This window comes from Melanostigma gelatinosum (genome assembly GCF_949748355.1).
Source record: "Melanostigma gelatinosum genome assembly, chromosome: 6".
Taxonomy (NCBI): Eukaryota; Metazoa; Chordata; class Actinopteri; order Perciformes; family Zoarcidae; genus Melanostigma; species Melanostigma gelatinosum.
The window spans coordinates 13,422,116-13,566,294 of NC_136639.1; the positions used below are offsets into that span (position 1 = coordinate 13,422,116).

Below are 144,179 nucleotides of genomic sequence, written 5' to 3' on the forward strand. Positions count from 1 at the left end.
AGATGAGGCTAATGCTTGCCGTCTGACAAGCGTGCTGCACAGTGTGTGACATACAAATCCACAGTACCGCCTGCATAGGCATTCTACAAGGTTCGTTGGAGACTAACACCCCCTTCCTCGTCTCACCGTGCGTCTCCTTCTTGGCGCTATAAACTAATCATCAGTGAAAGTGCTCCCGAGCTGAAGCAGCCTAACTGTGACATCCTTCCACGATTCAGTGTGTGCTCAGGCTGGCTGGCTGCTGCACAGGCACCATGGAGCAGACATCCCCGAAGGATGAGGGCACCGCCAAAGGACAAGAGTCTCTGTCCTACCAACGGAGGATGTGGAAGAATTTCCAGGGGAAAACCAAGCCTTGGCTGAGTCCCAAACTGGGATCGGAGCGTCGTAGTGCCGGGGGCGCGGAGGCCAGCAAAAAGGAATCGGGGTTATGGATGTTTAAGAGGAAAAAGAAACAATTGGACCGGGTGTTTTCGTCGTCTCAGCCGAATCTGTGCTCTCCGCCGACGCCTTTTGAAGGCGATAATAAGTCCCATGGGAGCGACGCGGTCCCCGGCACCAGCGGCGACGGACAGCCCCTACATCCCCTGGGCGCCGCTTCTGGAGCCACGGGGAGCAAACCCGAGTTGACGGCACACGGAAGCCCAAAACTCCCCGTGTCCCAGCTGATCACGTACCAGCAGAAGAGCTCCTCTCTTGGCTCGGCGTGCTTCGAGAAATTGGTGGTGGACACGGGCGCTCTGGTGGGAGAGGATGAGCAGCTGCGTAAAAACGCAAGTGATTCTGTGAGTAAAGACCCAGTAAAAACACGCATCTGGGAGATTATCTGGTTCTGTCAAGTATCTTTCTCAAAAATTCACATTGTCCTGCAAATTACAAGTTTCATGATGGTGGTGCTGCGACGTGCTCACGGCCCTCATGTGATGCACTCATCAATTTGCTGGTCCAATGCTTTCCTTACTCTGTCCTGTAGCTTGTAGGACTGTATGGGCCATATGACTACAACCAATACCAAACAGTCTATGCCTATGATCATCACCATACCAAGCTGCACACTCTGCTTGGTTTGTTATCATGTCGCCATCACAGACACCTCGTGTAATTATCCTGGCTGTGCAAATTATAGACTCATTGATAGGATTTCTTATATGTGCTCTGATGCCAGCATCCTTTGATCATTTTGCCTGCTCTTATGCTTTTCTTCCGGTAAGCTATAGGATCTGTCTCCTAGCTGCACAGTCCATATATCAGTGTCTTTGTGTACATAGAGGTTGCAACCGGCCCATGCTTGCTCAACGGTTCATCTTATGTTTCCCTTTCATGAAAAGTGGCCAGTTTGCAGATACACCACCAGCAGAGTTGGAGATTGATGGCAGATATATTTCCACACAACTCAACATGCTGAGTCATGGTACCCTAGGAACAGTATCAAAGTAAAATGTTGGGTATGCTTCATTCACAACAATGACATACAGCCCGAAAGGTCTGAGAGACAACCTTTAAAATCATTTGTAAAATGCCATCTAATGAGAGTAATAAAAGTAAAGGTCATGTCTGGTCCCATGCCTTGTCCCCTTGATAGTCGTCCAATTCAATGGTACCATGTCATTTCAGACAGGCTGTTCTGATATTTAACAGCGCTGTCGACAGAAATGATACAGATACAGTATGTGTGTCCATAAGTGCATTCTGTTTCAGTGGCAGCTGTTAAGGATAAGGATGTTTATTGTCATCGTACGGACATACAACGAAATGTAGTTGTTGTAGTTATTGCAAAGCTTTTCATCTCACCACTCTTGAAGTGTTCCAGACTTTTTTTTTCTGAGCATCATCCAGATCGCTGTCTCCAATTGATTTAGCTTATGAGTAGCATACACTTCTCCCCACTGAAGTTAGGGCCAAATATGTCTTCTCCATTAAACTCTAGTGCAGTGCAGTGCACTCAGCTGAAGAGGTAAAGAAAGCATCTATTAATGACTTCATTGAAACTGATCCTGCAGCTTCACTTACCAGGGCAGTTACATAATACGCAGGGATCTCACTTTGCCAAATAAAGTCCGACATTCAGTGTGAGCCATTAGTTACGTACTGTTGTTGCCATGTTTATCCGAAGTTCTGTTCGTCATTTGTTAGGTTTTCCACTTAAGAGGAGAGTAGGGCTAAACACTGACAGCGACAGCATCATCTTCTCGGGTTTTAACACAGTCAGTGATAGTTATTTGTTGTTGGCTCAATGTATGCATCACAGATGTAAGATGTACAGTATGATTAGTCTCGTAGTCTAGTATGGAATGAAGTTAGCGGTATAAGAATTTAGGAAAGATGGCATAATATGATGGTTCACAAGAGGAAATAAATGTGATGAAGGCAGATCAGACAGGGTTGAATGTAATGAGGGGAGATGAGGGGATGAGGTGAGGTCAACTGAGATACGATGAGAGATGATGTGATGTGTGATACAATAAGATTAAGATGAGAGAGGGGTTACAACGGATGAGATTAGCCATGCTTTTCTCATACCTGGGGGGGGGGAAATCAAGCATTACAAAGAAGTCAGTGAAATAAACACTCAACATCACAACACAAAGACAGGCAATCCAGCTAAAAAGGTCTACAGTTGATGTGTGTGCATTGCACATGCAGTATTGACGATGCATTTATGTGCTGCCTAAACACTTTCCTAACCCAACAAGGATTGTGAATCAAAGTCACAAACTTTTAAAGTCATTCACAAATCCAGCATTAGGTGAGTTTATACAACTTCTCATTACTAAAATGAGAGCATAAAGCTCCAATCCACAATTTCATGAATTAAATAAGAATATAAAGAGCAAATACCATTTTGCAGTTTGCTTTGTCAAGTAAGTGGTGGAAGGGAATGATGCCAAGTTCTGGAAGTCATTTCATTATTGACGCACATTTAACTTTTCCTTGCAATGCAGGGATGTTAGAATTTAATGTGTGAGCATTTCTTGATACATTTTGAAGAAATATACAAGTAGGCCTACATATTGTGTCCAGATATCTGTTTTCCACTTGGAGAATAGTAAGTATGCGTAATGTATTCATCATGTTCTTCCTTATTCACTATAATTGTACATTTCATATGAATTATCCCTTTTTAGTCTCTTCTTCCATTTAATCTTTAGAACAAGATCACCCCTAAAAGAATATAAATAAAACAAACTCGTTAACAAATAAAATATAACAGTTTATAACGACAGACAATCAATAAAAACATAAACATTCTAAAATGAAATGTGTCTGAAACTGCAGACGTTTTGTCCACTCCACTATTTTTGTGACAGGAACCTTAGCGTCAGGCAAATGTATGCACCTGGACTAATTAGACTAATTAGCCAACAGCTACGTCTCGTGACCCCTCGTCTAAACCACCTGTGTGGAGGCCAGGGAGCAAAGTCGAACCGAAGGAAACGCAGCCATATGTTAGCGGCTGTCTGTTAGCAGCACTTTACCATTGCGTAGCGTGAGCTGCCTCTACCGTTACACCTTCTACAAATGGCCATGCTTTGGGTGTATCGTCTTCTTCCCACACTTTATGGAAATGTTCATTACCAAACACAGGAGCCATGCTGTTTCTCTCAGGAAAGGCCCAGTTAGCTCAGCTGCCCTTAAAAGAAGCTCTACAGAAGGTCCAACACAGACATTATTCAATGGTGAGTGAAGCTTCAGCATCTAGCACTTGCTTTTTTGTGTGCTTGTACAATAATGTATACACTGTCCTGCTTTCCTTTGTTTACTCACTTGAAGTCTCTGTCCATGGTATTTCAGTTGTGGAATGTGAATTGTCACCTTTCCTTATTATCAGGAACTATCGGATTAGTAGTTTGTCTCCATGTTTAATTATAAGGGAGAACCGTATCATGACATTTCTGAGTGAGTGTACTTTCCCTGCATTTGCAATTAGTTTGGACATGTAGTGTGATTTCACATCTCTTTTAAAGAAAGATAAATATTTCGGCTAAAGAGTTGAGAAAAATGATCAGTATTTCGTGCTGTTATTCTGAGATTCAGTACGCTGCTTCCAGTTCTCAATCAATGCCTCCCTCCCTCCCTCCTTTCTGTAGCTCAGCATGGAGTACTTTAAAATATTTAACGCTTGTGAAACAGGGAAGTAGGTTTTTGTGTCACAGAGACTATACACTCACAGCCTTATGCTAAATATATCTGATGTAAAATATGCCGAGTGGGTTTTTCATTCATGTTTGTCGGACAGGGTGAATGGGTAATGTAGATAATACACCTGTTTTTGGAAGAACGTGGCCTGCACAAGTGCTTCATTCATCCCTTTTTCAAACCACTGAGTTAGTATATTGCTTAAGTGTTTAAATACTGCAGTGTCTGAATAAATACTTGGTTAGTAATCTGGTCTATTTAGACACTGTAGAATCATGATTTGCCTGTCAATGCCTTTATTTAAATACAATTGTTCACAAGGTTTTGGATCTCAGTACATGTTGCATATACCATGCTGGAACTTTTCGGCTGATTTTAGTGATTGTCCTCTATTGATAATGCGGTGAAATGAGCCATGTTTGGCTGTCCTGTAGGAACGAGTGTCTCGCTTGTGGCTGTTATTGGTCGGTGAGAACGGCGTCGCGGCCACTTGGAAACAGCCTGTGGCCTCGTTCTGGAAGTCTCCCGATGGCAGCTTAAATTAGGATTCATTACAGCCCAGGGGATGTTTGTAACACTGACAAGCTCACACGCACTGACAAGCACTTGATTGAAGCTGACCTCGAAGCTGCTATGAAGAGAAAAAAACAAAAAAACATCTTCACATTGGTGAAAGTATGACGTGACACTATTTGGGGTTGTTAATGGGTTTTTGCTCACACTTTGTGATTGAGTGCCTCGGGTCTGCCTCCCACACAGCCGAGTGTGCCTGTGATACATTACTCGAGTGGTTTCACCTTTGGACAAGTGCAAAATGTTATCAGATGATTTAGATTGAATTTTAACCTTCAGGAGATGTCATAGTGGCTCAGTTGTTTGCTAAGAGCCTGGAAGCTGAGGTGTATGCCCAAATCCCTTTGCTTCAGATTTGTATACACTTTGTATTATTTATCTGTTAGCCGTGCTTTAAACTAGCGACCTGACAGCACATTGTTTTCTGGATTTCTGCTTATTACCCTGGAAAAAGATTGAACATTGAGTAACGTAGCCTATTTTTCAGTTGTGAGTCATTAAACTGGAGGAACTGCCTGATTTAAATGCCCTACCTCAACGCTTTGTTTTAGCCATGGAATCATGGAGCCATGCAGTAAACGCATCTATGGATGTTAACCAAGAAGCGATAGTGTGACTGCATGAGTTGAAAGTGGAGGAAAGAGAAAATCAAAGCACGAGGCGGAGACAGGTGGTTAAAAAACAAAAAAACTGACTTTAAAACTTTGGGAACATTTCAATTCAAAAGCTAGTTTGCTGCTTCAGTAGCCACCACTTGAGGCTTATGATGTTGTTATGTTAACATACAAAATGTATAAATCTCAAGATGAACTTTCCTGCAGAGCATGTGTATTTATCTTTTGTATGATATGCTTGTTTGTCTTCTAAAGGCTTGTTTTGTCTGAAGAAAATGTTAATCTCCACAGTTTATAATAAGATACAGAAAAGCTGCAAATCCTCACACTGATTATTAGTTAATTCATCTTCTAATGTCAGCTAAGCCTTTCAGCACAGCCAGATCCACTTTAACTTGATCAAAATGAATTGATTAATTGATTGAGCCTGTCTTTGCCTGTCAATCATGCTGCATACCTTGTCTGAATTATTTCTGCAGCAAGGTCACAACCAAGTGTTTTTGTGAGTCATTACCCTCAATGATCCAAAAAAACGGGTCCTTAAGGGGCAACCTTCCCTACATTGTCTCTTCCATCACATCTTCCATCCCCTGAACCATCACATCTTCCATCCCCTGAACCCAGTCTTAGCCCCTCTGATAATTCCCTTAAAAGAGCTTTTGGAGGACTCATCCAAAATATGTCGCTGCCTGTCAGAGGAACAGCCTGTGTACTGCAGGATGGAGACTGTGCACTGACATTGTGTTACCCTCCAGCGATGTTCTCTACAGTCTCATTAGACTCATACACACATTCTCAAGCACATGCACATAAGGTGTGCACAGGCAAGCACAACCATACAATTCCTAGTCTGAGCCCCTGCGTGTTATTGTAAACAAGACTAAGCACGACAGTGTAGACTGATAAATGACTCGTATAGTAATTAATTTATTTATATATATGAAAAACAAAGGCCAAAAGTTGTGGCAGAGAAGATTGTCAGTAACGAGAGAGCAGGTAGTGCTCGATCAACCTTCTAATCAATAGATGGAGCCAGGGAATTGGCTTTCAAACTCGTAAGTCTGCCCTCCTACATAGATTAATCTTCACTGAGCCGAGTCAGGCCAAAGCGTAGGAGAGGATATGTGTGTTTAGGTTTAGAGCGGATGGTCAAATTACAGATGTCCAACGAAGGCTCGCCAAGAGATGTATCGTTTGTATTATTTGTGTAAAAGGCTAAGTTGCCTGAATATGTAATTTTCTTGTATCAGAGCCCAAGCAAAGCCTCTGCGTCAGCTACTTATGGCATCTTTCTCAAACCTTCACCCCCGTCACTCTTGAAATGTAATAAACTAGCAACTGAGTTCTGACAGTTTTTGTAATTGGGTCCATTGCACACGATGAAAGCAAGGGCGGACGGAGACAGACAGACAGACAGACATAGCAGTGATACAGCACAGGTGGGCTGTGGCCATTCTTTCCATCCAAAACACGTGGTGACAAAGGCTGTGGGATGCGTTTCCTACTCCTCATGCTAATGAAATAGATCATTTGCAACTCGATGTAGAGCCCACTTCCTCAGTGGTGAGTGGATGTTGTATATTTGCAAATGAGTTTCAGCGTAGCATGGACGACGCTGTCCCAAAAGCGGGAGTCACAAGTGTTGCTGCAGCCCATTAGGATCTATATGGGAGCATGGCTGTGTGCATTGGATGCACTGCATACTAAGAATAATTCATGTGTGCTTCCTATTATCCCACTGAATGATTGTTGTGTATCATGTGCGACGTATGCTGCACAATAAAAATCCATTTAGTTGGATTATGAATGTGACCCATTGTATCTAAAACCCACTCAAGACTTTTAAATGATGCCTCATTTAGTCAAAAATTAAACGGGAATTAAAATTCCTGTATAAAATATATATATATATATATATATATATATATATATATATATATATATATATATATATATATATATATATATATATATATATATATATATATATATATATATAGTAGATTTGGATTGAAGCACCATTGTCACCGATACCCGATCCAGCCATTTGAGTCGGTATCTGATATTCAATTCAATTTATTTTTGTATAGCCCAAAATCACAAATTACAAATTAGCCTCAGAGGGCTTTACAATATGTACACATTTGACATCCTCTTGTCCCGGGACCCTCACATCAGAACAGGAAAAACTCCCCAAAAACTCCTTTAACGGGGAGGAAAGAGGAAGAAACCTGTGGGAGAGCAATAGAGGAGGGATCCCTCTCCCAGGATGGACAGAAGTGCAATGATGTCATGTGTAGAACAGGATAGTGAATTACAACACATTCAATGTAGTTACAGCACATTCAATGTATGACACAACCACGACAGGAGGCAACACCTGGTCCAGGTAAACCCGGATACACAGGAACCTGTGAGGCGAGAAAGCACAGAGACTCTGGTGAAGAAGCAGGTCAATAATGTGCATTAATGTTATCGGTAGTATGAAATAGTAATGTGAGTAATAATAAAAGTGATATTAGCAGTTGGAGTCAGCAGGGCCATGGTAGGAGGAAGGACCAGGGTCCAGATGAAACCATGCTCCATGGAAACCTGTGAGGAGAGGAAGCACAAAGACTCCAGGGAAGAGACAAAATCAGTACTGTGCATTAATGGTATCGGTAATAGGATTAATAATGAATATCGTAGTAGGTGTCAGCAGGGCCATGGCTGGTTGAAGAACCAGTGTCCAGATAAAACTGCGGTCATCCTGTGAGGCGAGAAAGCACAAATACTCCGGGGAAGAAGTAAAGTTAGTAATGAGCATTAATGGGACATCAATGCATACAGACGGAGGTGAAGAAGAGGAGGAGAGAGGTGCTCAGTGTAGGAAGTCCCCCTGTAGTTTTTGCCTCTACCAGTTTGTCCATGGGCCGGTCCAAGGCAAGCCAGAGCCAGCCCTAACTATAAGCACTATCAAAGAGGAAAGTCTTGAGCCTACTCTTAAATGTGGTGAGTGTGTCTGCCCCCCGGACTGAAACGGGAAGCTGGTTCCACAGAAGAGGAGCTTGATAACTGAAGGCTCTGGCTCCCGTCCTACTTTTTAAGACTCTAGGAACCACAAGTAACCCTGAATCACTGGATCGCAGCTCTCTAGTAGGGCAGTATGGTACTATAAGCTCTTTAAGATATGATGGAGCCTGACCAATTCGGGCTTTGTAGGTAAGTAAAAGGATTTTAAATTATATTCTAGATTTTACAGGGAGCCAGTGCAGAGAAGCTAATACAGGAGTAATATGATCTCTCCTCTTAGTTCTTGTTAGTACACGAGCTGCAGCATTCTGGATCAGCTGGAGAGATTTAAGAGACTTATTAGAGCAGCCTGAAAATAAGGAATTGCAGTAATCTAGTCTAGAGGTAACAAATGCATGAACTCATTTCTCTGCATCGCTTTGAGATAAGATGTGCCTGATTTTTGAAATATTACGTAGGTGAAAAAAGGCAGTCCTAGAAATAAGTTTTATCTGAGAGTTGAAAGACTAATCCTGATCAAAGGTAACTCCAAGATTCTTGACGATATTGGTGTTGGTGCATCCCCAACTGAAACTGAAGTTGCAACATGTTTACCGTGATTAATGCTTAATGAGGCCACACAAAAATAACATGGGGCAGTGTATTGTACTCGTATGACTGTTACTGATGGATTAATTAAGCCTTGAGTGCTTTAATATTTCATGACAGAATTCTTGGGCTGCTGTTGGCAGATCACAATCTTCCATTTTGACAAAAATTAAGTAGATGTTAGCCTTTCTGAACTCGAGGGAAACTCTGTGTGTCAGTGGGGTTTCTTGGGCAGTAATTGTAATCAGTTGAACATTGAAGGTATTGATCTGGAGAGAGAGAGCAACAGAGGCAGGGACTAAACGAGGGTTGTTGAAATATTTGCAACCGGGAATCATTTATCTACTTCCACCGCACATGTTTCCAATGGATTTCTTTTCAATAAAGCCTGATATTCAGTGGATTTGGTAGTTGCATAAGAAAGCTGACCTGAGCAGCCATAAGACTGATTTAGAGTAGAACTTTCATGCCTGCCAATTTTTACTGCAGTACTTGCTTTGAAAAACTGCCAACTAAAAGTGTTCCAATACAAATGGGCACCTTAAGATGTGGCTGCACTGATTTTAGTTTTTAGTTGTCCTCCAATGTGAATGTGAGAAGTACCAAACTCAACATTAGTATGTTTGCCTTCTGAATAGCTTTGCCCTTTTGTGCATTTTGTGTAAGTGTGTTTGGTTTAGCGTTCTTGAGTCGATTGACTGTGAGACATGCATCATTTCACCACTTCACAGGGTTTGTGTTGGAGTTTCATTTCACAGTGAGGTTCAGTTTGCTCAAGCCAAACATGAATGTCTCTCTAACTCCCGTACTTTCCGGACTATAGAGCGCACCGGCATATAGGCCGCACCAGCTGATTTCTAAAAGAAAAAAATAATAATTTGTACATAGATAAGCCGCACTGGTCTATAAGCCGCAGGTGTCCCCATTGAACTGCAAGATGCTTTTAACAGTACTAAAGTTGTCTTCTTCTATGAACATCATAACATGTCGCTAGCTTCTAAGCTAATTTTAACATTACGGCCAATGGGGAAATGCTAACCGCGATTAGCATTGGCGAATATAATATATATTCGTACATCTTTTCATGCAGACATACTTGCAGACTAAGGTCTCTCAAGGCTACCAAACGGAAGAAGTAAAACGAAGCAGCGTGTCTCATTAGCATCTAAAAGCAACGAGGCAATAACTGTTGTAGCTCGTAGCTTCTGAATACCGTAGCTGTTGTGCCCCTCCAACACAGCGGCGCTCAGCCGGGGGCTCGTGAGTATCCCCACTCCCGCCTGGCGCCTCTCACCCTGGGCAACTCCGGAAAAGGACAAAGTCCAACCCCTCTCCAGGAGCTTGGTTCCAGGGCCAACGCTGTGTGGAGGTGAATCCAACTATATCTAGCTGGTATCGCTCCACCTCCTGCACCAGCTCCGGCTCTTTCCCCGCTAGCGAGGTGACGTTCCACGTCCCTAGAGCTAGTCTATGCCGCTGGCGATCGGCATGCCCAGGCCTCCCGCCCGACCCACCGCCCGGTCTGCATAGCACCCGACCCCGATGCATGTCCCTGCGGGTGGTGGGTCCACAGGGTGGCTGCTCCATGGTGTTTATTCGGGCTGAGCCTGACCGGGCCCCATGGGCAAAGGCCCGGCCACCAGACGCTCGCCTACGAGCTCCCCTCCTGGGTCTGGCTCCAGGAGGGTGCCCCGGTTTCCCTGGTCCGTGCGAGGTGGCTAAAGTCCGTGGGCTAACTATCATAGGGGTCGTTTTGAACCGCTCTTAGTCTGGGCTCTCCCCTGAAACCTGTTTGCTACCAGGGGCTAATGCCCCGGACAACATAGCTCCCAGGATCACTGAGCCACTCAAACTCCTCCACCACGATAAGGTGGCGATTCGCGGAGGAGATTTTTTTTATTTTTTGTTCTTTTATTTATTTATTTATTTATTTTAAATTTGCCTCAGAGGGTTTTACAATCTGTACACATACGACATCCTCTGTCCCAGAACCCTCGCATCGAAACAGGAAAAACTTCCCCAAAAGCCCCTTTAACGGGGAGAAAAGGGGAAGAAACCTGTGGGAAAGCAACAGAGGAGGGATCCCTCTCCCAGGATGGACAGAAGTGCAATGATGTCGTGTGTACAGAATGAACCCTAGGGGCGTGGGGTTATTTACTGCACGGGTACTTCTACTTTTGGTACTTTAAGTACGTCCTTACTTGGCAAACAGTTAATATTTAGAACAGTTAATGTTTAGAATGAGCTGAAGAACAGACATCTACAAGGAAGTTGGACCTCTGTGAGGGGGAGTGATGCCCATATGAATTACAGGCTCGTCACTTGGTCCAGTTCAGATTTGTTTGTTTTTTTTAGTAGATTATTAGAACATCTGATAACTTCTACTATCACAGCAGAAGTTAACAGATGTCCGAATAACAGATGTCCTAATAATAATACTAATACAGATGTCCTAATAATAACGCTACTATCACAGTAGACATTTTTAGATTTTTAGAACATCTGTTAACTTCTACTGTGATAGTAGAAGTTATCAGATGTCCTAATAATAATAATAACATTAACTGTTTGCCAAGTAAGTCCTTACTTACAAAAGTAGAAGTACCCGTCCAGTAAAATGTACCCAGTCTGTGTTTTACTGTTATATCTGATGTTTTAGGATATATATTGCTGCATTAACGTGTATGCTGCATGTTTTTCAACCCCGGCATGAGAAGAGTTTGAACCATTTTTTCTTCTTCTTCTGCATGTTGGTGATCTGGCTCTGAAGATCTTCTTCGGTGGCCTGAAGGAGGTACTTCTCCTGCTGCCAAAGAAGATGCTCATTTTCGAACATATCTTCTGACTTTTTCCGGGCTGCTTTGATCCGGTTTGTCTCTGCTCTCTGCTCCTCCAGCTGGGCTTGGGACGCCCGGTTTCTTTTGGACATCTGCGTAGTTTCCTCCTCCAATGTTTGAAGAGTAGCTAGGTTCTTCAGCTGGGCATGACTTTATGTTGATGTCTGTTATTTTCTCAGATATGAATGACTCGACACACCAGATGAAATCAGTGTGTATCATACTAAGAGAGCGAGGCGATGGTCTATCAATGTGAACTGCTCTGTAGGGCCGCTGATCTGGCTGCAGAATTGGGCTGGTGTTTGGAAGGTACCTAGTGCCACCTACTGGTGCTGATGTTGATCTCTGAGAAGAGAGAGGAAGCAGGTCATGATTAGAGTAGACTTTGGCTGGCTGGATGTGATGCATTAATATCAAACCAAGGCCACTTTCTGCACACCCTCCACTCTGTCTCTGAGATTAAAAGTCACTTGTCCAATAACTTTACATTTATTTTTTAATTGTGATTGGAGGACATCATTCATGTATAAATCATATTCTCTCTTCACAGGTGACATTTAGTTATTCTGATAAAGATGAAATCATGATTGTTTTTTTCCCTCCTTGAAATGTGGTTGAAACCTAATCTTGGTATTCTGAACCAGCTCACAGTCAAAGCGGCTTTAAGGTCACGAGTTACAAAAGTTATGCCTTCTGTGGATGCGTGGAATGGTAAACATGGTCTTTGTGAGCCCTTTATGTTTCAGTGTTATTTTGCTCTGTTTATGTTGAAAAAGATAACCTAGGCGAGTTTCTCATACATCATTTCTTCAGTGCGTGATTTCATTAATCGACAGGTGGGACGTTCCTTATATTTCATGGTCATTCAAATATAACAATCTGTAATTGTACTAGTTTTCTTGCTGAGATGGATGTTGCAGGTTTGTTTTGAATTGAAGTCCCCGATGCATATGTTGTCAGGCGCTTTGCAAACAAGCAGGTTACGCGCACACACACACACACACACACACACACACGCAGTAGGATGTGTGTATGGTTGCTAAAGTAAGCATGTTCTTATTCACAACATTCCTTCTCAGTGTGGTGCTAATCCCGTTTCTTGGACTGTATCCTGAATACTACAGCAGCCAGGCAGCTTCACTGCTGCATTTCTTCTCCACTATAAAGAGCCTGTGTAATTAGCTTGCCAATCGCTCTTTGTCTTCAGAGCACCCACTATAAAATCATTCCTCTTAAGAAGTCAAGTAACTGAGCACTTGTTTTTATCATTTGATAAAAGGCACTTCGGATTAAATGATGACCGTTGTTTCCACTGGTTATTCATGTTTCACACAATATTCTCGATTGAAGTGAGATTTCCTTTTTTAAAGGAGTCTGGTCTGTTTTTCGATCAAGTCTGAAACCTCTGTCAGGCGTCTTTGCTTGCTTTAGGACTAAGATGATGCAGCTGTAACTCTTCACCTCACTGATTTAAGATTGATGTTTTAATGAAGCCGGGATGCTTTCAGATGGATGTGTGAAGATTGTACTGCCCTGATGGATAAAACCAAATGTAGGTGTCTGGAAACATTTTTAACAACAGCACTGTTCTCCCTCTTTCAATTTAAGGTTTCCTTTTGAAGAAGTTAAGACCTCAGCTTACCAAGTGTGTTTTGAAGTGGGAGAAGGATGAGCATAGTCATAATTTGGGCAAAGTGTTAGCAAAATGCTCCACTATCATTACCCACCACTGACCAACTCATAAATCACTCTGATACACACTGCAGCACCAACACACTCGAGGAGATTGTACTTGTTATCGCAATGTTTTATTTACTGGGTATTACACTTAATACACCAATTATTGTGTGACTTATAAAGCATGGCAAACGCACATCTCAACAAAACATTTTCATTCATCGTAGTCCTCTTCTAATCGCTCCCATTTTGAAGATGTATGAGGATTAAAAAGGTGACGGATGCAGGTCTTAATTTTTGTCAGGGTGTTCACTTCTTTCATGTTTTGCTTCAACGGTTTCTGTGGTGCAGGAGGTGCTGGCCCTTTCTGTTGGTTGACGTGCTCTACTTTACATTTTCCTCTCATTTCCTGTTCGTCCATCCATTCAGCCCATTGTGTCTCTGTCAGCAAAGCCTCCTCTTTGGTTCTGTCCATTTGGACCCTTTTCTCCTCACGTTTTACCTCCGCGGCATCGACGCTGGAGCCTACGTAAAAGAGATTCATTGAGCTTTCCTTCTTCGATTCCTTCACCAACCGGTTGGTGTCAGCTGATGGACTCTGTTGTTTTTGCTCTTCCTCACATGTAGCTGGCTGTGAGCTGGTGTCGCCATCATTAAAGTCATCCATGGTGTAGAGTTGGGATCTCTCTTCTACTGCTTCAAACCACAGCTCTGTCAGCTGCTGCTGATTCTGAAACAGAGCCACTATCGCCTCTGTCAGGATGTGACGCGCGGCAAGAAGTTCTGAACTCAGCGCTGCAATCTGCGTGTCCACCCTTTCAGTCACCGTCCTGTTGATCCATGTGATCCAGAACTTTCTGTCTTTTGCTGCCCGCAGTCTCCTCCTGACCAGTCATTAGGACAACAGTCATTACACAAGAAAAAAAAAAAGGAACTGACACATTACATATTTGCGTTATTCATGGGTGTGTGGGTGTATATGTGTGTGTATATGTGTGTGTGTATACGTGTGTGTGTATACGTGTGTGTGTGGCTGTGTATGTATGTATAGTATGTATGTATGTATGTATAGTGTGTGTGTGTGTGTGTGTGTGTATAGTGTGTGTGTAGATATGTATATACACACATACATATACACATATCCGTGTATGTGAAGCAATTGCTTGTGTTGTATTAAAATAGGATTATTTAAAAGTAGACGGGGAAATAACTTGACACAAAAACATGTGTATCCTATAAACAATTTAGATTTTTACCTGAAGGGAGGGAAACTGAGACATTTCTTTGGACCAGGCGTCGTCATCAGGATATCTTCTTGCCCCAATTTCTGTGTGGAACAACAAAAGGTGTGGATTAACTTTTGTTAACCAGAGTATAACTTCACACAAACAGGTGTTTTTACTCTCCTAAATTAAGGCAAACTTCAAACTCTAAACAGGCTCTTAAATTAAACGGTTAATAATATTGTGGAGCAGGAGGCAGCGTTATTCTCTTATTAAAATTTCAAGCAGTTAAAAAACCTGTACTGAAGAGGACTTGTTGTAGTAGCTAGTCATCTATGATGGTTAGTTTTCCTTATGGGCTCACGCCTTGTTGAACGTTATTGGATTCACTGAACTGTTGAAGTGTAACATCACAGACACGTTTACACTAAATAATATCATCTAAAATGGACTTACCTCAGTCAGCAAGTCAGTGAAATGCATTCACTCTTCCTCATGTAGCTGCACCAACTAGATTTGTTTTTTCTTTTGTATGAATTTGAAATTCATAGCACTTTGCAATGTTTTCTCCAGAGCTGTGTTGCTATGTAACAACACACATGCTTAGACCAACAAGAGGATAAGAACGGGTATTTCTATAAACACTTATTTAACATATTCAGAGGATGCTTTTTTCGGATTTTACCTTTCTTTCCTTGTGTAATGTAAATACACACGATAATGTATAACACATGTGTTATGTCATGCTACACGAGGTTGTATTGGGCAATAATGTGGTGTTGGTGTCGTGTTATGTGATTTTAAATCATAACAGAACCGAGTGCTTTTTTCCGAATTTTGATATGTTTGACGGATGCCCCCTTTATAATGTGCATGTGTTCAATGTCTGCCCACTTACTCCTTTTATTGTCACAAAACAGTCAAAGGAAAACAACAATACCGTGAAACCGCCAGAATCTTAAAACGTACCGCGATACATATTTGTGCTCATCCCTCCCAGCACTAGTCCCCACTACTGTTTGTTTTCCTGTCGAGCATTTGTTGTGCAACCCTGTTAAATTATTCTTGACTCATTATTTTTTTTAATTAAAAATGTTGAGCCTACTCAGATTTTCCAGGCACCATATCAAACTAAATGCATATATGACTTGTATTTTTATTAGGTTGTTTCTAATCCTAATATAATGAGGAGAATCCTTAACGGTTGCTCTTCTATCACCATGTGATCGTCTGATGGTGTGTAAATCAGGCTGGTTTCAGAGTCCCACCAGAGGCCTGCCAGACCCTTTGAGTAGCACAGGAGTCTCCAACTCAAACAGGTGGCAGCTATTATTAGGTTATGATTATAGTGGTCTCTATAAACGGGCTTGAACATCACAGCGTCATTTTCCATTTCACATCATACTTTGCCGCCAGTCGCATTCATTGTAACTCTTTGTATGCTTGCTTCTGATTTGTTGCTCTTTCTGTCTCAATCTCTTTATTCTCCATATCGAGGACAAATGGCAGAGATGTTGCTGACTTGTGATTCTATCCTGAGAGGTGTGAGAAGGACCCTATTCCTGTTCAACCTGGCAGGCTCTCTGAAGGAGGCATCCACAAATGTGTTAAGTCTTTGTTCTGACATCTGAAGCTGTGAGCTTAGGAAAGGATTGGTGTGCTGTTGACACACCAGCTGACGTATTACTTATGGCCACACATCATGCCCATTAACTTTCTGTCCCTCTCAGTCCTCTGATGTCTCGCACAGCAACGTAATACAGTCGGACTGTTCACACTCTGTACTATCCGCTATCCATGAACTCCACAGAATCAGGGGTGAGTTTTATAGCACCTCGCTCAGATTGTTTTGTTGTTTAGTTAATTATAAGCCAGTGAACAGCAATATCATTATTTATACAACACTACATTTCTATTGTTTGTTTTGCACTGTAACTTCCTAACTTCTGTGAGAAATAATTCAGTTTGTATACATTTTTCTCTTCGATCAAAGTTTTGACATTTAGCTGAGTTAAAATCATCATTTCTTTCGCCCTTTACACAGTCGAGAGCCTTAATTAGTATGATATTTCTGAGGATGTGATATGTTTATTACTACTTGGCTTAATGACATGACAGCAGTGACTCACCACAGACGCGGCACACTCTCACCCAGCTCAGTGCTCATTTTATGTTCTCGTGTGTAAAGCCATGCACCCTCACATGTCAGAAATACACACATCAACATGGAGGGATGTCAGCCTTCAAGTGGAGATATTTGTTTGTGTATTTATGTAACACATTGTCTATGTAGCAGTATACTATGGTACGCGCTGGAGCCGCTGCAAAAGGAAAACGGAATAGGTCGAGTGTGTGCGTGCTCATTCATATCATTTAATTCTTATCAAGACAAAAATCCTCTATGGAGGTTCAGATAATCGAGATGAATAGTCATATGAAATTATGCAACCACGTAGACTGATAACCAGTGTATGTCGATACCTGAATCAGAGCATGCAGCGGCAAGACCGTCGTACCCATTAGACATTTCTGTGACTGCAGTATGTGATCATTCACTGTCGTGAGGGAAACTTCACTTACCTTTTGGTAAGGACGGTGGGACCGAAGTGTCAGTCATCGTCTGCAAACTGGCAATGTTGCTCTTAATTAGCCATCTTTTCATTCCTGTCTTTCATCTGCTTTAATCATGAAATATCTCCTGCTGCTCGCACTCATTTATTCTCTTTGCTCACCGGTGCATTGCCTGAGCACAGTTCCAAGCAGGAAAGAGGTGTTGTGCATCTATAGCAATCCAGTGACCTACATCAATGGACCATTCATATCACCTCATACTCTGGTCATAAAACCCATAGCCTGTACAGTGGACAAAGGGGTTGAACATGAATAACCATATCCGCACTATCCAGTTTTTCTTCAGGCAGAGATTATCTTATTTATACACCAGTATCTGGTCGTAGAACTACTCGGATACATTACGGTGACGGGAGGTTAACCTCTGGACAGTTGAGCCTAATAGGCCGTACAGCTGTAACAATAACCTGATATACAAACGGGTCAAATGGATCACTTGCCACCTTCCATGGTAGCCTGCCATTAGTGTGTGAATGGTTGTGAATGACATGTAGTGTTAAAGCGTTTTGATTGGTCTAGAAAGGCACAAGTCCATTGGCATCATGATGCTGTTTCAGTCAAAGTGTGGAGCATCTGATGAAAATAAAACATGTTTTCAAAGTTATTGTTTAAACTGTACTGTTGGCTAGTACTCAAATGTAAGTATTTGTACTTTGTTTGAGAAGTGTTATTGGTGCATCTCTAAGACGTCCTCAAACTTTAGGAACTTGGGCCATGGACAGTTTTCAAAATGAAGGCTTTTGTAGAAGCAGACTCTTTTTATTCAGAATCTACTGGGGTGAGTTCAAGGGTTCAATGAGCTGCCATTGGTTAGAATATAACCATGTGGCAGTATGCGTATGCTCGTGGGTGTTGCAATGAAAGAGGATGAATCACTGTGAAAGGTCTGCAACTACGTTTGCTCAGCTTTATTGTGGGTCTGGAGTGTAGGTTGTGATGACGCATTGTGTGTGTGGGGAGAATCCCGGGTTGTAAAAGGAAAAGCCTGTCCTAAAATACAGTGTCTAATGTGATTCATCTTGCATTTCTGGAGCTATATTTGTTTATTTGTTTAACATGCACATTTATTTTTGTGTCTGTTACAATACATGTGATGTCCCGCTGAGCTATTTCCAGTGGAGCATCATGGCGGTAAACGATTTCTCACCATTGTTCAACATTCACACAGGGAGAAATCAAAACTACGAGATCCTTCTGAAACTCTTTCCACGTGAAATATCTTCTGAGTCATGCGCTTATGAAAAACTGTGCAATAATGTCGCAGTATCGAGATATTTGGGAGATTGGAGTTGGAGATGCATGAAAGGCAGTTGTGTCTCTATCCTCAGATTTTCTGCTGAACATTGCAGCGTTGGTGCATGAGGAAAGTACGGAGTGTATAATTTAGTGCATGGATGAGCTCATGTACCAAGCTCACAATGTAAACATGATTGAAATTTCCAAACGGAACCGAGTTTGATTCGGAGTTCAGCAAGAACAAAGAATTCAGTGAGACATTAAATGGGTAATTTGCCTTAAACTTCTATGAACTACCTCATTTACATTTAAGATTACTCTCAGAAATTGTGCGACAATACAATGTGACTCGACCATTATGCTAAATTATGTTGTGACGTGAACAATGTTATTTTCCAAGACTCTTTCAAGCCACATTCAGGCATATCTGTAGTAACAGCAGGTCAAAGACGACCGAACGCTGTAAAGGATTTTAGGCAGCAGGGAAAACTGTTTGTTTATGCGTGTGGAAGAAACCAAGACATACTTTATGTACCCACCCGGCAGAGGTTGTAGGTTTTCCAATGGATTCAATCAGGTGTATTTTGCGAAAGGGGCAGCAACTCTGACACCACGTTTCGTTCTATAATACAGTTTGTATTCAGTCACACGGTTTTGAACTACTTGAGGCAAACGAGTACAGGTCAATTCAGCCAATTATCTAAAGGTCAGAGTTTTTCTCCTCATGTGCTCTTCTTTGGGTGACCAATTACTTCAGTTTGTCATCACATTGGTGCTATCAACACAGTCTAGAGGGTGGCAGTAGTACAAGAAGCAAGTGATGCAGCAAGCAAATTCAAAGAGACAGGGAGCATGAAAGAGGGTGACAGACGCAGACATGGATTCATTTCACTGCTGTTGGCGCTTGTCTTTCTCCATCTTTAGATCCAGGGGTAGCGGGGATTCTCCCAGAACTGTCTGGCCTGGTTCCAAATGTGTGTGCGCCTCCTCTGTTGGCTACTCTGCATTTCACTAGACTATGACTAGGGATGGGTATCCTTAGGATATCTTAGGACCTGTACCTTTGACAATAAGGGGGTGGGGGAGGGTGACGGGCTGGGTCATGGCTGCAGCCTCAGCCCGACCATCTCGAAAAAGTCCCAAGGTCCTTGAAATACAGTCACAGCTAAATAATTAGCTTTAATTTATTTGCCTGATCTTATGATCAAACTCCGTATGGCATCGTTAACGTTGCCTGCAGTGGACGAGGATGGACGGCTGCTCGACAAATTGCGCATTCACGTTCTGCGTGTTCACCAAATGTTTTGATAAATTGCTGGTATTGTGAGGGTTTTATTGCATTTGAGTAAAATGTAGCCACACTTTGGATCTCTTTGTCGTGATGTGTCTCACGCTGCACTGAGCTGGAGTCGATGAGTGTGAAAAAGTACAGCAGAACTCGGACAGGCACAGAGACAGACGGAGGACGTTTGAGATGCTGCTTTTCTTCACGTAGATCTCACTCAACTTCTAAAGTACCGATAGAACCATTAACTCCGGACCTTATTGATACTCTGGGTTTTTACTACCGTATAACCGGTTCTCTAACGATGCTCTTCGAACATCTCTTGGTCCTTTCTCTGCCCTGACTCAAAGCTCTCCTCGTCTCTCTCTGTCCCCTTTTCATTTCATCACCACTGTGCTTATTTCTCCTTTAAATTCCATTTAGTTTGAATCATTGTCTCCTGTCCTTGTTCTACTAGTCATTTATATTTGAATTTTTTTGTTTGCCTCCTGTGTTTTTAGAACATGATTCTCTGTCTTAGTACTGATGGTGCTCGTTTCTAATTAATGACTGTAGCAATTCTTCACATCAGCATGCAGGCCTTTCTGCTGTGCTTAATTTATCACGGCTGTCACAAGCTTAATTATTGTCACGAAGAAAAGGAAGCATCTTGGATCTCACAAATAGACTTTAAACCCCAGTAAAATGTGTTAAAATACCAATGATCCTGTCGCATGCACACGCCATGGCTTCATGTTACTTAACATACTTTGGGGAGAACAGATCTTAAACTTGGGATAAAGAGATTATTGGCATGATGGATCCTCAGTATTGGCAGAGCATGAGTTGAGATTATGGAATCAGTATCCAGAGATAGAAGTTGGACTGGGCATCCCTATTGAAAAAATACGAACATAATCTCTAAAATGCTGGCAATCGTATCATTTTGAAAAATACACTCCTATTTCAGTAAAAGGCATTTACAGTCATCTAGCCTGATATATAATATGGTGCTCAGATAAAAGATGCGTCATACCCGATGAGTGTGGTTAAACAAGATCTCTGTCTGACACACACACACACACACACACACTCTCTCAGCCAAATAAGGTGACGCTTTGCTTTTTGATGCTCCTGTGGTTCTGAGTCAGCAACTTGAGACCTCATATGCGCCAAGAAAGAGATGAGATAAAAAGAGAGGGAATAAGATTTAGGTTACAATAAAGAAGAGGACAAATACAGAAAAAAGGGAAGAGAGAAAAAAATGTGACAAGTCACGGGAACAATAATCAGAAAAGGGGCAGAAGTTGAGTGTGTGCCACTTGTACTAAGCAACTTCTGGTGAGCTCATCGGTTTCCTGCCGGGATAGCGATTGGTCGGCCCCTGTATTAGTATGCAGAGTCTACTCCCTGTGGTTGCATTCAATTTGTTTCATTGAATATTTATTTGTATTCTAGAGTAAATGTCACAAGCTTGATACGACGTGCGGGGTTGTGGCCATCAGTACTTCAGCACTGATGAACCCTGTAGCTCTTCCCGTTTCCTCCACTGATAACGCCACAGCAGTAGCACAATGATGGTAGGGTGATAGATGATGGATAGATGATAGATAGATAGATAGATGATAGGAAATGATAAATGATAGGATGATGGGAAAGGCAGAGGCTTTGAAGAGCTCGTCTCAGTCATGTTATGCAGGGTCTATGGCTAAAACATCAAGTGTGCATTTATTTATTGTGATGTTATGCTGTGTGTTTACGTGTGCGTATGTTTCTGCACTGAGTAATGAGCAGACAGATGGTGCGCGCTCCGGGGTTCAGGAGATTCGGGCACGGGTGGAAGCGTCTCATGTTTTATCGTGTGTGTGCATGAAACTCATTGTATTAGGGCGTAGAGACTGCACAATTGTATGTGTGAAAACAGTTACCTCAAGGGCAGTGCTGGGAGGTTTTAGCATGAGGCTGAACAGACTACGGCCTCAACTACAAATGCATCCACACATGCAGACTGTACTGTACATGCAGTCATTCTTCACTGAGCCCCAGTGTTCTTGCTTTGTCATGAACAAACCTGTCAGGTTTGCTTCGGCTTAAGGAAATGCGCTTCTGTACTGACTGCACTGAGGCATCCCAAATGATTTAGGGTTGTCTTTTCTTTTTGAGAGAGATGTTCGATCAGTTATTCTGTCCCGCCCTAGGCTGTGAGGAGGAGGTGTGTTGTGTTGGAATGAGCTTGGCAACTGTAGACCTGCTGACAACATTAGTGCTGAACAAGCCTCATACAACAGCACACATGAAAGGGACAGCGGTCGTGTCCTGGGGTCTGACTCTGTTGTAATATAAGAACGTGTACACACGCACACATCACTCCCTCTCTTTACTGAGCCGCCACAAGAGTTTTGTTGCGACTCTGCAGAGCGGTCTGTGCCAGGAGGCAGAGTGGCACCTCCCTGCTGTCGTGCCCAGTCTGTCTTGGCAATCACCCCGTTTGGCTCAGAAAGATGTTACAGAAAAGAGCAAGAAATGTATACGCTCCCTGTTGTGTCATTTCCGTTCTTATCTTTGTGCTGTCAGGTCGTCTTTTATATTTCCACCCCGCTTTTTCAGTATAATTTTGGTTTCTGCTGCTATTCAGTATTGTGACACCCTATGCTGCTGTCAAACAGTTTTCCTGTCTGATGTTTCCTATCCCCGTCATCCTCTTCTTTCTCCAACTGGTTTCAGTCATCTACACTGCTCTGTGTTTTCTGACTATTTTATAGCAGCTCTTTTATGATTCACCTTACCAAAAACATATCAACTTTTCTGACTTGTGTCGTGAACCTTGCCATAGTTTCTCCCAGCATAAGACTTATTCTTGCTCTGGACTGATGGCTCACGGCGAGGAGCACCCTCCACGTGTGTGATCTGAATAGCTAGCAGGCAGAAAAGCGTGGTGGAGAGGAAGAGACTGGCCTTTACATTATTAACAGTTTACTCATGTTCTCATGAGAATAAATGACACTTAACAGCAAAGCCAGCAGGGATGTTTTCAACATGAAGCATACATACACAGATTTAGCATATTTATCCTGTAGGATATCCCCCATTGTGTCTGTAAGGTCTTGTTTTATTGCTGTGTGCTACAGTGACTGCATAAATATCCTCATTGCTGAACATTTATTTAAGACTATTTTCCTTTCTCACAAACACTGTAAAATTCATTGTTTCGTAAACATTGATTTGCCACTTAAGTGAAAAAAACTGACCTACTTTGGCGTGATCTCCTAAAGCAGTAGTACCCACTCGGCATCAACGCTGTGGGCTGTCTTGCTAATTGGTTTCAGAGGTTCAAAAGTGAGGTTCGTCTTGGTGTTGAAAGGCACACCACCAGAGCAAGAACTCTTTACATACGGCTGCAGGAAGGGAGAGCAAATAATGTTTTTGAAGAATGACGAGAAGGATAAGTGTAGCTGAAGTGTCGAGGCTCATTGCTGTCAGAATTTCCCGATATCTATAACTATATGTCAAATACAGGAAGTATAAATAACTGCATTACCAGCCATTATGGTATATTTCATAAATATGTAATGCCAATTGATCGATTTTAATTGCCTTATACTTATACGTATATCTATATTTGTGTGTATATCAGGTAAAGCTATGCCGACTGTCTTTTTTTTTATTTTAATTTTTTTAATTTTATTTTATTTTTTTTAACATTCAAAGCTTCAAATTAGGTTTTTTGAATGTCTGTGCTGCTATTTTACGAGATCATCAGACTGAAAAATACAATAAATTGACTTTGTTATTCTGGTTATATAAATGTAATTGATGGTGCTGCTGTACCCGCCCCGTTAATGCAGGTGAAAATGTTACGTCGTTGGATAAAAACGTTATTTTATCGCCGCTTCTCTTTCCGTCACTGTCGCTTTGGTTTATTGTTCAGTTAAACCGATATGTAATCAGATATCCACCTGAGAGGATTCGTGCAGATAAAACCAGCTCTATCAGCGGACATGTGAGACAGGAGTTTGTAACGAGTGGTTGTGCCCCTGGTAACTTTTTGTGATATTGCTCCATCCCGGAGGATTAGTCATAGACGGTGAGAATCTCCGCACTGTTGTGTTTGTGTGAATGACGGCAGAAGAGAGGGAGGAATAGAGAGTTGTGATGCTGAGTGACTGCCTATGGGGTATGCAAGAACCTCACAGCTGGTTGCCCTTTGCTGTGTGTGTGTGTGTGTGTGTGAGAGCAAGGTAAGGAGCTGTGTGTGTCTCGCGCTCTCGCTCTCTCTCTCTCTCTCTCTCTCTCTCATATATGGGAGAGTAAGGCAGTAGTACAGTGGAGCGTGTTCAGTGTCTGGATGTTAGCGCTGCCTCTCTCAGCTGCGGGACGAAGCCTTACTGTAGGTAAACACACACACACACACACTTTGACTGTCTACCTGCCGTATTTCCTTTTAAGCTACTAATTTCTGTGGGCTGACGTTTATCGCTTCTTATATTTCGGTGTATTGAGTGTCAAGACAAAGTGCGGCGGTACAAGAGCGTTCTTTTCTTTAAAGTGTTTCAGTCCAGAGCAGATTTGACAGTTGAGGTGAATGATGAAGAGATGAAAATGTGCCGCTCATCAGCAAAATGTTTCCATCCCTTCAGCACGTTCACACATTTGCATGCAGAACGTATTTTCATACAGTATTTCCATAAACCTTAGCACCTGCTTTTTGTACATGGCGATTGGCCGTTTTTAACACTCTGTGCGGGTGTCATGTTTTGGTTTGTGAGTGTGGTGGCCGGAGGATGGCAGGGTGGCGGTGCAGTGGGTGTGTCGTATCCAGTTTCCAATAGTGTGGAACTTGAGCTGGCTACTTGTATGACATGGGACTGTCACCCTCCAGGAAGAGAGGGGATACAAAGGAGAGGAATGAAGAAACGGGAACGTAAAACATTAGTGTCAGGAGCAGAGATCAGGATGAGTGGACGCAGTTGAAGACCGATATCTTCCTGCTTGTGCGTCCATCTTGACCGGATAATGATTAAAAAGAGGCTAAATGTGTAAGAGTGCATTCCCATGAGTGAGGATATAAGACTGAAGTCTCTGGTCCACACCCCTCTGTCCGTCTCTCCAGCCGCAGTCTTGTTCCCCTATTTCCTGTTTTAAGGGCTCGGTGCTGAACGTGCTCAGAATGAGAGCACAAAAGCTGTGACTTGGGGAGAGGGGGGGGGGGCAGAAAAGAGAGATGGATGAGGACAATGGTAAGAAGTGAGAGGAAGAATGCAAGGTAGAAGAGAAGACTTAGGAATAGAGGATGAGCGAAAAGAGTGGAAATGGAAGGGGTAGCCTGAGGAGGGGGAAGAGGAATGATGTGAGCGACTCTCTTCACTGATATTGCTAGATCGGTTGCTGGCAAAACATTTGAAAAAAAAACAGTCATGTTCACGTCACTCTAAAATTTCTCATCTAAACGGAATAACATGTTTTCACTTAATTCCAAGACGGACTGCAGGAAAAGCAGAAATGTTTGTCTGAATTCCTGAAAAGTATTTATTGTTACTGCTTGTCTACCCACTACAGCACATGCATAATGCACACTGAGGTTCTCCTGGGAGGGACTAATGTGTTTTTAGAAGTAAGTGCACCGTCCCCAACACAGTGAGTGTTGTGGTTCTGACATGGGACTGACTCATTCATTTTATCACGTGGCTTGAACATACTACAGTAGTATTACAAATACTGTGCATACTTTATCTTCGGTACATAAATGAGTCCGCATAAAAGCCAATCGAGAGCTGCAAGAATGAGTCCTAAAACCCGTGAAGGAGTTTGAATTATTGCACTTCCAGTTCTCTCGACTCAAAGTCGATGGGTTATTCTGGTTTGATGCCTGAAATATGGTCTGCAACACAAGCCTTTAACATTTTGTTCTACGATGTAAAATGTCAGTATAGATATCGCTCTTGTGAACTTTGACGCTCCTACGTGTCTTAAAAAAGGCGCTTGCTGACATGTGGCTGAATTAGTCATCATGCTGACTGTAGTCTGCCTTTACATCCTGGTTGTGTATACTCCCAGTCAAGCCGTCTTATTTTCTGCAATAATCCAATAGACAAATTCCAAGGTTTTTTTTTTGGAGAATAAACCAGTGCAATGTTATCTTCCAGGGTAGGCCTAAAAAAAATACGTCTTCAACAGAAGGATGAAGATAAGTTTGGGGAGTAGCTCATTACAGACGTTGCTGGGATGGGCTATAACCCACCTGTAGAGATGCGCCGACTCATCGGCCATTTGTCTAATCTTTAGGTTGGTCTCATATAGCAGTTTTTTACGAGTCAAATTTACACACGTATCGCATAATGGTTTTACGGCACAGGCAGTGATGTCACAGCTATACACGCCTGTCGTCAATGTGGAAGTTCTTCAGCGTGACAGACATTTTCATTTAATCTCAGTTGGATTTAATATGTCCAGTAACCTGGAGCACTTTTGTTTTGTAACATGGCGCAGTTCTGAATTAAAAAAAATAAATAAAATAAAATAAAATCTGAATTGGCCAAGCACATTGCAATCTGTACATCAACAGTCGACTTTATCAGAATAGATTCCAGTTTGTGTATCGCCATCATCCCCACAGTGTGCAGGATTTATGGGAGTCTTTCGTTCATTGAATAACGAAGAAAAACTTAAGCTGGGAAACAAATTAGGTTCATTGCCAACTAGTTTAGGCTGCTATATTACAACATTCATCACACTTGTAGCTGCGGGCTTTCAAATTAAGTTTCCGAACTTTAAAATGATTTCTGAACTTTGACTGACTGCCTGTCAACGTGCCTAGCAGAGTTCAGAAACGGCTAACACTTGCAGCCTATAAATGTCTCTGCAGAAGAGGAGGCTTACTCTGATCCGATAGATTAGCTACAGCTGCACACTATGGCTGAGATATAAGAGTTACACTACACAATTTATACTCAAAATATGTGTGTAGGGAGATGGAGACCGTGTAACGATAACTTTATATCTGAAATGATTCGATAGGCACTATTTGTTACACATCATATGTGTATTAACATATTTATGTTTAATTTTTTAACAGTTATCAATAATAGTCCATCGCATCACTCCCCTTGCCCACTTTGGCTAGCAGGTTGCTGGTTTTATACTGTTATTTAAACACATTCATGACGGTGAATTGCCAGTAAGTTGAGCTTTGTAAAAGAAGCTCTCTTTGTTCACTTCCTCGTCTTAGTGTTGAATAAAATGGCACAATCAGTATTATCTTGAGAGTGAAGAACAGCTGCAACCACCTCCCTATGTATAACTACATGGGGAGTTGTTATGCAAGTCGCTATTGCGCAGGAGCTTTCTCAAACGTAGGATACTCATACACTTTCCATATAGTGGAAAAAAGTCCCGTGCATTTCTCATTCCAATAAACAGATTAAAAATGTCTGCCAGGCCTGAGTCTGTGTCATCGGATAACTTCTGTTTTTCTCTCTTGTGCTGCCTTTTATAATTTCTGTCTTTTTATCACTTGGCACATTGCTTCAGATCCGTCACCCGCTCTTTGCAGTGATAATTTTTTACTCGTACGATTCCTCTAACCTCGCAATCTTAGCCTTTTATTTTAATCAAAGATACTGGTGTGAAACATGCATGCTCGTGTCATTCTGCCAGCTGGTGTGTTTCCCAGAGCGGAGGTGGTATCACAGTCTTTGATCTTCACGGTGCGTTGGGATGCCGCTACTTGGCCCAGAGACAAATGGCTTTCTGTCAGAAAATCCAGATTTATTGGATTGGATTTGAATATATCGAGGACATTTATTGCATGGTGCCTTGTGAGCTTAGGTTCATCAATTCACAAAACAATATTCTGTAAATCTTTGGGAGATTAAAAAAAGACCACCGCAGTGATGCCAGCCCATCTGGTCAGTGTTTCTTCTCCTAACCTTTTACAGAGCAAGCTGTGCTGTAAGCGCGACTCATTCTCCTGAATACGGCAGTTCCCACTGCTTCTGTTGTGCGTTAGATCAACCGGATATTCTTTTACAAGAATTGTTCTTCCGTAACATGTAAAGCTTTCACATTGTTTGAGATTATTTGTAGGAGCTGATGCACATGAATTAAAACCTTGCATGACAGAAATAGAATTACTGGATTCATGCAATGCACGGCGTAGGAACAGAAAAGATGTTCATACCATATCTGTACTCCAGCAGCACAGCTCAAGACAGCAGGTGCTGCTGATGAGAGGCCATGCTTTGTCACACAGTCAGGTTTATGCTCTGTGGGCATCTCATAGCACATGGCAGCCTACAGGCCAACACAGGCAAAAAAAGGGAAAAATCTCTCTCGAAAAAGTAAGAAATGAGAAAAAGTGTCCAGTATGTATAGAAGGTGTAGCGTACCACAAGACAAAAAAGGTAATTCCACGTCTGGCTCTGCAAGACTTCTTCAGTATATTATTGGTATATTGGTTCACAGGGAAAATGCAACACGCAGGAGGGCATTTGAAATAAGCTCATTGGCTTTTCTATCTATCTCTATGGCTCGCTCCAGCTCTATGGCTCGCTCCAGCTCTATGGCTCGCTCCAGCTCTATGTAGCACATCAGCATTATTTTTTTGGAGTTAGTTCTGCTCTGCTGTGAAATTGCTGAGTCAGCAAATGGAGGCCTGGAATCTCTTCACTGTGTGAGGCGTGTCAGCGTGCTCTCAGAATGGTCTGTTGACAGGTCGGGTTGTCAGCGGGGCGACCAGCCTTTCTGTCTGTGATGTTGGCAACACTTGACGCTCCCTGCTCCGTTGTCACTGCACCGAATCCTCAGAGGCGGCAAATGCATAAAGCTGCTAATGCTCTGCAGCCAGTGTGGTGTGTGTGTGTGTCTGTGTGTGTGTGTGTGTGTGTGAGACATTTCCTTTTTTTTTTTTTTTTTTTTTTTTTTTTGAGGCGATTGGTTTGTCTCTGTGTCCGTAGCAAAAGGTTTTTTTGTTGGTCTGTCTAAATCTATATAATGTAATGTTCATCTTTCGGGCCGTCATAACCTCTCCAGCTAGTTCTCCACAATCATTGTTTCAACTTCTCTTTCAAACTGGCTTTACCTTCACTGGCTCGTTCCTCACCGCCCAGTCGTATTCGCCTCCTTCTCCTCAGTCTGTTGATTTCTTGGTGAAGGATCTTTCCTCTTCATTATTTATGGAGATTGGCTTTGTTGTGTAGCTGTCAGATGCAGCAGAGTGTTTATTACCCTGCACTGCATCTGTGCACAGATGAGAAGCCTCGTATGGGTGGTGGTCAAAAAAAGAAAAACCGGTGAGCTCGAGGCGATACAGCCAGTTATCTTTCGTTTGGATTCACTTTCACCGGGGATCCGGCTGCACTGGCTCAGTTATGCTTAGTGTGAGATGTGCTTGAAAAGCATGACTGCTATAAAAACTAACGGAGGCGGAGACTGAGGAAGAGCTCCGTGTGTGCCAGGATATCTAAACAGGCTGGGCTCACACTGAGTAAGGATCAACAAAGTGAGAGACTTGTAATTAGTGTGTCAGCATATATGCTGTAGTATGCATCAATGTGTCATTTTGTAACTATGTACCGTGGCTCAGAAAAGGTTGAAAAACAGCTTTACTTCCTCTAAAATATCATTCACAGTCTTTTGACTGTAAAGAGTTACTTCTGCTTATAAAAAATGCTAACACTTAATAAGCTGTTCCATATAATTTATAAAAGTGCGTACAGCAACTAAACCTCAACATTGTGTTTGTTTTGCACTTAAACACAGCCTTGAGCGTTCATCGAGAGTGATAGTCACTGTCTTACTCTTACTGCCCTAGTCTTTCCCTCTGCATCCAATAAGATGTTCTGGTCTGAATAAACAATCTCAATGCATTGACTGGACTACAGAGTCACGAATCACTGGCCAGATGTGACGACATGTTTATTGGAAATGAACCAGGCTTTGAACTACAGCCACCATGTCCCCCAGTTCACCACAGCATTGCTGCAATTTAAAGAGAAGATGTTGCATAATGGTACACACGCGCGCACATAATTGCATTTACTGTTGGCACACTGCAGCCTTAGGTTCACTTTCATAATTTTAATGACTTCAGACAAGTTGTCAAGTGACACACAGATATTGTGTCAGTCTTTTTTGATGTCGTTTTCCTCTCCTTGTTTAAGCTCACTTGAATGCAAATGTAACGGAAAATAACAGTCAGGGATTATATATTATCACACTTGGGGACTACATTGTACACGATCCAATCCAAAAAAAAGATGGTGTTTAGTTATGCATTTGTAAACGTACCAGCATTGTGTTATAAGGCAATAAAAGGCGCGGTGTGTGTCCACCTGCATTAGGCTCAACATTGTCCTCGTTAGAGAACTCTGCGGATGTCGTGATGTTAGGTTAGGGGTCACAACTGCTTCTGACCACAGGTGGATGGGACTACTGTGAGTGTTGCTGTGTCACTTCAGAATACCTTTAGATAAAAGCAGATTGGTGAGGAAGTCTATGGAAATTGATGGTGATTGATGTGTGGATTTAGGCTTCACCACTGCACATCTTTGTTGAAAAGACATTTTCACTTTTCACTCACTTGGTCATTAAAAGCTAATTTAGTTATTAATTCCTCGTAAAGTCATTGTGCTCACATCTGCCAGATGAATGTCAAATATTTGAGAGGTTCGTGTTTGGGTAATCGCTATAAAGAGATGCTGCCTTCACATAGAATATGTAGGCAACGGGACAAGATTTTGGCATAAGAAGTGTTCTGGTTGCCGTTAGCCGCGTTAGCAGTAGTGAGTGACCTGCATTCAACCGAAGTCTGTTTGAACGTGATACCAGTGTGGAGAGCATAAGAGGCGCAACGCATTGGCCGAGATGCAGTCTCCGAACCCGCCGGCTAGCTGATGATGATTTTTCCAGCTAAAACTACCAAAGTTGTTCTGTGCGTTCCAATGGCCGTACTACCATACTACTGAGTATGGCAAACAACTATTTAGTATGTCCCAATACATAGTCTGCCAAAAATGTAACTGTCACGTATTCAAGCACACAGGTAAGTGTTATTACACCTGCTGCATCAAGAGACTTGTTAGCCCACTCTCAGACTGGCTTTATCTATGATGCTAGAAGGGGCCGTGCACTTCTAGACTGTTACTAGGAAAATAACACGGGTACCTCATTAAAGGTACCTCATTATCTAGCCAAGTGGCTGTTGACTGACTGTCTGAACTGGCTCTGTGTTCACATTACGAGGCTGCACAGACTCCGGAGAGGCTCAGCAATGGTCCTGAGATACTGTGTTTAATGCAGCAGCTTATTTGGCTAGAAATGTTGAATGGAGAACATTTTTCAAGACGTGACACTGTGAGAGTGCATATTTATCTCGATCAGCGGTTTGTGCAAAAAACGTGATAATTTGCAAACTCTAATGAATCAAATATTTAGTCAGATACATGGCAGTGGAAAGGTGGTTTTGTGAGAGCAGGAGAGAGAAGACTACTGTGATGAAAAATGAGAATAAAGGCGATTCATTGATCAGATGGAGTGACTTCATTGAGTTGCTGACAGACATCTGTGACTAACTGTCCGACTGGAAATACGGCTCAGTCAGCAATGTGTGGGTTTTAAGTGAAACATTAATCAGTTTACTGTATGACTATTCATTTGAGGTCAGACTTTGTATTCGTGGTAGATGACCAATAGTGCAGTTTTAGTTATGTTTACAGGTACATTTCACAAGTTTCAATAACATGTAATGTGATGCTCAAATTCTCTAGCACATGATACTTGCAACTTTTAAAAAAAATATTTAATATCTTTAATATTTTACCTAAGGATGATATATTGTGTAATACAAAGTCACAGTAACTAAAAAAGGTAGTTTGTTTCTATTTTGTCTGGTTCCATTTCACAGTGCAAAAATTAAAGCAGACCAAATAAAAATAGTTTGCGGATCCCTTCCCCTCCAGTTTATCGTGACTGACTTTATTTAGTACATTCTGAATGTTCTCTACAGCCAAGATGTCAAACAAACATGGCACTTTGCAGAAGTCAAAGTCCTCTGCCACTCATGTTAACCGGACCTTTAGTTTACCTGCTGTGTCCATCTCAACAAATGCCCGCGCAGGCGACCTGCATTTTGGTTCGCTTAGAAAAGGTCCAAGACCGCTTGCGGATGGTGGTCCGCACCAGAGTACGATTATTGGGTTCACAGATGCCTAAACACACCAGTGGTTGAGCAGCACCAAAGTTTGCTTAAAACGGACAAAATGTTGGCTTGTGAAAGCGCCCTAAAAGAACTAAAAGGGTCTGACTTAAAATGACGTCACTATCGCTTCACTTCATTCGAAACTTTTTGTGGAGGGTCTTGCGGGAGAAATATACTGTAGTGTGCTATAACATACAGCTGGAAACAACCTTAAGCTCAATCTCTTCTTCCTCACCATTCACCTCCCACATATGTCCTATAATTAGATCGCCTACATCAAAGCTACATTTCTAGCAGTTCAACAGGCCTCACTGACGGACCTCAACAGCCTTCCTATCCCTGTGTGTCTGTGGTCACAGGTGTCTATGCACTGCATCTGTGTTCATACATCTGTGCTGTTGGCAAAGAACTTAAATTGACAAGAAGTGAAAGTTAATTGGCAGTGTTATTGCAAGAAGTGTAAAGCAGATGAGGTATGTGCCGCCATTTTTGACTGAATATGACCACCGTATTATCAAAGGACACCAGTCAAAGGTCCGCCTAAAAAGTGCTCAACTCATTTTTTTAAATTAATTTTTAACTGTCTTATAGGTAATCGCTCTACAGATACGGCCTGTGTTGAACAATGAAAAATATTATATGCGTCCTATTATAACTATTTAACTTTTTGCCCCACTTTCCAGAGCAGCATAACGTTGAATAGATGTGCAATAGACCACACAGTAGATGTATAATCAGAGGTGCTGTGCTTTTGCCTTGCATGTTAGGAAATAGCCAACAGCTGACACTATTTTAGATTTTTATTATCTTGTGCTGTTAGCATTAGTGAATTTTACAACTTTTAGGACATGCAGATTTAAATTAGGGCTGTTAAAGTGTTTGTATTTTCCTCTTCATACAGCCATGGCCACAGACTCGTTGGCATTTTCAGTATAAAAAAAAGCCGGCAGTGCTGCCGTAGTGCCATCTAGCAGCAATTGTCACAAAAAGCACCGGAATCTATTTTCTTCTATATTCTTTGCTGGTGTTCATTACGAACTGTGTTCTATTAATACGTAATGACATTGAAATCGGTTTGTGTTTCCCTGTGCATGTATGTGTGTGGTGCATGGTGCTTTGCTTGCATGCCTTTATCTTTGAAACCTTTAGCTCTCTGTTTGATCGATGACAGCACACCGTGTGCAGGAGAAGCTTGGGAAGAGGCTCTGTGGCTGAGAAAGTCCATAAAGATGAATAATGGATTCGCTCTATTAGCCTGTGAAATATCAAAACACACACCTTTTCTACACACATTACACTATTTTTGTGTTCATCACAGAAAACGGGGGATATTTTTTATCGCCATCTGTGAAGTTTATTGATTTATTTTTTTAGTGGTTGCATAGCAACACTCATCCAGCGTCTAATGTTTTTGCCTGGAACAGACCTAGATCCTTTTCCACAAGGAAACAAACTCTGAGGTTAGGCAAGATCTCCAGACTTCAGGAGTCTCACCTCCTTGATGGACATCTGCTCTATGAACTACATTTCAAGTTCCTTGTTTTTTTTATTATTAATTGAAAATGATCTACTTGTGGGCTTTCCTGTTTGCAGGCTCGGTTGCATTTATTGAAACATATTTACGGTTCCGTTTCATATTTTCATCCAGACATCAAAGAAGGCACTTGTCAGGGGCCAGAGTCATTAAATAAGCGCATCGATTTTATTTTGAAACTAAACTGATCAGGTTAGGCCTTTGAGGAGCTGGTCTTGGTTTTCAGGGAATATAATAATGAATGAAATGGACTGTGTGAGCTTATTCTTTTGTTCACATTGGTTACACTAAAAAGTGAAGCCCAGGAGTAAGTTATATTTCAACTGGCTAAAATTAACTCTTAATGACTTCTGCAAATGATCATTCTTTGATTATTTATACAAAGTAATCAATCCATTAGAGCAGGGGTGGGCAATTATTTTTCCCAAGGGGCCACATGAGAAACAGGGACTGATGTGGAGGGCCGGACCAATAGACTGAACTCTATTATTCCACCTCTTATGGTTTTGATGAGCTGTGAGGGGTAAGAGTAAATGCTATGATCAGTGGTGGAATACAACTCGTATATTTGCTTAAGTAATGTACTTGTATACAAATTCAAGGTACTTTACTTGAGTATTTCCATTTTATTCAACTTTGTACTTCCACTCCACTACATCTCTCAGAGGGAAATTATTAGTTACTTGTTACTCCACTACATTTGTCTGGCAGCTTTAGTTACTAGTTTAAACATTATCATTTTTCCAAACCTTTCCCAACTACCCAGTGTCTATAAATAAGTTAAAATAAGCTCCACCTGAAAGATCTGCAGCAGGAATAATGATCCAAACAAATATACATATGTAAGCTCCATATATAATAGTAAAACACTGGCAGGATTGACTAACATGTTTCAGTGAAGAAATCTAGTCTGTGTTGGGCTTGAAGGAGTGCACTAAAGTCAGGCTGAATGTGTGATAGTCAGTGAGAGCAGATCTGGATTTGTTAAACTTCATCACGGAGAATGTTTGTTCACATATGTAGTCGATCCAAAGTGAACCAACATGTTCTGCGCGTGTTGCTTTTGCAGCTTAGCTAACAAAGCCTCAGATGTCCGCTTTGCATCAGTCAAGTTTTTGTATTTCTGTGTTTCGTCTCGTAATGACGATTCAAATTGTAAATCTTAAACACTGCGATCTGTTCTCCACAAACTAAGCACACGGCTTTACCTTTGACTTCAGTAAATAAATACTTGGAAGTCCATGTTTTGCTAAGAACTCTACACTCTGTATCCGTCTTTCTTTTTTGAACTCACATCTCCTGTAAGCTCAGCTCACCAACACATTGCAGCGACGCTGCTGCTGCTCGCACACATTCACAATCCATTTTCTAAAAAGATGCTTTGTATTCTCTTGTGCTGCCTGACATGGACTGCATGTGATGATCTGGTTCAACATTACGGACAGTACTTGATATGACACTCAAAAGCAAACTAACAATCACTTGCAATTCAAAGACATTGAGTTATTCCTCACAGAAAGAGAACTGTAAATGAAAAGAACTGAAGGTGACTGGATTCTTGGACTTGAGAGTGGATGGTCAAAGCGGATAGAGACAAAAAATAGGTTTTATGTTTGGTAGCGGGAAGTGGCATCTCTTAACAGAAATAACTGTCACGCTGCCTTGTTAATGAGCAAAGCAGGGACAGGTTATCATTATGCAAGGGGCTGCAGAGCCTGGAAATGACCTGCCATCTCTTTGAGAAATGAGTGTCTGGCTCCACACAGAGCCCAGGGCTAAATACAGGCTTCCTCCTCCATGAAGACACCACTGTCATGACATATAATCCAGGAGACGAAATATGACTCTGGTTAATAACTCCAAAAAGAAAGTTTACGCAGCAGCTGTTACTTATCTGTTTGCCCCTTTTCAATTTTAAATGGGAACTTTGAGGAAAGTCTCCAGTGGGCCATTTCACTTCTTTCAAGCAGCAGTGAAGCTTTAACTGCAGGGCGCTGCTCAAAGAAAGGCTTAAACAATGATCAGCACAGTCAGAAGTCTTCTTTCCCAATGCAAGAGAACCCCACTGACATCTGGCTCTTCTCTTCAATTGTTGGCATTAAATCCTGAGACAAATTAATCTGCAGTAGTCACAGCCCGGTCTCCAGCACACCATTTTACCTGTGGATAGCGGTTAAAAAAACTCATCAAAACCGTCTCTGTTGAACTTTCCACTGTCCCAACAATCACTGGTTTGGTCAAAAATATATTCTTAATTCAAAGTGAAAAGAAGCAGCCACTACAAAGCTACCAGACTCCATTGACCAGAACATAATTGTTTCCAATTAATCATATTTGTCAGTCTACACAATTGAATTTAAAGTGATTGATGCACAGACACAAAACAATATGTAACATTTTATTGTAGTCTATAGGCAATGGGAAAGGATTCTATTGCCTATTTTTAGCTTGGTAAAAAAGATGGAACATTTTAAAGCTGCCAGATGACCAACTTAGTCTGCCGACAATTGCCACACTGAACTTGCTTTCTTTTTGTGAGTTTTGACTGAACAATGGAGATTCAGGAGCATCTGTTAAAATGAACCCAAAATACATCCGACGGTCATGGATTCAGTTTCATTTTGCTGCACAAATGTGTCAGTGAAAAGATGTCAAAGCTGTAAAATACACCGAAACCTGCCGCTAGTTTTCTCTTACGACCGGATTACTTTTTCCACTACAACAGTTGCTCTGCTCAAGCTGTGGCATTGTGTGCCGGGCCTTTGTGAGCTGTTAATGTACAGCGTGACTCAAATTAAAGTTGAGTGGAACAGAGTCAATAGAAGCGAAGCGGTTTGACTTAAGTAGTTTTTATGGCTTCATAACGTGTCCCGGAGCTCAGACTGGTGCAGTATATCCAGATAATCTACTCCTGAACCTTTTACAGCCCCTCCTCTCAGACTGCTGGCAGCAGCAGCTCGTGTCTGCTGGTGTAGAATATCCTATTGAATCTTTACTCTCATCCTTTTAAGTGTGATGCATCATCCGTCTTACTTACTGATGGACCAGCTTTCCGCTCTCCGATTCATCGTGCGTGTATGAATATGTATCATGAATTCATTGTGCATGTGAATCACGTATGTATGCAAACGGCCCCCTGGTGATGGAAGGATGCGATGTCTCCATCAATATTTTCAACGCGATCCTGAGCTCCCGTTTCAAAGTAGTATTAAGTTAATGGAAAAGGATATTGATTGATATTTTAATGGGTTCTGTCGGAAGCGTTTTCTGTGAAATGCTGAAGGCTCGTGTCCAAATCCACAGAGCACTTTCCAGTGTAGTTCTCCAGGGATTATTTAATGTAAACCTTAAGTGCTCTGATGGTTGACTCTCACTGGGTCGCTGCCACACGCAACTGTAATGGAACTCCTTTCTTTCCTGTGTTTACATCGTGCTGCTGAATGGTATTTCATCCCAGTGACCGTGCTGCATTTGTCTATTAGATGAGGGTCATTTTATCTTTAGTACGCACATCTTAAATGAGAATAAATAATAATCTTTGTGCAGTGTACAGAGGAAAGGGCTGAGGTCTGGATTCAGGGGACACAGTGGATACGAATCCTCTGGGCAGAGTGTGTCTCTAAGGATGGACCAGGGCGATGGTCATTATGTCTCTGTCAATACTAGCTTTAACGTGTTTTTACTGCGGCTTCAGTTTTTACTCTAGTGGCTCTAAAAGATGTAACCTACCAATACACTCCTTTATATGTGCTGTTTGTTGTACAGCCCAACCGGTGACGCCCTTCTTACCCATAGGTTTGGATATGCAACGTAAAGTAACCGTACTCTCTAACTGCTGGCTTCGGTCTTTCTTTACATGGTTTCAACAGTTGTTACTGGGCAGGCTGTTTGCTCAAACAAACAACCAGATGAAATAGACAGACTTTATCTATGCTTTCATTCAAAGAGCTTGCATTATCTGCAAATCCATTTCAAATCTTGTGCTCCCTATAACGTGTGTGTGCACGCTTTTAGTGTGTCAGGGGATTACCCTCTTTTTCCTAATCGCTGTGGGTTATGATGTGACCCGACTCTGTGATGGTCTGTCACTGTCGTTCAGTTGCGTTCGTAGATAAAACGGCTAATGTTACATGGTCAGACCTCAGCAACTGTTGTCCAATCCTATTGGTTGTATCCACTCACATCTCAATTACAGTGACTTACACACACTATATCCATAATCATAAGTTTGATGAATTATTCATGTGGGAACAGTGGTAATAATACCCTCTGGCAGGTGTCAGCGGGCTTCCAGTGCTGAGATACTACGAACAGTAGTAGTATTTTAAAGACATTTTCTATATTGATGCAACTGTCGCCGACAATCTTCGCTACAAATGCCGGCTCGTTTCAGGTAGTGTCTGAAAAGATAAGAACATTCATTATAAATGATCATATCAGGAGTTCCAGAGGGCAGCCCAAGATAACCGTTGGACTGCAGTGCAAGCATGGACTCACTATTGGTAACCGGTAGCCTCAGGGCTGTCCCTAGAGAGTGGAAGAACGGAACACCATCATGCTGCACATAGAAATACAGACTGGGTGGAGTTATCTCTCCTTCACCGTTATTGCAGGGATTTCCATTGACAATAGTCCACGGTCCGCTTATGTTTAAGGGCAGTCAGACATTATTCTGGATGGAAAACATGTTGATATACAATTACATGAAATTGTAATGAGTTATTGGGGCGCAGCACTGACCTCAGGGCTGCAGTGTGACATGTAAAGCCACAGAGATGAGTCTGACACTCAGAAGCTTCCCAAGGAGGTGGCACGCTCGCTATGAGTACACGTTTTATGTTATGAATTGCCTTTCCAAGGCTTGAGGAGTTTCTTTCTTTCGACCTTGTCAGTCTCTTGGATATTTTTGATCTACTTTGTGGTTTAGTTTGTGTTCATATTTTCTCCACGGATGTCTCCTTGATGTATGTACTCTTAAGTCCTCTCTCCTCAAACAGAAGTTTATTTTAGTCAAGATGCTGGAGTAAGTTGTACTGCACCGGTAAACCTGTATGACTGATGTGACGTCTTCTCTTTACAGGGCATCAACATAGCGGGACCCAGTAATGCAGAGCCCCCACCTCAGCCTCCCAGTCCAGCCATGTACCAGCTGGATATCATCCTGAAGAAAGGGAACAACCTGGCCATCCGAGATCGAACCGGTAGGAGCTCCGCTTGTTCTTCCTGTTACCTCAACAGCTTTGAGTTTTATGTGGGGAGACGGCGTGGACAGCTTTATTTAGCCGACCAAATTAAAGCAATTGCTTTGTCGCTGTCTGGCACACAGGACGCTACCATCCTCAAAGAACTGAACTGTCTTATGCTGTTGTATCTTATATTTGTCCGCTATCTTTAGGTGTCCACTCCTATCTTTATATGTGCCTCTGTTAGTAAATGTAATATTTGTTTTGCCCACCCCCTTTTCTCTTTTCACCTCTATTCTTTTGTTCTCACATTTCACTCCTTCTTCTCTATCTCTCTCTCCATGTAGGGTTTTATTAGATCACACATCTCGTCCTCACGGCTCACACTCACATTCTCAGTGTGTGAAATCACGAGGAATGATGCGGCACATTTCCTGTGCATCTAGGCATGAAAAGAATTCAGCTGTGGCTTAAACTACAACATTAACACACTCTGAGGAAATACTATGATCTCCTGGTTACTTTCGTGTCATATGACTAACTCATAGTGCGAGTCTTAACTTCTCTATCCCAGTGTTACTGGCGGTCTGATCAAGGCTTTTAGTGTCAGTAAAGACTTTAGAGAATTGTATATTTCTATGCAGCCCATACTCTCACACATGTTTCTGCATTTTGTGATAAATATTTGATTTAGTAGCTTTAAAGAACCAAAGTTAGAGACTCAAAAGGAGGATGAATGTCACTTTGTGATGTTTGAGGGGGTCAGTGGCGCAGCAGCAGGCATGTTTTCGTATTCCACATTTCTATTTCTCCCATTGTGGTAAGTAGTTTATCTACTCTTTGCACCAGTATAAAAGATATTAACTCGACACCCTCTGCTAAACAGGGTTTCCCCCCTTCTCTGGAGTGATTGTGATTTTAAGTGCAGGACAGGAAGCTCTCACACTGTTAATAAACACTCAGTTATGTCTTGCAAGGTGGAAAGGCCAGCCAGCAACAACAGGCAACGCCAGAGACTCTCCCAGACAGCGGTTTGGATACTGACAGATTTAGGGCTCTCATTAGTGGTTGTAGAAGTCACCATGACGACAGATCCAAATAAGCTGCCATGCTCCCTCCTGTACATTTTGCCCGACTACCTGTCTCCCCGGAATAATGAGCATTGACGCTCACCTGTCCAGAGTCCGTCAAGACGGCTCATTATGAGGGAGAAACTGTAAAATATCAGGAAATATAGTGGATTGAATTAAATATGAGCAATAATGTCGTAATAACAAGAGTGTTGTAACGCAGGTTGTTTTGTCAGTGTTCAGAAAAGACAATTTCTTAATTTTAATATATACAACAGTTGAAGTCTTTACACGTTGTACTACCAGGATATCCACATGTTGCTGCTGTCTTGCAGCAGGCCAACAGAAGGATTGGTGGGATTCTCCATTAACCGATCGGTCGAGGCTCCCTTGCTAGAAGTGCTGGGTTGTTAAATCGAAGTAACTTTCCGCGGGAAGCCGTTGTGGTGTCTGTTTCACCAAAAACCCGACATGAATTATAAATGACGCAGACGGTTTCCAGTTTTGTCTGCAAAGTGTTTTCAGGAAACGTCTTTTCTGAAAAGCTTATGCATTATGGAATTATCAAACATTCAGATCCAGTGAACCTGGAAGTGAAACTAAATATAACTGAGCTGAAGCCAAGTAAGACCTCAACGTGCAGACTGACGTGTTCATCGCGTCATTACAGTCACCTTAACTAGTGAGGCGTCAAACCAGGGGGCTGATGTCTGATTTCCAGTTAAAGTGCAGTGTCACTGTGTAATGTAGTGCGTGCTGAGATTGCAGGTAGTCTGACACAGCAGCCCCGGTCCATGCATCATAGTGATTTATGAACCCGGGGGCAAGGTTGGCAAGTCAGAAACAAAGGGGGGGGGGGGGGGGGGTGGGGTGCATCTGGTTCCAAGCGTTTTGTCTTCTTCCGATGATCCCTTTGTTTTAAAAGGAACCTTTTTGTGCCTGCGTGAGGGAACCAGAGCTACTGGAAATGGACAGCTCTCACAGCCAATCAAAGGACCTGTTGCTATTACATAATTATCTCAGTATGAAGAGATGTAAGTATGGATATCCTGTAAATTAATACAAATAATCTGCCTTTAAAGACAGTCAGCAATGGCAGCTAAACATTTGAAAAAAGTTGTCCAACTACTTTTTAGCCCTTTATGGTCACTGTCTGTTACCGTAAAGCCCGATGGTTAGTGCATGGAGTTATGTACATGTGGTAGCCCACCTTATGACGGTATTGTACTGTATTTCACCGTACTGTAGCTTTTACTGAGTGAGAACAGTTATTTCTGTTGTAATTAAACGCGTTCTCTTTGAGTTCATTTGTTTACTTTATAGGTTGCACAGTATATGTTTATCTATATTCAGGATAGCCATTTACCATCTATTGTTGCTTCTCTGTTCTTTTTGTGATGCTTGGAGGCTGGTTTTTCTCCAGCTGAGCCCTCACAGTACATACCTCTGAGGGAGGATTTCCCTCATTGCTTGATGGGAGTAAGGAGGAGATATCCCTCACTTGTCTGGTGTTCAACACACAAAGAGCCATTTGGGAGCTTATTTGATACAACCACATAACGTGCTGGCATTGTTCGTCTCTCTCCAGGCTGCACAAACCATTTCACCATTTGTTGCCAGGAGAACCAGCCAACACATGAAATGGTTTTAATATGACAAGATAAGAAAAATGAGCTTTAGATATGGGTGAATGAAGTAGATCAATGTATTTCAGTTGTGTTAACAAGGAACAGCTTGTACAGCAGAAGCATTTACCCTGATGATGTAGTTTAAGTCTAATCCTGCCTTTGTTCGTCTACACCTGCCTCTGATGATATTGTATTGAATTTAAACTTCAGGAAGAGGACATCAAAAGGAGTGAATAAGGTGTAGGAGTGATAACCACATGTCTTTTCTGGTTTATTGTTTCAGCCAAGCAAATTCTACCCGTCAAATAATCTTGCGTTGAACTTCACTCTTACTTATTCTATGTTGTAAAGACCCTGTTGTGTCCCCATGGCCCTGACCTCGACCTAGCTGTCATTTTTGAGCAGCCAACGGGACGTTTTGCAGCTTTAAGGGTGACCTCAGATAAAAACGCACTGCCCTCCCTGTCTTTATCGCTAGTTCCCTCTAGTTGAGGTACAACTAGGTGAATCTTTTCCATCGCCTGAGGCGTGATCGCCTCACTTCCAATCTTGCAAAACCTCTGTTTGTGATACTGTTCATGAATATGCATCCTCAAAGTATGCATCAAGAAATGCCTTGCCAGCAGTCGGAGAGGATACAATCTCAAAGTTGTCCACTTTGATGGTATGTGTCAGAGACGCCACTGTTTTTCAGACCAAGTACAGGTACTTGCATACACTTAATAATACTATTACAGTTCCAACACTGACTTTGAAAACATGTTTTATTTTCATCAGATGCTCTTTACTTTCTGAATGTAACAAAGTTAATATACAACATGATGCTATTGGCTGCTACTGTAACTGTCCCATGGCTGTTTTTCGCATACACTGCAGCTGGTGATAAAGGATGGATTTAACATGTTTGCAGCTTGGCGGCTTATTAAACTCAACTCACAAGAAGTTAACGTCAAGTTGCCATAAAGTGGTATACGAGTCAGTAAGAGTACATGAGTACAATGTACCAATGTTGAAGGTACAGTGCTCGTACCCTACTAGCTGGAGCGACAAAGCGTATGTACCATTTCAGCTCCGTTCCTGTATCTTGATTCCTTATTGCGTACACTGGGAAGCTCTCAACTGTTGTGGGTGTATCCTATCATTAATTCTTTATAAGCTGCTGTCTCCCATCCTCTGTTCAGATACATTTACCGTAGTCACGGTATTTCAATCCCTGATGTGACGGAAGCTCCTCACAATACATTTCTGCAGACTTAATATTTAACACAATTTTGTGACTGGTTAAATGAAATCTAAATGTAATGTCTGTATAACTACTGGTTGCACTAGCTATAATGGATTATGTGCAGCGCTATCCTGATTTATAGTCCTTACACATTGCTACTAGAGTGTGCTGGCTCTTGTTTGAAAGGACTAATATTAGTGTGGAGACCGATGAGTCTACAACGAGCCTAATTATGTTGTCTGCCGCACAACAGTTCCGTAAGAAAGCAGCGAGAGAGCCGGAGCCTGACTCCACAGTTGGCATGTCGTCTCTTGTTTTATTTCAAGTCCCCTTCATTGCTTTCCCCCACATGCTGTCCAGTGTTCTGCTTTACGTTTTGTTTCTGCTCAGTGCAAGCGATCTTACTGTTGCGGTATCTCAAGCGTTGCAACTGCAGCAAGATCACGTTGCACATTAACGAAGGTTCATTTTGGGGTAACGTCAGCGGAGGACAGCAAAGTAAACTATCGGCATAAAGCAGCAAGAGGCAGAGGCATGCACGTGTGTGGCTGTGTGCAATTTTAATGAGACAGGCTCTCAGTCCATCTGCCAGCATCTCGTGACGGAGTTTCTTGTCTTTGCAGCCTTTTACAGCCAATACATCCTCTTGAGCAGATTGCATTCTGGGTAATGGGGAACCCCAGAGCTGCAACCATCAGTCAGTCCTGACACTACGCATAGGCCAGCAGCTCCCACACTACGCACACACAGTGCCCACAATGTGAGCATGATGCTGCTCCAAGGTCTGCAGCTCAAGCATGACTCTGGGTTTATAGGCGGCTCGACTACATTTTTCTCCTCTCCTGTTCTCACATCTCATGACAAGCATCAGTGAGCCTCTTCCGCGAAGGTGTTTGTAATAGCGGCCCTTTTGAGAGGCAATGTGTTGTAGGTCCTCTATCAGTGAGGCAGTGAGCACCAAGAGGATGGAAATGTTCAGAATGACTACTTCATTACAGAATTAATATGCTGCCACCTTTATTACTTAAGGTGGAATTCAGTTTCCTCTTTAGTGAAAATCAGGGAAATGTTCCTTCATTCTCAGGGTGAGAACCTTTTTTGTCTTGGTGCATATTTAAAATGTTAATGTGGGATTTTGAGATCAGCCTAACTTTGCTCAATCACTGAATGTGGATGGGATCATACTGTAAGCAGCTTCTTGCAAATACAGATACTCAAAATATAGATAATCCCCAAAGCTGTTTAATACTTATCCTAGAAATAGATGTTTTTCTTATCCACAGAATTATGATTTTCTTTTAGGGCAGACTTGATATTGCAGGGAGAGCTCAGGTACAGCTAACATTACAATGGTTCATTTATATTCAGTACTTAAATATTCCACCAACAACAAATTAGGCTGGCGTTTGTATCTAATGCTGGGTTGAATTGATATTGCTTACAGCTAACCATGCTATTTTTTACTGAGTGCATATTGATGCTTCTGAGATGTGTTTTACTTTTAGAGGAATTTTACAGGAACAAACATACAACCGGGGGAATGTTTTACTGCAGTGCTCTACTAACACCCAAAGCCGCGAGTTTCTTTCATGGAGTATGATACTTATTTTTAGGACATATCACACTGTTCTCTGTAGAAATGTAATTACCTGCTCATATATTATCAGTTAATAATTCAGGACCGTTTGTCTGGCCTGTACTGACACAGGAAGCTATTGATCATGAATGTCTGAGTGGCTACAGATTCATATGAAGCTGAATAATGACTTGCTCCACACATCAGCTGACGAAAAATAGCTTTATTTTAGAAATGTACAGCTAATCACGAGCCTGTGTAATCATTATCATCAATCTCCCTGCAGTTACTAACCAGCACCTTTCATAAGCTTATTAAAAGGCTTTGACTAAGATAGCTGTCAGTGGTGTAGAGTTCGAGCATGACCTTATCTTCAGGATATCATTTAACTGCAGCAGAAGCCCCCCCCCGGTTATTTTCATTTTACCATGAGGCAAATCGTGCTTCCTGAAGAGTGGGCAGGCTGTTGGATGATGTCGATGCCAAAACTTTCACTAAATTTCTATGACAGAAAATAATTAAATTAAGCTAGTGGGATTAGACTAAGTAATGTAATTTACTTTGACTGCTGGAGGGGATTGAAAGAGAGTATGATGAGAAAGGAAGTTAAGGAGGAAAGTAGAGGTCAGCAAAATAAGTTTGCAACAAAGCGCAGGAGATATATCTCCAAGAGAAAGCGTTTTGAAGATTAAACTAAATTTGGCAAATCTGTCACTATTGGTTTGTATCAAATCTACTGCAGACAAATGCAAAACGGATAGAAAATAAGCACAACGATGAATGGCTTTACTCACGTCCCGTGAGTGAGTAGCTGCACACTGCCTCCCGTATGATATGAATGGGACATAAGTGTCTGCACTCGCTCCTGTAATACATGGTTGTGTATTGCTACAATTAGCAATGTGGGTTCATAAGGGTCAGTTGAAGTTCCCACTTTAAGTCGTCAACATACGTGTGTGTGTGTGTGTGTGTGCACACTCCTCCTGAGCAGCAGTCTACTTCAGATGATATGGAACACTGTGATGGGCTTATAGAAATCCAATCAAATGACTTTGTGCATTTGGATGAAGTCGGATGACAGTAATCATAGATGTCCTTTGGAATGTCCGGGGGGATCTGAACAGGTTAAAATGCAATATATGTTACACCACAAACCAGGCTGAACGGCCATGACAAGAAAGGGAGATGCACACAACCAAGCAAATTAACAAACTATTTCTTAACTTAAGGCAACACAAGAGACAAACCTAAACCAACAGTAGCATGTGAAGTCAGTCATTTCAGCAGTGTACGTGAGTGCGTGTGTTGAAAGTGTGTATTCAATGTTGTATAGTGTAGAAACTAACCACAATCTGAAGCAAAAACCAAATGGGTGTCTCAGGAAGGAGAGAGGGGCCAACTGGGACTCGAGAGGCTTTTTAACAGTGCACTGGCACACAGGGCCCAGGTGTTGCCAGTGTTGCTGATGAGCTCAGGTGTTTCCACTCTACTAATGACCCTCTGCCACGCCCACCTCCAACACCTGCAGGGAAAGCAGCCACACAAACAGCAACAGGCAGACAGGATCATTACACAACCTAATTATATCTCGTACAACAATAGATATGCAAATATGCACGTAGGCTATACAAGCGCTTAAATCCAACAACTGCAGAGATGCAAGTAGAAAGCCATAATCAAGAAAGAAAGCAAGTATTACATTTAGACTATATACACTTGAGGTATTGTTTTACTTGAAGTATTTGGATTATCATTTTGTGTTTCTTAAATAAATGACCATTAAAGTGTGGAGTTGGCGGCGGCTGTTGTTCACGTTTGTGATCACAGATTGTACTCTGATGTCTGGCGGGGTAGCCCGGCTCATTGGCAGCATTTTGATGGCCGCTGTCCAATAGGTGTTCAGTAGCGATATATACGTGTGGTAGAGTGTTTTCAATGGCCTGTCAGGAGGACGGAGAGCAGCCAGCAAAAGCAAGTCACTCAGGGGCTTTTAGATCTGACTGTGCGTGTAAGAAATTTGAGCAAAAAACTGTAGTTAGTAGATATAATAAAAGTGTTTAATAATTCATAATTAAGAATTCGTAATTAGTCATAATCATAAGGGTTTTGGGAATGCATAATTAAGATAAACATAAAGTGATGTAGGATTAGTAGCTAAAAGTGCGTAGGGGAATTGGCTAATAGCAATTGAGATAGACGGAAGGGGAGGAGTCGCGAACGAATCTGTGGGAGGTTTGAATTAAGTCTTTTTTCTCTCTCGCGTCATGGCTCTCAGACGACGGACGTGTTTTTTATACCTGAGGAGCTGAGTTGAGTTTTTTTGCAAATGGGGTTTTATTGATTTAATATTTCGTAGGAGTATGTACTCCAATGTTTAACTGTAATCGTACTTGCATCAGTGGAATTAAATTCCTTATAATTGTAAACCAGTCTTGGTAGATTTCTTATTGGAGCGTGTCGTCTGCACAAAGCAGAGGACACACGTGTGCTCTGGCCTCCTTCTCTCTGTGGGGTTGAGATTCAGCCCCAACATGCGCCACACCCAAGCCAAAATGACCTGCTGAGTGCGCCACTGGGTCCTCTCACAAACACATTTATTTCTCCTCCCAGCTGCTGTTGTAGTGATGGTGTTCGGTTTAATGGCATTATAAAAGATTCATAGATTAACGCCTTGATATGTACGCAGTATCTCTTTGTGTACTATGGCTCACTCGCACAGAAAGGAGGATCGAGAAGTTAACCATGTCCTTTACGTCAAACTTCTTTGAAATCCTGTTACAGATCCATGGTAACCTATGCCCTGCAACTAACCTGGTACCTCCTCCTGACCTTACCCCCGTTCATCAAAAGTTTGTGTGTATGTGATGTCTGACCAATAAAAACATGTTTAGTTGGAAGTCTACTAGAAGACGAGATGTATTTTGTTGGAGTTAACGTGATTGTTTCCTGGCGTGGCTGGTTAGAGGTGTCTTCAGTTCCAAATGTTGTCCTTGTCTTTTTCCTCCATGTAGCCCCCACTCCTCACCAGTAATGCCACTCAACTGTAGAAAGATAGGAAATCACATTCTGCAGCTAGGGCACCTACCTTCGCCAGTTCATCAGTGTTTGACACATGGACTCCTTAAGCCCAGTCTCCACTTACCCAGCACTTCCATTTCACAGCCTTCTGCCTGCAAGCTGGACAAACATCCATCAAACCCACTCTCTTTAACCCCACATAGCTTAAGGCATTCTTCTCAACCATTCTTAATTATAATTGAAAGCTAATTGATCTTATAATGCCGATTGTCATTGTCATACCTATCCACAAGCCCCTATGTGGCACATTGTATAACGTCTGTCCTTCTTTATGGACTTAACACAACAAAAAAAAAATATATATATATATATATAGTCATACAGTATGACCTATATGGAGGTTGATTTCCAAGAAAGCATCACTGCATTCACTCCTCTGTGCTCTACCCACGCACCCTCATATTGAGGCACCACCCACCCACAGAACCAGCCTTTTTTATTTCCTACTTCTCAGCCAGAGTGTGTTTATGTCACCCTAAAGCTGGCACTGTGGCACGCCGAGCCAGTGACATGTGTCTGGGGAATATCAACCCAGTGTGACACAGAAAGAGAGGCGGATAGACAGAGAAATAGGGTTGCTGTCATTTTAGAGATAAGTGGCTCTGCTTCCATGATGGGAACATTTCGCTTTAGATAGTGCTTGAAGTATCACGTCATGAACACAATGCAGCAGTTGGTTAGAATATAATGATAGATTACTTCTTTATTTCATGCTTGTGTAATTCTGCATTATCTTTTGCACTTACTGACCGTTGTGCTACACATTAATGTGCTCTCAGACATTTCTAGCTGGATCTTTTTTTTCTTTTCTTATCCTGTCACCCGTGTCCTCTCGCTGCAGCTCTCCTGCAGTGATATGTCATGGGTAACTCTGTGTAAATAGGGCCGTGTGTGTTTCTAGTGTCGCTGCTGCTGCTGTGCATGAGGGTGCTTAAATGTGACAAAGTAGACATCTTTTCCCAGCAGGCCGTCCGTTAGTGCACATTTCCATCACTTGCTGGCAGCTGTGAATCATTTAGCATTGTTTACTCGCGTAAACTGTACAATATTCAGATTATTATTTTTGAATGTATTGTCCATTAAATTACTATCTACAGTATATTATAGAATTATCTATAAATATAACTACTGAATACCTGTAATGAGATGTGCAGAGCTAATGTAAAACAGTTCACTTGATTATCACAACCATATGTTTTTGCTTAATTCTGGTAGTGACAAAATATTCTGCAGCTTTTTTTCTTTGTTCAAGTGCGTGGTCTTTCAATTTGAGGGCATGTGACTGATTTCGCCTTCAGATTTTGTGATGCTTTACCTCCAAAAACCTGACTAACTCCCGGTTGCCTTTAGATTTGCCTCGTCTCTCCGCAAACGGTTTGCTTGCACTCAGATATATTGTTGCTTCTATGGATCTTACTGCTCTTCAGCTCCTTTCCTCACACTCGGGCTGCCTCTGTGTTCCTCGGGAAACATCTTGCTCTCAGGTTTCTCCTCTGCTTTGATTTTTGTTTGTGCAATAACCCCGTCAATAGAAGGCCAGGTGTAATGTTGAATGAGGTGCATTAGCTTTACTTCTTAGAGCGTCCCTGTTCTCAATAGCCGGGTTCATCCACTTCTGCCCTCCAAGGCTTTATGATGCGTACTTCCCTTGCTTTCTTTACCGTTAGTGTAACAGGCCCATGAGAGTCTGTTTATGCCGGTTGTTGCCAGTCGGTGCAGAACGAGCCGTTTTATGAGGTTTATGACAGCAGCAGTGTACTGCTGCAAAGTCAACAGGAATACCACCGACACTCAATAATGGGTTGAATAATGAGACTATGCTTTTGAATAAAGAAATAAAGAAAAGCTCTATAAAATAACCCGTCAGTCGTGCCATTAGCATCTTCACTGGCTCTGATGAGAATCAGTGAAATCAGTTAGTCGCATATTTGAACTTGTCCTCTTGCTAACGATGGAACCTGACTCCACCTTGATCTGATGAAACGCGTGTAAACACAGAGCACAGCCGTTTATCATCTAGTGTCCTCGCCGTCAGCCTCGTCTATGACGTAGCCTTGTTGTGGCTGACTGCAGAAAACAGGGCAGATTATCATAAAAGGTAAACGATATCAATCAGGCTTATGTTTTTTACCATACGGTTGTATCATGTACTGTGCAGTGCATTTCATATGTTCACTTGCATTGTTTTATCCAAGAGATCCTGGCAGAAATGATAAACCAGGCACAGAGAGAACATTGTATATTAATAGGACTCTTATCTCCAGTGTGATTTGCTTGGCAATCGCTTTGGTAACAGTGGAACCCTCTGTTTCTGAATGCATGTTAATGTTTATATGTATATAAACCAATGTGTGTGTATCCTTTTCTGTGTTTATTTGGATATTAAATGCCTGATTAGTCCTGATCGTGTCCCTTTTGGCCACTTCATCTACATCTGGGTGTGAACAGACTGAACTCGTAAACCTGATTATCTCCTACACAAACTCTAAATACAAACACTGCATTAAGAATACTCCCCGTGTCTCAAAGTCTGTGTTGTTGTTTTGATTTTCATACAGATGCAGTAAACATTTGAACTGGTGTGATTGATCCTGCCCTTTGCTTTCATTTAGTTTTTCTGTGTGTTCCCTGTCTTAGTTTTTCTTTGTCGAACTGATTGATTTTGAAATGTATGGACCTTGGGTAATAGGATGTTAGAATAAAGCAGAAAGGGGATGGACGGGAGGATCGATGTCCATTTATCAGGGTAATAATATGTCGATTTAGAATTATATATCTTCTCTTTTTCCCCTTGGTCAGCATGAGGTGTATACATCGGACAATAAATGATACCCTCAATAGCCTGTTTGTTTTGTATGTATTGCAGAGTACATACGCAAAATGAACATTTATTAATCCAGTTTTTCAGTGTTTGTTGGTCCCTCCAAAATGATCTGGCACTGATACAGGTAGAGATAAATGAGTCGGTACCACCACCTAGTGGTCACCTGGGGGCACTGCAGGAGAAGTCTACATCCAAGCACCAAGCTCCAGCTTTAATTACCTCTGTCTAAAGAAAATTTGAGAGATCAAAAGATGTATTTTCTCGTGAAAGTACAAGAGAAGTTACTCTAAAATACCTTCATGGTATGAAATATATATGCATAAAATATGCAAATGTGTTTTGTGTACTTTGGGGGGGGAATAAATTCTCATCAGGCATGGTCAGTTGGAATTTGACCAATGCATGGCTGAAGGGTACCAGCTTACATTTGACCCTTTACCGTACAGATAGTTAGGCAGCATATGCCGTCGTTTTGCTTGTACTATTCTTAATCCTGTACCTGAACAGTAGTTCTCTGTGTTTGCTGTCTTTTCCTGTAGGGACCAGCGACCCGTATGTGAAGTTTAAGATTGCAGGGAAGGAGGTGTTCAGGAGTAAGACCATTCATAAGAACCTCAACCCGCTGTGGGATGAGAGAGTAAGCCTTCTGGTGGACAACCTGAAGGACCCGCTATACGTCAAGGTACAGATGGGTCCTGGACTTCAAATGTCTTCCTGCTTCAATATAAATAACAGTAGATCATTAAGTCACGAGCATCAACTCGCTATGCAAGCTTCTTTTCTATGCTAGCAATGGTTATTCAATGTGACGGATAACATTTGTAATGTGGTCTATAGGGTCCTCTTTTGGCAGAACTTTGTACTATATAATACTATCCAAATGTATATTGTGTCTTTGTAGGTTTTTGACTATGACTTTGGACTTCAGGATGATTTCATGGGCTCAGCATACCTCCATCTGGAGTCACTGGCACATCAGAGGTATCTTTGTCCTTTCTCTTCTCTTTTATTACTTAGCTTCCATTAGTTTGCCTGGTCGTGGGCATTTTCAGTGAAGCTTATGTGTTAAGAGACAATGCATGAAGTTGAAATGATGGTGAAGGTAATAGTTGGAGTCTGTCCTTGCTGCTTAGTGTGGTCATCGCTTTTGCGTTGTGGCTCTGCAGTTGTGTTATTGCTGTTGAATTTGTGTTGTGGCTTTTTCATTTGCATTGCAGCTTTTACGTAGTGGCTTTCACATTTGCGAAATTAGTTCGACCCTTTTCAGCAACCAGAAGGATGGCATGGGAGAGCCTGAACTAGGACTGAGCAGACACTGGGCTTCAGTGAAATGAGAGGTTTTCTAAAAGGAAGAACAATACCAATTTGTCCACAGGAAAAGTTCCTCGTAGTAACTTTAATGTCCAACTTACCTCTCAGTGTAGTTTTTGTATTGTCTGTAAACTTCATGTGTGCCATTAATCACATTGGAGTAGGTGTCACAATTTTATTTATTTTTTGCACGCTCACGCAGGTGTTTTCAATTACCCTGTCTGATTACACCTCCTGTCGAGTGTGAGTTGGGGCAGCCATGCTGGTAATAGACTCTTTTCACAGCAGACATTTAGACTTTAGAAGTTTTGTTGACAACATCAACAATGGCTCCAATCTATTCCAGCACGGTAAGCCATAACTGTGTGACAGTGAACCAGCATGCACAATACCAGGCCATGAAATCAAAGCGTCTTAATAGAATTTAGCGATCTTTTACTTTACGGTTCACACCAGGGCTTTTTATACTGCGACATGTCGAACTGTAATGACAAAAATTACCTTCCTTATGCATGATTCAAGATTGTTAGCTAGGTTGAACGCTTGTGGTCGTTGTATCTCACTGAAGAAGCGCAGCGAGTATGAAAAGAGGAAGGAAGCAAAATGCCACATCTGTTGAGTTATACTTGAAGTGATTTAAATGTGTATCCACTGGATGGTTGGGTTGTGCATGTAATGCATGCATTCATTTATGTACACATAAGTGAAATCCATGCACTTAATGCATGTGAATGTGCAGTATTCATGGAAGCACTTGCAGTATACGTTTGTATGTGGCTTACTGTGCTTCCCTGTAGGACACTGGACGTGACGCTGGACCTGAAGGACCCACAGTACCCTGAACATAACCTGGGTAGCCTGGAACTGGCGGTCACTCTGTCGCCAAAGGAGGGAGACGTGAGGGATGCTGTAAGAAAAATATTTTAACTTTAAATTGGATTACTCATTCAGCTCTCTCTCTCTTCCTGCACACACTACATTTCCTCCTCAGTCAGGGAAATAATACCTTCCTATCTTACTTGCCCCGCTGTGTGTAATCTGTGATGCATCACACCAAGATAAGGAATAATATGCCATATATGTGTATGTGTATATGTATGTATATATGTGTATATATATATATATATATATATATATGTATCTCTATGTCTATATATATGTGTGTGTGTGTGTGCACATACTGTAGCCAAAAGGAGCTCCTGATGACCTATGTTAACAACAACAAAGAAGTAAATTTAAGTCGTATCGTATTCATTCCTCCATACATCAGAGACAGTGATCAGAAGGCAGGCTGTGTTGAACTGGAATGTGCTGGCTTCATTCAGCACCACTTACTGGAAACTCTTCAACTCAGCAAATGCATAAGCATAAACACAAGTGTAATTAATGTTCTGTCGAAAAGTTCTATGTTCAAAGAGCACTGGATTCTCTTTCCTAATTATGTCAGCTCGTGCCTCTACGGACGTGCTCAATGTTTCAGAGTTGCATTTATTTCTGTTCAATTATTTGTTTGGTTAATTGGACCCCTGCATGCTCGAGCCGGAACAAGGCAGAGTCATGGGGGAAATATTTTCTTCCTTTTGATCTGATGTCTTAATTCTGCTGCTTATTTAGTGCTGTAGTACAGAGTCCACATTTGACAGAACAAATAAATTCTATTTAGGTTAAGCATCATTTTAGATTTCTCCAACTGTGAAGAAAATGAGTACAAGGTTACGAGTACATTCTGGATGACTCTCTGATGCCATCTACTGGTATGCAAGGGTAAGGGACAAGGCAGAGCTTTAATCTACTTTAAATTCTTTATTGAACAACTAATAGTATGGTGATTTCAGTAATCATGGAGCAGCAACAGTGTTTCTGCATAGGACCTGTTATGTGTTCTGAAGTTGGTCTGACATGAGGGAATTGTTTCTCTGTGCCCATGTAAATAGTCTACTCGTGTAATAATTATTTTTGTATTTGAACCTTTTGCATTGATGATTACATTCAACCCAGATGAGCAGAAATAAAAAAATTGAAGTATTTGCGGCAAGACCTAAAAAATAGTCTGTAAATCCTACAAAACGGTAGTTACTCTTAAGTACAACAATCCTGTCTTTTTTGGGTTTAGTATTTAATTGCATTTGTAAAAGTATCGAGTATAAAAATGATGGTTCTACTGTATTAGAGGCACAAACTGCAGCTACTTTTCACCTACATGTATAAGTTTCATACGTGCGTGTGTGTTGGTGTGTGCATGTCTGCTTATGTAATTCATAACGCCATATGACAAGAGCGCTTCTTGTACACTCCTTGCTTACTCAACTTGGATGAATGACAGCTGCCCTTGTCTTTTTATATAACACCCCCCCCCACCCACCCCCCTGCACCAGGCCGTGGCTAACATCTTCACATTACCCATGCCCTTTAACCTCTGAGGGGGAGGTGATGGGGGGGTGGGGGGGGGGGGCGCTCTGTAACAGCTTTGTCTCATTTACAGACCATGCTTTTGAGAAGGAACTGGAAACGATCTAGTAAGGTAAACTAAAACAGCATGTAACTTCCCCACCCACACAACTTCCGACTGTACTGTAACCCCACTACCGACCGCTCTGCACCTCACCTGTCCTGCACGCTTCACTTGTGTCCTGGTACATGGATGGAGTCTCCCTGGCCCTCACCCTTCCGCCCTTCTTTTCCTCCTCCCACAGTGGAATTAGCCGTTCTTCACTTCTTTAGTTCTCATTGTCACCAGCTTATTTTCCACGAGCTGCAATACACCACCTGCTATTTACATCACCCGAGGGGGTGCAAACAATTGTTTTGGAACACATGTATGATTTGGCCTAAAGGTGAATTATAGTTCCATGTGTGAAGGCAAGACATATGTCATACAAATAATATACACCAAGGGTGGAATTAATGCACTACAATTCCTGCCATTGTACAAAAAAACTAAAAACTGTTTTCACTGTTTACATATTTAATGTTAGAACAGTTATAATCTGGCTAAAACTGCAGAAATTTACAGTAGAGTCTGTCATCGGACAATTAAAATAATCCGTTTTGAACTTTGCCCTTTTAAGCTGTTGTTGTGCAGTGATGTATCCATGCTTTCCCACCTTTGATCTGCACAGTGTATCGCAGCTGCTTTGTGAGAAAATGACGCACTTTGTTTGTCTTTAGGGGTTTTAAAGGAGTCCTGTACAGCAAATCCACTGACACATGGAAGTTTGTTGATGACTCTGTGGACTGATTATAGGACGCTCTCAGACCCCTTTGCATTAACTGCCGATTTTTGATGTTCACATTATTTCAAGTTCTCATCTTGCCATAAGAGACTGATACTTTTTTGGTTTTATTCTTTGTGATACTCATTGGCTGTAAGTTTCTAAAAGAAAGCATGCTGGTCGAAGTTCTGCTTTTTCTTTTTTAATTGGCTCAATGCACGAAGCACTCACCTTATTTTTCGGTCAAATACAGTAGTATTAGTATTTGGGGCGATTTTGTGAACACAACTTCATGTGTTCCTTTTATTAAGGTTCTCTATGTTTTCCTGTTTTGTTCAAAAGATGTCATTATGAAGGAAACGGGCTGAATCTGGAAAGTCAGTTTTACTTTTCGGCGATCTCCTAAATTGCAGCTGGACGCACTGTATGTTTTCGTCCTTTCAGTGAAAAGTGTGATATGTTGGTCAGAGCCGGGCAGACGTCCTGCTGTATCGCGCTTCCCCAAACGGAGCCTTTGAAGCTTCCAAACTGGGCCACCCCGCCTGTGACTCGGAAATGAGCTCAAACACGAACTAGCTGCTGTGTTACCCCTCCAAAAAGGCGCTGCTCCTGAGTCCTCCCTGCCTCCGTGCTTTTCTGCACACAAGTACAGTTATTTTTACACAACCACTTATTTTTAGTGAAGCATCAATGAGTGTTTAACCCACAGCAGAAGATGCTATTCAAGAAGTAGTTTGAGATCATGATTATGAGTCGGATGCATATTAAATCCAGGTCTCTAACTTTACCACGAGGCAAAAATGCTTATTTTGGTACTTGAGATGTTTTTATTCTTCCAAAGGGCTGAAATACGTAATACTATATGGCTGTGTTAGTTCTTAAACTGAATCTTAGTTTCTTTTTATAAGACTTTCAACATGGGAACATCTCGGTGCATGATCGCTCTCCTGCTGTGCTCTGGCAGAGAGACGTGGATTCCCAATCCAAATAGCCCGTGGTTTTCTTTAACAAGAAATACGTAGACACAAAACAAGGAAACAATCAGGTTTTGTGCTCGAGTAGGACATAAGTACGACCTCTCTTCATTAGCATACAGTGTGTTAGCAGCAAGTGAACAGGAGCAATGAAAGATGTGAGAGTTGCATTATGGGAGGTTGGCTGTATTGCAGGGAGCCATTCGCATTGTTTAATGTCTGGAGAATGGAAATTAAGAGGCTCCATCTCCAGATCAAAGGCCTGTGCTTGCGAGGCAGGGTTTGTTCAGAGTTTAATGAAATTCGCCCGCAAAACAAAAGCTATGCTAATAAATTCTCCCTAACGAGGAAGGAGGAGAGGGAAAGGCAGAGAGAGAGGGGTGTATTTGTTTGACAAATAAATACCCTGCTCTTTGTTTTAGTGAAGGATACTGACATGATTCAAAGAGAGGTTAAATAGGCCTGTAAGTGCTGAGAAAACTGTTGGGGGGGGGGGGGGAAAAGCTTAAACTATGGAGAATCATCAATCTGAATTTGCAGGGCTGTCAACTTACAGTACAGCCAGATGGAATACGGAATTCACAGAGTTACTGGAACAGCATCTCAGTGGTCTGCCCGTTTTGGATAAGACGGTATACAAATCACTCGCCTGTTTATTTTTATTGTATTAGTTATATTATTGCACAGAAAATGCCAGACTCATGCAATGACATATACAATCTTGTGCAAACTGTAAGCTATTTTGTCGACAGTAGATTCTTAGTAATCATCCAGAGGATACAGTGCATTTGTTTCAGTTTCTCAGCATTCCAAAATAAATGTTTGGGATTTTGAACTTTAGACTTGATCAAATAGAATAGTGGGATGCTATGTTTTTGTAATTCATGATGTTCTGGCATGTCATGCTAATTCACACATGGATAAATTGGGTTTATAATTATCTTATTTTGTGTTTTGCCTGCTTCTCTCTTTGTTGTCTAAATGTGTTTCGGATCACTTATGTTCCTGTTGACCAAGTGTGCACAAGCCATAGTTCTAGCTTGGGTCCAATTTATTCATTAATTTCTTTATTTTGTGGGTGTTTTGTGTACATGCTTGTTTATGTATAACTGCACACGTGTTTGTGTAAATGTTTCTTTGTGTGTGTGTGTGTGTGTGTGTGCGTGCGCCTGCTGCAGTATCAGAGTATGCGTCTGTCAGATGTGCACAAAAAAGCCCAGCTCTGGCGAGGTATCGTCAGCATCAGTCTGATAGAAGGTCTCAGCCTCCAGCCCATGGATGCCAACGGCCTCAGCGACCCGTACGTCAAATTCAAGATGGGACATCAGAAGTACAAGAGCAAGGTAAATACTCTCCTGTTTGAGTGTTTATTTTAGGGTTACCTCCATGCAATTCCTAACGAGGCTCTTTATAGGTGTCTTTTTCATTTCAATATTCAGCACGCTATTGAAAAATTCCTTTTCACTTACATAGTTTATATTAAAGACTACCGTAATTAGGTTTTGCTAACCTTCAACAATATATGTACAAGCCCATACGGTCAAACCATGTATTTCCCTCTGTCGTTAAACAGACAATTCCCAAAACGCTGAACCCCCAGTGGAGAGAGCAGTTTGACTTCCACCTGTACGATGAACAGGGAGGCTACGTGGACATTACGGTCTGGGACAAAGATGCTGGCAAGAAGGATGACTTCATGGGAAGGTACAGTGGTCCTCGTCAGTCTTTGTGGACATGTAGCTATCTGTCTTTTGTCAGGTTGTATAGCTAGAGGAGACGTAGCTTACCCAAATCATGCCTATATTTGACATTTAGGACTTATTCAGACAGGTCTTACAGAGGTTACACAATGACAGTATTTCCATCAGTTCAACATTTTAGTTCAAATGGCCATGTCTGTAGCTTTGTTACTCATCTTTTACCTCACGTTTATAGTATAGCGGCATGGAGGCATTTGAGGAAGCCTTTGCTTTGAACTCTGCACCCAAGGCCAGTAGTTACTTTTGAAGGCCTTGGTATTATATTAAAGCCATGCCAGAAAATACATTCAGTCAAGAGAAGATGCTCACGAGTGCCGACTTAAAGGTATTAACTGTCAGCTTTTACTAAGTTGTCTGCAGTTGCTTATATCTAACACGCATCACGTTATAGTGTAACTAGGCTGTTGCCATTCTCCAGCAACACATGCGATGTATGAGGTCATTTTATTGAGAGGATAACTAGTAGACACTTTATTTCCAAAAGGGAAATGGGAGACCTCGTTCTGTGCGACTTCTTTTGTGAACTTTACAGACGTTCTGTGGCGACTATTACTTTGTAGACATTTTTCTGCGAACTTCAACCGCACAAAATGGCAACAATAGCACTTTAAGTTGAGTCCTTATTGTCCTCTGTAAAAGAGGAAGCTGAGGAAGCTAAGCAGAGCTACAATCAGTATGTGTTTCAGCACAGTCAGCTTCCCCACACAATCTAATTCTGTTTGTTTGTGCATGCGTGTGCACTTTAGGTGTACCATCAACCTGTCGCATCTGACTAAAGAACACACGCACAAGCTGGACCTGCCACTGGAGGAAGGTGAAGGCGTGCTGGTGCTGTTGGTTACACTCACTGCTTCTGCCGCCGTTTCAATATCGGACCTGTCAGTCAACATGCTGGACGACCCGCACGAGAGACACCAGATCATGCAGAGATATGTGAGTTAGTTTTATTGTAAGCGTGGCTTTGTGTTGTGTATTGAGTTTAGGAGAAGACTGTGTTGTGTGAATACTTTTGAGAGGAAAGTAAGCGATGTATGAGACCTAAATCATTTCATCAAAATATTGAAAATACTAGAGGGTAGATACAACTTCACAATAACCAGTATGCCAAAGTTTCCATAGTTGTTCATACTTAGAGATATGTCCGCATACTTAATATTCTCCTTATCACATAGCTAGAACAAATTTCACGCCTTGTGTTGCTGATTGACCATATACCTGATATTGTGGCTTCTTCCATTATTAATTGGTGGCGATGTTACGTGTGTCACACTCGTCTCACTCACACATTTATTATCAGAATATTGAAAAGTCACAGTTGTTTCACATTTGAAGTACCGGTTGTCTCTTTTTTTTTTTTCTTCTACAAGCTACTGAGATTTGAAAATAGAATTCCACAAACTGCGGTTTGAAGTTAGAAGAAGTGGAGAGCAGAGGAGTTGGTGAAGAGGGGGATGAGATTAACAATGGAAGGAAGAAACACGGGGGTTGTTCGGTTTGGACGAACTGTTTGGAAATGATGGAGACTCACACTGCTGGTTTGTTTCTGTTGCTATGATGCAAGGCGTGACTATTGTGCGGTATTTGCGTCAGCATTCTTTACTGAGTTGTGCATTTATGATTAATGCATGTTGGATAATTTATTTGTGTGTAAAATGTCTGGGCTTGTTAGCCAATTGTCATTGATTTGAGTTTCTAGTAGTGGAGGGAGAGATAAAGAGAGAGAGAGAGCTCTAAGGCCCCATCTGCCCCAGAGGCCCTCCACTCAACACAATAGTTTCAGCCTATGTCTTTGTCTTAGCCTAGTTAACCCCTCACTCCCTGTCATCTTCACTGCTTGCTACAAAGAGAGACACACACACACACACTTTCAACAGGTTTCATTCATTCACGGGGCATTTCTCTACACATCGACAGAATCTGCTCTGATCACGCAATGCCGCCATATCTCCTTTCAGTCATGACTTTTAAAAGATGTTTGTTAACTTTATGCTTTTAATTTAATTGACATACTTTAACTTAATAACATACAAGATTGGTTAAATCATTATTGCAATTTCTCCATGAGTGCCCCGTGTACAGAACGTTATTCAGTAGCCGTGTGTGTTTGTGGGATGCTAACGTCACGTCCCAGCTGGTGTGTGTTTGCGTCTTACGGTGTGGGCATAGGCACCAGCGGCGAGGCTCCAAAGGCCAAACACGGGGGCAGCGACCTACATAACCGCGGCGGTGCCTCTTTGGCGAGCCACAGGAGGTTGACCACTCTGCTCCGTGCTGCAGCATCCACCCAAGATCAGAGGGGGGAGCTCTAGGACTGGGACATGCACACGCTGTGCCTCTCCTCACAGCCACAAACTGAGGGCGTAGAGAGAGTGTGTGAGTGAATGTGTGTAATAGGGGGCGAGAGGTAAAGGATGAGGGTTGCACCGGGAAGGGAAGGCGTGTAAAATGAAAAGAAAAAGCTATTTCACCTCTCTCACAACTCGTGCAGACCCCGTTTTTTCTGCTCCGCTGAAGGCGAGACATTTTCCGTCCTTCGCCTGCCTCCTTTCCTGCCTCCTTCTCTCTCCAGCACTCTCCATCTCTGTCCCGCTCTCCCGGCAGCCTCCACTCTTTGTCTGTTGCCACTGTGGCCCTCCTGTCAGATGAAGGGATGGAGAGATAAGGTGGGGGGTTGCCGATGGAGTGGCACAGTGAGGTCGGTTTGAAGACTTGAATGGTCTCTACCTATTAACATATTCCTTTTCTCCAGACTGGCCGTCTTTCAGTTAGAGTTTAATAAAGATGTACCTTATCAAAGAGCACCGATAAGACCAAGTACCACCACTAATACATAACTGTGCTGCTCAAAGCCCACTAATCTGCCCAGTATGTGTGTGCATGTGTAGGTAGGTGTATGTTATTATGCTTGGGCACATTTTTACTGACCGGTATTATCTGCTTGCAATCAGCTGTGCAGCACGCTCAAAGCATCCGCTACTGCTAATCACGAACAGGTACAGACATTCAGATACATGCAAAAACAATAGCTTCCTGCATCAGCTATCTCATAAATAAGATGGGGGGGTTTTCGGAGCAACACTAGAACCATGCTGTCATCATCATAGCATCATTTAGAGAGCAGATACCTTCACAAATAAGTGAGGAAGAGAAAACAATTGAGATCTTCCGTTCATGCCCGCTTTATGAAGTGTACCCCCCCCCCCCCCCCCCCCCACTGCTCCTCATGAAAACGCACATACAAGTTCACTTTAAGGCAGTGTGTAGCATTGGATTGCAAAATGTTTTTCAGGTTGAACAATAAAAAAGACATTCAATTCAATTTATTTTTGTATAGCCCAAAATCACAAATTACAAATTAGCCTCAGAGGGCTTTACAATATGTACACGTTTGACATCCTCTTGTCCCGGAACCCTCACATCAGAACAGGAAAAACTCCCCAAAAACCCCTTTAACGGGGAGGAAAGAGGAAGAAACCTGTGGGAGAGCAATAGAGGAGGGATCCCTCTCCCAGGATGGACAGAAGTGCAATGATGTCATGTGTAGAACAGGATAGTGAATTACAACACATTCAATGTAATTACAGCACATTCAATGTATGACACAACCACGACAGGAGGCAACACCTGGTCCAGGTAAACCCGGATACACAGGAACCTGTGAGGCGAGAAAGCACAGAGACTCTGGTGAAGAAGCAGGTCAATAATGTGCATTAATGGTATCGGTAGTATGAAATAGTAATGTGAGTAATAATAAAAGTGATATTAGCAGTTGGAGGAAGAAGTGAAGTTGGTAATGAACATTAATGGGACATCAATGCATACAGACGGAGGTGAAGAAGAGGAGGAGAGAGCATCTAAATGCATGCAAACTCAGTTTGATAACCTGAATCTCTAAAAAGACACTACATATTTAGAATCAGACAAATGTCTTTGTCACACACACGCGCACACATATGAGCGCACACACACCACACCTCATGTGGTCACAATGAGGTCACTGCGTTGTATTTAGCAGGTGTTTTTTCCTCATCCCAATCTGTGGCCATTGAAGACAGCAGATAATAGACACCTGAGTGCTGGGATCTGATGCTCTCGCCGAGCTCATTAATGTCTCTCATTCTAGCTGTTCTGCATAGTGCGTGCGTGTGCGTGTGCGCGTGCGTGTGCGTGTGCGTGTGTGTGTGTGTGTGTTTATCTGCCGGGTTTGTGAGTGCCTCTGTACACTTGAATGTACCGCGTGTATGCGTGTGAATGAGCACACATGATTTTGTTTTTTTTACTGCAAACTACTTTGAATGCAGCTGAGGCAGAGCTATATGCAACACGGTGCAATACACTTAGTGTCAACTGCCTTGGATGTACTATTTCTCACCGTAACCTTTCCTTCATCCCTAATTACCGTTTCCTAGAAGTAGAGAGGGAGAGAGGGAAAAGGAGAGAAAGAGATTTATGCATTATGATGGCAAAGGAGCACACACACTAATGGCTTTTAATGGGCCCGAGGTGGCCGCAAGATGGGTGGATGAGAGGAGGAGGACATGGCGACCTCCGCTGAAGTGGAGGCACTTCACCAGCCACGCACATGTATGCACACTCGCGCGCACACACACACACACACACACACGCACCTGGAGTTCCTCTCCAACCCACTCCAGTGCACCGCTCTAAGGTGATGAGAATGGACACTACCTGGACAGGAAGTGAGACAAGGGGCTGCAGTTTAGTGTGGGACGGGCAGAGAGCAAACTTTGAGAGAGAATCTTGACAGGCTGACGCCGAGTTGATGAGCAGGAGTGGGAATAGGGCGTAAGCATTTTGGATTGCGTTTGAGCATTTCACGTGCATTTGATTTAATGTCCTCTGAAATGCGCGGTTACCGGGCAGACGCTTTGTGTCTGTCTGTGTGTGTGAAATGTTATATGGAGCTCTGATGAAAGGTGACAAGATGCAAAGATGACAGTCAGTCATAAGCCTATGCTGCGGCTGATTCATCTGTGTTTGTGTGGCTGTTGAGTGTGACAGCGACGGGAAGAAGATGTCACACTGACAAGATGTCAATCACGGGCAGGGAGGGGGTTTGTTTTATGAAAGCCAACTCTGTCCTTCCATTTTTCTCTTTTCTCCTCTGTTCATCCCTTCTTTTCAGCACCTCCTTATCCCCGTCAGTCTGCCTGCCTGCTGATGGGGGAGACGTAAATGAGGGGGTGGGGGTCGGTCATGGCCTCCCTTCGTCTCTCTCCCGCTCCACCTGTCTGTCTGTCTGTCTGTCCTTCGACTCCATCTTTTGCTGTGTGTCTTTCTGATGAGGATTTGAATCCTTGTGGAGGAGGATGGGTGTATTCTCTCCACCAGTCCTGGATTGAGGTTGAACCCTAAATGTCCCCTCAGGGAGCCTGTATGCTGGGAGGAAGGGATGGAGTGTGGATGATGGGTTGTTCTGCATCCATACATTAAAGAAGTAATTCTGTCATTTTGTTCCTTCAATCTCGGTGCCATTTGTGCCGTTTTTCTGTGTATCAATACGGAAACCACTGCTGTGGTATCGTTTGAAATTATGATTTCATGGTAAATTTTTAATACCCTTATAATAACAGAAGCTTATCAAATGTTAAATGTCCAAACACAAGCAGCTGTACTAGAACTTTGCCTGAACAAGACAGTCGAAGTTGGCAAAATGTAGATATAAATGAAGAACGATAAAACAATTAAACACGATTACAAATCTTAACAGTGGAATTAGAATTTAAATCTATAAATATCTGACTCAACACTAAGTGAAGAGGATTATGAATCCGACCAGACTTCGATGCCGGGTATAGTTTTTCGAACAAAAGTACCGACATTGGATTCCTAGCTAACTCCTGTTGAACACATGAAGCAGTCCGCCATTATGTTGCCCTCGTGTCTTCCTCTGGTGCCGCCATCATGCCCTTTCTCTGTCGCTCTTCCTCGCTGCTCCCCAATAATCAAAACAAGCAGCTGTATCTTCAGAGAAATCGTGTTGTCTCCTCACTGCCTCTCTCTCTGTATGTCTCTCTTTCTCTCCCTTTCCCCCTCTTTCTTTCACACACTCTCCCCTCTCATCTCCTTTAGAGAGCTTTTGGACAATGATATCACTGGAAACGGGCAGAGTCTGACAGAGTTGGTAAAAATGAATTACGTCTGTAGCCTGGCCCTGAAATTTAAATTATAATTACTCCTGTGGGGATGGAAGGGGTTATTGCCAGAGAGAGAGAAATAAATTGAAGTGAAGTGCATTTCCACTTTGCTTTTAAGACACGCCGACATGCTACTCAATTTGGCCTCGGTATAGGTTTTCTATGCATGTTTATATCTGAGCATTTGGGTTTGAACAAAAGCATGAGTTTATGATTGTGTGTGTGTGCCTGATGGCCCAGCTGCTGATTTCCACAGGTTTTACCTTTTTATTCCACAACTAGTTTTTACACAGTCATCATTCTTTCTCCTGGTAATCAAAAGCTTGTATTTCTCTTCTCATTTCAGTCAGTCACAGGGCCACATAGCATACTGTGTGTGTGTGTGTGTGTGTGTGTGTAGGAGGTGTATGTGAGTTAGCGTGTACGCTTGACTTTTTGTTTTACACTTGGTGTGTTTGTCTCTTGGCAGTGTTTTTCCCCTCTTTTAGTTTGGATGTTGTGTAAACTGGACAGTGTGTCAGGAGGTCAGTGTGCGTTTGCCTCATAACTATGATATCACAGTCAGTCACGCTTCACTGGATGCGTCTACTCACCATAATATATCTATTATAATATTATCAGCCTTATGCTCTCGCCTGCATCTCTCACTAAAGCAAACACACACGCAGACATGGAGGTACAGTGATATCAAGAAAACCACATCAAACACCTGCATTTATTTTTCTTTTGTTATATGTTGCACATATACAGATTTCTGACTGTTGTAAGAATTGTTGTATTTAATTTTGAATAAGTTCCACGCTTGTCTTCTTCTGCTGCTATTCACACACACACACACACACACACACACACACTATAAGCACCTCTTTTTTTCTACACACAAAGTTATGAGGAAGCAACTCGTGGAGTGACAAATAAAAAAGTAAATATCAGCATTTACTGATATTTACAGCGCTTCCTTTTTAAATTGTCCGAAATGACAGTGTGCAAAAGGGAGTAAATCTGCTTAGGGTTCAAATAATACAAATCAAAATGTATAAAACTGTATTAAAACCTATGCATTTTGTTCATATTAGGCATGGAGAGGAGAGGATGTCCAAATCCCACACAAACTTTATGCCAAAAACGGTTTCAGACTGACACTCCTCCCCCTCCCCTCATGGTCAATATACAAAACTCTTCTTTTCACTAAAGCATAAACTAACTCAGTCTTTGTGAGTGGAACAGTTAATGGAAAAAAGTACAAAACCTCTGACTCTAAATGCAACAGTGGAAAGTGTTTTTAAGATCGTTCTTCATGCAGTCTCACCTTGAGTTCGCCTTCTCATTGTAGAGTCCGAATGGATACAACCCTGAAATGTCTTCTTCTGCTGAGCGTGTTCCAGTGTTGAACTTGCCTGTTGTCGACTACGACCCCCATTTGTTCTACTTTTTTCTGTGTACTGTATTTATTCGCTGTAACCTTTTGCAACATATTTCTGCATGGCTCATCTTCTTCATCAAAGTGAGTGAAGTTCCATTTTATCTGAGAAGTACAAAGTTGAGAAACATTTCAAATGGGCAAGAACAGCTATTCAGTGAAATTAAATCTCTCCATTTGTCCTGCGTTAGACTCGACTATAAATGCCAACTCTGCATTTTCAAATAAGAGGACTGTTAAAGGACATATTCTACCCTTTCCTCTCTTGATGAAATGTCAGGCCATTGACCCGCCTTGCTCTTCTATGCTAATTTGGCGTCCTCTTTGACCTTTCACCCTTTGTTCCTGTGATGTTTCAGAGTCTGTGGAGGTCATTCCTCAACCTGAAAGATGTCGGCGTGGTGCAGGTGAAGGTCATCAGGGCTGAAGGGCTGATGGCAGCAGATGTCACAGGTAAGACGATGACCATAAGTCCAAACAACAGGACGATGAACTCTGCAGTAAATCTAGAGATACAGTCGGGGTGTGATTTTGGTTTAAGGAATGATCCTCTGCAAGAATCCTCAGAGAGAGTTAGTCTACTTTGGGCTGGATGCTAAATTTGTCTCTGCATTTTTTTTTTAGAAAAGATGCAGCCTGCTCATTTGAATAATAGAGAAAAAGTACATATTTGAACCAACAAATCTCTGTCCCTCCTCCTCCCTCCCTCCACCCGCTCTTTCTCTGCTTGCGCTCTCTGAATTCTCCATTCTCCATTAATTCTTACTTTTAATTAGGTCTACAGTGGACAGGCCTAGTTTTTCACTCTGTATTATCTAGTAGAGAGAGAAGGAAATGTGTGTGTCTCTGTCTCTCTCTCTCTGTGTGTGTGTGTGAGTGAGAGAGTTTCCTTTTTTCCATTTGAAACCGCCACAGTTCCATTAGCCAATAGAGAGCGGAGCTGGTTGATTTGGGTTATTGCGTGGAGCAGCCGGAGTGCAGGGCTAATGGCTCGCCGGCTCTTGTATTTCACTCGGAGCAGAAGTTTGCTCTGTGACCTCGTTGTGGAGCTCATCATTCAGTCTGAGCATCATGGATCCCTCCAACAAAAAAAAACAAAAAAGAGTAAGGCTGTGGAAATATAATGTCTAGTGGCTGTTTGTTTGCCTTTCACTCTGTCTCTGCCTGTTTGACGTGGTCGTAGAGAAAGATGTTTGGTTTCCGAGCAGTGCCTCTACAGCCTGTGGTCATTTGAAATTATTGCTACAGGCTTACTCCACAGTTAAAGTGCAACATGTCTTGTGGTGCCAACCGGGGATAATATTTTACATAGAAACTACCGAGACTGAATCCATCAATGAGGAAACAAAAGTGAAAAAAATTAAATTTGAAACCCACAGCAACAATGTTTGCCATGTGTGTCTTCACATCGTCACATTGAATTTCGTATGCTAAAAAACTGAATACAAGTGAAGATGTTCTTACATGGGACTCTTTGTTTATTCACACAAAACAAGGTCTTTGGTTTCACACAAGTTTTTGTGATAGCAAAAGAGATCTCAAATGTAAACGGTCCAATTTGTAACCTTATTTGAGTTTATACATTCTTGCAAGCGAGGGAAAAAAAAGAATATTTTGCTTTTGTTCCCCAGAAAACGATTTCTTTCAGCCAGTCTAACCCTCGACTACAGTCGGCAAAGGGGTTGTTTCTAGATGGCTTATTCCTGTTTTGAGTCTGACGCTCTGTGTGTGCGTGTGTGTGTGTGTGTGTCACTGGCAGAAACAATAGCTCTGTAAGAGCCCCATAAGAGCCCTCACCACATGAACACCCTATTTTAACAACCCAAACCAAGAGAGGGTCAGGAGCAAGGTGAGAGAGAAACAGACGGACAGACAAACATACAGGCAGTTAGAGAGGAGGTCAGTGAAAGAGAAATAGTTCACCATCTCTCTCCCATTCACGCTGCCTGTCTCCCCTCTTGTCTTTTTCCCTCCTCCTCCTCTCCGTCTCTCCTCTCTGGCCATCTCACGCTCTAATTGAAGTGTTTTTGTGGAGTAGCTCCTCTCCAGGCCGAGTAGGATAACTGAAAATAGTCTCTAAAACCAACAATCCCTTTTGTCTGCCAGCTCTTGTCCCTCTGAGTGGATGTTTCACCGTTAGAAACATTTCAATAGCAACACACACATGGACACATGCACTCGCACACATGCACTTCCAGCAGCAACACCTAAGCACGTGTAGACTTCTTTCACTCAATATCATATGAGAGTAGATTTTGTACTGCATCATTTGACACATGAAGGAATACTGTAAGTATTCTATTTTAACCTATTAAGTGTGATGGGGAAAAAAAGAAATCAACAAAAATGCACTTGATTTACATTTTAAAGTCTGACTCCTAATTAATTGTGATTCTACAGGAACATGAGAGCGTGCGCTCCCTCTCCAACCTCAAACTCCTCACTAACTCTAAGCTTCCTGCGAGGCAATTACAGCGCGCTCCCTCGTCTCCGTACGGTATTCATCCTCCACACTTATCTTGGGGCACACTGAAATTAGTTTGAGCTGCCAGCGCCACACAGACGGGGAACCCGGAGGGGGGAGGGGCTTTTGCTCGGACATTACCTGGATGATCTCTGAGTGGCGCTCAAACCTGAGCGTGTAATTGGTTAAGACAGCCGCCTCTGGTGCTGGCGGCCAATAAGGTGAGAGTTCATCACCAATGACAACTGGCTCGCTGCGGCAACACAGCCTGCCATGTCATTAAAAACAGAATATTAGAGAGAAAATGGGGGAGGGGTCAGGGTTCCGCAGAAATAATTTACAGCTCTTAATTTGGATGATTGCGTTTAAATTGAATCGGACATGATTTGTGGGGACAACACTATAACCGTTTATGCTATGGAAGCTCTGGGATGATTAAGAAGGATTTCAAATATTCACGACTGTAAAAAGTACCGACATAATATATCATTTTTATTTGTTTACAATATTTAGATATATTATTGGTCTCGGGAAGTATTTTAATACAATACAGAAATGTATATGACTGAAGTATGCACACAGAGACTCTTGAGTCCATTGTCTTACAATGTATCTTGTTTTCTATCGCAGGAGTCATGGCTGTCAATATTCACTTCAAACACTCTACATCAACAGAGCCCCACAAACCGATATGAAAGGCAACACCTACGGCTCAGCATTGATCACGGTGACATTTACTTTGCACACCCACTAAATGTCCTGCCCTTGTCACACCATTTGAAGAAAATCACACCAATCAATGACACTTACAGACACACATACACGCACAGGCACATAGAGAAATGTGGCGGAGGGGCTTTGAACTCAATCCCAACTTTCTTGAGTTTTGTTATGCAATATTGCTGCTTTACTAATATTTCAATATTCTCACTATTTTCAATGGGAATGCGTGTGGGACATATCTTTTTTTTTAAAATCCTGACCGTCTTTTCAAATTACAAGCTCGATCAAACAGCGCAACGGCTCCCGACAGTTTTAATAGAAAATAATGATCAAAGCCAGAATTAAGAGTTTTGTTGTTTTTAGTTCATTTTGAGGCAATCAAAGGGAGGTGGGCTGGCAGGCATGGGGAGCTGGTAAAAAATTTTTTTTTACATCTGAGGGTCTTTCAAGTTCTCAGGCAGTGTATTACAGTTGTATCTTTTGGGAGGGACAGGCCACTGAAATGATTTCACATGCGAGTTTGTAAAATATTTGTTCTGGAGGATAAATCTACATTTGGACGTATGTTGCTTTGTTTCTACTATAATTACTGTGAAATGCCACTTGGTGTTGTATTGCTACCAGTGCCTGAAAATCTTTGCAGCAGTAATAAACGAGTACAATTTTAATATCACAAATTATTTTCAATGTTTTTATTCATTTAAATTGCTGTCGGTATGAATTTTATTCCTGTGTTGCTTTTACTTTATTTTTTTGTGCCACATCGTTGCTGCTACCATCCCATCGCTCGCTTGGAATCGCCAATCACGGACCAGCGATGCTTCCCACACCCCTGCTCGGCTGTCTTTATCTTCTGCTTTGAACTTCTCTGGCCTTCAGCGCCACATCGCAGTCTGTGCTCTCCACACCATCTATTCTCAAAGTCGTCTCTCCCTCTTCACTCTCCCACCCCCTCCTTGTGACCGCCCAGGGCATAGTTGTCCTGGAGCTTATCTTCTAGTTGTGCATGTTCCCAGGGTGTTGATAGAACCAGCTCGCAGCTGTTCCACTGATATACTGTTTTATAATATATATATGGCATAAGTACCGTTCTGATAAGTTCAAGGTATTGGAGCTGTAAGGTGATGTGAAGAGGGGATGCTATATACTATCTGTCTCAATAGTATGAGGGATTGGAAAGCTGTTGGAATTACTTCAGATTCTCGATTTCCTTGAAACCTCAAGCCATCAAAAGTTTAGTGTCGACAGTATTTATGTCTGTCCTTTAAGTGAGAAGGTCATTCTTGTATGCTTGTTTCTTTTTTTTCTTTGCTCTGTAGGTAAGAGTGACCCATTCTGTGTGGTGGAGCTGAGTAACGATCGGCTGCAGACGCACACGGTCTACAAAAACCTCAACCCAGAATGGAACAAGGTCTTCACTTTGTAAGTGGCTTTTACAACACCCTTGTCACACACAGTTAGTACTCACTGCAGTAATGGAAATAAAAAAAAGTACCTTTTCAATTCAAGACTAATAAAGTTAGGGCAAAAGTCTCATTTGTGACATTTTTTAATGTTTAATGTTTAATTTCACAGCATTCAACAGTTTTTCTGTGTCAGTTTCGTTCATATTTTTTTATCAATTCTGGTCCGATCGGATCATTTAAAAGAAATGTATTGATCACAATCTATAGTGCTGAAAGCCTTCTTCGTTAATGAACTTTTAACTTAAAAAGTATTCGCAATCATTGTTAATACAACTGCTTATTAACAAGTGTTTTAAAATGCATTGTCTGCCAACAGTAAATCCAGGATAACATTAACATAAGTGATAATGAAGGCCTATCATATTTTTCCTCATACAAAAAAGAATATTGTTCAATTATATAGTTACACTAAGACTTTAGGTAAATGTAGATCTAACTCTGTATAATTTCTTAAATATACGATACAAAACATTAAAGATGACACGTCTGAGCTTCACTTAACTTCTGCTTAGCTCAGGCAGTAATGTAGTGCAATATCACATCGAGCATGCTAATAGTGATTTTTAAACATTGATGTAACTGAAATAGATGGTATTCAAATATAAGGAATTTGCTATGCCACCTATAGTGTTTCAGATTACAAATAGTTTTCTGTGAGTCTGACTCATTTAGAGACACTTTCACACTGTTTCAGTCTATAACCTATATTTCAGTGTGTATGTCGTCGGTGTTGTCTTTGTGTGTGTGTGGTCCAGTAACGTGAAGGACATCCACTCGGTACTTGAGGTCACTGTTTACGATGAGGACCGAGACAGAAGTGCAGACTTCCTGGGGAAAGTGGCTATTCCTTTACTAAATGTGAGTCAAAGGCAGATTTTTTTTCTGTGCGTTTCTTTTCCTTTGGGGATAATACAGATAACATAGAGGAACGGAAAGAATGAAAACACACAGTGGAAGATATAAAAAGCAGAGGTTATTTTTGCAACTGCACAGATGAGACTGTTATTTCACAAAGAGAAAGAGATGACAGGAAGGAGAAAAAATGGAAGAGAGGCGAAGAAAAAAAAGAACAGATTGATAGGTTGAGAAGAGAGAGTGACGGGATGAGAGATTATATGAAAATGACATTGATTGAGAGACGATGCGATTTATAGACGAAAAAAAAAAAGGACAGAAGAGTGTTATATTTGAAAAAAATATAGATAGCCTGTGAAAGCACTGTGTGTCTAATATATCCATGCTCCGCTGTACGGTATGATTCCCCAGGATAGTTAATTTCTGTTTGACAGAGCCGAGCTGCAGTGGGTAATGAACAGGTACTTGTCAGAGTTGCCACAGTTGTTTTGGGTTCCCTGTCAGCGCCAGCAGCTGGGGTTCAAAGGTGGCCCGGGGAGCCGATTCAGCCGGGTATTGCCAGACAGACGCCTGTCATGTCCCTCTCCCACAGATCCAAAATGGAGAACGCAAAGCCTACGCCTTGAAAAGCAAGGAGCTGACAGGGCCAACAAAAGGGGTCATCTTTCTCGAAATAGACGTGATTTTTAATGCTGTAAGTCTTTCTTTAGCTTTTTTGATTCTCCTCCCTGATATTTTTTTCTTCATTTTGCCCCCTACCCCCATTATCCTCTCTCTCCATCCCTCTCTCGTTTTCTCCAGCATCCCCCCCCCCACACGCTGCTGTTGTCTTTATTCTGTTTGTGTCCTTCCCCCCCCGCCTCGCTTCCATCTCGTCCCTCGTCCTCGTTTTGGCTTTAATTATCGAAGACTCCCTCTCAACAGCCTTTGTTCGCCCATTCACCACCGCTGTGTGTGTCCTATAGCGGCCATCTTACAGCTTTCGCTCTTGCTCTCTCTAGCCTCTGACATGGGACACGCTCTACGCATGTGCGACCAGTATCACTACACAATGTGTTAGAAAAACCTTAAATGATGGAAAATATAGTTCCTTGCTTCATCCATTGTCATAATCAGTGATTTCATTTCCATATTATTTAAAATGAGTGTCGTTTAACTCTCACCATTTGCTGTTTATGAGGCTGTGTGTGTCCACTCCATCCTCCAGGTGAAGGCTGGTCTCAGGACATTGATTCCCATTGAGCAGAAGTATATTGAGGAGGAACCCAGAGTGTCCAAACAGGTACATCGGTAGCCAGCACTTATCTTCTACCACTCCGCCTCATTTTTATCTGTGTCCACCGCTGTACCCCCTATTCTGCTTAACTGTCTGAAGCAAAACCAACAAGCCTGGAGAGTGGCATCTTGTAAACCGCGACAACTGTGTGGGCAAGATACAACAGGATGATCGAAGGAAAAACAGCATTTTGTTTCGTTTTTTTTTTCCTTCACTCTCCCTTCTCTCATCCCCCCCCCCCCCTTGCATCCACTCTGAGTGGTGAATAGAAATGTCAAGCTGTCAGCTCTGGGGTGCATAAGTAGATTGGCCATCTTATAGTTGGCCCTCTTTGCCACTGCTGCTTTGCACTTCATTGTCACGCTGCTCAGTGTGTCGGCACCACAAAGGCCTGAATAGTAGGGGCTGGCCCACATCAGACATGTCATATGAGTGACCGTTTGGGCTCAGTAGTCAATACTGCGCCATGCATAGCCAAGCACAGCCCAGCACAGCACAACACACGCAGCAGCAGCTCCCACACCACGCTTTTGTCAGCCTTCCATCTACGCCCTTCTTTCCTCGCTGTTTCTGCCATCTCTGTTGCTCTCTGTCTCGGCCCACTCCACGCTTTTCTCCCAAGTGCAGAATCTCCATTTCACCTCTGACTCACATAGATGACCCATGTCAGCGTCTCGCAATGATGATGTCACTGGCTGCTTTAGAGGGATTGCCCCGTGAGGGCTCTTTTGTGTGGTAGCAGCTCCCGCTTGCTGCTTAGCGAGCAGACACACACACACACACACACACACCCAGTAAAGAAAACACGAGCTGCCTGCCAAACAAAACCATTTAAATTGTAATTATGACATTTAAATTAATAAATGACGTCTCCACTTTTCTAAGTGTTTTTAAGGAATAACTCAAGGCAGTCTTTGAAATAATTCATGAAAAATGCAATATTCTTATCAAGGCAATAATGAGCCCAGAAGACTACAGCATGTACATCAAGTGCATGCGCTAAGGAACGTGGAAATGGATGATTCACAGTCTTGCTGTCCTTAGGGTCTGTGTGTCCCCAGCAGGACACCATATAGTCATCCTCAGTTTGCCAACAAAAAGATTCACATAATTATACAAAGCGAAGGAGGAATCCTCCTCATCTTCCATCAAAGCAGCCAAGCCACCCCTAACCACATGCAAATCCACCCGGAAACACACATTCATACAGACGATAGACTTTTCTGTGGTGCTACAAACACATACAGTATACACACATTTAAACACACACACAATTTACCAGAGTAAAATAATGGCCTAGATTTTTTTGAACCGTGATCTGCAGAGGCTGTTTGTCCTTTGGGAGCACTTTCTCCTGCTGGTGACCTGATTGGGTGGTAGGCATCCTGCGCTGCTGTTATGCTATTCCCTGAACGGTTGGCAACCCGTGGGGAGGACAGCAGTTAGCCAGCGCTCTCTCTCATATCCGGCCAGGACGCACGGAGAACCCTCGGAGGAGAATCCTGAGACTCAGTTGGAAATTTTTATTGTTGTACTTAACTTTATCACTGGGAGAGGAGACTTAAAGAAACATTGTGACTCAGCTTGTCACACTTAAAGTGGCCGTTTGTCCTGTATGCTGATCCACATCCATATATAGCTATCCAAAGAAGTAAAGCACACTAAATGTCCTCATGGTGTCCTCAGAGCTTTAATGTAATACTAAAGCCAAAGTGAGGTCAAAGCTGGATATCTCAAGTTGTAAAAAGTAATGCAACAGTTGACTTTCAAAAGTGACAGCAGAATGAGACACAATGGGGTATGTACCTACCATATTAAGACTTATTGTCATTTTAACTAAGGAGCTAATTATATGATGGAACATGTAGTGAAGAATTCACACCACAACTTAACATGAAAGAGGGAAAATTGACCTGTTTAAAAGTGTGTCATCACAAATCACTACATCAGACGGGCTGTAACGGCTGTACTGATGTTTGTATTCATATTTTTGTTCGTTGACTTTGTCTTTTCATGAAAGTTTACACTGAGCACTAAACGTGCAGCATATGTGATAAATATCAAACAATGTTTTGTGTTTTTTCCAATTGTACATGTCACAAAGTCTCATCAATTTCATAAAAGTACAGCATTTTATTATTTATTTTTTAAACTGAATGTGCATATGTTGACATACTGTATCTACCACTTTTACAAAGCAGCGATGTACAATATTTATCACACAATGCTGTTTCCCTAGCTACAGCACGTTCCTGACCTTAAGCGTTCATATGTTTTAAACGTTTGCCATTTTGTTTTTGTCTCCTTTTTAGCTGCTGTTGCAAAACTTCAACAGAGTTAGACGCTGCATCATGTTCCTGATCAACACAGGCTGCTACATCAACAGCTGCTTCGAATGGGACTCTCCACAGAGGAGCATCTGTGCTTTTGTAGTATGTAGAGATGCACTTACATATACATGTGCAGGACCATAAATGGCATCACATACACTTTTGCACAGAAACTAAAAACAGGACCAAATGTTTTGTGTCTTTTTGTGAAACATGACTCTATAGCCGCAAAGGTTTTGCCGTTTTATAATTAATTTGGTGTACCGAGTCCCAGAAATGTACTTTAATATAGTATATTATCTAGTGAAAGTGTTTATCTCATACTTTTTGTGAATGAAATTAACCCAACTCATATTAATGGATCAGTACATTCGTCTTATATTTCACCGATTACACTTTGAACATCTGCACACACGCAGCAGGAGAGGAACATGTTCACGGAGGCAGTAGGACCATTTCTGCTAAGAAAGTATGGATCCCTCACTGGTCATTTCACACTCTAACACAAGGGGTTGTTGACGTCTCAAGCACATTTAAGTACATTCCCACACTGTATCCTCCACTACAGACTGTTACTCACACACTCAAATATCTTGATATCATCGTCTCGATTAAATCCCTTTTCTAGCTTTGTGTTAATTTAAAATCACACTTGGTACTGTGTATATACAGTGTCTGTTGTGACACTCATTTGCTGGGAATGTGGGACGAGTTGGTGTTGTAGATTAAACACTATTTAAAATGAGACCCTCAGACGTTGAAATACTTCGAAAATGCAGCTATAATCTATTGATGTGCGACAAGCTGTTTTTGCAGACAGTGGAAATGGCAGCTTCTTTCTTTCTTTGCCCGTCAGCCTCCTCTTCATCCTCTCTCTCTTGCTCTCTCTCTCTCCTTTTCCCTCTCCTCCTCCTGTCATCTGTGTCTGGTATTAAAAGGTGAAGTGTAATTGGACAGCAGAGCTATCGGTAAAAGACATTCTCCTGCAGGACGGTGAGTGGCTGTATGGAGTTCCCTACCCTAAAGATGACAGAGCAGGCATTTAATCCTGTCTGGTTTAGTGTCCTGACTTAAGTAGCTGCAGGACAGGTGGACCCGCCCCGCCCCAGCCCTTTACCATGAGGGCACTAAGTGTCTCCACAGCAGACATTAGACATTAGCAGCATTTGGCGGTCTGACACCAGCTTCATCTCTGCAGAGACTGCAAGTGTGTGTGTGTGTGTTTGTACAGCAGGTCACAGTGTCATCACAAGACATGGGTCAGAAGAGACATAATATTGATCAGTTAACATTTTCCCTCTGTGTGTGCAAGCACGCTCATGTCTGAGCCTGGCGTGTACGTTTTGAATTTTCTCTCATGTAAGGCTGAACTGGGCCTAAACCCCCCCCCCCCCCCCCCCTTATCTTTTAAAAAGAAATGAAAATGTCAGACAAAAAAAATGTCAAGGAAAACAAGGTCACCTCAGAATTGCCAATCTACATGCTGAATAGCGGTGGATGCGGCCTTGGGTAGCGCAGCCTCCGTGTCAACACACGCATGCCTCGTACAGCCCTTTTTGAAAAACGGTGTACAGCGCATCCGTTTCTGAGTAACGGTGCCAACTGTTCATATTCTCATTGTACTCTGTTCAATTCAGAGGATTCAGATGACGATAAAGAATGTATCTGGGCCAAGGACGTAGCATTTTGTAGTTTATAGAAAGTCTGAAATGTAGGTGTCATTGTGCCCCCCCCCCTCGCTCTTTTGGGAGTCTGTTATCATAGGAGTGTGCACTTAGCTAAAAGCATCAGAGTATTTAGGGCCTCTCTCTCTCTACACAGGTACTCCCTCCCTCCCCATCCATATCTTCATCCCTCTCTCATTTCTGCCTCACTTTGAGAGGCCTCTTAATCACTTCGCTCATCTCTTTAAGTGGGTTTTTATGGGGGGCCATCTGGCCAAGGTGGTGTGTTCATGAAGGTGTGCGGCTGTGTGTGATTATGGGCATGTGTGTCTGTTCACATGTGCACTTGTGTTTCTGTCTGGCTGTCTTTCTAAGACAGATGTTACACTTAACTTTCCAACGCGGCTGTACCTACGGAGGTGAAGTTGTGGGCAATTCAAACCCTAAACGTACAAATGTGGGCACTTCTTAACTGTTAAGTAGCCCTGGGGGGGGGGAAGTGTGTTCATATAGTTCTGGTATTTTGTGAATGCAATAGTGCATCAAAATGCAGTGGTCATACTGTGTCCCATCACAACATTCCCTACCTAACAACGCTCAACATTGTCTTCATGGTCTCTTACTCGGTCTTCTGCCCAATTCTGAAATGCCAGCCGCATGTACACATCGCCCATTCGTGCCAGCTGTGATTAGTGTGTTTTGTGTGCGTGTGAGAGAAAGAGAGACATCGCATAGTCTCACATGCAGCCTTTCTCTCTCTCTCACACCCACACTGCTGTCACCCACCCATCCCGACAGTGAATCAGCCACCGTGGCAGCTTTGCCTGAGGCGTTGGCACAATGGACAGGACTGGAGTTACCTCCTGTCCTGCATGATGGGTTGTGTGTGTGTGTGTGTGTATGTGTGTGTGTGGGTCGGTCTTGGTGTCTCCATCTCCTTGTCTCGGGGTTAAGCGACTGCTTCCTCTCTCCACACCTGCAAGCGGACTGCCTCTCCCTTCTCTCTGTCCATCCATCCCTGTTCCTCTTTATCGCTCCCTCCCCTTCTCTCCCAGAGAGTTGAGGCCATTGTGGGGCTGAGCGGTGTTGGGTTCTGTTCTCCCGCTGCTGCCAGCTCTCCCCACGGCCCTTGCAAGACAAGGCTGTTATTGCCCCAGGGACCGCAGGCCTCAGCAGCTCTTCCTCCAAACAAATTTGCTGTAACTTTATCTGCAATTGGGCTCTGAATTGGGAGCAAATAGAGGCAGCTTTGTGAAGCTCGGGGAAGGGCGAGGGCAGCGAGCTGGGGGTTGTTGGGGAGGCAGGGGAAATGATACTGGGCTCTTTTATGTCAGGCAAAGTAGAACTCTTATCAGGAAGAGAGCCCAGACAAGGGAGCTACTTCTAGAGGAAACTGGAGCACCTATCACCTGCTTTGCATTTAGATAAAAATTCACCCTGCTGAAATAAAAAAAGGGGGAAAAAAGCAAAGACAGGTGCAGAAGCAACTATTGGAGTGTGTGTGTTTGCGCATGCCTGGCTGGCAGTTTGATACACATACACCCACACACAGTGCAGAGACGCCATAGCAGTCAGTGGTACACACCACTCCAGGTCTCTTTAAATTGCTCCTTTGACTCCTCTTCAAAGAACCTGTCTAACTTTGAAAAGTTTTAAAGTCGGTAGTTCGTCTTTGCCCACAGCAAGGGACAGCTTTGAAAGATATACTTTTACATTTTACTGCTCTCCTGATTTGCAAAAATGAATGATAGTTGAAATATAGTGGCATGACTAACAGAGAATACCAAGTCAGAGTTTAATCACCAGAGATAAAGACTCGACAGACGGTGCGTGAGGCCTTTTGTTGCGACGTCAGGGACTCGGCATCCTTTCTTCTCATAGGTACCCGTGTGCAGTTTCATTTCTGGAGCCATAAAATGGTGGATGCTTTGTTTTAATTTTTTCATGTTATTACAAAATGATTGGCTTTGACACATTAGGCTCAGTCATTCAGTCTGCTTTTTTTATCGGATGAACAGCAGTGATTGTGCTGCAGATCTATGTTCTGCAGGGGTGCAGCAGGGGGCAGTCTAGCACCACTGAACGATGGGTCGGTCCGTTCACAAACAGGACACGGACTCCCTCCCGCTCTCTCGTTCCCTCGAACTTAACAGGACTTCTAGTTGCTATCTGGCAACACTTAGTGCCAGCACTGAAATTGATGTAAGAGAGATAAAGGGGAGCTCTGAAATCCAAACTTCAGTTTCACTCCACTGAGACAGAGCAGGGGGAAAGTTAGCCTGGTGTGTGGTTAATGTAAGCCAAAGTACTGAATATTACCCTCCCACAGTGCCGCGGCTCAGAGCCGTGAGGACGCGGGCTGTGTTTTCCAACAAATAATGCAAGATACAACTCTCAACCCGCCGCAATGAGTGCTTGAATAAATCATTTCGACTTCTCTGTTTTGTTAACATTTTTAATATATCCTCACGTGTTCAGGGGATTTCTTAATATTAAGAGAAAGCAGCAAAGATAATAACCATGCTCAAATTCAACTACAGAGACTTGTCGGAATAAATTAGTGCGCTGCTTCTGTGTGTTGGTATTTTAGCCAAAATATTACACATTTACTGCCGTTGTTTTACTTTGTGCAACTTTCTGATTGTCTATTTTAATTTTGCATCTCATTTGAAATTCAGCTTGTGCTTAGATGTGAAGTTTGCCCAGTTGAAATGCAGCCTTAAAATATATCTGAAATGGTTTGCAGGTTTGTCAGTGGAAAATATTGTTTTATGACAGTTAAATAGTTCTGTTCTTAGAAAGTCCAGTGCATTTCACCAAAGACTTGTTAAAGCACAAATCATTTAAAAAGAAATGATGATCGATTTTTATGACAAAATAGATTTGCTTTTTTAAAGGGTAAATTGCGGCAAGTGGTTTTTGTGTCAACATCAAATGTCTGTTATGGAAAAGAACTAAACTGACTTTTAAATGGATATTTATCCCCACTGTTCTTTAGTCGTTCAGATAATTACAGCTAGTATTTAATACAGTGGTAGTATGAGAAGGAAAAATATGGAAAGATTTTGTTTCAGTAGCAAATTGAATTTATACTTATTTACATGCTCTCAAAAATACATTAGAGTTTGCATAATTTGAATAATATAGAAGTACATATACAGAGAAAGATACCACACTGTTTATATTAACATGTTTACATTACCACACAGGTAAGGATTCAGCAGTATAAAGCAGGAGTGGGGCACGGTGCATGTTCAGATACCGTGATCCATCACCGACCACGACATAATGCGTCTCTGACCACACAGTCATCTACAAATTGTTCCCATAGACTACGTCTGGAGCTTCATTTAGCATCCCCCCCCCTCCCCCCCTCTATTTGTCCTTCGATCCACCACGTTTTTATCGTTGTTTCCCCCCCCCCCATGTTTCTCTCTGGTCGCTGACATCCACAGCAGGCTCCTTCCCACTCCCTCTTCCCCAGGCGAAGAGCTTGCTGTCTGGTGTAGCAAGCAATGGGGGGTGGTGGCTGTGATCGCCTAGTCCTGGTGGAAAGGTCCAGGCACTACAGGGCCCCTATCACCCAGCCGGGGGGCACGGAGACGGGGCAGGGCTGGCCACTGCTGAGCCTGGGTGTCCGGTTCCTCTAGCTGCCAGTCAAAACTTCGCCTTCAGCTACTATAACCAAATGCAGGAGGAATGAAGGGGGACGGCAGGTTAAACAACCTCAGGCAACCGGAGAAGAAAGCAATATATTTTTAAAACATAAAAGAGGGTATTGTGGTTTCATACAAACATCAGGACAGAGAGGAGTAATTCATTAGTTGTGTGATAACGATACAATGAGCGATTAGAGAAGCAGGCACTCAAAATATTTAGCGTAGAATATATGCCTGCTGTACCGTATATTTATAGCAGGAGCACGGTGTGCATCTGCGGGAAGATGTTTGTAAGTGTGCAGGTATTTATAGCGTCTACCAGAAGAGGTTTAAGACAAATGAGCTCCTTTGTTTGCTTGACTGAAGACGTTCAGTTGTTTGCTCCTCTTTTGCACTTTGTTTAGATCCAGATTATTCCAGTGTTTATCAGCATTACAGATTTGTAAATTCTACTAATTTGTAGGAATATGGATAATTTTAGAGAAAAAATATGTATATATATGTGAGCATGTGTTTTGTCTGTATGCACGTTTCAGTTGTTACACAGTCCTAACAGCTTTTTCTTCTATATGAAGGGAAATGGTTGTTTTGCTTATTAGTATACAAATATGAATTATTGAATAGTTTCTTGCCAATTCTCCTACACAGTTGTATCAGAGAGACTCTTTGTATGTGAGAAAGTGAAGTTGAGCCTGAGAGAGAGACGGAGAAAGATTTCAATCCTTTCGGGACATTTTGGTTGTTGCACCAAGGCCGTTCAGGTTTATTTGAAAAATACATTTAGCTGTGAGCATTATGCAAATGTGCTGGACATTTCCAATGTTTAATTTATGTCTGTTTTTGCTTTTGTATACACTGTTGGTTCGTTTTACATTAAGTCATAGTTCTATTCAAAAGTTTGAATATGAGCCTTTCAAACTTTATGTGGAAAAGTTGAGAAAATGTTTAATTGTGCGATTGTGAAGTTGTTTTCATTGCTATTCAGATGAATTTGTGTTTGTGAGAAAGGAAATTGAAACGCAGACCGCACAGCGTGTGTGTCTGCAGTTTAGAGTCCGACTAGCTCTACTACAGTAACAGCAGAACTGCATACACACTCTTGAGGGGCTGTTGAACCTCATATTCACATTAACCTTGGACTGTAAACACAATGAAGAGGGCTTGTTTTTCATTCTCCCCTCTCTCTCTCCCTCTGTCTATCCCCCCCCCCCACACACACACACAGAAATAAAACAATTTGATTGTTAACAAGTTTTCTTTTGCTTGTTGAGCAAACAGGATAGATCATAATTGGTACACAGACTAATAAATCAGCTGTATATCAGAAGTACTTTCAATTTCACCTCTTAAAAGTGTCCCATCAGAAGTGACTGTTACATGGATCCATTTTCATACAGAGAGGAATTTAAATCTTCTTTGCTCATATTTAAAGTAATGGATTCCTGGTACTTGAATGTGATAAAGATGTTTTGCTAGAAAGGTATTAGGCATGGTTTGCATTTCTCAGCATTTGTTATAATTGCTGCTGGAGTCTTACCAATCACGAAACGTCTCTGTACACTTGTAAATTAAATTATTGGAAAATAAAATGTTTTTTGTTCCATTTTTCCAGGTTATTTTGTGGGAATAAAATCGATTTCTTCCAGCTTAACTTTCTGAAACCGACACAATTAACACAATGCCGTCATAAAATATCAAGCTTCCATCATTAGCAATTTCACTTTCCCACATATATCTGGTCCCAAGCAGCAATAATCTGTTGTCAGAGGTTAAGGAGCGCTGCCAAAACCAAAATGCAAGGTTTTAGGAAAGGTTCATTTTCCGATGGTACTTTTCTTGTTTGGTGATGAGAGGGGAGGTGTAGAGGTTGTGGATTTGGCAGATGGGTGCAGAGAAGGTTAGAGATGGGGCATAGGAGTCTTTTGGGGTAGAGGAGAGGGTATTGGGGCTTGGAGTGACAGGGTTAGGGACTGGGGGTGTGGGGTGTGTGAGGTCAGATACTGCAGTTTGGGATTGAGTGTGGAAGGGTCAGCTTTGACGTGCTGCGGCTGAAAACGGTACATGACCTCAGCCTCTGGGATGATTGGCATGGAGGAAAGAGGCTCTGACGGCTCGTACTCATCATCCTCCTCAGCTGGAGGCCCAGAATGCTTTGAGGGTCAGGGCGGTGAACCTAGGCTTACCGACACCAGGCATGTACCTTTTGTTGAAGCCCAGTCTTATTTTTACGCCTTGTGCCATGGTGGTTATGATTCTGCATATGAATGCGCTTGAATGCGTCGTTTCCAATCGCACATATGGTCGGCGTACGTTCTCAGGAGTTTGCCTCATGGGGGTCAATATGGGGTCTTGAATGTATTCCATCCGTAGCCCACACTGTTCTCACTTTTTTGTTCTCACGGTTTTGTCTTTTTCCCTCTCTTCAGCTTTTTGTCATCGTTGTTTGGAACTTTGAACTCTACATGATTCCCCTGGCTTTGCTTCTGCCTTTGGTCTGGAACTACATCCTCATTGCATCGGGGAAGGACACCAGGCAAGATGTGGTGAGCAACCCGACGGCTTCTTGATATCCCTCCGCCTTTCTTTCATTTCACTGTAAACGCCGCTTTTCACACACAATGCCTGGTTTAAAACTCGGACACCATTGTTTATATATAGCCATTACGCTCTTTTTATTTACAACATTAATCACATGTCCATGCATTCCATTGCTTTGGTGCAAGACCTGATACACGTGTGCTTTTAAAGATGTGACAGGCGATTATGATCAGTATACAGGTGAGTGAGAAAGCATCAAGATGAGCATAATATACATTTTAAATGTATCTTTTGATTGCACAAACTTTGGGCAAAATTAGAATTTAATGCAATAAAATCGACGGTGAATTTTTTTAAAGATTAAAAAAAGCTCCATCTGCCCCTTGAGCAGCTGCATTCTCGGTACAGTCTCGCATTTCTCACTTTGCCTTCTTTGAGGAAAAGGGAGAAATAATAGGCTGTCACCTTGAGCTACGTTACGCCACTTACCAGGTAGTATATTTATTTAATTCATTTATTTTTTTATCTCTTATACCAATTAAATGATGTCAAAGCAATGTCATGGAGAAACACATGTTTTAATCATGGCCAGGCACATTTGGGAGAGTAGAGTGAAAACAAGCGAGAGAGAGCTGGACTATGGAGTGAGCGTGAACAATGAAGTGATTAATTTTAATAAGTTCCTTTTTCTAAGACTCAGTTGGAAATACCCAGTTAACACCAGACCTCAGATATTCTTGCAGTATCTTCCCCACTATATGTGTATATTTGTCTCTTCATAAGGATTCTTTGGGTTAGATTGGATTTGGAAGAGATATTCAGTCATTATGATGAACTAAATCTCATTGCTCTGTCATTGTAATATTACACAAAAAAATGGAATTAGATGTGAACTGCACATAACTTACAACCCAGATGTATTCGCTAAGTCTCTAGAGTTAAGCTTCTCTATTTATAAGCCTCTGTTTCCATATTTGTTAATTTTAGAGTTTAAGTTGACAATAAAATCAGCAAAATACAACCTTATGAGACCGAAACGAGCCGCCTCTTACTTAATGATAACCTGGTCATTATACCGTAGTTTGTGGTACATACTGGAATTTGAACTGGATATAGTCAGTTAAGTGACACATTTCAGGATTTCTATTGCAAGTAGGTTTTTAGACAAAATATATCCTTTTCCAAACTTGTGAATGACACAGACATGAGATATCGTTCTTCACCTGTAGATGGCGACATTGCTTGACAAAAAGAAATCGCACCTCTTAAGACTAAACCCAGCATGATGATTTGTCCCCCCACCTGCTGCTTGTATTTATCCAGACCTAATGATATTCTTTTCCCATGCACTTCCTAATTAAAATGAGGCAACAAAGGTTACATATTCTTGTAATGTGCCACTCACTTCACATATAAGTATGTACATGTTACTCCCACTTCATCCAGAATTGCTTTTTTTCTCCTCCCTTGAAAGGGACTATTGTGTCTCAAGTACCTCAGGAATTGGTTGGAACATTTAGACATGTTGATAGTGTTGATACTCGTATAAGGGCCTTTTTAAAACGGCAATGCTGTTCGGCTCAGCTCTACGAAGTTGCCCTGTGCTCAGACGGGAGAAAATATGGACGGTGATTACTGTGCTGACATAGGATCTTTAATGTCTAATACTGTCTTAGTAGCATCACACCACTGTACTTTTGATTGACATGTACTTCTCCACACTTCCGAGCTGAAGGGCATTTTTTCCTCTGAAGGTTGCTTTAACATCCTCGTCTTCATCGTGCGGTTTGAGGATGTTTGGTTGAATTCAAAGGAATGATCTGCTCGGGCCATTGGGCTGAACAGAACACAAAGGCCAGGCTTATGTTTCAGCATATTTAAGAGCACTCCTGCAAAGTTTCATATCTGACCTTCTTTCAGTTAAATGTCTCTTATGTTTCTTACATGAGCACAATCTGCAGGTGAGTGTGTTGTGTACTTCTTACAGTTGGACAGCCTTGCTGTGTGTGGAGTGGAGGGTCAGAGCTGCTAGTGGAGAGTATGTAGAGAAGTTTGTTCGGGCTGGTGGTGAGATAGTCAGAGGGAAATACGCAGTGCAAGAGAACCGGATAGCAGTGTATGTAGTATAAGTGAATGTGCAGCTGTGTGCACGATGCCGCAATACTGAATATTTTGTGTCATTATGGTGGTGTTCTGCTGCCTGTTGTAGGATGACATGTTTACTTTTATTCCAAGGTTATGAATCGGGCACAACCAAAGTGTAGAAACGCAGCTGCATCGGTGTGTCACTCCAGGTGTGTGTTTGCAGTGTGTGTGTGTGTGTGTGTGTGTGTGTGTGTGGGAAAATGCACTGTGTGCACATAGAGATAAAAGTTCTGTGTCTGTGTGAAAAACGTGTGCATGTATGGCCATCTACTGTGTGTATGCTTGCATATACATGAGTGTGTGCAGATAATCTTTAATTGTCAAAGATCAGCACCATTGATGCTCCTTTTCTTGCCGCTGTGACGGTTGTGCTGAACAGTACAGAGCAGCACGGGCGACACAAAGAATATTCTCTGACTGTCATCGTCTTGCCGTTGCAGTCTCACTGCCTCAGGATTGGTGAATGCGATGAACCCTCTCTCCTTGCTCCGGTATTATCTTTCTGCCTCTCTCAGTTGTGATATTACTATCTTAAGTCAAATTTGAACACGTGTAAAGTAACCTGCGATTGGTGTAAGCATTCATTATTTTAAGACATTTGTTTGCAAATGCTGCACACTCACACTCACACACACACTCACATACACTCACATTCAGATGCAAGTATCCCCCGAGTCCTGTCCCTGTTTGTTTTCAGAGATTCCCAATCTGCGTCAGTGCAGGGGGGGGAAGTGGGTACAGAGAGTGCATGAAGTATCTGCGTTCTTCGCTTCCTCTCCCGGTCCCCTGGATTTCTCTTCCGAGTCTTTATCAAGCTGAAGTCATGGACGACTCACTGTTTCCCTCTCGCTCTTGGCAGAGAACAGAGAAGAATAGAAAAGAAAACAAGGGGAAAAGGCTTTCTAATTACTTTAAACAACAGACCAAATTAAAGCATTGTGCTGAGCCGAGCAAGGGTCAGCATCCGGAGCGCTGCGGTTTTCCAGCAGTCTGGGGTGAGGGTAATGCCAAAGGAATCTCTGCTGACCTCACTCTGAAGGGTGAGAGAGAGAGAGAGAAGGCTGGGGGGGGTGCAGCAAAAACAGTATACGCTTGAGTACAGACTTCCTAATGAACTGAGGGGCCTTGCTTCATCTGATGGGTTCAATGTGAGGACCCTTCTCTGATTTTTACACCGCAACCACAGTCCATAGCCCCGTCTGCAGCAAATACACAAACAGTGTTCTCTACGCGCTGTAATATTCACCACTCGGGGTCACTGAGTGCTCTGTGGTTACATGCTGCTTTGCAAACAGATCTTGGATCAGCGCTCCTTACCCTCGCCCCAACCTTGACCAGTAACTGCTAAGCAGTCGGAGCATCCTCAGAACAGCGATTTAAAGGAGGCGATGCGCCAGCAAGGTCACCGACCTCCTCTCACATCATGTAGCACTCTGACCTGTGACCACTGACTCTTCAACGCTGTTGGCTGACCTGTGTCTCATGCTGTAACATGCTCACTGAAGCAAACAAACAAAGGAGAGGAACCTTCTATGCTTTCGAATATATGTGGAGTATGATAATGCTCTGGCATCCAAACCATGCAGGAAGGTCCTTTCCATCTTTCTGCATTTGTACGGAGTCCCCTCTTGTTGGGAGGCGGAGGAGCACTTTAATGACATGACCCCCCCCCCCCCCCCCCCCTCCATCTCTGTCTTGTTTTGAAACCTGGAACATTTTGCGGCTTCGATCCATCCCAAGCCTGTTGCAAAGGACGCTGCCAGTAGGCTGGGCTCGGTCAGCCAGAGGACAGGCAGCTCTGCAGGAAGAAAAAAAAGCTTCAAGGTGTGTGTGGATGAATGTGTCGTTTTTCATGAGTGTATATGATGCGCGCTGAAATTAAGGAGCAGAGACTCATCCCAATAGGAATCCTCCCTCGGTGTTCTGTTGGCCCAGAAAGGTCCTCAGCAGATGTTATGAAGGTGTTTGCTGCAGTAGAGCGCACATACGGAACATGGTGATGTCTCTCTCTACCGCGGGTTGATGGGCAATTAGGCCTTGTCACACTGGAGGACCATCATCTTTATCCCATGCTTCAGACCATTATATGGATTCACCAACCCATTACAGAAGAGAAGAAGAGAAGACCTTAATGGCCTGAAGATACTTCACACTTGCAGACATGGCTCCATGTGCGAGATCGAGCGGACAACTTTCAACCCGCTCTACATCCCGGTAGCATTTCCAGAAAAACAAGCAGATTAATCTCTCCAATAGAACTTTATTTAGAGGAAAATAATGACTGAGTTTTCTACAAATATTATTTTGTATTTGTTCGAATCCAAGTAGTTCTACTTGATGTAGTTTTATATTTACCTTCCTGACTGAAGCACTCAGTGTCTGCAGTATATTGTTCATTAAAATAAAAATGAATCTGGTTTATTTCCAAGACGGTAACAATGTCTGCTTTTATTGTCACATGGTATCATTTCTAGAACAATACTTCATTGCCATTTTTATCTATTCTATTTTCGCCCTGATTTTGCGTATTAAAAACATTCTGTGCCTTGACATCTGCCCTCATTAAGAGCCACACACAACACAGGTAGAGAGGAGTAGATATTAGGAAAGCTGGAAGGAAAAGAGGAAACGCTGCCTATTATACTCCTCCAAAAAGTAACACCTCCACTTTTTCCCTAAAAAACCACAACTCTGGAAAGAAGAGGAGATGGAGTGGGAGCAGGAGACAGAAAAAGACAACGGCATTCAGAGAGACTGAGCGACAGAGAGACGGAGGCAGAGGAAAACAGCGGTGGATGGCAGGCACTCCTCAGTGCGGAGTCAGACATGGCAGTTGGTGACAGGTGACAAAATCAAAAGGTCATGTCACTTTTAACTGGGAGCGCCTGTGCCCCACTGATTTCCCCCGTGCCACCCCGGCATCACCGCACTCGTCTCTGCTCCTCTTGCTGCCTCTCTGTCTCTGCTAAACTGGCAGATAGGATGGCAGGCTGGCAGGCAGAAAGACAGGCGACGGGCATAGTTTGAAGCGGGACGGGAGCATCGGGAGCATCAGGAATGCCACTGCAGAATCCTCCCAGCCTCCCTTTTCATCATGTTGTCGCTCTTTCGCTTCCTTTCCCTCCATTTGTCTAACTCCCTTCATCACACTGAACCTTTGTAACTGTCTGTGCTCTTTGCTAACAACGTCAGCAGCTCAGGGTGTCTGCCTCAGTGCTCGTTGTTGTTGTTTTTGTGTATACAGTACACCCGCTGTAGCTGTTTGGGAGTTTTTCAGTTTAAACCTTGAGCTTAAGCCTACAGATGTGAGTGTTTGTGTGGAATAGATTGCGCATCAAGTATGTACCAGCTCTAGCCCTCTTTTCCACAAGTGAGTATACGAAACAATAAGACAAGACGGCATCATCCGTCTGAGAAGGACAAACATCTTATCACTGTGTTTACTCACTATCTCAACAACGCTTGTGGATCATGTAAAATTGTGCTTTCCTCTTGATAGCTGCTGAATGCCTGACGAAACACACGTGAGGATTTGTCAGCAAATAAGCAATGAGACACATGCATTGTGTTAGCCATGCTTACGTTACTATCCCGAAACTCAATCTTCTCCAACGCTCACAGATTTGGTGTTGCTTTCGTGAATATGGAGCCAGCCTTCCCACGCCCACCCCCAGCCTCCAGCTCCGGTAGCGCCCCGGCCTCACCCCTCTCTGGCGCCCTGCTGGGTGAGCTCTGGCTGGGGCAGTGCAGATGGAAGGGCCCCCCTCTGAGGGCCACGGCTCTGACAGCTTGTGAAGGGCCCGCGTGGGTCAGCCAGACCCAGCCAACAGCCCTTATCAGACGCACAGCCCTCCCCCAGTCTGCAGAAACTGTGGTGTAGGCAATATGCACGCACACGCACTCATGGACAGTGCATACCAAGTAGGGCCTTGAGATCCCCCAGTCGGCCAAACCTCAGCAGCTGGAGAGGTTAAAACCCCCTCACGTATCAAAGAGGAAGAGCAGCAGGAGGGTGGAAGGAGGAAGGGATAGAGGAATGGGAGAAAAAAGGAGGAGAAAATATATCTGCATGTTCGCTCAGATGTCTGCCTCGGCGTCAATTCCCACTGCGGCTGTTATTGGGAAGGTTAGGAGGGGAGATGGTGGAACTCAGCCTAGCCAGGGAGAGGGAGGGAGAGAGAGGGAGAGAGGGGGAGAGGGAGATGAGTTTAGAGGCATTTCAGGGGTGAAAATGATGTGTACTACTTCAGGCAGTAGATTTTTACTTTCCCACTGTGGGGTGGGAGTGTCTGTGTGCGTACACATGTTCCATTGATCCAGACAGGTTCTGTGTCTTTAACTTCCATGAAAGTAGCATCTATCGATGTAAAGTAGAGATTTGTTTTGTTCCCGACATGTCAAGTTAGGTTTAAACCCTCCAAGTATCTTACAGTGTAGTTATACACATATGGATAAGTATATCGTGTTGATTAGCTCGTTTGCATTTTTTTAATATTTGTACTTGAAGCTTGGAATATATTTTCCATTCTAAACTAGGTTTATCCTTTCCTGTAGCCTCAGTTTAACACTTGTTTTGTCTCTATTCACGTCGTATTACCTGGATAAGCTACACACTTCTAATCCTCCTACATCAAAGTCAGAGTTTAGATTCAGCTAGCCCTATGCACTTCATCTAGAGCAGAGCAACAGTAAGGCTGCATGTCAATTAGTGCGAACATGAAGATGCAAAACAGTAACAGTTCCAGCTTTGAAGCTGTCAAATCACCAAATAGAGTAGAACAATAGCCATACAAGGATACTCTGAAGAATACATCAAAACAAGAGGATACTACACCACCTCTGATGTTTGGACTGGTATGTCATTCAAAATGAAGTCACTGACAGTCAAAACCTCTACACACAGAGTAAATGGCATTCTTGTCAGAGCAAAAACATATAATGCACAATCCTTTTTCCAGTTAATTTTAATGGACAGCAGTTCATTCCTTACAGACGATATATTTGCCTTGATTGGAAGTACAGTTGGAGGTAAATTGGAGTGATGTAGCAGAGCTTAGCATCGGAACCAAAGCAATTTCTGCTTCATTTTTGCAAATCAGCTTTTTAGGTATAAACCACCAAGGCCAAACCGATGTATTCATACTTTCATAGCCATTTGAACTCTCAATGTCATTGCACTCCGTTATATTCTTTGTGTGTATTTTACATTATCACCATCTTTGTATGTATTTATGGGGCACAGAGTAATCTGGAAGAGTAGCCTGCATCATCCCTGTGTCATTTGAATAGGTCTGAATATGTTAATCCCCCACCGTAGTAGATATTGAATTGACTGGAGCAGCTCTGCGGGCAACGTGAGCTCTACGCGATCCTGTCGACAGCAAGGCTTTGATGCCGCCGTGCTGTAATGATAGTAATTCAAACAACATGATAATGGAGGGATAAGCAGACAAATGATATCATACACCAAACGGGTCTTAGAAAGAGCGAAAGAGTGAGACAAATGGAGAGAGAGGGAGAGCAAGAAAGATGTTTGGAATTCATCGGCTGCTCTGAGGTAATTTATATCCTCCCTTCCTGAGACAGTAGCTTCAGTGCACACATTTAGCCGTGGCAATCTTCAGGGCAGATGACATGTTCCGTGTCGTTTTATTTATTAATTTTACACCGTGTCTCATTGCAGGAAACATGACTTCTCTCTGTAACCAGAGGCGGTAGAGGAGAGAGAGGGCGGCGAGCAGAGGGAGACAAACGGCTCCATCATTCTCTCTGTCTCTCTAGGTCATGCTTCTCCAGCTAGCTCATGCTCATTCCCTTTGTTTAAAGTTTGGAGCGTGTGCCAGGCGTGCCCTGGTAAAGCCTCTGTGTGGAGGAATCCATTATGTTTGTATTTTGGCACGGGTGAAAGGATTTGGGAGGAACCATGATGACTTTATAAACAGTTATAGTTCATTTGTTTAGAGTTGCCAGAAGGCTTTCATTGTACAGCGTCACGTCTTTTGACTCGGCTGAGTGAAAGAAGCCCCTCTCTGGGTTTAGTATACTGTAGTTGTGAACGTATTCCGTGTCAATACAGAGATGTTGAGCTGTCAACACTCGAGCTTATTTGTGTTCGACACCGATGGATTCTCAGGGAACTGTGAATGACCGGTTGCTGTACAGTTAAAATGCGGGGTGCCGCGCATACATTGACGCACAACACTTTGCACTGCAGACTTTAAACTACTGACAGAACGCACACACTCACTATTGACTCTACCCTCTCAACGCTCCTGTTCTGAACTCCTCTTTGTTTGTGTGGGAAGCTGCATTTACATAAGAGGCTTATGTCAGCCGCCACATAGTCGTCCCCCCCCCCCCCCCCCCCCTTATTCCGGGGAAAAACAAAAAGGACAAAAGCTATTGTGTTAAGTAATGATTTTTGGATTTCTCCAAACCAGTTTGTGCTGTTCTGGAGGTGGTTAGGGGGTTGTGGTGATGTCGAGGCTGGGCAACGTTATTGGGGGGGGGGGGTTGGGGTCTGTAACGCAGCACAACAATGAGATGAATACTGATATTATAATATGCGTGTTTGTTTATTTAAATTCGGAGCAAACAATGTGACCTTGCGGCTTTGATCTGTGATTGACAGAGGGTGGATGAGAGATACTGCAGTGATCTGTGGGTTTTGCCTCGTTGGCGTCACGTCGAGACACGTGAAGTTGTGCATGCTCACAAAGACGCCCAAACAATTCAAGTACTGTTGCATACAATACTCGGTCATAGTATCACTAAACACAGAGGCCCAAGCTGCTCTTGTTGGTTCAGGGCTTTCCATATATGCCAAGACATGTGTTCACTGGCTTGCTTTTCACATACAGATAGAGGTCTCGGCTGTAATGTAAAGCCGATTTCCTACTACATTTCAATGTCTCTTAATGTTTATGTAAAAATGACATTGTTGAATAGGAAAAGGTACCACTTGCATGCACCATTGTTATGTTGTATAGTCAATGTATCTGTATGTGCTGTGTGTATCATGGTATTTGGGGGGCTTCAGAGCTACACCAGCTCCGGTTTCATCGGTCGTGGACTACTGAAGCGCGTAGTTGCTGTTCTTTGTGACTTGCTCTGTGTGCTGCAGGCTTTCTTCCCTCACGGAGCGTCGTTCTGTGAGAGGATGAGAAACGACAGATAGATGTGAATGTTTCGTGTTCGGGCGGCTGGCGGCAGAGGTGAGAGACGAGTGCAGAGGTTGAAGAGGTCGGACGGGACCAAGCCGAAACAGAAGAAGAGTTCTTGGTCTCGTCCCGCTGAATGGAAAAGGATCTGAATGCTTTTGTGCAGTGCAATTTGAGTGGATGAATAGACTTTAATCCTCAGCCCGTTGGAATTCAAAGCCAGAGCATTTGCTTGCATTTACAGATGTGTCGACACATTTGAACAACAGAATGTTTCTAAAATTACATTCTGAACATTTCTGAAGCTCGTGACATAATAGCACACACCAATCCAGTAGTTGTGCCGTCTGCATGCTTTCCACACTCATCAACAACCTCTTGCCAGACAGCATAACCAATCAGCTTTAGTGTGCCTCTTCGGCTGTTCTAATGATGTTAACCCTGTGCTATCTGGTGTGTATTTGTTCTATAGCTGTTGCATAAACGTTCATATTTCTCTTTCTTCTTTTTCTCTTTCCTCTGTTGCAACTGTCAGCAAGCAGTGGAGGACCTGCTGGAGGACGAGGATGAGGATTTTGACAAAGATGACAAGGTAATTATGTCTTGTCTAGGATGCACTCGCACGCACACACGCACACAACACACACACGTGCGCGTCCTCACACTGCCTCAGGAGAGGTTGACACTGCTCCATACACCGGAAACACAAACGGAAGAAAGAAATGACTCCATCTTTCCCTCCATCTCCTCCCCCGTTCAGGTATTTTCACTGCCTGAGGCACAAACACATGTACAAAGATTGTACAACCTTTTAACCGTTTGAAAAGTTTTCTCTGTAGATATATACACAACACATCTCTCGCCTTTTCTCTTTGTCGTTTGCTTTGGTCTGTTACTGCCGTTTTGCACACAATCCTTATTTTCCGCTTCACGCAACACGATGTTGAATTGAAGTTACGCTTGTGCTTCCGCCCTGCTTCCGGAGAACATGCACCCACATAAAGTGCTTAGTTAGCTATTTAGGTCCACTCACAGCTCCTTTATGTCCCAGTAAAACAGCATCTGGGCTTGTCCAGACACTATCAGGTAACAACAGGTGGCTGCTTTACTGCCTCCGCTCGTTTACACTGTAGGAACAGCTACTGAAACAAATGCCACTGGATAGGATAAGGTCCCTTGTCAATGTTCCACTTGGGAATGATAATTGAAATGGTACAGCTCTTTATCCAACCGCCGTGTTGTCTGGTTTGGCGCGGCACACAAATCAATGTGCTGTTTGATACTCGAGCAGTGTTAAACAAGGACAAAATTATAACTCAAACTTTTAAGGACATTACAAATCTTTTACCGTGAAAAGAGTGAAGGAGCTTTACTGAACAGTAGATCTGAAATGACTTGAGCTGATACTTGATGCCTTACAGCCACACGTCTGCAATATAAAGGTTAGTAGGCTAAGATGTGGTAAATTGCATGGTCTGGTTTGGTGATCTTTGTGGAGGAAAGCTCTGGCTGTTTGTGATGGTAATTGTAAAGGCCTTTGACCAGGCAATTTGATATGTGAGTGATTTTAGCCCGAGGACACTCTGTATGCGGAATTTACTTGTGCAACTGCAACCTTGCTACAACTTCTACCGTTTTGAAGGGCCGTAAGTGCAAGCCTGCAACAAAAGGGTTAGGAAAACCCATTTATAGTGCAGATGGTCAAATAGTCAGTCAGCCAGTTGGGCGATGAGCACACAAAGATACGTGAGCATTACATCCTCTCCCACAGTGATGCAGAACCACAGTTTCATGGCTGTGAAGTTCCAAGGCTGAAATGTACAGGGGGGCACTGACTGAAGATATGCACCAGGCAACCTTGAACCTTCCTTTCTTCTTTTTTTTTTTACCCCTTCTTTACGTCTGTCCGCCATCATTGCATTTCCCACCTCCTCTCAGGGAAAAAAATACAGGCATTTGAAAAGCGGCAGATTATATGAAATACATTTTTGGACTTTCATATTGAAATGAGGTGCAGCAGCCGCTTTTGCGGCCTCCGTCAGATTTGGTGCCAAACTGATTATTCCACATAAGAGGGCCTTGCTCTCTGTGCTCACACAGGGCTGGGATGCTGGATAGCACAGCCACCACAAAGGCTACAATTTACCAGCTCTGGCTTCATACATTTTGATCTATTGCTCCCCTCAACTGTTCGCATTTCATTTGAGCTGTAGGGAAGTTGAAAGGGGGGCATTTTTCTTTTTTCTTCGCCTACATGTCTTTGCCCTCCCACTCTCCTTCTAGCCTTCCCTTAATCGTCCTCTTCCCTGCCTTTTTTATGTCACGCTCCCCGCCCCCCCCTTGCTCTCTGTCCAACCTGTTTAAGTGCAGAACAAATGCACTTCCAAGGCTCAACAAATTAGTTTTTTACATTGGATATGAGGTCTTTTACATTGGATATGAGGTCCAGCTTCAGATTGTATAAGTATGAAGGACGGGTCGAAGGAGGCCTCTTTTATGCCACAGGGCTATAAGGGACAGAGTGAAGAACAGAGAGAGAGATAGAGAGAGAGTGTAAGTGAGAGAGGAGAGGGAAAAAAAGATTAATAAATATGCCATGGCCTCATTTTAATTGAACTTGAAGCATATGTTGCAAGTCTGTACAATCCGTTCCAGATGTTTACTCCGGCCATGTGCACGGCTCTTCCCAGTACGCACCACAAGGCAGCTATTAGCTGGGTAACCTTTGCTCCAGAGGCTAAATGGGGTATTACAAGGCCAAAAAGTAGAGCACCTGTTTTTCATTGCATGGAGGACCCCTTGCAGGCTTGTTGCCTTGGATCCCCGCATGTGTTTTGACTTAACAGATTGTTGGGCAGACGTGAAAAGTGTCTTTCTTGTGAGCAAGCACTGATATTAGTCACTTAATCTCAATGAATGTCCAGCATCTCGACTAATTGATGGGGACGGCTCCGTTGTTAAAGCCAAGCAGGAAAGCACATGAAGGGTGAAAGAATGTGAGACACAAACTCGTTTTATTTCTTCCTCCTCCTCCTCCTCCTCCTCCACTGTTTGTGTGTGTGAGCGCTGACCTTCAACATGGAATGTTGCTTGATTCTTATTGCCTGCACACACATAAAATATGTTAGCAGTATACTGCCCCAGTTTTTAACCTTTATTTTCAACTAAACTCATTTTAAACACAGTGGCAAGTTGCAAATGCACTTTTTCTCCTTCAAAGTACATTAGTGATCCAATACATGGATGGAAGACACAAAGCTATAGAAATTGTATACTTAAACATAACCTGTATTATATATATTCTTCCTGAAAGGATCATATTTTTCGACACATGCGCTACTTAGCCAACTATTAGGCTCTTGGCGCCTTCCTAGTCGCACTTTTATTTAACTGGAAGATTTACAATGGCTCCATTCAAAGTTCCAAAGTAAGCCCTGAGAGTGAGCAGAATGCACAATTCAAGGGCCCTGGAGCAGCAATTATCACTTCTTGGTTATACCTGTGATTTTCTGCTATGAAGTCAAAATATCTGCCATCTTTTAAAAGACATGGATGTGTATTCACATCTATTATCTCTGACTTTTTGTCACCTTAACCGTCCCTACTCCCCACAAAAACGAAGCAAATGCATGTTGTTTTTCCTTTAATTCTATCTTACTGATTTAAAAAAGAAAAACGTAACCCCTAGTACCTTTTATGGACCTTTTCAGTATCTCCCAATGCAGCTTGAAGTTGGATTGTGAGATAGAATCCCTATATTTACAAGCTACTGGCTGCAGGGGCTTCAGTGTGCAATGTAGCCTGTGATGTCTCCTCTCACCTGTGAGCTCACTGTCCAGAGCCGGCATGAGGCAATCACCTTAAGGCTTTGCATGGGTGTGAGTGTTAGTGTGCATAAACGGGTTTGTTTCTGTTGTGAGCATCTCACTTAGTGGTTGTGTGCAGCGACTCAGCTGGGGGGGTTGGGAGCTGGCTTACTGGAAAGAGGGAGAGGGAGAGAGGGAGAGGGAGGCTGAAGGAGTGAGGAGATTACCTTCACACGGTTGACTGGTCACTGAAGCGCTCGTGCTCCGCTCAGCTAGGCTCCACTAGCCTCAGGAGGACCTGACACAGATAAGATACACACTGCAATCATGTCCTGCTCACGGGCTTACTGCTCGGTGCACTCCCTCTCTCTTTCTCTCTCCATGTCTATCTATATCTCTTACACACACACACACACACACACACACACACACACACACACCACATGCCCCTTCAAAATCTCCCCCGTTTCTTGTCTATTTTCTCCTTCCCTCGCTCATGTGCAAAGTTGATTGTAAATATGGAGTTGACCATTCATTAGCTTCAGCAACATTGATCTGTAAAATCTCAATTATAATGAAATGAAAAGTGATTTATTTCGTGTTACTTATGGACCAATTCCCCAAGGCATTCTATACCACACCTATATCCAGCAATGAAATCTGTTTTCATTCAAGACTTGAGTCCAACATTAACCTCCGTTTATGTTGTTTTTCATTGCTGTCCGATTGAGGCACCAGCTGATTATAGTTATGCCATAAGGGATGGAAATACAGGTTTGAATTATAGAGGACTGTTTGACTCGTGCACAACTTGCATAACACATGAACGAATACACTAGAAATGGTATTTCCCACACAACCAGTGGTCCAAAAAGGTTAGAGCAAGTTGGAATGCATGCCTGGTGTCATCGGCGTTATGAGAGCTATTTAGTTTATTATTGATGAGTCCACATTGTATTTCATATTGAACATACATGATCCTCTGTTTCTTTATCTCTCTTGCCACACAGCCATCTTCCTACGCCGCGGTATCTCTTTATCTTTGTCATCTAGTGTGCTGAGACCGCCGCTTCGCCCTTTACTCATATTCCCTGTAGGCATGTTCAGCGCACACACAATCGTGCACATGTGTGTTCATCAATGGTTGTACAGTAGTATGTAACTCCTGACGAACGGCTTGTATCGGCACACATATCCAGCTCCCATCCTGCAGGACTCGCATCAATTTCATAGAATATCTCTCAACTCCTCTGTTAGTATTTATCTGTCTCTTTCTCTCCCCATCTCTGTCTCTTCTACTACGTATCATTAAACAAGTGCTGCTCCAATATAATGTTAAATAAGGCACACACTTTGTCCCAGTGTGAATATAGTTAAAATACGGTGCAGGTTTTCTGACTTATCTCCAGATGGCACAAGGAGCTCTGCGGCACCTTCCCAGGCCCCGGCACTCCTCTCTCAGTCCCAGTCACGGCACTGTGCAGATCGCTCAGATAGCGACATGGCACAATGTAATTGAGCTTGTGATGCAGCGGGTTGTCCCCGGGTATCATGGGAGTTTTCAACTGCTGAGGAGAATGGGAACGAGGGGAAGAGAAAAAAGTTTGAATGTCTGTTCTTTTCTTCTCGCCGCCTGTGAAGGATGAAAAGCGTCACGCCATAAAAGATGCTTTTGACTTTTCCGCTTCATTTTTCTTCCCATCTCAGTTTTTTTTTCCCTTCTCGTTCAACAGAGACGCTGGTAGGAATTGCATTTTAATCATGTTTTGCTAATAGAGGGAGGAATGAAAACAAAAAGGAGGGTGAAAGAGGCATGGAGGGGTATTGTCTCTCTATGCAAAATGCACTGCATTGTTTGTTTGTTTTTCCTCTTTGTCGCACACAAACATCAGGTGGATCATCTCTCTCGATCTCTATTCCCTCCAGATACATATCTCCTGCTTTGTCTTTTGCTTTCACTAGATTCTCCAAACTCTGGCCTTTGTTATTTAAATTAAATGGTGTTGTTTTTGCACTGTGGGTCTTTTTCTGTACTTATGGACAGTATACCTATAGGTTAACAGAGTTTACAGTATACTCACTAGAGATTATAGACATGGGTGCTCCTTTTGATTACAGCTTTGCTCCAATGGACCCAAGAAATGTTTTTTTTAGGTCTATACAAAGGTGAGCAAATCAAAAATCAATCGTGACTCTCATCTGCATTGCAAGGCTACATTTGTTTTCAGTGCAGTGTGTTATTCTTAACTTTAGGCTACAGCCTTGTTATATTGGCCAACACATCAACTTTAAGACCCAGTTGTTAAAGACATCCACATGTTTTCTTTAACCCCTTTCACCCTCATTTCTCTGGGTTGTAAAGAGAAAATCTCATTGTAATCTATCCACAAGGACCCTAAACCAGGCCCCTGGGAGGACAGCCGTGATAAAAACCATATCCTCGAGGATATGTTTGCTTCCTGGCACTTTGAGTGGATACGAGCGATGGTGGTAAGTGGGCATGTGTGTGGGTCCAACACTGACTCACGATGGTGTGTGTCGCTGTCTTCCGGTTTCCTATTTGGCTCATCGTCTGTCCGACGGCCTCCGTCTGCCGTCCTGTCGGGGTTTTTGTACAGTACTTGTCACCTGTCCACGTCTCAATCAACACCCATGCACTGCACGTTTGGCCCGCAACCCAACCTCGCGGCCTCTGCCTGCTCTCTTAGGTGATGGAGAAGCTACGCTAATGGGGCTCCAGCATGGAAGGCTGCCCCCCCCCCCCCCCCCCCGTCTTCTTGTGTGACTTCCCTGCTGCTAACCTGCAAGGTGTTGAGGTGCAAGGGTGTTTTGCTCTGGGGTACTAAAGGGTGATATTGGGAGTGACTCTAGTCAATTCTTACCTGTTTGGGGTAATTCTGTGCAGTGAGAGGGGCCATAAGGGAATGCAATTCCCCTCTTAGTATTTTATTTTTTATTTTTATTTTTATTTTTTTTTAGCTTCTCTTTTTGTTTTGTTTTTGGAAGCAAGAATTGCATTCATCTCATAAATAAGGATTGTTTTCACACCTTATGACCCCTAAGTCACTGACGATAATTACCGAGCATACATATTTTCTAATGCTTTTCAGAACTCTGGTGTGTATACTTGTGTGTGTGTGTGTGCGGTTTTGGGGTGATTTGAATGCACTTGTGAGCTCTTTTTCCTTAAAGATTGCTACAGAAACAGCAAAACTATTTCATCTTGCTAGAGCAAATCCCAATGCTCATTATGCCTAATGCAGCAATCTCTACTCCCCCAACTGTTATTGTTCTGAGTCACATGCACACAAGCGGCTGAACCAACTGAACTTTTTGACTGATGAACTATGCATCAAAGGATTACGGCGAGCACTCGTTGCACTGTAGGTGAGGAGTCCTTGTGTGCTCTCATCCACTCAAAGTTACTCTCGTCGCAACTCTCACCAAACAGGATGTTGAAGATGGCACACACTCAGCCCTCCCAGTCTCTCATTGGACAGAATGTGGAGCACAACACTTGACAGCATTGCCGTCTGAATTTGAAAGTCAGACATGTAAGAAGGCAGCCGCCACCTTTTCTTTTAACAAAAGTCATAAATCTGTAATGAGCACAGAGGATGCATATTTTATTTACTTTTTTGAAGACGTGATCTCTACACTTCATAGCGATGCACTCTCTCTCTCTGTCGGGTTTTTTTTCCTCCTTCCAAAACAAAGTTTAAAACCGTGGATGTTACAGCTATTTCTTTTGCTTGTGTCTCTGAACATGAATATGTAATTAAAGGTACACAAAAGTTAGCAAGAGCTTTACAGACCTAGGTGATGAATCAGATCTGAAAGAGTAAAACATGATTTACTTGATAAAAACATGTAATATAATGTCGTTCAAAATCTTAATTAGTTAAATGTAGAATAGACGTCCACCTTACAGAATCAAAAAAAGCCTAAATGTAATTGCTAACCTAATTACCAAATGTCTGTACCCTATTATAAGATGTAAAATCCTATTTGTACCTTCATCTTGGTGTATTGTAAAAACAAATTAATCCAGAGTTTAGGTTGCGCAGTAGCATATGTTTTAAGCCAACACAGACAGACAGACAGACAGACGGGGGGTGATGGGCTGGAGCAGCTAAACCAGGCCAACAGAGGACAAGAGTAATGCTGTCCCATTCATCACACACTGCCAGACTGGATCCAGGGAAGGACAGGGGAAGGAGAGTGCCAGAGCTGGGGAGCAGAGGTGAGGCGAAGTGGGGGAGAATTGGGCAGGCTTGGGGTGCAGGTCGGGCGGGGGTCGGGTGGCGTACAGCAGGAGGCGAGGAAGGGGAAGCGCAGAAGTTGTGGGGTGGCAGTCAGTTATGTGTGTGTGCGTGCCTGACCTTGAGTCTGATGGAGTGGCTGGTGTGGTGGAGGTGATGAGAGGCCCCAGGGGGAGTTGGGTAAAGATGATCAGTGGCAAACAACCTCCTGCCACCCGACTCATCAGAGTCACAAACACACACTCGTACCACCAGAAACCTTTCTCTTTAGGATAGGAAGCAGAGGTCAAACTGAAAATAAGTCACCACCACCTCTTTCTTTTATTCCCTCTTTCCCTCTATCCCCCTCTTTTACATATGCGTATATTTATCCTCTCTGTGGGACTCGGCTAGGTGAAGAGATTAATTAGTACTAGAGCGTTATGCCTGCCTGGTCCACCTTCAGCTGACAGTCTAAACTGGAGTTTGGCTTTGTGGGAGCAACCCTCGGCACACGTGGATATTCTCAAAGAAAACTCTGTGTTCATCCTATACGCACAGACATACACGCTCTCCTCACATTTACATTGGATCTATGGGAGTGGGACGCCCCTTCAGATCTTAACGTGGCCTCTGTTGTGCGTGCGAGCCGCCTGATGAGGGCCAGGAGGACGTGCAGCACATCTCAACACCCTAGTTAAACAGATATTTATGTGCTTATGATAAAAAGAGAGGGAGGGAAATAGAGATGTATTCCCCACATTCGCCCATGGATTAGTTGTTGTATGAGATAAATTATTTATTAAAGCTGCTGCTTAAAAAAAAAAAGGGGGCAACATCTGCCTCTTTCATGTGGCGCTGGCGAGGTGCCAGGTTGCATGGTGGCATCTGAGGCCGGTCACGGGGCCTTTTGTCTCGTCTTGTTGTCATTTCCTGACAGAGGGGATCTGTTCTTCTGGGCCACTGGGTTGCCAAGTTTATTTTATTTTTTTCCCTTGAGGGACTTTCTTAACTCCCAGGGGGTAAAATCTGTGACTCATCGCTCCCCAGTGGAGCTGGTAATACTTGGAATAGACACAGATGAAACATAGTAGTTTTAGTTTAATCTTTGGCTTACATAATGGGACTGGTTTAGGAGCTGAACTATTTCATTTAAGTGGTCAACATGAGACACCATGACTGCATTTGACTTACTGCCAAATTTTTATGAAAATATGCAAAACTAATCGGTCTCATTGTGCTGATTAACAATCAGATTATCTTTGATAATGAATGGACTAATAGTACATTGCAAAAAGTCTAACTATATACAGTATATTCTTACTTGCTTCATTTTACAGACAAGGACATCTGCCACTTTCACTGACTAGAATATTTACTCCTGTATAGATCCAAACAAAATACTACTAGACTGAAATGAATACAGCCAGTGAATGCTAATGAGCAAATGAAAGCCTCCTACCAGGGAACAGTGTTGCACTTTCATCAATCTCGAAATTATTGTTATATTTATTCATTTGCTGCAAGTCGACAACAGCAGCCAAATATCTTGTTTATGGGTATAGAATCATGATTTTTTTTATTGTATCCATGTTTGATTTTTTTCAGAGAGATTGCAACACGTCAAGTTTTAAGTACACAGTAGACGCTAATTGTATGCGCTATTTATTATTCTGTCATTCCTAATTCTTGCACAGCCCTTGGAAATTGAATTTGTGTCGCCCCTAAAGCATTCCTCAACTTGCTCAACTTTTCAATGTTTTTTTTTCTTCTTTTTTCCTGGGGTGGAAATGGGAGGGATGCCGCCTCCCTCTGCAGTTACAAAATCGCTTTCAGATGCCCTCTGGGAGCCACATATTAGCATCTTGTCACGTTTTATATGACATTTCAATTTTTACTGTGCTGCCGAGTGAGCGAGGCAAAAAGAAAAACAAAGAAAAACAGGTGCAATTTTAGCACGGCGGCAATGAGCAGCAGCCACTAGTGGTTCAGGCTCATTTCGTGGTGTGATGGGATGTATGGTGCTGCATTATAACGGTTAGGTTTATCATTTTTATGTTGTAACCCAGCAGGGAGAACACTGTGATCGGAGGTTAAAACAGTCTCAAATGGCTCTCTCTATTTCCACCCAATAGATATAGGACAGATATTTGAGTCCATCGTAATAGGCCAAGTCCTCAGTGACCTCTCTTGTTTAGCTCTAGGCCTTGGGTCAGTGAAGAACAAACTGTCTTTGTAAAAGTTTACAACTGCCCTCTTTGCACTTTTGCATATAGATGTACTCTGGGATGATGCTATCTCCCTGAAAGAGAAATGGAGCAGTCGAGTACACGGAGGCAGTGAGCGTCTTTCCTTTGTTAAATATTTAATCAAGTGTTTCAAGGAGTTTACCACATTTGTTTACCACAATTTACCAGCAAGTGCAATGTGGTTAGCCTGACTGGGCTGTTTATGTGTGTGTGTGTGTGTCCCGGCCTCTCTCTGGTGTCACTGAGGGTTGTTTCTCCTTAACGCATGCAAACAGCTCGCATCACTTTAACGAGCCTTCCCGCCTCCGTCTCTGCTGATAGGAGCACTCCCATGATGCAGCCTGCTCCACACACTTGTACACAGGGTGGCGTAATGCTGAACTGATGGGTGCTTGGCTGAGAATTAGTGTCACACTCCACACATCCAAACAATGATGCAAACTTTGGACATAACTACAAACGATACATTTATATGCCAACAAAGGACACCAACTCAATACATATTTCTGCTGATTAGAGTTAATTGACGTCAAGATTTCTTCTGCACGTAGAAACATGTCAAATTGTAAATAAACAAATTGTCTCAATGGATTTTATTTAACGGCATAAAAGTATGGAGTTCTGACTTTACCCTAAACTCGCATTACATTCAGACCCTTTGCTATACAATATATTATAAAACTAAAGCTTTTCAGAATGAGCGAGAGACCATCACACAGGTAAAGACAAAAATAATGAATATTAATGACTGATGTTTGTAAAGGCCTGAATATTTATTTCTGTTAATATTATAGGTACTCTGGAGTATGCATTCTGGGGACACAAATTACTGATTTAAATGAGCAAATCGGTAGAGTACTGATGGTCATGGACATTTAGAGTAACATTTAAAGCAGTATGTACAGTGTATTCTCTTATTTAAATTTGTCAACCCACACCCTGGGGGTGCTAAAATCCATTCAGCTTTTTGATATTCCTGCATAGAAATTGTTTTCATTTAATATTACAGCTCTCTACAATATATGCGATCATTTTTGCGTCATTTGTATAAAGCGTATCGTGTTTGTTTTATGTAGTTTTGGCAGAAAGACCTTTTTTTTGGATTATTTTCAGTCATCGGATACGCTTCATTTCTTAAGTGCAGTTAATCACATTGCACATAATTGTAAATGCACTGTACTGTGCTTCATATACAGACAAACATATGTGCACCTGACCAATGAGCATGCGTATCTCCATAGATTCAGTCCTGTCTTACAGGAGATGAACTTGTCAAGAATGAATGCTCTGTCAGCCGACTGCAATGACAGTTTTTCGTCGACAAACGGAACTGGCAGTGAACCTAAAGCAGCAGTCTATTAAAATGCATGATGATAAACTCATTAGGCAAGCTTATTACACTATCTGTCTGAGTCAAGCCATGCAGCGGCGTCCTTCAGAACGCTCTTGTCAGTGGTGCTGGGATTTGTAGCATACTTTGAGCATTAACATGACTTGAAACTGTAGCCAAGTCAAAGCGAGAGACCTTGCGGATTTCATTTTATTAGCCGTGCCTTCAGGTCTCCAAACAAACCACCTTCGTCTTCCTGACAGACACAGGAAGAGGCAGCTGGGAATGCAGGCTCAGTCTCCTGCACAGACCCCGCTCGTCCTCCTGACACTAGGAACTGGAAAACTACGCGAGCTGGTGGTTGACACCTATGCACAAACGTTCCTCACAAAAGCACAGAAAGCATGACAAGACTGCCTTAGAGAGCTCACCTCCCTGATTCAAAGATTTCACAGTTTTTTGTCAAACATCTAAGTCAAAAAAAGCTTCTTTGACCTTGACTGATGTGTGAATGCAATGTGTCATCTTTCTGTGTCACTTCCCTTTCTATCAGTGATGACATTGCAATCTAAAACAAACTTGCTCAGCAGAGAAAGAAACTGCTTTTAGAAGTCAAGGGCCCTCATCCTATCATCTTTGTCAGGATATAATGTTTGTAGAGTCACACAGCAAGACCAGGTGTGCAGATCAACCTTATCTAATAGCTGTAGGGGGTGTGTGTGCGTGCGTGTGTGTGTGTGTGTGTGTGTGTGTGTGTGCGCATATTAGGTTCCATTATAAGAACAGGTTGCCTGGCTCCATATGTGCGCAGTGTGCAGGGAAGCTGGGAAAACAAGGTTCTCCGTGGCCCTCTGTGTTATTGCTGCCTCCCGCCTCCCCGAGCCGTGTTTGAAGACAGGAAATACGAGTCAGACCGCAGTCCGAGGTGCATGTGGCAATGGTTTATACTCCGGTGACCTCTGACCTATCCTCTCCACCCCCGCCCGCTCTCTCACACCACTCCCTCGGCCCCCAAACACACTCCCGAAAATAAAAACGACCTGACCGGGCCCAGCCTGGCTCGGCTCGGCCTAACCCAACCCAGCCCAGCACAATAGACCCTGCATTCTGAGCGAGCAATGAAAAACAGATGGACTCGGAAGAAAGGACCGAGAAGAGGAGGAGCGAGAGGAAGAAAGAAAGGGAGTCTTGTAAAATATTTGTGAAGAAAAATAACCCACGGACGCTGTCTAATTATATCTATTTGTCTTGTGTGGTTTTGCTGGGGAGGCCATGTGGTCTCCCTGACTGCTCCACGGTTCATTTTTCACATTATCTGATCCTGGATGGAGAGTAAAAAGAAGAGGGTGGGTTTCGGGCCAGTGGAGGGTGTTTTGGGTCTCAATGGGATGGTTGTGGGGGGGGGGGGGGGCTGGCCTCAAGGAGCGAAATGTGGTAAAGGCCTCTGGGATCCTGGAGGTTTCATGTCTTTGACTACTTTACTGTCTTCTTTGGGTATAATGATGAGGATTACTCTGAGTTTTACCTCTCTAATCTAACAATGGCCATCCATCTTCATCATTACACAGCCATTGCTGTTTCTCTCACATAGAGACGTTTGGTGGCCCTGTAGGGTTGCGCCATAATCTTTTGGTTTTTCTTGAACTTTTCTATCTATTTTTGTCGATTAATTAACTTAAATTCTTCAAACAGCTGTGTAATATCCTTATTTTCCCAGCTTTAAGAAATCCAGATTACTTCTGATGTGAGCTATGAAGGATTATTTTTATTTGCATGTGTTCATTTGTTTAACAAATGCTCAACAATAGTTGAAAAGTGCACATTAATTCAACCACTGAGAAAATACCAGCAACCTCCACCCTCCCCCTAATACAACAAAATGTATTGTCACCATACCAGCAACTTTTCTAGAGAGTTGTCCACTTGCTGATGTGGTAACAAACTGGACCTGGATGATCTGATGATATAAGTCTACCATAGCCATATTACAAACTGCCCACCCGTACTCGTACCACTGTATACTCTTGTAACTCTTCCGACAATAGACAGTCCTCTTCTTGTTATGTGCCCCTTTTGTCTCCCAAGCATGCCCACCACTCACATCCAGCGCACATCCAGTCTGCGTGTTCATGTCCTCACTCAGCCAACGGCTCTCGATCACTCTCCGTCACCTCATTCTGTCCAGATCCATCCTGTCCCTTTGCTGTCACTCAGTCAGCGGGCAGCTGGTTGACTGTTGCATGACTTCTTCACTTTGTTTCAGTATGAGGGGATTGTAGATCTTAGATTGCCCCAAGTTCTCAACCATCAAAAGTTGAAAAGGAAGAGCTCTTCATGGTGGGTGACGGCGTTTAATAAGGATATTAATGATGTCACGGCTGGTGACATCATCACAGTGTGCCAGCCAGCAGAACAAAAGGCGGCTCTGTCCGGTCTTCCTAGCTGTCTTGGCAGCCGAGAGAGAGAGAGCGCCCAAAGATTGATGTATCCATTCGGCTTTCACTTTAATTCTGCCTCTCTATTCACATATTCAAATTTTCCTGTGTGAGCATTTTTGATTTGTTCTGCCGACTTTGTATCTCTATTAAAGCACTCTGTCAGTTCGTGCAGGATATCCGGTGATTTGGCTCCCCACCCCAAATCTTCGACGCTATTTAAAATGTATTGTTTTCACAAAGATGCCTGTGCCCAGCCTCTGTTGTCTCTCTCCTCTTTCTCTCTGCTCCCCTCTCTTCACTGTCTCTCTCCATCTCTTCCTCCCTCACCCTTGCTTTCTTTCTCCCTCGCCTACATCTCTATCTGTCCTCTTACAGGACTCTGAGAGAAAGGGCTTCATGAACAAGCTTTATGCCATTCAGGACGTGTGCATCAGTGTGCAGAATGCACTGGATGAAGTGGCCTCCTATGGCGAGAGGATAAAGAAGTGAGTCGTAAGCCCGCTCCTCGGCATCGGGCCAGCTCCGCTCAGCTCCGCATGCCCCAGTGTTTTTTTTTCTGCAGTGCCAGGTTGCCCCGCTTCGCCTTGCCAGCCTAACCGAGTATAACTCAGTTCTGCTCTCAGGAAACGCTGCCAGCGTGACACCCAAACACACAGGCTGCCTGTCTTTGTGTCTATCACATCTCACTTGACCCTGCATGACCTATTAACTGAATCATGTACACACTAGATTAAACACATCACTCCACATGCACACACACACAACCATTCATTCACTGTACACTCCTACATACACAGCTGCTCCTATTTTTGAATAGATACAAAGCACAGGGATTTTAGTGTTGATTAAAATCCTTAATAAAATGAGAGTCGGGCTACAGGTTATCCTTTTGGTTATATTTAAAAGCATTTCAAATCAAGCTGTCTCATTTGTGACATGTGCTTTTGTAAAGTTGAGAGCAATTTACTGATTAGATGGAGACTTGTATTGAGGTATAGACCATTTTTACCCTGCAATGCTGGCCTGTAAGACTTCAGGGTGAAGTTATTTCCCTCTGCACAGTTCCAGTGAATGTGATGAATTTGCTGTGCAGCGGCATCCAGATCAACTTGTTTGGGTTGAAAATAAATAAAATGCCCTCCCTGACTCCACTCTCTCTACTCTTTCTCGGCGTGTTCGGCTGGACTGAGCGTTGCCATGTCTCCTCATTTGTTTTTACAGTCTTTCTCCTCTCTTTTCAGCACATTCAACTGGACTGTGCCTTTCTTAAGCTGGCTGACCATTGTGGCTTTCGGAGCAGCCACCATCACCATCTACTATATCCCTCTACGATACATTGTGCTAGCCTGGGGTGAGCTAATGTGTCCTGTTTATTTCCATGTACTGGAAGTGTAAAGATAAAGTTAAATGTAAATACCGTAGCGAAGTAAACCTGTGGCAGAGCAATGCAATTTCTGTTTCATGCTGCTTTTAATGTTTTGTATTGGGGGGGGGGGAGAACAATTAATAAATGTGATGCACATTTTCAGAGTACAACCACAAAGGCGTTAACAACTTGTTCAACATGCAGTGTGTGCTGATGTCCACCTCTCTTCCCTACTTGCCCCCACCATTTTTCTCTCTCTCTACAGGGGTGAATAAATTCACCAAGAAGCTGCGAGACCCTTACACTATTGATAACAACGAGCTGCTAGACTTTTTGTCCAGAGTGCCCTCAGATGTACAAGTGGTGGGTGAACTTTCCAATTTCATCTGTGTCTCATCTCTGATATCTTTTTGACAGCACATCTGTCAGTCCCAGACATGGGCAAGGGTTAGGGCTCCTTTTATTATCTCCTCTATCTAACTCTGTGTCCTTTCTTTATTTTTCCTCCTCTCAGCCGTTGCCGCCTCACTGTTGTACTTCTCACGCAGGGTGAACTGACTATCCATTGTTTAAGCCATGCAGACATCTAATCTAATTGTTTCAAAGTCATTCCTATGTTTTCCTATTAATAGCTTCCTAGTCTAATTCAATTTCCACATACATAGCTGGAGCTGTGTAATAAGATAACGAGGTTAAGTGAGTTTAGTGCCCAGCATATAACTAGGTTGATTGACTCCATACACTCGCACACAATTACAGTTAGCTGTTGTTTCCCAGCTACGCTAGTAATTGGAACGGCGTGTAAACCAACAGTTAACCAGCCCCATGCGGTTTTGCTTCTGCATTAACCGTGAGATCAGATTAACTTTGTGGCTGAAGACTACAGATGCTTCGTTAGGGAAAATATAGGTGTGTAGGCATGTGTGTAGTTTGTGTGTGTGTGTGTTAACAGTAACGTGCTGTGCTGCTCAGGACAAAGTGCAGTTTAAACTGCAATTAAGCGGCGGCTTGTGAAAGTCGTTGTGTTATCCAGCACCGATGGTGTCCGCTGTGGCCGTTAAGCCCTGCTGTGCCGAGTTCACTACACACGCACACGAACGCACACTTAAACGCACGTGCAGGCTGAAGCTGACCCGGGGCCTCTGATACGACCAATCCCCTGCCACATCAGCGCTGACACACTTCCTCTTTGATCGCTTTTTGCCGCAACTCCTTTCATCTTTACAGGGTCATAATCCTTGCTCCCCTACACACCCCCGCTAACCCCCCGTCTTCGCCCCCTTTCGGCCCCCCGTGCAGTTTTACGGCTCCATAGTTTACTGAGGCCTGCTGCAGCAGTAGGCACAAGGCAGGTAGCCACAGGCTTAAATGAGCCTAAGCTGTCCCCTCTGGTGAAGTGCAGCCACCTTACACGCCTGGAGACAGGGGGAGCGGAGCAGTGAAGGGGCCCAGGCCCGGCAGGTATGAGGCCTTTACAAGGCCCCTAATGAGGGCCTGCTGGCTAGGGAAGGTGGGGGCAGACGTGCTGCTCTGGTCTGGTGCCCGTGCTGCTGGAGTTGTGCCTACTGTATAAGTTATACTGTAAGTGCTACTGTAACAGTTATTGCTGCAGTTGTCGGAATGGTAATTGTTGCCAGGTTTCACTGACAGTTCGTAGGCTTACCGAGTAATGAGGCAAAGACCAAGGCAGAGGGGTAATAATAGATTTCAGGGAGAAAAGACGAGGATGGAAATGGAGACAGAAAGTACAAGTAGAGTTGATTGAATATTGGAGATGACTAGTTTTATTATTTAAAGCAGGGTGGCCTTGTTTGTATCGATAACATAAGGTCAATGAAATTTAGATTCACTGCTCAGTCAGCTGATGAAGAACTGAGACCTGCACCGATCACTTTCTCACTGAATCCAAAGGTTCATTTTCTGCGACGACACCCCGCTCGGTGGTCGTTGGCTAAAAACAGAGCAGAACGTTCTGCTCTGCGACGCGTCCCTTCAGCTGCCTGCGGTGTTGGGTTCACCTCATTGCCTGCCCCCGCCTTACTGGGTCAAAGCCGCCTGTGGGGATCAAGCCCTTTAGGCTCTTGGATGATGCAGAGAGATGCTGGGGTCCAAATGGAGCGTCGCTTCCACGGGCACGTGTCCATAGCACCCACTGGCATTGGTGCTGGGGCCCCACTATGCCTGATACTCTGGATGACTAATGAAGTGCTATTTCAGGGACCCGGTGTGACCTAGCGCACATGCATAACCACACACACACGCTCTCCCAGTAGTAGTGCATGTGAGGCGGGCTCGGGGTGTTTCAATGCAGTGTTCCACATCATTTAGAGGTGCTTCAGTGCAGCCAGAACTGATGAGGTCCTAATGACTTTATATATAAAGGGCATCCACACTGGGCCACAGTCCATCATAACGTATGTCGCTGAACAGCACCACAGTAACTGTGGAGCAGCTTTAGGACTCTCATAGTTTTCTCATCTTTCATTTCTCTTTAATAGTGTACATGAAAGAAACTTTTTGCTTTTAACAATACCAACTTCTCATTGGTTGTACAGTTAACGGAAGGCACGTTAGTCTTGCAAACCACGCTCTTTAAATCAATGACACTGGGCCCCTAACAGCTCTGTCAAACACCCTTTAAAAGCTAAACTCTGGTGCATGGGAGCTGCAACAGGCAGAGTTATCCTTTTTACCACCTGATCAGTTTACTTCAATCATTATGTCCCTGTGAGGAGCAATGTTAAAGGCTGGCATGGTATGTAGTGCATGTCTGCGCGAGAGACTCGCTGTCCCTCCCTGGGTAACGGTTTCGTGTCGCTGGTTTGGCTCTTTCACCAGCGTTAGCTATCGATACGGTCATTATCAGGGAATTCTTCATGTCCTCTTAAACGAGGCAAAACTGAGCACCTTTATAGTGCTGAGTATTCCCTACCTGGTGTTTGGGAGGTGTCAGTGCACTAGTATGTTTTACGACACCATTAGCCGTGTGAGCTAGGGAGTGCGTAAGTAAGGCCAAGGCAATTAGCATGCCAAGTGGCCCTTTATGGTGTAAGGGAGCTGGATCAAACCCCCGGTACGAAAATAAGCATGCATTCCAATTTAGCGCCTAATGAGCAGTGGGGAGTCAGGTTAATATTTTTGGAAAACATTTATGTTGGGGATGAAACCTCATTGGACATGAGGGTCAAAGGCAGGATAGTTAAGAGGTGGAAACGTTGCCAGATGCCATCACTTACATCTACCAGAGGTCCCTCTCTCCTCAGCTGTGTCCTTCCCCACTTTTGTGACAAATTTAAACATTCCACTGCAAGTGGCCTCTTAGTCACTATTCAGTATGTGTCGTGCCACAGCAGCTAATAGGCAAAACTTTCTTTACTTAGTCGGTTTTTTTTGCTCACTGATTTATGTCACCTTGACGTGCCTTTTTCTTTCCCAGCAAGTGCTCAATCCTCCGATGTGCAGATGTGTGAACTATACACAATAGTGTTTCCCTGGAAACATTTAATAACCCTTATGCTCCATTAGGCGTCACATGAGATGAAACCCGCTGAGTTTTGTGCTCTGTGGAAAGGACTGGAAAACAGAATAGCATAGTATCATTAAAATGTTGCTCCCTTGCCTTTCTTGACTTGAGTTATTTACTCGCCTATTTGCCTTTTTTTTTTTTTTTTTGCTCACTGTCACCCACCTTGGTTTTGCCTCGCCTGTCTGCCCACACTGGCATCATCAAAACTCAGTCAAAGGTTCAATGTAAGAGGGAAAGAGAGACGGTGAGAGAGGAGCAGGTCCCGGGATGCTTTGTGGGTAACACCGTTAAACGAAGCTCGGTACACGGCGCCCCTTCAGCAGAGCACACTTCAAAGCCTGTTTTGCACTTGTACTGTCAACATTTGCGAGAGGAGAGGAGAGGAGCGAGGGTGGAGCAGCCTTTTGAGCAGCGCTGGGTCTTTACCCACTGCCTCTTCTGTCGATGTTCCCTTTAAGCTCCCCACTCCCGCTACCATATTGCTTATGTGCTCTCCGCATTACCACACTTTTTTTTTTTTAACTTTCACCCAATTCCGGTTTCTTTTATTTTGCTAACGTCCCACTTTCTCCTCGCCTACGCTGCCTTTTCTTCTCTTCTTGCCTCTTTTTAACTAGCTCTTGTCTGCATGTGTGCTTCTGTGTGCGTGTGTTATTAGGTGAGGTGAGCGGGGGAGCCAAGGGTATAGCGTCAGGCGGGCCTGTCACCTGTAAGGTGCAATTGAACCTGTGACGCATGAGCTCCATTTCTCTTGGCTGGCAGCTCTTCACAGAGAAAACTCTTGTTTGATTGAGATGTTGTTTTTTTTCCCTGCACCCTTTTGTTTTTGTCGATCCCCTTCGCTACTCTTCATGAGAAACAAAACCCTACTTTCTACTGACATGCAAACTTTTCTTTGTTTTTTTTCGGCGCTCACAAATAGTTTTTGTTTGGACAGGAACGTCAACGTGCAGAATTAAATCGCTGTGTTCCTTTGTGCTGCTGTAGGCGTTTGGCCGTGTAATGGGACCACTAACAGCCAGTGATCCCGCACAATACCTGTCCTACTTTTGGATCTGTGGTAGATGGCTTAACGCGTGCAGCCAACGATGAGTGAGAATGCGTTGCATATAGGAACAGTGTTTTTGTGAATTTGCTTGCAATTATTTAATATTAACAGACATGTCCTTGCAACTGCGATACATGCGGATGTGCTGTTACTCATTCACTCATTTCTCCATCCATTGTCATCACTATCATTGAACAGTTAATCTTGGCACTGTGCCAGGACTGTCATGGTCCCCTAACCGAACTACAACTGCACACACACACACACACACACACACACACACACACACACACACACACACACACACAGATGGGGCCATATAAACCCTCTCTGTCCCCATGGGTTTTTGCTCCGTTGTCTGCTTTAGTTGGCAGGGCTATAAAAGGATCCACACCCACATGAGAACAGTATCTGTCATCACCCGAGTGTCCAAAGTTCTCCCTCTGTCTCACCCAGTCTCTTCTTCTTCTTCTTCGTCTTTTGTTGGTTTGTCCCGCTCTCTGCCCCTCGTCTTTCTTTCTATTTCTGACCCGTCTTTATCTCGCTTCCCATCATTACTTTCTTCCCTTGTGTTCTCCACCTGGCCTATTTCCTTGTTGTCCTCTAGACTTACCTCATAGTCTCTCTTCTTTCTCACTGTGTCTAACTAGCCGGCTCTATTTGTACAGCCGTTTAGTAGGATGTCCAGATCTGTATCAGTGAAGTCTGGCTGCCTAGTGAGGCATAGAGAGCAACACATGCTGGCCTAACCACTCTGGAAGCACCTTAACGAGACATTGGTGACCACCGCTGTGAGACAGAGGAACTGAAATCCCCCACTGTACCGTGTGTGTGTGTGTGTGTGTGTGTGTGTATACATTCTCGTTGCTGGTATCCGTCTGCATGTGTCTTCATTGGTAAGCACACACACGCCTGTTTGCATCTCAGATTTGTACAATGCAGGGAGAGGGCACCGGAAGGCCCCATTGAAGCGACAGTGGGAACCAGTAGAAGATGGATGATAAAGGCTCGTTCCCAGCCAGTGCTGAGAGACGCTGCTGTTCTCGTCCACAGCAGACAGACCCACCGTGAGACAGAACAGAGAAACCATATTGACGTCAGTTTGTTGTCTGCCTGGTGAATCAGAGAGAGTGTCAGTCAGTCAGACAGGCAGAGTAGCCTACAGTACATCAGCCAAGGAAAGATCCCACAGATGATACTGGCTCTTTGGTGCTGTGACTAGCGACTGTATTTGTGCGTGCACACACGTCTGAAAATGAGACTGCCGGAGTGACAGTCTCTGGTTGCTGCGGCTCAGCCACTGTGACGCTGTTACGTCTGAGTGTCCATCACTTAAGAGCAGCTTCTTTCTAAGCTCTGCTCGCCATCTTTGCAAAGCGTCACATGAAGTGAGAGTCACTTCCCTTTGGGAGAAGTAGGTGACACTCCCTCAGTGACAATGCAGAGCCTATTCTGAAGTGATTGTCATTACATTTATTTTTAGTGATACAAAAGAAGTCATTATATATTCAATTTCTTGGTTTTGTTGAACAGACAAAGTTACAGCCAGGTAGGGCCACATGAGTTTTGGTCTTATACTTACATTAATGGTAAATAAATGAGAGAACAGCAACATGAGGCTTTAAAGGGAGTAAAATCCTGCTTGATCCTCTAAAAAGGGTGTTTGAGGAAAGAACTAGAAACACAGACGACAACCGTGCTGTACCGCCGGTTCTGTCCGGTCCATTCTCATGAACGCGATATCTGAGAAACCCCTTGAGCAAATTTCTTCAAATTTGGCCCAAATGTCCACTCATGGTCGTACCATGACTGATGATGGAAAAAAAAGGAGCTTGTTTGTTGATCTCTCTGGTCTACATTTTCTAATGAACATTTTGGGTTTTTGTCAGAGAAGACAGGCGTTTTCTTCAACAGCACATGAACATAGAGTAAACACTTTTGTCCGTAATTGCACGTTTAGCCAGATAAAGCCTCTGAGATATAGCGCAGTATACATCAAGCTACATGTGATCAGCAAATCTTTGCTACTGTAGTAACTAAAACTCCCAGCTCTGGTTTTGAAAGGGTTACAAGTGTCTTTTCTGACTTGTGTCTCCTTCCCATCGCTCTGCCCTTTCTCTCCTAACCATCTTGCAATACTGTGATGACTCTGTTGTCTCTCCAAGCTTTCCCATGAGTCCTTTCCCTGTTCTCTGTTTGTTTGTGTGATCCCTCCCCTTAGGCCACTGTCCCACATCTGTGGAAGTATGTGTGTACGTGTATATTTGTGTGCGTGCGTGTGCAAGCATGAATGTATTTGGAGCTTTGAACAGTGTACATGGATTGTGTTGTGTGTGTGTGTGTCTCAATATGTGTGTGTGTTTTGTAATCAGTGTGTAATCCCTTCCCTGAGGCCACTGTTCCACACAGCTGGACTCAGAGAGCCTCTGGAGGGTTTCTGTGCTATTCAAGCATCCTTTGCTCTTTCCACCTGACCGGGTGGTGCGTGTGTGTGTGTGTGTGTGTGTGTGTGTGTGCACTCGCATGTGCATGCCTGCGTGTGTGTTTTAACAGGTGCAGTACCGAGAGCTGAAACTGGATCCCAATCCCAGTCCAAATAAAAGGAAGAAAAACAACCCCGGGTAGATGACTGTGTCCGCCCACCAACTCTTCTCTTCTTTACTTCCCTCCTTGTGGTCTATTACCGGCCTCTGAGGAGCAGAGGAAGACGGCTCCGGACCAGCTCGGCTCAGCTATCCTTCCCTCTTTTTCTTTTCCAATTTTCTTTTCTGAAAGCTTTTTTTCTGTCTTAAATTGCTCATGACGTACAGTACAGTTTCCTGAAGTGTAATTTTTGTATAAAAAAGAAAGAAAAGACGAGTACATGAAACATTCTTATCGCCATTAAGCTTTTGATTGATTTTAAAGGCGAGTGGGAAGGATGGATGGAATGACCTTTTTCTCAGCCGTGTGCGCCACTCTCCTTTCTCCTCTCCATCACTCTGACAGTTCGGAGGACAAGTGTCACACAATGAGGAAAACCAGTTTTAACATTTATACTCACGGTCCCAAAAATGATATATTCAGTGCAATCCATGTTTATCAAAATACAAGCCTTATACCAACATTCTGCATTGTCACTCTGCAGTAGACTTTGAAGTCTTTTTTTTAGAGCATATTGTAGTTATCAAAAGGTTTTGGTAATATGTTCATATTTTCTAATTGTTTTTGTACTGAAGTATCTTTTGTGTTATTCCTCTCTTGGATGTGGTAATGATATGTTCGCTGGCAGTAATTTGTATCGTTTCCACTTAACTCGGCCAGCCAAGTTGATTGGCAATTACGGTCGTAGCCCCCAGATATGTCCTTCTACACGAACACAAAGCTGGTCCAACAGGCTGAAGGCTTGTGGTCGTATCTGTCCGTGCTTTGATACAATGGCCAACAAAAAAAATCAATCCACACGAGGCAGTGGTGTTAGTTTAAAGTACAGTGAGACTGTTCTTCTTAAAATAGACTGTGATTACACAATCATCATTAAATAATACCCGGACGAAAAAAAAGGAGTTTGTATTTTTACCGCAAACATATATGGCCACTAAATGTCCAGGTAATTCAGTAGCAGCTTCGTTTAACCCCTTAAAAAACGTGTCAAAGTCCCCCGTCAGTCAATCAGTGCGACACCGTCTCTGTCTGTCGGCTGACGCAGCAGACTGGGCCTTCTGCTGTCGCGGTGTTAATACAGATGTCACCCAGTGTATGCATGAGTGTCACCAGGCATGCAGGCCTTTAGGCAGCCACAGCCCTAATCTTGTTTGAAAGGCCGGTCTCCTTTCCTCTCCCTGTGTGTTTGCCTCAGCACACACACACACACACACACACACACACAAGAATGCATGCATGCATGCAGACACAATAACAAAAAAATCCTCTCGCGTGAATATGCTTCTTTCAGAGATCTTGCGTACACATACTGTACCTACTTGCTCGCAGATGAAAGCATAACATCCCATTTGAGCAGGCACATTCTCTCCCTCTCAGGCACACACACACACACACACACACACAAACATGCTCTCTGTGCTGTTGTGCCCCAGGCTGGCCGCCCTCTCCATCTGCCCCACCTCCTGTGCCCACAGCACAACTTTGATCCGTCTTTCCAGAGACGGAGGCGTGTGTATGTGAACCGTATATGTGAGAGTGTTTGCGTATACACGTTTATGGAATCAAAGACGCGTTGCTTTTCTCAGTGTCTGTGTGTGTTACAATTGTATCTCCCCTCCAGCTGTAGACTGATGCGTAGATTCAGTTGTGTGTGTGGTGTGGTGCAGCAGAAGTGCCAGCTGTTGCTTGGTGTGGAGTTTGCTGGTGTTGGCGGCCGTCAGCTAGATGAGCAGCAAGTCGCTGTGTGACGAGACAAGGCTCTGAGGGGACCTAGGCCTGAGATGTCAGGGATGTGTGTTTTATGCTATTTCAGATCCCCTTTCCCATCATGCTTCTCTTCGTTTGCTCTCTCTGCGGTTCCCTCATTCGTCAGTGAGCGGGGTTGCGACCCTGTCTGAAGGGACGGTCTCCTGGGCTTCTTGCTGAGCATCTGTTGAAAGATCACAGCCCAGGCTACATTTGAGGAGGTCTCCTCTCATCCTACTGATCCCTGCCTCCATCTTTCCCCCCCTTCTGCATCTTTTTGTTCCTCCCCCCCCCCCTCCCCCGTCTATCTGGTCGTCTGTCTCTCCATCTTTATCGCTCTAACCCCCTCCCCACCACAACGAGAGCTCTGTTCTGCCATTTCGTCACCCTCTCTCCCTGACTGTCTCCTTGCCATCGCCTGTACCCTCTCTCTCTCTCTCTCCTTACCTCTTTCCCACCCTCCCTCCCTCCCTCTTTACCCATCCATCTCCATGCTTAAATATCAACAGGCTTGGATCTGTCACTCCAGAGAGCCATTGATTTTGTTTTGTTGTTTTGAGGAATCCACTTGAAAGACAATAACACTGTCCCCTAAGAGCAGCGTTGCAGACTGATTATAGCCTCCTCAACAAACACTCTGTGGCTCGTGAAGGATGGCTTTTTATAATGCCTGAAGGGACTGTTTGAATACCTGATATGTACTGTATGTGTCTAGTACTGTATGTCGTTATTTTACAGCAAATTGTGGTGACTATTGTGTGGTATTGCATTCAAATGCCGTTTTCTTTTTTGTCATCTTATTGGATTTCGGCTTGTTTGCAAGCAAACCAAAGTGTTTTTATTTTGTATGATTTTTTTTTTTTTGAGAGAAAATAAATGATACAAAGGAATGTATCAGACTGTTGGCTGTAAAAGGGAAAAAAGCACTTTTATTTGCACCAAGTTGAAATGAGACTATTTATTTTTTAAATAATACTGTACATGGCTATCTACTTAATTTATGTTTGTATTTTATACAGTATGCCTGTTGATAGTCTGGTGATAATCTTGTAAAGTAGGTGTATGCCTGCCTCATTTTCTAAGATCTGTCTTTTTCTGCCTGCAACGTTGCCTGCCAGTGGGACATCATCTTCATGTGCCCAGTTCTTGTCCAATGACATTTCAGGATGGGAATAAGGAGCCGAGACATAAATTGGTTCAGGAGGGGTAAAAGAAGATGCGATGTATATTTCCGGTTTGGGAAGTCCAAATGCATCTGATGTATGTTGCTTATTTTGAAAGATAAAATGAGAAAACAAACACGAGATTAAATATTTTTTAGCATCTTTGGAGTGTCTGGATTATTGCAAAATTTGTTTTCAGCTTCAACAATCCCATTCCTGAGCCAACCCCCCCCCCCCCCCACACACACACACACCTCACCTCTGTTGCGCCATCGAACCCTCGACCCTCGAAGACTTGGCACATGGCATGTACAAAACAGTTACTTTAATTTATTTTATTATAAATAGTTAACGTGAAAAACAATTGAACTAGATGTAGAAAACAACTTGAGGTAGTACGTCTACATAGAAATGATTGCATTGCCATAAAAACATGCAACTCAGACTGTTCAACATACACATTTTTACATTTGTGAAATATAAAAGAAGGTAGTGAAATCTATCCACTCCACGGTGCAGCTATAAAGGTTTCCCTGTATAAATGAACATAGGGCTAACGTCAAAAACACACGCTTACCCATTTACACAATCAAAGGTTGCACATTCAATTAATTTCAGTGTGTTCATTGATCCTGTGTCACAGATCAGCCACTAGTGCTTCCCCCCGAGACTTAAGGTCCTCCAGTATCTCCATCAGGAACAGTGTATTCTCTCCTTTGCACTCTTTCACTGCGAGAGACACCTGGCCCAGGTAACTCCCTCTGCCCAGCTCCAGCAGTGTCTCTGCATCCTCCACCAGCCTCACCGCCCGCTGGTCTGTCCAGCCCAGAGTCACTGTTTGGTGGGAGTGCGTCTCCAGGGCCCTGAGCAGCGTGTCACCCAAGCTGTGGGACTTGTCGCTGGGCTGCGCATGGCCGGGTAGGCCCCTCTCTTGCTGGTAGGAGAAAATGAGGTGTGCCAGCAGAGAGGATCCGGCCTCCAGGAGGGGCAGGTTCAAGACCTCAGTCGAGTTGTTTCTTAGGGCGGAATCGCCCACATGCGCGCTGTGGAGGAGCTCCTCCCTCTGATTTGTTGCAGAGACCAGATCCAGTGCAGTCCGCCCGTCTCCATCATTCTGCTGCAGGATAACTGAGCCTGGAGGGGGCAGAGGTATACAGGATCAGATCACACAACCCTTACCGACTTGGACTACAGTAATTTCTATCACGACTCAAGTTACTCCGAGTGGCGGGTCACTTTGTGTTAAATGCGCAGAAAGTTGGTGACCTGATGGTGGCTTCGCTCTCCTGTTGGCCTTTTTTTTTTTTTATGTAATGCTGTAACACTCAAGGCTTTCATCAGCAACACGAACACAGAGCTACTGGGGGTTACAAACTCACAACAGACCTCAACTGTGATCAATATTAAGTCGTACAATACAAATACCTATGCATGCAACACCCCCCCAAAGCCAGGCAAGTTACAACAGTGACATTTACCGTCCACTCTTCCGCTTTGTCTGTTCAGGCTGAAAGCGTCAGACAGGCCCCTGCGCACTTAGCCTACATGGAGCAGGTCGAGTCAAGTGTGAGCCCTTTGTTTGCTTTTAGATGGATCCATTTCTATGGCAAACTGCTCTTGATGGCACTTGACTGTTCAACCCCGGCAGTGCTGCTGCCACATACCAGTTTACGGCTCTGTGGAGGCCCGGCGTGTCACACGGAGGGCTACTTGATACCACTGCTGCCAGTTGTTTGTTTGACGGATATTGTGGGGCTGCAGCATTTTGGTTTAAAGAAGGGACAATCGTGTGTGCAGTGTGACATAAACTACACTAATGTAACCTCCCAAATGCCATTTTGACAAAGACAGCCTTGTTTTAAATGACACCGTTCAAACAAAAAGTTCAAAATGGAACAATATGAATTGTGAAATTGCTCTCCATCTCTCTGTCTGCCACTGAACTAACACTGTGTGTAGCAGTTATGAGATAATCGGTGAGAGCTCATGTAGCTGTTAGCGGGGAAGGTCAGCGCTCATCTACCTTTTAGTGCTTCAAGCCTGAGTGGCAAAAACTCAATCTGCATAAATTGTGGCATTAATCTACATAAACTTTTACATAAGCGGGGAAATTTCAAATGCAGGGGTCAGGCATCGGGGGCAGCAGTCAAGGACGTAAGAGCACCGATTTGATCAAAGTGGCCACGAGAGAAGAGGCAGAGGGGAGGGAGACGGAGAGCGACGTGGTGTGAGAGAGTGAGGTTGTTCACAGCAGGTCATAATCACCAGGTTTCTAAAACAAGCCGTCCTCGCTACTCCGCTCCTGCAGTGGGAAAGGCTGTAATATGCGACGCCGGCCATGGCGTGACACATTGCGAGCTTCAGGTCCAGAATGTGGATTTTAAAAAAAACCCACTACCATAGCACCCCATGCTGACACACAGGAGCACGCAGCATCATGTCGGCTGGAAAATGAATCCATCTTTGTCCTTTTCCGGATGAGCTCTAAAAAAAGATGGGATGGCTTTTGAAGACTGAGGCTGTTTTTCTTTACAATTCATCATGTTCTGTGCCTTCCTTTTGAAAGGAGCAGCCTTGAACTTAGCTCTGCAAGGGGCCTTTAAGCCTGGGCTACGAACCCAAGCACCCTGTGCCGTCTCCACCAAATGTGGAGAAAAGGGGAAAACGTGGTTCATTCTCCCACTCCTTCGTATTTCTCCTCCAATGTTGAAGCAGTTGTTTTCTTCAGCGGGCACAACACAGGAACATTTAAACTGAAACACTGGGCAAAAGAATATGTGCAAGGAATACATACTGTGCATATCCTGAGTATGTGCATGAACTCAATTTATAAATTGCTTTCCCCTCGGTCGCTCTTAAAATGCATAAATTCCATGCATCTGTTAAGCAAGATGAAACTCAATAAGTTCTTCTTTCATGAGAAAATAGCTTGTTGCAGCCAAAACGATATGCAAGTTTAACAGAGTAAATTTAAGCAAAAAGCAACACTACAAGTCAGAGCCCCAATTACAACTGTATTGTCAGTAGAAATATTTTTGAGGTAGTTTCTTTTCTTTAAATGCACAGTGAGCCACAAACTCTGCTCTTGTGAATATTAGAAATGACTATGAAACTATCCGCAACAAAAGCTCCACCAGAAATAAAAGATCAGCAATGTGCTTCAGTGCTTTTATGTTCAATCCCACATACGACTGTCCCTCTGCCGTGTCTCAGCCACAGCGCCGTGCGCTCACACACAAGATGCACCACATCGGCACAAGAGAAACAAATGCAAGATCGAGAAGTGCAGTTTTCCAGCATTCCCCTACGACATTGTGTCAAACCCGGCTGACAGACAGGCGGCAACCAGAAGGATGACACTGGTGTGGGGGGCCCCTGCAGCGTGGCCCTGGGCTCGGCTTGCCTGAAAGCCTGTACGGCTGCGTGTTTGATTGTAGATCTGTCTGCCTGAAAGCTAACTGTGCGTTTCGGTGTGTTTGTCACGTTTTGCACATTTCCTTGCTTGACTTTCTCCCTTTTATTTCCAGTGAGCATCCGCTTGTGTGCTTTTGCTTTTCCAGGGTTTCTGCTTGTATGGTTCACCCTCTGGACAAGAGAATCACTCGTTATCCATCCTAACACACGCTCTCATGCTCCACCACACAGCTCAACTGCACTTAATGCAGACATCAACGATCATAGCCAATGCTAAATTACATATTTTCTGAACGGACGACAGACAAATAGCATTGCGTGCCTTTTATAATGTAATACACACACACACACACACACACACACACAGGTATGACACTAGAGGCTGTGTTATGGTTTTGGTGCAGGGACAGCGACTGAAGTAAATCCAGGTATTGGCGCTTGGTGTCAGATATGCTGCAGTAGAGATAAATACAGCACCTGGGGGATTACATGGGAGCACAGGGTAATTACACCATCCTGTGTGTGTGTGTACGGATGTGAAAAAGCCCCGCTAAGACCTCGGCTCCGAAGCTACAGCAGAGGGAGGAAATTCACATGCCGAGCATAAGCGACTGCCTGATGCACCAGCCAGATGCAGTCTGCCTGCCACACACACACACACACGCACACGGAACGCAAAGCCCTTTGGCCTTTAGAGGGCAGGCGAAGACAAGAAATATAAAAGCGAGAGTGGAGGAGGGGAAAATTGGCGCAAATAGAGGGTGGGAGGGGAGGAAAGAAAGATGCAGTGCGCCCTCCCCCTATGTCTCTCTCTCGCTCTCTGGTCTGATGCTGTGGCTGAGGCAGACAAGCTGGGAAGCAAGCAGCTCCACAGCATGGTAAACATCCTCTCTCTCTTTCTTTCTCCCCTCGCTGCCTGAAAAAGAGAGGCAGGCTGAGTGAGAACTGCAGCCAGGGGCACGGCATCACATATCCACAGGGAGCTGCTAGCTAGCGACTAGAAACCACAGCAAAAACAAGGCCAACCAAGTGAAGCACCAAAGCAGCCAGCGGAGAGGCATCGGATGCAGGGGAAAAAAGAAAGAACAGCCAGACATGTGAATATGCTACAATCCCTCTCTGCTTCAGCAACAGTGTCTGAACACTCAGTGATACATTTCTCCTCCTTTCTGCCTTGATATTCAGAGTATAAAAAGCAGGGATGGAAAAGCCTGTGGAGGTTACATCAGATGGAGCAGTCGTGTCATTCTCGCTGTATAATGATTGTAGGTCACGTGGCCTCTTGTTATATTTCCTTTTGGATTGAGCTTTAATTCCACTAATGACATCACAGCCGGAGACGGGCTGTGACTTTTCAGTCACAGGTGAGCGCCATCTTAACAGGTTGTGTCTGATTAACGTGTCCCTGGTAAGGCACAGTTGGATCGCAGCCTTTCGGAAGAGGTGGGGCCGATAAGGATAGGATGAGGATTGTGAAAGCACGGGCACCGACTGCTAGCGTTGTGTAATCCCCTGCCGCTCCATCACTTGCAGCGAGAGGCGTTATCAGATACTTTGATTTACTGGATGCTGATCAGCAGTGAGCGATAAGCATCTCAAATAATCAGAGCGGAGCCCTAAATGAACTCTTAACCGGTCTCCTCAATCAGGAAAGGCTAATCACTGCCATCAGCTGTTCACTCTCATAATATGTCATGCACTGAATCATCATGTGCAAGCAAGTAAACAGTTTCCTATGATGCAATTAACATGCACGCAACCTCATTTAAACATTCAGACCATTTGGAAGTTAATTTGATCGAAGTAGACTCAAATACTCCTTGAACACAGAGCTTAGAGCTCGATAAAGATAGAATAAACAACTGTTAAACATGACTGATTTTACAATTTAGCGTCGGCATAGCTCTTATGGGCACAGTAACTTCATCAAAATTGAACCCACTGGGTTTTATTTTTGTGGCAATGATTAATGTACTTAAAATGCTCCTTTTCGTACGTCACACACAATGCAAAGGCAAGACGCAGAGACGTGAGTTTTGTGCAGATGACAGAGGACAAGGCGAGGTGTTAGTGACGCAGCAAAACTACGAGTTTCCAGTCACGCTAGCAGCTCTGTGAGGCTGCAGTAAAAGGTGGCTAGCAGCTAACGGTGCTAGCGGCATGAGCGGCGCAAACAACAGCAAAAGTGCTGACTGAGCTAACAGTGTTAACCTGGGGGCAACCGGAGGGTGGAGGACGATGCTGTGGGTTGGGATGGGGTTATCAGCGGTAACCGCCGTATGGGCAAATCTTTACATAGCATAATAGTTGCTATATGTTACCAAAAGGTACAGGCCGGCTCACTGTAGGCCAACTGTATCAATCTGTTTTGGTATATGAATGCAGAATCTGTTAATAGAGGAGTCAGTGAGAGAAACAGATCTCGGTCAAATATACAGCTGCTAGAAAAAGTATTATTTCCTCTAGCGGCAGGTTGTGTCGGAGTATAGACCCCCGCTGCCATTGCGTCTTTGCACGAGGAGCCTTGCGGCCCTTGGGTTTGAGCCCCTGTAAGCGTGTGCATTAAAACGGCGGTGGAAGGGGACGATGACAACCCGAGCTGCCAAACTTTTCTGAAACTTGGGACCATCAATTACCAATATTGCTCTTCACTTTGCTTTTCAACTGGACTTCAACAATTTTCCTTTTTATTGGAACGAAAAACTGCTACAAATGTGCAACAATGATCTAAAAAAGAAGTTGCTAATATGGGCCTATAAAGAAAAGGAAAAATAAATAAACTAATCTATGTCAACACATAGGCCTAAAGTAAAATACCCGGCTGTCCGTCCATCGATCGGATTTGGGACTACAGATGAAAAATAGCCTTTTGGCTCACTCTGGCACATTTGCAGAAATGGTTTTATTAATGTGCACTGTCCCGTTCAAATAAACCAATAAAAAATGAATCGATCGATCTCGTTCACTGCATTTCAGCACCCGGGACAGCGAGCACACAGTACTATCGGTCTGAGAATAACTTTAATAATAATTAACGTTGATGCACAATGAATAATGTGGAATATATATCAAGAAGACATCAATGGACAGTTGTCTAAACAGGATTATTATGAAAAATTGTCCGTTGATTCAATCATATGGATGTCTGCTTTACGCACAGTAACAATATTGTCAAATTTGACTTTACCTTTCAAAAACAGACAGTTTCTTATAAAGCCTTTACATTTGACATTGTGATGGCAAAGTTAAACTTTGGAACGTCAGACTCACTTAACATTCTCGTTGAATGTCTAACTGCTCCGACAGTACGCACCATTCTTACCGCTGCTCCAAACTAAAAGTACAACAGGCTGCAAACGCTTCAGGGTTTAGCTTCCTGTTGAAAGAATGACCAAAGCAAACACACTCAACTGCTGCTAGGGGAGTTCTACCATTGGAGTGTATGCTAAGTTAAGTTCAAGGCTAAAGTGCATGGCCTGGACAAAAGAAGTGAATTAAACCTTGAAACTTGGCTTTGCGGATGGAGGGGAATGTTTACGACACTTTTCTTTTTGACACCGAATTCACCACTCTTACTTGTTATGAATAAATATGACATTAAACTCCTGCTGAACCTCGTAGACAAAAGAGGACAGCAAAATAGATAAAAATACTTAAATGATGTTCCTTGGCTTCTGCCCTTTCCTTCTCACTGAAGCTAGCTCCCTGTGGAATTCAGAAAAGAAAAAGGGCAATGCATGTGTACACTATAAAACGGCACAACTAGCCATAAAGAAACCATTGATAAAGAAATTGCTAAATTATATCCCTCCTTTAATCCTGATCTGTATAAAACAGGAGCCTCTCCCTCCTCTTGGAGCATGAGAGAGAGAGAGAGAGCGAGAGAGCGAGAGAGAGAGAGAGAGAATGAATATCTATTAAAAAATTCCCAGCGAGGAAAGTCCTTGAAATATAGCCTGGAGAAACCATCAGTTGAAACACGAACACACCTGAGTGAAGCCGAGGGCTCCAAACACAGCCTCGCCTCTAATGGTACGAGTGCTCAGCTCTAGCGAGCAGAATGAACTTTCTTTAGCGTATTGACAGTGAGGAAGCCCAAGTGTGTCCAAAGCGCTATACTGTGTGCACGCGTGTATCTATGACAGAGATAGACAAGCTGACAGAGACACACCGTGACTGTCGGCAGCGGCCCGTGGGGACTGTGTGTTTCCCGTGCCACTGAGCAAATGACATCTTTCTGCTCCACAAACACTCATTCACATTAAGATCTGCAGGGACCGCGGGATGCTGTGCATAAACCGACCGTGTTTGTGTGTGGGTACAAGAGATGCACAAAAATGTGAAGGCAGTCAACTCTCTTGCTTTACTCAAGCCAAACAATTAGACAAGAAACAAAACACTTTTACACACAACTGCAAAACTCTTCCTGCTATACTGGTTCCCCTCCAAGCATCTAAATGAGTCTGTGTGTGTGTGTGTGTGTTTACCAGTCGAGGTGGACTTGCTGTGCTTACTAACATGGTGGGCTGTATTGAGAAGATGCCATCAGCGATTATGGTCACAGGGCCGAGTGGTGACAGCTTAAAGGCTCTTTTCTTTATTTCTCCACCCCCTTTGCTCACTGACACGCCTCCACTCTGCGTATGTGTGTGTGTGTGTGTGCCAGCTCTGAACTGCACAGCTAAAGGCTCCGGGTCATTTTCCATTCCAATCAGGGGTACCGGCTGCCCTGGCCACCCTGCAAAATCGAAAACACTCCTACCAGCTGAGAAAGGGGCACAGGGAAACGTCAGCGAAAACACACACACACACACACACACACACACACACTTACAAATACTTAATTACAAGCCAGCGTACGCTCATTACAGCATTTGAGATTCAAGAAAATATTTGCGCATTCATGCACATACACGAAAATATACAGCAACGGACACTTCCATACCGTGTAAAAAGGAGCCAAACACACACACACACACTTATACACAGGGTCATGTGGGCCGGCCCTGGGCAATGGGAGGAGGGGAGGAGAGCAGAGTCAGCCTTGCCCTCAGCCATGGCATCCTTTCCTTGCCAGCTCCATAAGCCTGGAGGGACTGAGGTAGAGGGGGTAGGGGTGGGATCCATCCATTCTTCCCCTCTACAATTCACCCCTGAAAAAAAGAGCCCAGGCCTCCCAGCAGACAGGCTTACAAAGGGGTGAGATCACTCCCAAATAAAGGCTTTGTTGGTGTGCCAGTGTCAGTGTTGCCCTCTCTGGCCTACCAGAACCTTGGCAGCTAGGTTCAGCCTTTCTGTTGGAAACAGCAGGGTGAATGCCTCAGTGGAAAATATAGTTTCAGGAGAGGTAGCAGGCACTAAGAAAGCTAAGACACAGGAATATAATACACAAAGACAGAGAGGAATTGAAATGCATCTGGCCCACTAGCCTGTTTTCCTACCATGGGACGTTGCAGCGCATCTCCCTGGCCAAAACATGTAAAAAGTAGTCTGATGTATGGATGTTAGAAATGCTGCCATAAGCACAAAAGTCCTGAGTTTCGAGTAGAAACTGGAACGAACAACATAAATCTGCTTACGGTAACTAACCACGATAAAGCCCCGAAGCCCAAACCTCCCAGATTCAACAACCAGGACTTTAAGACGAGGAAAAAAAAATATGCTAGGCCTACTGATGGTTTCCATGGCAACCAGATGGAGATCACGGACAAGAGACCAACAGAGACAGCGTAGCCTAGAGTCAAGAGGACCTCCTCCTCACCAGCTCCCCGCTGTAGCCTTTAGACAACCCGCCATCAAGGTGTGAGGAAATAGCAAACAGTCAGGAGAGAGCGAGTGAGAGAGAAAGAGGTATAATGTACGAGCCTGCAGGTGGTTTCAAATTGGGAGTATTTAAATTCCTGTTGTTCTGCTCGGCCCCTAAGAAGAGCCCTGGCCTAGACAGCAGGCCAGACGTCTGCTGCAGACACACGCGTGCTCTCACTCTATCTTCTAATTTTACTGCTTCTTCATCTGACCTCTTTTAATTGTCTCTCCCTCTTGCTACTGAGGAAGGGAGGGAAAAAAAAAAAAAAAAAATGAAGTGCTCTCTTGTTTCCTCTCCGGGACTAAACAATCCCAGTCTAATTTATTTTTTGAGGACAGAATGTGTACATGTGTTAATGGGAAAGTTGAATCAAATTAACTATAATTAGTCAAACTGAGAGGTGAGCAGAGGCAGAGAGGTACAGTATGTTACATGAGAGACTTGTGTCTCCCCCACCCTCCCCAAAAACAAACACATTCACTCTGCCACCTGCTGCACACAACCAGCGATGCCACCCTCTCCTGAGCTCCCGACACCCGTCACCCTCGCTTCAACCCTCCTGAGCTCAGACTGCATGTGGCATGCAAACATGCCGACACACAAACTAGTTGTGTTGTGACACATTTCCACAAAAAACCTGCGCGCGAATTTCGCAAGCGGCAGAATCTGACTCCTCTAATCTCGTCAAGACGACATTAACAGACATCTCATGAAGTGACGCGGTAATCTGTTTGGACAGACACTGCAGTGCAGGATTGCATGAGGATTATGAAGACAAGCAGTGGGGGCAGGAGGATAAGATGGTAGAGATGGTCAACACATCATACAGCGAAGAAGCAGACAACCGCGATGGCCTCTGGGGTCTAGAACCAATTTGCTTTGTCTCGTCTGCAGCCCATAATGCTTTTTGCTTTGTAGGCAACTGTAATATATTCCCTCAGATAACATACAAAAAGTGTACAGAACCCAAGTGAAAGCGTTAAAGGGATATTCCAGAGAAAGATCCTAACATTTAGTCTTAAGCGTGGATCAATCGCCATAAACTCTACAGCCTACATTTCCCATAATGCAAATGAATACCATCTTTGGTTAGTTTATTCACGACTCAAACAAAGGCTCTCTGCTAAAAAACATTGCAGTCTCCATGCCCAAGCCGAATTAACCCGCATGACATTGTCATATTTTTGGGACTTGGTAAAGCCCCCTACAGAGCCACAGAGAACATTACACTCCCGCCTACAGAGGCTGAACAGTTATCTGTGTGATGAATGAACTGAACTTGATGCGTAAAATCGAGAGTCCCTGTAAAAGCCCCCCCCCCCCCCATCATCAACAGGTCCCCCACTCTACCAGGAGGCCAGTCAAGATAAAACTGGCCCTGCTAATAAGGTCGAAAGCAGCATTCAATCTGTCAGTAAGCGCCGCTGAATTTCTTGGCTGTATTAAATTGAAAGCTCGTCTTGGCTACAGCAGCAGTGACATGCAGCAAATCATGAGCTAAATGGCTAATTCTACAGATTAGCTCTTCTTGGCAGCCTTCTGGCTGGACAAGTTAAAAGGTGTTTTATTTTGACATTATACGTTTCCATCAATGTGACGGGAACCATTTGATGTAATGAATCGCTTCAAGGAAGATGGATTATATGAAGACTTATAAAAACAGTGAAGTGTATCCAATCCCATTAGAAAATATATACATGCAACGTATAGTTGGAGTGGCAATTTTTAATTGAACCTGCCTGAGGAATGATAGAGACAAAATAAAGCACCAAGACCAATATCCGTGTCACAGTTTTAACTATCCTGAAATTAAAGACAAATTTTGTCCTATTCTCATTTGCCCGATCTAGTAAATATGCACCTGGATACACAAAGGTGTTCATTAACTGAAGTTCTGCTGAGCAACCACGTTCGAGATCAATATTACTTTGCAATATAATCATATTTTACTGTTATTTAGGTATTAAAAACATAAAATTGGGGTAATTCATTTTCAATAGTGTTATAAAACCGATTATTTTTGTCATTCTTTACGTCAGCTCACACTCTAAAGCACCGAGTCTCTGGGTGGATTGGGGAAGTTCACTCACCTGCATGCTCCAGCAGCATTTTGGCGACGTCCATGTGTCCGTTTAGCACAGCGTCGTGAAGTGGGCTGACTCCGCCCACCTGGTTATTTAGCACAGGGGCGGGGCGGTGACGTAGCAAAGCCTCCACACACGCAGCGCTGCCATGGTTGCACGCTTCATGCAGAGGCGTCCAGCCTGCATGGTCTGCATGGTCAGAAAAACCAAGCACACACACACACACACACACACACAAGCACATAACCTTTTATCATCGTTTTGTGGCTAAAACACTTAAATATACAATATAAAGATCGCTTCCATGTAAAAACGTAGCTTTCTGTCAAGAACTTTCATGGACGATAGTGATGTTTGGAAAATAATTTTGTGTATCAAGCAGTTGAATAGATATGTACATCTCTCAGAGTGTGTTACAGTATTAGACAATTCGGAGAATGACTGGAGTGTCATGATGACAAAGTAAAGAGTCTCATGAGTGGTCGAACTCTTGCGGCTAAGTTGTTGGATAGTTCTTAGCGCTAACAACTCCAGCAGCAAATAAGCCAGCGGGGCTAACTGGAGAAACTGTGCTAAAATTGGTAGAACTTAACAAGACGCCAACCATTGCATCGCCTTAAGACAGGGATTCCCAAAGTGGGGTGCGCGCACCCCTGGGGGTGCGCGAGCTGCCTCTAGGGGGTGCGCGAGAGGAAAAGTGTAATGGCGGTCTGATGGTGTAATAATATTAAATATTAAAAAAAAATGTAATTTTAATTTAAAAACTGTCAGGCGGGACATCTGAAGCTATCAGTCGTAAAAGAGGAGAGGGACAGAGAGAGAGAGAGGAATCGGAGGCGAGGGGAACGGAGAGGTGCAGTTGGGGAGAGACCGGGAGAAGAAATCGAGTCAGAGTCAGAGGAAGATGAGACGGAGGAGACCGAAAGGAGGAAGGGATAGCACAGACACATCGGGAGCACATCGGCCCATCGCGGAGTCAAGGTGAAAAAAGAGGAAACGAGAGAGAGCATCAGACTGGGAAAACAAGAGGAAATATGATGAAAAGTATGTGTGTCTGGGCTTCACTTGGATTGGCAACGCAGATTCCCCAAAGCCACAGTGCGTGGTGTGCAGTGAGGTTCTGGCTAACAGTCTGAAGCTCTTATTTACGTCGCCACCTGAACACCAAGCATGCCAGTGCAAGTCAAAAGCCCCTTACATTCTTTATATCGAAATTGGAGGAGTTACAAAACAGCCAAAACCAACTGGAGTCTCATTCATGTGTTGGGTGACGCACTACGGGCTTCATATCTGGTTACAGAATAGCGAGAAAGGGGCTACCGCACACAATCGCCGAAGACGTGAGCTTGCCAGCTGCCAGAGAGATGGTGGAATGTATGATTGGGGAGAAAGAAGCAAAAAAGTTGTGCATGATCCCGGTGTCCAACAACACTGTGTCGCGCCGCATCGATGCTTTGTCCGAAGACATCCTGGCTACATTAGTCGCTCATTAATTGTAAATTAAATGTGATAATCTGCCTCTGAGCCTGTGCGTGTGTGCTCGCCATCAGTATTGCTCTTTAAAAGTGACGCCTTGTGTCACTGAAAGTTATTGAAACTTTGTTGCAGTGTTTCAGGGCGTTTTCACACCTTCAGTTCATTTGCTTTGTTCTGATTCAGGGATTAATATGATACAATGTTGCAGTTTGTGTTCACACTGCAACATTTAACAGCGGACTAAATATTGTAAACTAACGCCACGCGCGAGCAAACTGTTCTCTCATTGGTCCGATTCTTATGCACTATGAAGGCTTAAAAGGCTCTGTTGCTTCTTTTTTTTTTTTTTTTTTTATTAACGGGGGGGGGGGGGGGGGGGTGCGCGAACCCGGTCGGGATGTAGAAGGGGGTGCGCGGCCTAAAAAGTTTGGGAACCGCTGCCTTAAGACATTAACACGACTGAACTACGGCTGCTAAAGATTGATTCGCTATTATGAATGTGTTATTGTTTGGAGGTTACAAGTATAAATCACCGCCTCGACATTTCAGCATTTCTAAAAAATATTAAAACACTTGAGTCCATCCTGATATACAGCATTTGGTCCAAACTTAAAAATATGTCCTAAATAATGTCCTAAATAATCAAAATTAGACTATTTGGAGATCATCATAACTGTTGAATCTGTTTTATCTGACAACCAAAAATGTTCTTCCTCAGTTAACGCGGGCCTCATTCAGGGAGACAACTGCAATGCAAACGGTCATTTTAACATTTTGCACAGACCGGTAGTTCTGCCTGATCACATTTTAGACATCGCCTCCTGCATAAGCCACTACCAAGACGAAAGACAATTTAGGCTGCTATTAAAGGGCTATTACAAAATCTGCGAAATCTTTGAAACAGCATAACATTTCCATGAAAGGAGGGGAAGTCATTATATTTGACCTAAAGGGACAAAAGAAAGTCACTCTGAAATATCAAGAGGCTTTCAATTCACTTAGCAAAGTCACGTAAAGCTGTAAATCCGAGCCGCCAAACCCATCCTGATCTTTCTAGACACACCCTTTACATTTTAGCTAAAGGTTACCCTCACTGATGACGCATACGCACTCCTTTTTTCTCCTCGCATCTTTTCCCCCCCCCAATGTTAATCGCTTTTCGAAACCCTACAGCAAACAGTGGGAGTGGAGTCAGATGACGGTGATACGGAGGCTTCAGAGAATAGGGAAAGCAAGAAAGTCTTACCTTTAATGTTGACGTCCGTGCCAGGAAGCGACAGGATCTGAAGCACGGTCTCCACTTGGTTCCTCTTGCAAGCTCTGTGGAGGAGGGTCTCTCCTTCGACCGGGACACGCACAACAGACAAACACACCCAAAAAAGAGAAGAGGCGGAAGAGATGAGAGCAATCCAAACTTAGGGTGTGCCCCGATGTCCTGCCCATTGTCCCTCTCCATATGGTGAACGCACCAATAAAATACCCCGGAAATGTCCCCAAACACCAAAAGAAAAAACCTGACCTAAAAAAGTACGACCCGCCAATGAGGATGCGACTTAAGAAGAGTGATGAGAAAAGGGGGGAGATCTTTCAAGGGAAAAAAAATGGGAGGAAAAAAAAATTTAAAGATGGAGAGACTAATTTGCGTCGATCTTTTTCTCTTTCATAGACACAGAGATCCGCTAACACCCCGAGCCCAAGAAAGTTAATATCGGGGCAGTCGGCGAGTAAATGAATGTAGTGGCGAGAATGGAGCGGTGCTTCCTGTCCGCTCATCCCTATATTGTTATGTTGGGATCTAAAGGAGCGTGTTTGGGTTATCAGCATTTAAGAAACTGAATTCTTGACATCAATAGAATTATTGATGTATGTAACAATTATTAATGATTATTAATATAAACGGGGCACCACCCTGCGAACAGGGACCAATAACCAAACGATAAAACTAAGTCTCATAATTAGTAGTCACTCATAATGTCAATAGTCTGCGTATGACTACACATTCAGTGACAGTGAAGGTTTAAGTTCGAGCACAGGCTACTACATACAGTCTTATCAAATACATATGCACAAGTAATCACAGACGACTGCTCCTGAAAGTATAACAGAGTTTATTGAATCAAAATAATAAATGATCAAATCAATTAATATTGCAACCAACAAACATTATCATACAATTTTATATGCCTAAACTAAAGAATGAATAAAATGGATGAGGGTGTATGTCTGTGTGTGTATGTGTATGTGTGTGTGTGTGGGTCTGTGGGTGAACAGGAAGGAGTCTTACAGCTACGCTAAAGACTACAAAGATGGCGGCGTCGAGTGACGCTGGCCAAAGGGGAGGGGCCTTAAGAACTACAGCTAGAAACTACAAAGATGGCGGAGTCGAGGGACCCGGACAAAATGGCAGAATGGGGCTGCTGTGCGTAATTCACGTTTGCCTGGGCAGCACGTGATGTGAGGCGCTCGTTTGAACGAGGTTCCCCAGGGGTAGAATTCGGAGCTGTGTGTGTGTGTGTTTCGTGAAAGGAGGAAAGAGAAAAAAGGTGGGGGCTCATGAATCAGACTTCTGCGCGCGGTGCGCGTTGTAGTGAGCCTGAGTTGGCTGGCTCTATCACGCATAAATATACCGCTGTCGTCTTGAGAACTGCCGGTAACTTATGCCGTGATAAACCACGCACCTCAGCTCACTCACCGAGTCGAGTTAATGAAAAGAGAACTTCCACACGGAGTGGAAGACAATGAATGAAATTAATCCCAAAGAAACAGTCATAGTTGATACACAAATACAGCGGCGCTTCTCTGCGCCGTAATGATTGCGTAATACCTCAATATCACGCGACAGTCTTAAACACACAAAAACACGGGAATATCAACATATAAATGAATGGCCTGAATTAAACTTAAGTTAATTTAAGCTAAGCTATGCCCAAATGCCAAGAACCTTACTTGTAGATGCTTCGTTGCAACGTGGAAGTGTTTGTGGCAAAGCTGTCCGTTTTCCTCGTCGGGAAGGGGGACAGGGGGGAGCTTGCGGGTCGGCGCGGCTTTGCAGCGGGCGCTGTGTGTCGCGCGGCGGTGAGCTGGCGCGGCTTCGGTCCGTTAGCGTGGCTCTGGAGCAAACGCAGGTCCGGTCTGTACTCGCTGCAGGGAGAACAGTTAACTTCGGATGAGACGACGTGTCTGCGCGTCTTGCCGGGAATCCTCGGTCACGAGAGGAGCGAGGCTTCGTCGGGCTCCTCTGTGCCGGTTTGTGCACAAAATAAAAGGAAGCAGAAAGCAGAGAACGGATCGCTGATGCGGGTTCGTCTCGCGGGCTGAGTGGAGCCGTACTCAACGTGGAACACTGTCGTTTCGTCCAGCGAAATGGCTCGTGACCTGTCAGGGTTTGATGAGGGTTTGAGGGGCTCCCTCGTGGCCTAGACGGGGGTGTCCGGGCGAAGAGAGCGGTTGTGTGCCTCCTAACTCAACCGAGGTCGAAGGGGGAAAGCTGGATTCTCTGTGGCCTGGACAGGGGGGGGGTCCGGGCGAGGAGAGCGGTGTGTGCCTCCTGTTACCCCCGGAGGGAGAGTTGGAAAAAAGCCATGAGGTGGGGGCAGCAGAGAGTTTTATAGAACATCGGCTGAACCACAGGGGTCCTCGGGTCGCTTGGCTCTCGGCCAATGAGATTGCCGCGGTTACCATGGTTATTTGGGGGGGGGGATTTCACACCGTAGTGTGAAATCCCTTTGCTCTTATCAACTACAAATCAGGATGAGACCTTTGCTTGAAAAAGTTAAGGCCTGATTTTCTTTGTCCACAGCACATGTTTAAGCCACATGGTCAGAGCCCAACATCCCCCCTTTGTTCTGAAGAGCGAGGTGTTGGCTTCGGTCTTTAGAGCAAACCAAGGGCTGGCATGTGCATCCATGTGGTGGGGAAACCTGAAGAGGTGAGACAGTCCAAGTGTTCCTGAGACCAAAAGCAGTGGTTAAAACAGGCAGTGTTCATTGTTCATAGAGTTCAAGGTTCATAGTGGTCAAGTTCATGGTGTTCAAGTTCAGAGTTCATTGGCATCTGGGCAGATGACTAAGGTGGCATCTGGGCAGATGACTTTAACTACTTCTACCTACATCTACTATCATACACAATTCAAATCATAGGTGAGCAAAACATTATTCCCAAATAATTCAATCGCTATTATGATGTTGTGATAATCTAGCATTGCGGCACAGTGTCAAAGAAAGTAACAACCCAAATAAACAAAACAAAAGACAAAAGAGAGAGAAGGAAAGAATAGAAAGACAAGAAGCAGGTGAGGGGCAAACAGTGGTTACTGGTTCAACTCCTAGACAGGACTGGAGTCCGTCGGCGGAGCAGTCGTAGGTTGGCTACGTGGTGTTATGAATAGGAGGGAATCCAGTTTAGTCTGTCGCTTCTGGATCTATTGGTACATGATATGTGCGTCTACCTCTCTCTAATCGGTAGATTTAGAGCGAGTCCTGTGTCTAAGTTTTAGAATCTATCGATATTGGAGTTGCGTTGCCAAGACTATAGGCCAGAGGTACCTGTGAGGGTTGCATAACAGTAGTGGTAGCAGATTTACAGATTTCGTTAGCACGGCTAGTGTGACTAGCTAGGCTGGTCTTTCGCTGCTCCAGCTGTTGACAGCTGAGCCTTCTCGGATGAGGTCCTGGGTTAAATCTGACTGCTACGGCAGAGGTTATGTCCTCTTTGGTGACTTCTGGTAGAGTCTATAAAGCATGCAAAGGGTTCTCTATGAGAGTGGAGCATCAGTTTACAGTCGCAATGAACGTCAGGTCATGCAACTGTTCTGGTTGAAGTTGGCTGTGTTAGCGGTTAGTGCATGTCTACAGGGTGAGTTGGAGCATGCAGTTAAACGTCAGTAGTCAATAGTAAGCTGCCATTCTGCCGGTTGGTTTCGGCACTGGCGAGATTAGAGTGTACTTCCTGTGAAGTACATCTCTCTAAGTTTCTGTTGTCAGAGAGCCCACCCCCCTCGCGCTGTTTGAGTGGCGAGGGCAGATATCCCACGTTACCGTCAGCACTCAGGGAAACGTCGCGAACAGTTTCACTCTGGAGTGTGTCATGGCGGGCTGGTGATATCTCCCTCCCCCCACCCTCCTAATTAGAGATGGAGACAGGTCCGGCGCACAGGTCAAGTTCAGTTACCTACGGCACTGGCGACTTGACAGGCCCGGGCGATGACTCGGCTGAAAGAAGGCGGTGGCTTCGTTGAACAAGCTGGAGGTGGCTCATGCTGACAGAGCAGGAGAAGAAGGCTTAGTTGACGAAAGATCTTACGAGCTTGGGTGCTCGAAGGGCCTCTAAGGTTGTGGCACCCTAGAGGTGTATGCGAAAAGGTGGGGGAACACATGAGGCTCGTTTCTGACCCGGAGTCGGGTAGAGCAAGAGTGTTATGACCCCCCAGTAAGACTGAAGAATATGTATAGATATATACATAACGGGCATTGCCTTTGCGAACAAGGTCGCCCAAGAAGGTTGAAGAACGAGGTGCGAAATGGGAGTGGTCGTTTCCGGAAGTGTGCTGAGTTCTCTTCCCCCCCCCCTACCATGTCGACTTGGCAGCAGGGGGAAAGGTCACTCGGCTTAGTCAGGTGGGCTGCGAGTCAGCGTTACCTGATGGGTTGCGCTTGAGGGCGTCTTTCACCCCCCTGGTTCCGTTGGTCTTTCGACCGCCAGGGTCGTTTGTTCCTCGGGGGTGACCAGGGCTCGCTAGGCCAAGTCCTCTCGTCGTCTTCCGACGCTAGGTCGGAGTCGCTCGACTGTTGGATGCCTAAGACTATGGCGGTGTCTTCGTACCGATTTGTCGGCCGTCCGCGTGTCCTCCATGCAAGTTGCGCATATTTCCTAATCTCTGGCATGGTGAGGTTACTCGTTCTGCAGTTCATAGTAACATCGTATCTCACGTTGTCGTGGAGATTGTGCAAGAATAGCGACTTGAAGGCATGGTCTTCTTCTAGACCTGGGGCGTTACGTCCTTGGAAGTACGCAGATCTCAAGCGCCTGAAGTAGTCTCTCGGAGACTCTAGCCTTTCCTGGAAAATGGCAAAGGCGCCGAGGGTGGCAGAAGCTGGGTTGGTGTACAGGGAGTACTCCTCCCTAAGGGCGTGACAAAGGGATGAATAGCGGTCGCGGATACTCGGCTGGAGCGTTTCCACGAAAGCGTGGACGCTTCGCGCTGTGGTTTTCCACACTAGCTTTAGCTTTTCGCGCGATGAGAGGCGCAATAGGTCGAGGAGGCAGCGATCGATCTCCCTTAGGTAGTCATCGATGCTCGAGTCGTGATTATCGGGATTGAAGCGCTCTACGTCTTTTACCAGAGACTCAATCTGTCGAGTACGCAGGCCTCCAAGGTTGATGGGGCCTGGGCCATCCGAGTCGTCTGAGTCTCCATACTCGCGATGGTGGTAACGACTATCATCCTCCCTCCCTGAGGGGGATGGGGTCAGTTCTTGTTGTGCGCGTGAACCGCGTGGAGGATTGCGTTCGCCTGAGGTGGTTTTGAAGCCACCTGGGCCGTCTAGGACCTGGTGTTGGTCCTCTCTCCTCCTGGTTGGGGAAAGCGTTTTCAAGAAATGCAAGGTGGTTCGGGTCTCGGGGAATGAGGGAGCCGAGACCAAGAAATGACTGGGCTGAAAGGCTCGATAGGGGGTAGCAGTACCTACCGGGGTTGCTGGAACACCTTGAAGCGCTTTCAGTTTGTCATCACTCTCTGATGCTTTAGAGAGTTCTAGGTTGACCTCTCTGAGGTCACTGCGCAGGCTACTATTTTCTGACTGTAGGGCTCTACAGTCACGTGACAACTCCTGAACCTCTGTTCGGAGGGTCCAGATCTCGCGTTGCTGCTCGTCGCTCTGTGCCCGGGTTCGGGCAGCTTGCAGCTGCATTTTCTGATGGTAGATGAGCAGTATTTCGCCGATTACGTCCTGAATCAGGCGCTCTCTGTTACCTGCTGGGTTATTTACATAAGCCACCAGCTGCTCTAATTGCTCGTCGCATAGGACAGCAGTGTATTTTGCAAAGTACTCTCTTTCCTTTGCTGTGAGTCCGAGGACATCAGCCACCGTATCTCGTAGTGCGGTGTCTTCTGGAGCTACAGCTCCAGGAATGGGGGATTTCTCGTCACTCATTCTCTCTAATGAGCACGACTCCCAGTGGTTGTTAATTCCCTAGTGTTAGAACGGAAACTGTTAGTGTTTACGGTTCTCAGTGAAATGTCTAGTTCTGTAACTTAGGATTTCTACTGTTAGATGTTTATTACTGTTAGTGTTACGGTTCATGCAGGCGCACAGTGAAATGTCTAGCTCTGTGACTTACGTTTCTACTGTTGCTGCTCTGAGGTATCACTACTGCTTTGCAGCCAGAGGTGCGAAAATGCTAATGTGGTTTAGCACTTTGGGCCTGTGACAGCTGTGTGTAACTTCTTTGAGGGATTTAAGAAAGCAAGCAAGGTATTACAAATAAACGATCAAATCTACTACACAGCTGGCTGTTAGTTTAAGAAATGAAACGAATAATTAAACCTGGAAACGAAATAAAATTTCGAGAAGGGAATTAAAGATTAAGATTAAAAATCTGGATTTAAAATCAAAAATTTAATTACAATAAGACAATATTTTGAAGATCAAAGCCTACCTATTTTGGGAAATAAGTTTCAGGAATTTGGATCATTCAAAAGAAGAAAAAAAATAATTTTTCGAAAAAAAATATTTTTTGGAAAATTAATTATTCAAAAATAATTATGGATTAATGTGCATATATACTGTAACAAAACTGGAATAACGTACCCTCACACGGGGCACCATTATGTTGGGATCTAAAGGAGCGTGTTTGGGTTATCAGCATTTAAGAAACTGAATTCTTGACATCAATAGAATTATTGATGTATGTAACAATTATTAATGATTATTAATATAAACGGGGCACCACCCTGCGAACAGGGACCAATAACCAAACGATAAAACTAAGTCTCATAATTAGTAGTCACTCATAATGTCAATAGTCTGCGTATGACTACACATTCAGTGACAGTGAAGGTTTAAGTTCGAGCACAGGCTACTACATACAGTCTTATCAAATACATATGCACAAGTAATCACAGACGACTGCTCCTGAAAGTATAACAGAGTTTATTGAATCAAAATAATAAATGATCAAATCAATTAATATTGCAACCAACAAACATTATCATACAATTTTATATGCCTAAACTAAAGAATGAATAAAATGGATGAGGGTGTATGTCTGTGTGTGTATGTGTATGTGTGTGTGTGTGGGTCTGTGGGTGAACAGGAAGGAGTCTTACAGCTACGCTAAAGACTACAAAGATGGCGGCGTCGAGTGACGCTGGCCAAAGGGGAGGGGCCTTAAGAACTACAGCTAGAAACTACAAAGATGGCGGAGTCGAGGGACCCGGACAAAATGGCAGAATGGGGCTGCTGTGCGTAATTCACGTTTGCCTGGGCAGCACGTGATGTGAGGCGCTCGTTTGAACGAGGTTCCCCAGGGGTAGAATTCGGAGCTGTGTGTGTGTGTGTTTCGTGAAAGGAGGAAAGAGAAAAAAGGTGGGGGCTCATGAATCAGACTTCTGCGCGCGGTGCGCGTTGTAGTGAGCCTGAGTTGGCTGGCTCTATCACGCATAAATATACCGCTGTCGTCTTGAGAACTGCCGGTAACTTATGCCGTGATAAACCACGCACCTCAGCTCACTCACCGAGTCGAGTTAATGAAAAGAGAACTTCCACACGGAGTGGAAGACAATGAATGAAATTAATCCCAAAGAAACAGTCATAGTTGATACACAAATACAGCGGCGCTTCTCTGCGCCGTAATGATTGCGTAATACCTCAATATCACGCGACAGTCTTAAACACACAAAAACACGGGAATATCAACATATAAATGAATGGCCTGAATTAAACTTAAGTTAATTTAAGCTAAGCTATGCCCAAATGCCAAGAACCTTACTTGTAGATGCTTCGTTGCAACGTGGAAGTGTTTGTGGCAAAGCTGTCCGTTTTCCTCGTCGGGAAGGGGGACAGGGGGGAGCTTGCGGGTCGGCGCGGCTTTGCAGCGGGCGCTGTGTGTCGCGCGGCGGTGAGCTGGCGCGGCTTCGGTCCGTTAGCGTGGCTCTGGAGCAAACGCAGGTCCGGTCTGTACTCGCTGCAGGGAGAACAGTTAACTTCGGATGAGACGACGTGTCTGCGCGTCTTGCCGGGAATCCTCGGTCACGAGAGGAGCGAGGCTTCGTCGGGCTCCTCTGTGCCGGTTTGTGCACAAAATAAAAGGAAGCAGAAAGCAGAGAACGGATCGCTGATGCGGGTTCGTCTCGCGGGCTGAGTGGAGCCGTACTCAACGTGGAACACTGTCGTTTCGTCCAGCGAAATGGCTCGTGACCTGTCAGGGTTTGATGAGGGTTTGAGGGGCTCCCTCGTGGCCTAGACGGGGGTGTCCGGGCGAAGAGAGCGGTTGTGTGCCTCCTAACTCAACCGAGGTCGAAGGGGGAAAGCTGGATTCTCTGTGGCCTGGACAGGGGGGGGGTCCGGGCGAGGAGAGCGGTGTGTGCCTCCTGTTACCCCCGGAGGGAGAGTTGGAAAAAAGCCATGAGGTGGGGGCAGCAGAGAGTTTTATAGAACATCGGCTGAACCACAGGGGTCCTCGGGTCGCTTGGCTCTCGGCCAATGAGATTGCCGCGGTTACCATGGTTATTTGGGGGGGGGGATTTCACACCGTAGTGTGAAATCCCTTTGCTCTTATCAACTACAAATCAGGATGAGACCTTTGCTTGAAAAAGTTAAGGCCTGATTTTCTTTGTCCACAGCACATGTTTAAGCCACATGGTCAGAGCCCAACAGTTACTTGAGAGGAAGTTATGGTAGACAGCCCACGCACAAAGCCTCCAAAAAGGATTCTTCACAGATCCAGAGTTCAAAAGCTCCGCTGGGCATTGCGAGTATCACCACGTGACATTTAATCAGCAAACTACCAGTGAACAGGCGTGGAAACAAAATCAAGGATTCCATTTTTATTTTTTTTTAAACACAATTTTCTTCTCCCCTCTTCTTTTTGTTCTCTCTCTCATCTTTACCCGTCCCTCACTTTTTCCTGATACAATATTAAACCAGGAATATATTAGCGGCCCACAGCCCCCTCTTTTCATGTATGGCTGAACTTCAGAGGGAAGTTAAAGGCCAAGCATGAGTGGCTCTGTGCTTGCCAGTATGAAAAGCCCATACTAAATGCTTTACTAGCTCTCCCCAGGACGCCTCGCCTGTACAGGGGCTCCACTCCAGCACGCACAGACTGGGGCAGAAAGGAGAGGGAGGAAACAGTGGGGCAAGAAAGAAGAAGCGGCGAACAGAGTGAAAGGGTTTCCAGCATTTCAAAGCATATAGGGGAAATATTGGAAACCCTGGATCCTATTCATTCGGAGGAATTCCTTTCTTCCAGGAGGTGTCTTTGAGGTTGCTGAAGACTCATTAAATGTCATCCACCGTAAAGAGGTTGAAGAGTGGAGAGGGAAAAGAACACAGGAAAATGCTACAACTGATTATTAAAAAGCAACATTTATGTTCTCCCAAGAAACGTGATGCAAAACCTAACAAACAGAAAGAAGGTAAAATATTATGTCCAGTTCAGAAACAGTCCTACAGTGTATCGTAATATTTCTCTACACATTTCTGGAATAGTTCTAGAAAGCTTCATGTAATAATAATAATCAGATTATATGAAGCTGTTCAAGGTTTAGAACAGCCAATGTCAACTGAACGGACTCGAAAAGCCACACTATAAGTCATTTGATTGCTGTAAAAATAAAAACACTTTGTGTGTTCTCACAGAGAGATCACACAAACAGGCTGATGAAGCAGACTGCAACTAATTTCGAGCACTTCGTCAGATCGTGTCGATTTCATTTTGAATACGCAACTCCATAAAATACAAATGACGGAAATCACTAAAATAAGGGACTACCACCCTATTCTAGGGTGGTATTCTGATTTCCATTCTGCAAATAGGTCACTGTATAATTTGTTTTAACCTACATGTAAAAGTGCAGTTATAACATCAGAAAGCACACACTGGTGATTGTAAAGTATCAGCGCCAGAAACCAGAAGATGTCAATCCCTGAAGCAAACCGATATTTCCAATCTAAAAAACAACAACACTCACACGGAGGCTGGAGCCCAGTCCGAAATACAGTCCCTAATGAGTAAGCTGTACAGTGCGGCACGTCAGTGTTCTACATGGGCTGCTCTGCTATTACCGCGCTCTAAAACGCTGTGATAAAACATCCATTCCACTACACCCCATGTGTACACATCCTCGCAAATGCCAGGGCCAATCCACGCACTGTTAAATCACTTTAATGGCTCCAATTTGGACACAACGCCTCTATTATAGGGGTAATTGCATGCTCAGCATTTACAAGCACGGAAAGGATAAATCCGCCTGTCCTTTTCTATAAATCCCCCGTTTCACACTTTAACAGAAAAGTTAAATGTATGTGTTGCTCTTTATATCCCTCAGTCCGCTTGCTACACTCCTCTAAAGTGTCACTTGGCCCACTGATCCCTGGAACAGAAAAGGCTGCTGGAAGCCAGTAACAATGCTATTTGTAAGAAACGTGTTATAAAAAAGGTATTCAGTGCTAGTTATTGGATATATTTAAAACCATTTGAAGACTGCTGTCGCTGGCTCCAAGAGTCACACGTTCAAATCCTCCAAATCGAGATCACTGCAGCGCCTCCATTTGTTTTTTTACCGGCATTAACGTAAGTGCCTATCATTCTACATTCAATTGGTGAAGATTTTATTTTTGGATACCTCCATTTAATAAGTCAAAAACAGCAACAGGGCCCCTTTGTGCCAACAGGAAGTAACAGGACACAAACGCAGAGCGTCTGTTAAAAACGACAGGAAGCAAATCCACTGGCTTGGAGTTTCCGTTGGGTTGGACAAAGATGTCTGCCAAATGCAAAATAAAACTAAATGTAACGTTCAAGCAAAGGCTCACAGAAATACTTTTTGTCACACTTTGGTCCAAACATATTTTTTCATGAAGCGCATAGAAAAGGTGCAGTAGGAATGTTGTGACTGGCGAGCTACAGATCTGAATCGATATTCACTCCAACATCACTGGTTCGAAAAAACCAGATCATAAAATAGACAATTACACCAACATCAATGAGTTTTTACTGCCCAATCTGCACTGTCACACTCCTGAAGTAGTTTATGTTCCACTCTCGCCCGATGCAACTCCAGATAGCCCCACTGACCAGAATAAGAGTCAAGTAGTTTAGTGACGGTGTGCTTGGGATGATCAGACCTCCACTCAGGTGTTAGGTGAGAATTACATAAGGTTACCAAACTCCATGTATGAAAAAGCACCTGTTAGGTATGAGACAACTTAAACCTTTTTCAAAACGAATAGAAGATGCCCTGACTGTGTTGAGCATAGAAAAAGAATGACACTTTGATCATTTTGTAAAGCAGCAACTTTTAACAAAGTTATTGTTGATTGCTGGTAACCTGGAGTACCTTCACATTCCCGAGAACAAAGAACCCATCTTTTTGAACTATGCTGCGTGGATGTTGACTCGTACAATAATAGCTTGTTTCAGAAAGCTAAAAGCAAACGGATTTCAAGCGACCAAAAAAAAGACAATCTCCATACAGTACATTCAGACTGATTTTAGAATGAAATCTCGGCAGAGCCTCCAGAAGGAGATACGGAACTGAAAAAAAAAGAGAAGTTCATCCCAAATCCCTCAACCCCTCTCAGCTACTTTGACAAAGATACTGAGGTTCCAGGAGGCGAGACAGATGCTCCAAAGCAAAGAAGTGCAGCATATAAGAAAGCAAGCTTACGTATGTGGGGGGAAGAAGCCTGAGAGAGAGAGAGTAAGAGAGAGAGAGAGAGAATGGGATGGGATGAGAGGGCGAGAGGGGAGGATGCTGTGCCGATGGTTCATCAAAAATTAATGCCGACCGCATCGGTATAGAGATCACGTAGTGGAAAAACAACACATGCCAACCGCCTTGAGTCTCCTGCCGCCACCCTCCCCCACTCCCTCCTTTGCACCGGCACAGGGCCTTTCTGATCAGGTGGAGGGGGGAGATATGAGCTCTGACACCTTAAAGAGTTCACACACAGTGCCATGCCTCTAATTACAGGAAGTTCCACCAGTGCAGCCGCTGTATATCTGTAGCTCTACCCTAATTGCTGCATTTAATGTCCCTAAAATTGAGATCTGAGGCACATTGTGCGTATTAATATGTGTTATTGTATGAGGAAGCCATTATTTCTGTCCGCGACATTTATTTATTTATCTATTACTTCTTTAAAAGGTGAATAAGACATGAGGAAAAAAAGCAACACAAAACAGCGCAGCCATGAATTTCAATGCGAACAGAACAAGTGGAGGAGGAGGCGGAATACGGACCAAACTCTGCCCGGCACACACACGCCAATTATGCAGCCGAGTTGCCTTTACAGCTGACTAGATGGAAGCGGGGTCCGATGCAAATCAATCACTCTCTCCATACATTATTTGCTCTTCATTAAACCGAAAGTGATGACAGAGCTATCATGTGCCTCTTTACTGATGACCTAGTGCAGTGCATCAGTCCATTAAAAGTCCGATCCTTGCAAATCTGCAGCGATATTGTCAAGCAGCTGTGTGTGTGTGTGTGTGTGTGTGTGTGTGTGTGTGTGTGTGTGTGTGTGCGCCGTACCTGCTGCGTTGACTCTGTTCAAACCCCTGGGGATGTTCTCTTTCTCCGTGCTTGTTTCATTCACCGAAGCGCTCCGAGCACTGTGTGGAGAGGACATGGTCAAAGGGGTTATGAGGCAAATATGCATGTATGTGCATTCACACACACACAAGTCCAAAGTTTCAATGACTGGCCAGCATGACAGCGCGGAGACCTAGTGGTACAGAAAGTGGAACGGGCATTACTGTGCTGTGAAAAGTGCCATTAGCAAAGGAATCCCTCGTGGCGTTGCATCATTTTATATATGAAATCTGACAATATCTGTCAAACCCCTTCTGTGTTGGCCACACACACACACACACTTCACACGCCCAATCCTCCATTCCCGTCTCCAAAGCACTTTTCCTCCCACTTAACGCCTCAAACGTAGAGACGGAGAATCCGATGTGAGCAAGCACATTAGGAGGAATAACTAGTAAAAGAAAGTGAAGCGTCTTCAAAGTAGTGCCGTGCTAATAGCTGTGGGCTGTCACTAGTCCTGCGAGTGGGTTTGGAAGATCTCCCTGCATGAAGTCTGACAGGTGTCTGGAGTGTATACGGCTGTGCACGTGCACGTGCGCGTGCGCTGCATTGAAGCGGAGTGCCATCCGTATTACAGGGAAGAGGCTTGTTCCTTGGTAATTGGCTTGTTCAGTAGCCAGGAAGGAGCTCCCAGCAGTGAGGAGGAAACACACGTCCTGTCACGTTGCTTGTTATTAGCAGGGACAAGGCTGAGAAGAGATGAGCTCCGTGTGTGTGTGTGTGTGTGTGTGTGTGTGTGTGTTTGTGTGTTTCTAAGAGTGTCTGGTATAAGGGCATACCACTTCTTATCTCAAACTACTTCACCCAAG

At 43.6% G+C, this 144,179-nt stretch overlaps 2 protein-coding genes across 2 annotated transcripts in view; one reads left to right on the top strand and one right to left on the bottom strand.

The window, feature by feature from the left end:
• Positions 1 to 254: 254 nt before the first annotated feature.
• Positions 255 to 113,880, top strand: mctp1a (multiple C2 domains, transmembrane 1a; the record flags this gene model as incomplete). Its single annotated transcript, XM_079270164.1, has 21 exons — positions 255 to 785; positions 38,600 to 38,720; positions 50,643 to 50,785; positions 51,005 to 51,084; positions 52,212 to 52,323; positions 53,897 to 53,935; positions 56,779 to 56,943; positions 57,174 to 57,304; positions 58,107 to 58,293; positions 65,298 to 65,391; positions 69,445 to 69,547; positions 70,347 to 70,449; positions 71,039 to 71,140; positions 71,654 to 71,728; positions 74,035 to 74,154; positions 81,802 to 81,918; positions 91,754 to 91,810; positions 105,658 to 105,767; positions 106,524 to 106,633; positions 106,914 to 107,011; positions 113,776 to 113,880. The coding sequence occupies 21 exons, from the start codon at positions 255 to 257 to the stop codon at positions 113,845 to 113,847; spliced, it is 2,670 nt and encodes an 889-aa protein (XP_079126290.1). The 3' UTR covers positions 113,848 to 113,880.
• A 3,287-nt stretch (positions 113,881 to 117,167) lies between these two features.
• Positions 117,168 to 144,179, bottom strand: part of slf1 (SMC5-SMC6 complex localization factor 1) — a 35,933-nt gene continuing 8,921 nt past the window's right edge. The window contains exons 15-18 of the mRNA XM_079269600.1: positions 143,311 to 143,390; positions 130,801 to 130,893; positions 128,085 to 128,267; positions 117,168 to 117,908 (exon numbers count right to left, since the gene is read on the bottom strand). Coding sequence (XP_079125726.1) covers positions 117,412 to 117,908; positions 128,085 to 128,267; positions 130,801 to 130,893; positions 143,311 to 143,390 — 853 coding nt within the window. The 3' untranslated portion in view covers positions 117,168 to 117,411. The remainder of the gene's footprint in view (positions 117,909 to 128,084; positions 128,268 to 130,800; positions 130,894 to 143,310; positions 143,391 to 144,179) is intronic.